Consider the following 144179-nt stretch of genomic DNA (forward strand, 5'->3'; position numbering starts at 1 on the left):
GTGGGTGGACCATGCTGAAGACTGTTCTTTCCTATCCAAGCAACCACAGTCTCCAGGCATTAACACAGAATGTCGGCAGTATTACATGGACAGCCAGGACAGAGAAATAAAATTTAGTATCATCGATCACCAGCTGTGCCCAAATGATTTCACCTGGCCAAATTATTTCACTCAGTTTATTAAAAGGGGTGGGGGGATGGCACCTCTATGGCACCTCCCTATGGCAAGGTTTAGGATTGGATTGTTCACTTCCCCCCAATGCATTTGGAATCAATCCCAGAGAAAAGGGGGGCACTGCTTCCAACTGCCAACTTTTTGAGCTGGTCCAGAAGTATACTATGGCTGATGTTATTGAAAGCTGCTGAGAAATCATGGAGGACTCAGATTAACATACAACCTCCATACTGTATTCTCCATTGGTCATCAACAAGTGAAATCAAAGCAGTCTTGATACTATGACCAAGACTGAATCCACACTGGAAGGAGCCTAGATAAGGTTCTTTGAAGTTTTAGTCTTCTTACAAGACTTTTCACCTGGATTTTTAAAAGCAGGTGAACATTTAAGAAGGAAAACTTTCCTTTGTCGTTTAATTTAATAGCAGGGAAAACTTTACTTGATAATGTTCATTGATCAGCTACTATGTCATATGATTTGTTTGTTTTGACATATTAGTCCATTACACCATTCAGCAGTTCATGCTCATAGGTAGTTCTTTGATCCTGGCTTTAAAATTATAAATTGAAAATCTATTGTTTATGTGGATCTATAAACTCAGTCATAATGACTGAGTTTATAGATCCACATAAACAATAGATTTTCAATTTATAATTTCAGAGAAGCAGCACAACTCAAAAGGTAGTAACTTTGACAAGCCAAAGGTTAGCCATGCTTTGGTACTGATTAGTCACGGACTCCTTCAGCTTGTGAATTCTGGAAGGGGGGCGGGAGGACTCAAACTCTTCTTCCAGCATCGTGCTTTGCTTGCTGATAAGTTCTGAAAATAGGAAGGCTTAGAAACGTCCAGGAGACCACATTAAGATCAGAGAGGATTGTGGGGGAGAAGAAGCTGAGTAATGCAGATGCTGGCTGACAGCTGAAGAGTTATCCTGGCAAAAATTAAGTAGGCAGTGCTAATAGCTATTGAAGATCAAATATTGAATTGTTGGTTCATATCCCCCCCCCCAAAAAAAAAGATTGGTTTATAAACCTTAAATGGACCAAGCAATTTCCACCAATTAATAGAGTTCTGATGAGACTGGGACAAAATTCACTGAAGCAATTGAGGGCATGCCCTGGATAAAAGTGCTGAAGAGGACACCCAACTAAATGACCCTATAGCTGGAATAAGAAGATCAAAGGTTTACCTGCCAAAGAATTAAACAGCCTGTCACTTATTATCTTTTCAACCTGAGAGTGAATGGTACACTGCCAATGGCTTATATAAGTTCTTTTCTTAGACCCAGAGTGGTAAATACGAGCAAAACAAAAAAAAAATGAGTACCCTAAGGACTCAGGATACAGATAACAGGCTGTGTTCATATATGTTAGGAAGGCATTCAAATTAAATCATATGTAAATATACATCATACTGTGTTAAAAATTGCTTAGAAAGTTTTTGAGACATTTGAAACAGGTCCAGAAAAAAATGTGATTATTTTTACATTAGACTGTGCTAGGCTGTCAGTTGGGAGGTGGGAAATTGTTCACTAGCATTGTTGAAGGAAAAGAAGCAAAAGAACTAGTAATGTTGAAGCTAAAGAGTAAACGTGCTTGTTTACGTTGATAAGGTTTGGCTGATACTCCAACTGTTCATTTTTGTCTTACAAGGTTGAATAAAAAGAGAAGGCACTGTAGTCTTGTCCTATCCCAATTAGATCCCCACCTCCTGTTTATGGTCCCCTGATGACAATATTCATATATATTGGGATTCATTGTAATAGTAAGGTTGGAAGGTTGGTCTGAAATAAGGAAAGTATAGGATGGTTAATTATTTTTATTACATCTATATCTTAGGAGGTCACAATCAGAACATTTCCATGATTTCTGGACAGTTTTTTTAGCAACAATATAGAAGAGGTTATCTCAGCCTTCTGGATTTTTTTATTTCTCAATTTTGCCTATGGTTTTAATATTTTCTAGTAATCTTTAAGCATTAACAGGATGTGACCTTGCTTGGCATCCTAAGAGGTTGCCACCTGCTGTAGGCCTGCTAAAGATACTTGTAGCTTATCAATAAATCTTCCATTGATCACCAATACTGTGCAGCGACTAAAACTCTTCAGTTGAAACTAAGCTCTATTAAAGACTTTATAGTTGTGTTCAAAATTCCCTGTTACAATTCTGAAAATCCCTACTAATTTCCATCCAAGTACTAACCAGGCCTGAGCTACTTAGCCTCCAAGACCTGCTACTCACTGAAGCAAAGAAATACTAATGACATAATTAAAGAAAGTGACAAAATAAGAGCTGCTATCAGCAAGGTGGAAGAGGAAGCTCCAACATCATATTTGATTGGCCCAGATCTGAGAAATACCAGAAGAAACAACATAGTCTGAAAGGGGAGTTTCTTGTAAAAATGCATTATCCTGTCTGTATGGATGCATCTCAGGAGTCTTAAGCAAGTATCTTCTCTGAGCCATCTAAATATATATAAATTAGATTTAACAAGGAAAGGAAATAATCTAAACATCGTAGCATTCAATGGGTAAACATTGTTAGTTTAATAGAATATAATACAAATAGATAACCTTTCCACTTTCTGCTGTACATTTAATCAAGAGGAAAAATATTTGAAATGTGTTTTGCTTGAAAAGAAGATTCACAACCCAATTCCAGACATTCCAGGACTAAAATGACTGATAAGGACAAGTAACATCTGCTGATGCATTCTTATCCTTCAATCTGCAAAGGTTTTGCTCAACTCTGGTGTATTACTCTGGATCCAATTAATGAGTCCAAATGCCTCATACACACTTGGGAAGGATTGCAGAAATTGATTATGTTAGGTGATCCAAAATCATGTTCTGTGTTATAATCATTGCTTACAAGGTATGATTACAAGTTTTATACATGTAGATTCTGGGATGGCCAGGCATCGTTGATCCTGGAGAAGATAATAGCCCGGTCCTGGTCACCCCAGAATCAGCCATTTCTCTCCCAATGACAGGATTTAGATTGGCTTTCAAGTGAGGTTTCAATCCTAAATGACCTGATCAAGATCACTATGGGATGTTTCTGTCCACAGAATTCCCACACACTGTCCTAGGAAGCAATGGATACCCTTTGTTTGGGCAATTATAGGGCATTTTAGTACCATTACTAATTTCATTACCCCCAAACTTCAGAAGTAATTGAAATATAATCAACCTTGCTTAACATTGCTAACCTGTAATTCTGAGAACAAGGAAAGAAAATTATAATCTTGCTTCAAGCTATTGCAGATTTGGAAATTCCTTAAATCCACTATGCCCAACAGGGAAAGAAAGAAAAAACCCAGTAGCTTAGCACTGCATTCTAGTCATTCACTACCCTTAATTTCATCTCTACTTATTTTGTCCCTGACAAGATTTGAAGTTGGGAAATGAGGAAAAAAAGGTGGAAGTAGGGTTTTAACCACCGCAAAATAGAACACCATCACGATTAAGCTTCCGTAGCTGCAACTGAGCCAGATATAACCCAGCTCCAATGTGGTTGATATTATGGTAATACAACAATACAATACAATACAATACAATACAATACAATACAAAATACAATACAATAGTAGAGTTGGAAGGGACCTTGGAGGTCTTCTAGTCCAATAACAGGACTAGATAATAATAGATAGACTAGATAATAGACTAGATAATAATAACAGGAGAGGTTTGATCTGAAGCTTCCTTCAGAATTCTCCAGAATCCTTTTGTGGAAGAGCTGTCAGATTGAAGCATTTGGTTACACTGAATTGTTTCTCAGACCAAACACTTCAATATTCTGCATTTGGCATAGAATACTTTGGACTTCCAGATGGAATTACCATACATGATGTTATGAAACTGAGCCATTGGATCTATGTGGGAAATTTCTTACAATTTTGGGAAAAAATTATTTGGAAGTACACTTATTTTTAAAGATGTGGCGCTGCCCAAAGGCATCATAATAACTAACATTGGTTTGTTAGCTCCTAGCCCCAAAGTCTCTTGAGATGCATTGATAATTATCTTTATGCTCTGGAGAGCTATGGACAAGAAAAGACAGTGCAGTTTCCCATCAGAGTTTCAACCTTTCTAATCTGTTCTGAAATCAACCTATACGAAATATTCAAATATTCAATCTATATCGTAATATGCCTTTATATTTCTCCCCCCCCCCCCAAGAATTAGCTACTAGCCAGAGCTGACAATTCCAAACTCCATGATATGAAGATATCCCATAAGAGGAATTCTTTCATAACGTTCTTTACTGAGATTTATATGAAACCAGGCAGGCTGCAAACTGCTGAATTTATTATGTTTGGAAGACTTAGTGGTAAAAGGAAACCAGGCCATCAAATAACACAGTGGTTGGACACCATCAAAGCTGATCCTAGCCAGAGCATTAAAAAACCCAACAAGTAGGGCAAGTTTGGAAGATGGGGGAGACCTGTCCCATGGAATCACCAAGAGTCGGACATGACTGAATAGATAACATCATCACGAAGCTAGTAAGAATATACTATGTTTTCATCCTCCTTTAACTAAGATAAGTGCAAGAATTTCTCACTCTGCCGGGAAAATATTCTCCTGAAACAGGGGTGTCAAACTCAATTTCATTGAGGGCCACATCAGGGCTATGATTGACCTCAGGGGGCCAGGTGGGTGTGGCTGACTGGGTAGGTGTGGCCAACTGGGTGGGCATGGCCAGCTTGATGCCACTCACTGGGCGTGGCTGACTGGGTGGGTGTGGCTGACTGGGTGGGTGTGGCTCACCTGGTAAGCGTGGCCAGCTTGACCTCACTCCCCAAATTGCTGGCATGTTTGCTCTTCACATTGGATAGACCGGGCCTAAGCGATGCAGGCCAGCCCCTTACATTTTCCAGGATCCGGCCTGTGAGTCTTGTGTTTGACACCCCTGTCCTAAAATATTCTCACAGAAATAGAATGGCTAGGGAAATGATAAAATATGCAGTACTGTTATTAACCTACCAATGATTCAAATGAAAGAAAATACTAAATTTCCCTCAAGTTGAAAACTCCTGGTGAAGCATATGCAGATATGATTGCCCTTGTTTTGTTCCAGAATTTGTTTTCAACTTATTGGTCTGACATAAAGTCTTGATATTCCCTGTTACTCTCCCATTCAACCAGCTAGTTTTGACTTTGCTTGATCTTTTTTGATAGAGCAGCCAACCTTGAGTTACCACATAGTTGACAAACCTTTCAGGAAAGGTTTGCACCAATGCCATGTCACAGGCAATTCCGTGTGGAATTTGTGTTCAAAACAAGCTTGTTCTTAAATATGCTTGAACTTTTTACTGAGGAAGTTCAATGTTTTTTACTTTTTACATTTATAGGCCACCCTTAACCAATTGCAACTTCCAGTGAGTTTACTGGGGGTTATTTTTCAAAGGTAAAATATTTATGGGATCTCTTATTTTTCACATCTCTCTGTTCTTTTACTTGTGATATTGTTCTTGCTCCAAATTGTTCCCCATTCACTCCCCACGCTCAATTCTGTCCTTAGTCCAGGATGGGAGTGTTACCAAAATCAAAAGCTGCTACAGAAGCTCCATAGGCTGTCAAGTTTCATTGTAAGGATTAAAAATATATTCTGGGCAATTGCTTTGCAAAATCGCTTTAATCCTTGGCCAGAGAATGGAGTATTTTTAGAAAGCTGATCATAGGGAATGTCAGATACTCCCCCTTGTAGCCCTTTTGAAAACATGATGACATGATACCTCCACAGTGAAAGAAGAAGCCACCGAAGCCCATATTGATATATTTATAGTAGCTGGAGTATTCATCTATTATTATTTAAAAATAGGGAAACATTGGTTGCCCAGGAAGAGACTGGGCAGAAGAGAATTTTGGACACAACTCACAGTGCTTGAACATGTATCACAGAAGTACGGTAGCCTTATTTGGAAAGCCTTGTTCTGTAGCCCACCACACAGCTTTCCAAGCAATGCTATTCTAGATCCCTCACCTGACAACATTACTCAACCTATAATCCAGGTTTTTTTGCATTTGTAGGTAGGGAAGAGCTTCGCAGCGATGAGTCACTCTATTTTTTTCCAACAGAGAATGCTAGATTACTTACACGATGACACAGAGAGTTCAGTTATGAATCTGACCACCACTCATTCTGCTTTTTCTCTGATTATTAGTTAATACCATGTATTTCATAGCTTAACGCATTCTTCCATTTCAAATTTGCTGCCTTCTTCCTCTCTTTAGCAATGTGATGAAGTAAATTGTTGTTTGCATTTTAAAGACTTTGATATTAAAGTATTAATATTCACAAACCCATTTTGTGGTGTGTAGTTGAATCAAGTTATCTCAGATTGCCACAGTGGGATTAGAGCTGTCTTGAGTGCTCAGAAATGGAATCATTTATTAACTGGTTTAGCCTTTTATAGTAATAGCCGTGATCCTCTGATAAATTCTACATAGTTTTTGTTTGCTTACATTAGGTAAATTAATCTACATTACACAAAAAACTTTCTGAATGCAGAACATGTAAATAAGGCTGCCATAATATCTCCTGAATATCCCACTCCTCTCTCCATTATCCAGCAATTTAGAAATCTTGGCTGACAAGTGCCAACAGCTCCACTCAACAACTGAGGACAAACTCAGCTACTGCTTGTTTTGCCAAGTGTCAGGGCAGTGATCAGGTGCCCAGGCAATTGGTTCTTTTGGCTGCAGAGGCAATGAGTACTCCAACGAATAAAGAAACTTTAAGCTTTATTATAAGCAAACAGATTTAAAAGCATCACGTAAAAGGCATACATACCAAGCAAGGTGATACCCAAATCTCTTACAAGCTGCCAAGAGCTCTTTAATAAGGACAGCAGAGATACATTAAGGCTAGCCCATTTCCATAGTATCCAGTACTTGGGTTTGGGGCAGAAGCTTCCGACAAACAACAACAACACCAAGTTTTTTTTATTGAAACCTGGCACCATGACTTCATGGCCCTGCTATGATCATGAGACTATAAAACCTGATCTTGACTGGATGACACATGACTCTACAGCTATCTGACCTCCAACACCCATCCCTTTCTCTTTTATTCAGTAAACAAGCATAAAAAACCAATAGGTTAACTCAGAATGAGTTCTAAACTCCTAGACTTTTCTTAATAGGAAAGAGAAGTAGGAAGGGAAAATAGAAAACACTAATCAAGGGGGAGGAGCCGAAGTCGCGACGAGGCGACATGCGATCTCAATGCTCTGAAATCGTAGTCAATACTTTTGCCACTGGGTGGTCCAAATGGACCTAAACCATCCCACAGAGACGGTGAACAGGAAGAATATGTCTTGCTGATCTCAGGGACATCGCAATGTCCCTGATTGATCCAAGAGAAGTTCTTCAAGCCGGTGACAAAAAATCCAGCCAAATGGCTGATGAAGTCGGGGCGGATCCAAAATGGAAGGATATGGAAAGAGAAAGTGTTTCCAGCTGGTGAGGAATTTTTACTGTTTTAAAAGTGACTGCCTATAAAAAAACTTAAAATTAATTTAAATTGGAGAACAGAAGAAATAAGCAGTGGAATTGTATTTGGACTGGTTTTGGACAGTGGGTCATCTTACTTTTTAAATGCTATCTTCACGGATGGAATTTATGCAAGCCTTTTAAAACAAATGGATTAAGTTTCCTTCTTTGATTTGTTTTCTTTTACTATTCTCTGCAATCTATGGACTAAAATTCTCCTCTTTCATTACTGTGGGTGTTTTTCTAACTCATTTAAAAATCAGACTTTTTTAAAACTTGAAATACAAAAAAGAAACAAAGAAATTGTAACATTGCAACACTGCTACTCAGAGGCTGGAGGTTTGTGAATTGGAAACAAAACACTTTTGGTTTTTTTTCACTGATTATCCTGTCTTGGCACTTCAAGGTCTCACAGCTTGTTTATAGAGAGTGATAAGAAGGAAAGCACATAGACGTTCCTTTGAAGTATATTTTTAATCAGAGAAAGGTGAAATGTTATTGTGAATCTATGCTAAATCCTGTTAAAACCTTCTAAGCTAGAGCAGCAGTGTTTGTTAGCTGGAGATAATGGCACAATTTCAACAGCAGAAAGAAGTTTTAAGTCTGCAAAAGATACTCTCAGAAATACAGAAATTATCAGATACACGTGAGAGGATAGAGAAGAAGTTGGAAGACTTAGTGCATCTAACAGCAAAATATGATGAAGAAGTTGAAGATGCTAATCAAATGGAAAAAGTGGCGGTTAAAATCCTAAAAATCGAAGAGGAAAATGAATATAAAGAAATTAAAATTGCTGATATTTATAGTGATTGGTTTGTCTCTGAAAAGGGAAAGAGTGGAATACTGAAAGAGGAATTAAATGGAGGAGAAATCTACCCCAGATGGCAAGATACAGAAGAAGAGAAAACAAAAGAATTTATGGATTTAAAGAGAGAAATTTTATTAGCAATATCATTGATAACACTACCGACAATCAAAGATAAGCTGATTAAGGAAACAGAAGAAGGGCATCGAAATTACATGAGAGATTTTATAAGCAAAGAGTTGCTAAGAGGAGTCCATACAAAGTTGGTTAAGGAGATGATTAGAGAACTTACACCACAAATGGCAGAAGATATGAGACTGTTTTGTTACTGGAAAGATACAGGTTGATGGAAGAGTATAGTCAAATAAAGGAGGGATAATGATAATAATGTGTATATATATATATATATATATATATATATATATATATATATATATATATATATATATATATATATATATATATATATATATATATATATGGGTACAACATAAGGAAATGAGATGTAAATTGTAAACAGTGATTTGGAAAGAAGGATTAGAAAACTTTGTATTAAATATTATGGATATTTAGCTAGAATAGAACATAAGGATTTAGTGTCATTGGAGGATTTTAGAAATAGTACATGAAATGCCAGTATGTGGTTAGGTATTAAATCTTGGTATATTTTATGATGAAGAACGTTTAAACAATTATAGTCAAATGAAAATAGAGGTATGATGATGGTAACATGTATAAATATCTGAGTTAAAATACTTGAGTTAATATGAATTATGCTTGATGACTGTGGAAGGGATGCACGAAAGTCTTTTGTAACCAACTGATACACTTTCTACAGTATGTAAAGAAGGAAGATTTTATGTGTTGTGTTTGTTTTGAAAATTAAAAAAACTTTTATAAAAAAAAGAAAAGACAAATCAAAGTATGTCATTAACTCCTTGGAATAAACAATGGACTTCCACATTGCCTACCACACTGTTTTCTCATCCAGTGCTGCTGTAGAAGGTGTAGCAGCATCATTAAGTAACTTGTGGCACAGGATTCCATTCTTGCATCTTTTCCCTCTCTTTTGAACCAACAGCAGGAGTGGCATTGGTCACCTGTCCATCCACTCACTATTTCCCTTGTCCTCAACACATCTAAAGGACATCAGAATGGTTTTAAAAAATGGGCATCAAATTCAAGAATGGCTTTATGAAATGTCACAACAGATAGTCTTAAGGAAGGGGAAAAATTAGTCCCATTGCTTTTCTATGTATCAACATTCTGGCACAGCAGTTGCATTGCTAGGGATTTTTACACCACCAGAAAGTATTTTAAATGGTGCAGCAAAATTTTTTAAAAAAAGATTCACAAAGTCACCAACATTGCCCAGTATATTTAAACAATTTATTTTTAATTTTTTTAAAAATAAATTTTATTTTGTTTGTACAAACTTCACATCTTTGCAACACATTACATTTTTTTACCTATCTGTTGTATCTGTTTTATCTATAGCAATAAATCTTTTTAAACTATGACTTCATATATTTGTGCATTTACATTATTTTATACATTTTTTTCATTCTATATATAATATTCTATATGTTCTATATATAGCAGTTTTTACTACATTTATGTCATTTGGTAAAGTGTATAATATATTAAATCTTTTTTAACTATGACTTTATATATTTGTGCATTTACATTATTTCATACTTTTTTTTCATTCTATATGTAATATTCTATATATTCTATGTGTAACAGTTTTTACTACATTTACGTCATTTTGTGTAATATTTATTTGCTATAGTCTATCTCATATTTCAGTCTTTTAATCCTTTTCCGGTTTTGTAGTTGTCTATTGTTTTGTTGATCTTTCTTCCTTTCTTTTTTGCTTTCCTGCTTTCCCCCTCCTTTCCTCTAGCCAATTGTACAATAAATCCCATACGGAGTAGTATTCAGATTCATCTTTCTCTTTTAGTTTTTTCATGAGCCTATCCATCTCTGCACATTCCAATATTTTTTAAATTACATTTTCTTCTGTTATATAATATAATTATTTTTCCAGTTTTGTGCGAATACAATTCTCGCTGCCGTAACAATGTGTAAAATTAAGTATCTAATATTTTTTTTCATAATTTCCTTTTATAATCCCTAACAAAAATAATTCGGGTTTTAGTGCAATTTGATGTGTAGTAATCTCCTCTAGCCAATCTTTTATTTTTTTCCAATACTTTTTCGCAGCTGTGCACGTCCACCACATATGGTAGTATGTTCCATGTTGTTTGTTGCATTTCCAGCAGATAGGTGAACACTCCGGGAACATTTTTGAAATTCTCGCTGGTGGAAGGTTCCATCTGTAGAACATCTTGTACATATTCTCTCTATAAGCCATCATTAATTTGTAGTTTATTTGCCAAATTTTTCCCATTCCGCCAATTCTATACTATACCCAAAATTTATCGCCCATGTTATCATCGTTTCTTTCACAGTTTCTTCTTCCATTTTAAATTTTAATAAGTAGTGATATATTTTTGTAATCAATTTTTCTTCGGTTCTCTGTAAAATTTTATCCAGCTCTTGCGACTCCTTATAGAATCCGTCTCTTTCCCTGTCTTTTTTATACCTTGCCTGTATTTGTAAATACGGCCACCAGCCAATATCTATTCCCTCGTCTTTCAATTCTTGCCTTGTTTTTAGCCTTTCTTGGTTGTCTAATATGTCTTTATATCTTATTATCTTGTTTATGTCCAATACGTTCAGGTATATCAGAGCTTCCATGGTGGATAGCCAGGTTGGGATTTTATTATAATGTTTTGTTTTGATTTTTAACCATGTTTGTGGTAGAGCTTTTCTAATTAAATGATTTTGGAAATAGCTATGAATCTTGTCTTTCCCATCTGAGATAAAGGCGTGCCAACCCAATTCAAAATTATAACCTTCTATTGTTAATAATCTTCTGTGTTTTAAATTGATCCAGTCCTTTATCCAGGTGAGAGTTGCTGCTTGGTAATAAAGCTCCCAATCGGGAAGTCCGATTTAAACAATTTAATCCTCCACATGGAAAGGCAACAATGCTGGAAGTGCTGCATTTCCCCATACAGTTGCAGTATGTACACAGAATACAGTTGTGTAGCAAAAGTACAATTTGAGGGAAGCCATATTAAAGGACCCTAAGAAAACCACAGTGACTGTGCAAAATATTGTTTGTGCAAAAGAGCTTGAGAAACTCTTTCTTTCTTGTTCCCTTTGATTGGTTGGTTGGTTGATTAGGTGCCATGAGACAATGTCAACTCTTAGCAACCATATAGATTTTTTCCACGACAATCTATCCTTAACCTTAGTCCTTCAGGTTTTCCAGCAGTGCACTTAATCACCAGTGTAACTGAGTCCATCCATCCTGCTGCTAGTCAATTTCTTTCCCAGCATTAGAAAGTTATCCAGAGAGCTTAGTCTTGATTTTGAAGAAGGTTCACCATGTGCTTGCTAAGAGTTGATAGGGAGTTAATCATGCAAAATCTTCCTTCACTTGTCATCATTATGACCTACATCTCAAAATTCGAATAACAAAAGTTGTGGACATGCATTCCAGTTGCAAATCTGGTGTGTGTGTGTGTGTGTGTTTGTGTGTTCTTATACAAGTTTGGATGGGGCAAATTTCTTATCCATTCCTGATCGGAACAACGCTGCATGCCCACTATCCCATGGAAAAGGAAGATTCTTCCTTTGGAAGACGTGAAGCAAAACTGCAGGTGTGGTCATTCTTATTCTTGCAACAATCAGAAGCCCAGCACTTGCAGAGCTTCAGCCTTTATCTCCCAGTGCTTCACAAGCAAAAATATGTTTCCTTCTCAGGAAAACTCCCGATGCTGTTGGCTCATCTGTTCTCACTTCGTGACCTTTCTGAGTGCCATGAGGCAGCAATTTCCAACTTTGGTTTTGTTTACGCTGCACAATACCATGGTATGATAATCAGTAGTCTATTGAATAAACAGTAACTGGTGGGGTTCTTACCATATGTAGCAACACAAACAAACCACATTATTGCTTACTGTGTGGTTTGAAACTTAACTTTTGGCTATTTTTGTTGTCCTTTGAGAAAAGCTAAAATGATTGTTTCCATTGTTTAGGAAGGCTGCCTGGAACTAATTTTACCAAGGCTTAGTTAGACCTGGTTAGTGTCTGAATCAGAGACCACCAAGGACGTTGGCTAGCTGGAAAGTTTTAAAAGAATCTCAAAAGAAAACCAGGACCAACCAGTCCTGTATTATTATTGCCTAAGGACCGCAGATACTGTATGTGCTGATATGATCACTGGGAATCAAGCTTGCCTTGAGGGCATCTTAATCATTTCTTTAGTCATGGAACAAAGAAGTTAAGAATAAAGTAGGACCTTTGGCTGTATGTATTCTGCCCTATGTAGGGCAGTAAAGAAATATCAGTCCAGTCCAACTTTCAGCACGTCAACAAATTGAACCAGAGTTTTCACAGAGATGGACAAGTTTAGAACTGCTGCAACTAATGTTCAATAGCGACATAAATGCAATAAAGACATAAATACAATCGAACGAGTCCAAGAGATATTTCACGAGAAGAGTCCTCCACTCCTCTGCTCACAACAGAATACCTTATGCCACCAGGCTTGAAATTTTAGGCTTAGACAATTTAGAAGTTCACTATCTTGGATCCGACCTAAGGGTAGTACATAAAATTATCTGCTATAACGTCCTACCTGTCAATGAATACTTCAGCTTCAACCACACAACACACAAGCTCACAATAGATACAAATTTACGGTAAATCGCTCCAAACTTGCTTGCAGAAAATACGACTTCAGTAACAGAATTGTTAATGCCTGAAAGCGTCAATACCTGACACTGTGGTTTTTTTCCCCAACCCACCAAAACTTTAACCTTAGACACTCTATGGTCAACCTCACCCCATTCCTAAAAGATCTTTTTGTTTTTGTTTTTTTTTATTTTTTTTAAAGGTATTCTTTTTTATTTATTAAAAGAGTTTTGTACAAACAAATTTTCCCCCTTTTCACCCCCCCTCCACACAATATAAATCTCATACAAATGCTATACCCCCCAACCCCCCCGCAAAAATTCACATTCAAATATTATACCAAACACTTTACCCCCTCCCCTCCCCCCATCTTAAAATAGATTACTCATAACCCCTCTCCTCCCAGCAAACACTATATAAATTTCTCTTAGATTAATAATAACACATTGATCCCATTTTCTAAGCTAATTTAACATCTATAACTCTTAATATAAATTTCTCCTAGCCTAACAATGTTTCATTAGTCCCATCTTCTAATTTATTCATACATATATATTGCCCCTCCCTCCACCCTAACCCTCCCCCACCTCCCGCACAAACCCACCCCCCTGACTTCCGCTGTATACCACTCTAACAATTCCAAACATCCCATATACTATTTATTCTGATCATCTATCGGTCTAAACATTCTTACCTAAAGGCTACATAATAACTCCTAGTCTGGTATTTATTCTGTATATAATCAATCCATTTTGCCCATTCCTGTGTGTAATCCTCATGTTTCTGAGCTTTTAAGAAAGCTGAAATTTTTGCCATTTCAGCGAACCCCGCCACCTTCTGAATCCATTGATCAATTGTCGGCAAAAAATCTTTTTTCCAATGTTGCACAATCAACAACCTAGCTGCTGTAACCATATACAAGGCCAATTTTGTTTCCCCTTTGGTAAAATCCTTAACTATACCCAATAAAAACATTTGCGGAGTGAATTGTATTCTTTTCTTAAATACATTCTGCATAACCCACCATATTTTTATCCAAAAAGCTTTAACCTTGTTACAAGTCCACCATACATGAAAAAAGGTAGCATCTAGACACCCGCATCTCCAACATTTTGGTTGAACATTTGGGTACATGCATGATAATTTTTTAGGATCTAAATACCATCTGTAAAACATTTTATAAAAATTCTCCCTTAAATTCTGTGACTGTGTAAATTTGACATTCTGAACCCATATTTTTTCCCACGTTTCCAACATAACCACTTCACCAAAATTCTGAGCCCATTTAATCATACAATCCTTAACCAATTCACTTTCTGAGTCTCTTTCTAACAGTACATTATATATTCTTTTAACTTGTTTTGGACCAGTCTCTTTTATCTGCTTAATCAGTTCCACTTCTTTATCCATAAAACCGACCCTACGATCTTCTTCCCATCTCTTCTGAAGCTGTATGTAATGTAACCAATTTAAAGTAATTCCTTCTTCCAACAGCTGTTCCAAAGTTTTTAACTTCCATTCGCCCCCATCAGCAATAAGCACATCTTTATATAAACAACCCCCGAGTGACTTAATATTCATAATCCCCATGGTGTCTGCAAGATCCAGCCAAAGCGGTATTTTATAATCCCAATTAGGCCGGTGCTTCTTCCATATTCTCATCAAGGCACTACGGAGAACATGGTTGTTGAACACTTTATCCACCCTGTCTTCATAAAAAAGATATGCATGCCATCCCAGAACAAGATCATGGCCTTCTATATTCAGCAATTCCATTTTTGTTTTCCCAAACCAATCTGCTACATGCGTTAATACCGCAGCTTCATTATACAATCAAAGGTTTGGGAGTCTGAGGCCGCCTCTTTCACGTGTATCTTGCATAATCTTCATCTTTACTCTCGGTTTTTTCTCCTTCCAAATTTGTTTAATGTTGTTTGCCAATTTAACAAGGTTTTATCTGATTTAAGCACCGGAATCATCTGGAATAGAAAGATAAATCTAGGTAGAATGTTCATTTTAATTGCTGAGATCCTTCCAAGCAAAGACAATTGTAACTTTTTCCATGCTTCAAGATCTTTCTGTATCTTTTGCCACAACATTTCATAGTTATTTAAGAAAAGTTTTGTATTTGATTCTGAAATTTGTATTCCTAAATATTTAACTTTAGAAACTATTTCAAAACCTGCTAAACTTACAAGTCTCTTTCTTTGAGTCTCTGTCATGTTTTTAACCATCATTTTCGTTTTGTTTTGATTTAGTCTAAACCCAGACACCATGCCAAATTCTACTATGATACTTTTCATCTGGATTATTGATTTCAAAGGATGTGAAAGGGTAACAACCAGATCATCAGCGAATGCTCTAGTTCTGTATTCCTTTTGCCTGATAGCTATGCCATCTAAGGATTTTGAGTCCCGAATTGCGTTCAACACCTAAAAGATCTTTAAGGGGTGTGCATAAGTGCACCAGAGTGCCTACCGCCCCTGTCCTATTCTTCCCTTGTACTGTTTTCGTATTCATTTCATGTATTCATAATTATGTCTATATTTATATCTGTTATCTAATTCATGCTTGATGAAAATAAATACATAAAAATAAACAAAACAAACATTTTATTTATATCAGGCAAGTCTGTTGTCACCATATCCTCAGACTTCATTAGACAAAGGTTACCTGGGATAGCAGAGTGTTAGTAAGGCACTGAACCCCATCTATATCGGGCAGGGGTGTCCAAACTTGGGAACTATAAGACTTGTGAACTTCAACTTCCAGAATTCCGCAGCCAGCCAGGCTGGCTGGGGAATTCTGGGAGTTGAAGTCCACAAGTCTTAAAGTTCCCAAGTTTGGACACCCCTGATATAGGGGAAACAAGGGGAGCAGGTGATATCATGTATATCGCAACTTCATATAGATGACTACTACATTGTGCATTGTTCACAGGGGTTTTCACTGATGCAAATTATATAATTTGTGTCATTTGACTGATGACATTGTGATAAAAGTCATAGGACAGGGGTGTCCAAACTCAATGCTGGCTGGGGAATTCTGGCAGTTGAAGTCCACAAGTCTTAACGTTCCCAAGTTTGAGCACTCCTGTCATAGGATGATGATCTTTACCAGACATCTGGGATCCCCTTCCAGTACATCTGCACAACTAATTGAAAACCCAGATTCATTGTAAGATAAATAGCAGACAAGTGACTCTTTGGAAAAATAGCCACTACTGAGATAATATTGCCAAGGTGAGGGATGCCTTATATGGAAATGACATGGGAGCTAGAAGGGCTTAAGGCTAAACTAGATCTGGAATTGAAAAGAAAATATAACCCTTTCCTACCCTGTGACTCCACAATCCTTGGAGAAACCTTTCTCCAGCAATTGGCATGGGAGATTTTCATGCAGTATTGGTTCAAGGTCCCTAACATCTCCAGATGCATCTAAAGAGCAGCCACTGACAATCAATTTTAACCAAACTATAAAGACACTTATGCCATCATGCTTGTTTTGGCTCATAAATAACATAAAATTCTGTCCTGATTTTATTTTTTTTACTTAAAAGAAAGCATGATTTGGCTGGATTTTTTGTGAAGAGGAATTTCAGCAACCCCATGTATTGTACCAATACATAATGTCAAACTGAGTGCACCGAAGAGAAATATATCTGAAGTTGAGGGGTCCTTGGTGCTTTCTGAGCTTGGTTGGGGGTGGGTATTTTTTTTGGTAGACATTTCACTACCAAACTAGGTAACAGCGTCAGTGCTAGTCCTATGAGCCCTCATTTCAATTCTCAGCTATAAATATTCTCCTTTGTTGCTATCTGTAGTTTTTGATCCCCATAAATTTTGAAGTGTTACCATTATCTCAGTTTCTATTTTTCCCCCAATAAAATGTAAATAACAGGCAAACGCCTTTTCATATGATAGCTCCAGAGGTGGTATTCAGCCAGTTCTCTCCAGTTTGGGCGAACCAGTAGTGGCAGCTGTGGGAGGCTCCGCCCACCTGCCCCGATGTAATACAATAATACAATACAATGCAATAGCAGAGTTGGAAGGGACCTTGGAGGTCTTCTAGTCCAACCCCCTGCCTAGGCAGGAAACCCTATACCGTTTCAGACAAATGGCTATCCCACATCTTCTTAAAGACTTCCAGTGTTGAGGCATTCACAACTTCTGGAGGCAAGCTGTTCCACTGATTAATTGTTCTAACTGTCAGGAAGTTTCTCCTCAGTTCTAAGTTGCTTCTCTCCTTGATTAGTTTCCACCCATTGCTTCTTGTTCTACCCTCAGGTGCCTTGGAGAATAGTTTGACTCCCTGTAATTACTCCGTGTAATGCGCAAGCACTTGTGAACCAGTAGGGAAGTAAGTGAATCCCACCACTGGAGAGGTCATGTGAAAACTGATCAGATAAATGTAGTAAATGTGGTTGTTGTTTTTTAAATCTATGACTCTGGTGATGATACCTACTGGCAGAGGATAATGTCTCACACAACCTACTGAGAAATTAAGGAGGGCCTCCTCTAGGAGACCCTGCTGTGATCCAGAGAACCACTGATCCCTCTAGAATTGCACCTCCCTCCCCCCCCACATTTAAGAATTTGTTGTGGCAAAATGTGAAGGATTGGTTGGTGGGTGGGAGGATTTGCTGAACAAAGATAACACTTTAAAGAGCTTAAGTGGCAGGATGGAGAGAAATGGAATAAGCCGATGCAATTCTTCTTGCCAGCCTTTAAGGATTAAAATAACACATTGCACACCTTTTGAATTATTTTGTTTCTCATAGAGAAGAATGTTGCAAGGAAGAAATCAGGGAAAATATGTTCCTTTGAGGAATAGGGGAATTTCACCCTTTACCCCAGCCAGCTGATACAATTGGAAACACTGAAATGCAAGACAAATTCATCCCAATTCAAAGTCCAATGTTTCTAGGATATATAGTCATATTCCCTTCCTATGCAAAGAACAGAGCAAACAAAAACCCAAAAGCCCCCCATCCCTACATCGCTGTCTATCACTTCTATGTTCATCTCAGAATCTTTGGATAAGGTCATTTTCTTTCACCCACGCCACACCCATGGCAACCTTCCTTGAAGATGTTCCTGTTGCTATCCTTATTCCAGGCTGAGGAGGAGGTGGAGGAGACTCTGTCTAGTGGAGAGTAAGAGATGTTGTCAGAACCTGGTACACTTCCTGACTATGTGAGAGAGATCAGCAAGAGAATGTTGATAGCTGCATCCAATTACACATGCTTTGGCCTACAGAATTCCCACGCAGCACCTGCTGGGGATAACCGCGGTTCAGTTCTGTAGGATTGCATGGAGATATTGGTGTATAATTTTGCCACAAACTGATACCTTTAAGTATTAGAACATACCTTAATAGTCCTTTATCTAAGAGAACCAGGAATACTTTTGTCAATAATGGTAGTGTCAAGCTTCTTTGAACATTTATCGCTATTCAACATGCGAATGAACTGGGGGGGGGAGGAAGGGGGAGGAAGAATGCAGACGATCCAAGAATAGACCGTGTGAGCCAAGAACCCATCAAGGTCACTGCTGCAGGTGTACGACAAAGAAATGAACTGTTCTCAAAACAAAAGACTGATACATAATTGGACAGCATGACCTCTATGGGTGAGAGAAAGGGGAAGTTAATATTTAACTATGTGGCATTGAGGGGGGGAAATGTCAGAGCCGGTTTACTACCAACCATCCGACTAGTTAACCCCCCAAAAGTAGGCACTCTCAGGCATTTTGAAATCCCAGAAGTAATTGTTCATTGCCAAAGTGATGTATCCAATAAAGTTTTATGGTTGAGAGGTAGCCCCTGGTTTGCATGAAGAGGAAGGGGGCTGCTAACAAATTCTTGCATTATGTAACTCTCTATTCCATACTGCACAACTCCTCCATGTCAGTCTAAGTTCTTCTTTCCCCCCGCATTAATCTTGGACATCTTAGCTTTTTCTAATTGGATTTTGCAGGACATGTGATGAGATAAAAAGTCCTCAGATCTATTGTAACAAAACTGGGTTACCCTTGAAGTGGGAGGGAGAAGGAGAGAAAAAGCCCAGTGCAAGACAAATGCTTTGACTTGATGCTACCTTCTTAACAGTCCTGGACCAATAATCTTGTCAGCCTACCGCTTCTATTCACGGCACATCTAAGAAGCACCTTGTTTATTACTGTGGAGTAGCAGAGACCAACAATCTGAAGACCTGGAAAAAACAGAGGAATTGGAGGGGCCAAACGAACTAGAAGAAGAAAGTGATATGGGTAGTGGAGCAAGTGCTGAAGATAAGGAACTTGCTAAGAGATCAAAGGAGTTGGAAAAGAAGCTTCAAGAAGATGGAGATAAAGAGGCAAAGACAGTTAAGCTACTCCTGTTAGGTAAGTGTAATGTAACAGGCCATTTACCTCATTTTTTGGATGTGGATACTAGTATCCTTACCTTGGATGGGATCAACAAGGGAAAACTAGTATAGAATTACTCTTCCTGCACATTTTCTAAATGCTGTCCATAAATTGTTCTGCAGTAATGTACCAGTTGCTCAGTATCAGCAATAGCAGATCAGATGGGAAAATATGTAATTGTTGTTAGATGACCACAGTAGAACTATGGTTTGAGTTGATTCTGGTATAAACAAGAAATTCAAACATTTAGAAACTTTGATTTTCTGTTTCCTGAGGCAAATTTGTATCAATGGCAGAAGATAGAACAGTGGGACAAATAACTGCAGTCCATTGGTTATAATGAGAGGTCACCCAGATCTTTTCACACAGTTCAGTGGCACCGTGGCTGTTAGAAAAGATTAAGTATTTCCAAGAAGGATAACGGAGTGCTAAGAAGTGAGGGAAGATATGGCTTATGTTTCAGAATCAGTAAAATTCTCCCTTGTGCTGAAATATTTTCCATGATTAAAAATAATAGTAAAAAGAAGGAAGGAAGGAAGGAAGGAAGGAAGGAAGGAAGGAAGGAAGGAAGGAAAGAAAGAAAGACTTCACCTGAAGTAGTTTTCTGTACAATTGGCTCTACTCAAATGTGTGGTGAAGTTGCTATGTAACCATTGTTAAACTTAATTTTTGCCCCATGAAGGAGGCAATGGCAAACCACTACCAAAAAAATTTGCCAAGAAAACTGCAGGACCTGCAGTCGTTAAAAGTCACAAATTTACTAAAAGACACACAGACACACACAACCTGCCCCCCTAATTTTACCAGCAATCCACAAGCACAGGGCATTGAAAATGCATTGACATTAAATATAATAATAAATGATTTATTATAAATTATAAATGATTTATTAAATTTATAGGCTGCCCAACTGCTAGCAACTCTGGGTGATTTACTATTGTTGAAAATATTTAAGACAAAATATATTTTTTAAAAAAACAGAAAAAAGCAGGACAAGACAGAAAAACAACAATGGCAAAGAAAACAAGGCCAGAGAGGAACGTAAAGCAAGAAAGAGGCATCAGATCCTCACCAAATGCCTGAGGAAAAACCCAGGTCCTTAGCACTCTTCAAAATACCAATAGGGTGAGACCCATTTGAATTTTGAGGAATATTATTCCAGAAGGCAGGTGCTGCTACAGAGAAGGCATGCTTCTGAGTTCAGACAAATGGGTTTATTTAATTGATGAAATTCAGAGTGCACCCATCCTGCTAAATCAAACTGGCCAGATAGATACTATGGGAGGCAAAGAGACCCCTAGGTAACCAGGTAACCTATGCCATAGAGGGCTTTTATAGGTGGCAGCCTGCACCTTGATTTGCACATGGAAGTAAACTGGCAACTTGTGCAGTGAAGCAGAGGTGTTCCATAGGCATACCGAGGCATGTCTGTCACTGCCTATATCACTGGATTCTGGATCCGCTGAAGCTCATGGATGGTCTAGACTAGAGCATGTTGCAGTAATCAAGCTATGAAGTGACCCGAGCATAAGTGACTGTCTGAAAGGCCCACTGATCTTGGAAAGGAAACAACTGGCACACCAGATGAAGTTGGACAAAAGCGTTTCTGGTCATAGCTGTCACCTGCTCACTGAGCAGGAGTTATGAGTCCAGGAAGACTCCAAAAGTGTGTCAGACTCCAAGGTCAAAGTTGGAATATCTCCAGATCTGGGTGGTCCAAACATGCACAGTACCTTGGCCTGGGAATGATTGGGTTGGAGATGGTTTCTTCTGATCCAGATCTGCACAGCCTTCAGGTAGTGGTACAGAGTCACGATAGCTTCGTTAGCTGGACCAGATGTGAAAGTTCTAACTGGATGTCTTCAGCATACTAATGATCACTGATCCCTAAATCAATGGATGACCTCACCCAGAAGTTTCATATAAATGTTGAAAAGGAGGGGAGAGAAGCATGCAGCACCCCACAAATGAAGGACTTAGGGGATGATTTCTCCCTGTCCATCAAGTACAACCAACCCAGGAGAAAGGAAGAGAATCACTGTAAAACAGTGCCCCTAACTATAGAACCAGCTTAAAAGGATACTGTGTTTAATGGTATTGAAAACCATCGAGAGATCAAGGAGCACAAAGATAGATCCCAGTTCTGCCACTGTTCATCAACAAGTGCAACCAAAACTGTCTCGGTACTAAATCCAAGTCTGGAACCTGACTGAAATGTTATCTGTTTCGTCATCAGCAACAGGTTGACTATCTTCTCAACAATCATCACCGCATTTTAAGATTTGGCTGCCCAGGTAACTAGCTTTTAATTGTGTCTTCTTGGCTGTGCTCATCTCATTTGTCCTGTGAGCCATATCCAGCATACTATAACATCATTGGAAGCGCTATGGCCATAACATCAGACATACCCTCGAATATCATCCACCTCTACTAGTGCACAATAAAAGACATGTAACAAATGTTCACTCAACTTGACTGGAACATATGTCAGAGGTGAGGTGAGAGAATAACAACTGCAACTACAATTCTGATTGCCAGCTATTCTGGGCAGTTTACAACATGTTGGATTTAACTTCCTGTATTATCAGTGCTCTAATTATATCTGCTGAAAAATGGATATGGTAGCCAGGAGTAACCAGAAGAAGAAGCACCAGAATCCATCATCCTCTATCATCCTGAATGGTTATAATACATACTGTCTTTGGACCATCCTTTCCACCTGATGGCTGCTTCAACCAATGTGCAAGATTTTGCTGGTCAGCAACCCAGGATTATAATGCTGCTGAGAATGGAAAGGACACCTAGATGATACCTGAACAGGTGCTTAAAGCTGAAGAATGCTTGGTGCTCTTCCCTCTGCTGACTTATGCCTTGCAATAGCTGAAGACAGTTTCAAATTCTCCTGTACCACACTACTCTCTGGTCCCAAATGTGCTTGCTTCAGTGGTGGTGGTGTGTGGGAAGCGCCACTCTCATTGTGTACTATAGACTCAAATTCCAGTAAGGATAGCCCCCTTACTCTATATTACTCCTGAACCTTGGGAAAACCAGGGGACACAGATCTGCATACAGAGAGAGAGAGAGCTAACTGGAAGGATAGGCTTCCACAATGAAATAGGCTTTAACAGGGAGCTAGAAACAGAAATATACTTGAATTTTTTTTTTAAGATTTGATTTTAAAGTACCAGGTAGCCCTCACTTAGCAACCATAATTGAGATCAGCAACTTGGTCACTAAGAGCCACTGTCCTAAGTGGAAAATCACATGACCACAAAGAGTTTATAATCTCATTTCCCCTTTGGTTGCTAAACTGCAGCTGCTAAGCAAAGCAAAAGCATTTTGTATTAATTCTGCTTGTCACAAGACAAGACAGTTGTGATGTACACAAATGGCAATCATGTGACTATGGAACACTGTAAATGTGAGGATTGGTCACAAAAGTTTATTTTTACAACCATTGTAACTTCAAACGGTCAATTAGGGCATCTTTCGGAAACCTAACACTTTGCACCAGGAAGTTAATAACAAGTTAGTGCAATGGAATGGATGGAAGAGTGGTATTCCCTTCCCTTTTTTTAAAATCTAAGACAACTTACCATCCACCCAGCTATACTGAATCAAAACTTTTAGTAAAAGTAATAATAAATTAAAATGAGATTGGGGCTGTAGAGCAAGATGCTATTAGATATAATTAGTCACCACTACTGCAACAGAAGCAATCAGTACAGGACTAATTTCAATTTCTTCCTCTGTAGTTTGGTCTCCAGTCATGGCCAGCTAGATCTAGGATTGTTCTATCTGTCCAATGGAATCTTTCACTCCTAAATTCAGATCATGTCTTCCCCTAACAAGTACAGGTAGTACTCAGCTTATGACCAGTTCAAAGTTACAACAGACCTTGAGGCTATTTAGGACCCGGATTCGAAATGCCAATGGTTGGGCTCCCATCCATAGACACCTGACCAAACTTTGGGTGCTCAGCAACCAAGGCATGTTACAGTTTTTTGCACCATCCCACAGTCATGTGACTGCATTTAAGAATGGTGTTGCCGAAAACCAGCATTTACTTCTGATTTTGGCAAAGCCATTGGTGCATTTAACGACCGCAGCATTTAACAACAATGGTAGCTGCTTTATAATTGCTATGGCAGCTTAACCACCACTAGGGGGAGGAATCATGCCAGTCACATGACTAACTGGTTTTACAACCATCACAACTTATGACTGTGATGGGAAGGCTCCATTACATTGATAAGTTGAGTGCTGCCTATATAAGCCAGTAGCAACAAGTCTCTCTTGTTTACTGACCCAGGGACAGAATTCAAAAGATAACTCCCCAGTTGAAAGAGAGGAGACAACTCTGAATGATAACTAAACCGCAATGAAATGCAAACACTTATTTTCACCAAAGTAATTGTATTTTTATCTATGTCTGGAACAAAACATCTGGGATACAGAGGTTTCTCTTTTCTTTTGTGCATGAACCATTATGGCTTATTATTTTTTGTGCATGTCTTATTCCTTTTTGCATTCCCTTTAATCCATTAATTGATGAGTTAAAACACAAAAGTTCATGATAATATGCCATTACCATTTCTCTGGGAAAATATAAAAAAGTGGATTAAAATGCTTAGAGTACTGTTATTCATTATAGTTGGTGAGAGTTCAAATTAGTAGTGGCAACTTCAGGATTTTTCTGAATATTATGAAATCTGGACCCAACCCAAACTTTCATTTTTTAAATGTGATGCCAGAGATTACTTTCTTATCTCAAGCGCACATTTTCTGCTTCCAAATTGACTTGTTTATGGAAACAGTATTAGCTTTAATATGCAGCATTCTTTGATACACATATTTCTGAGTACTTGATTGCCACATATATGAATCCAGTCAGATGTTGTACAGTTGCAGCTCATAATCAAGAGGTCAGGTTTCATAAATGCATCTAGAAAGTGAATTTGTTAAAAAGAAAACTGCCAGTAAATTAATTTATTTAAAATATAGGTACAAAAGATACTTAAGACATGGAAACTGTTGGCTAAGATGTGTCTTCCAATCAGTTGCATGAGTTTTTAGCAGTTTAACATCCACATTAGCAGCAACTGAGAAACAAATGTGAGCAGGAAGGGATATTTTTTTATGATTAGATCAAGGAAAGGGTTACTTCGTAAGAGGGGAGTCTTGACCAACCTAATGTTTTCTTTATGCATTGAACTGTACTCCTCATTGTCTCTAGTCACTTTGCACAGCAGCTGGTTGCAATTTAATTTCTAATTCAACATACCTGGAGGGTACTGGTTTGAGGAAGGCTATAGTATTAGTCGGGAATGGATGAACAGAGATGTCGCCATGGCTGGGGTAAAAATCTGTGCTCTGCTTAATTTCTGGAAATTTGGAGGTCACAATGAAGGCAGGTCTAGCCTACTCTGTTGCTATTGTTGTGTTTAGCTCAGCCCACCCTAAAATTTGAATTGGAAACCACAGTAATGATGAGATGGGGATTGGATGAGCTGTCCTCCTATATGTAGAATGAAAAATATTATATTTTGGCTTCTGCTGCATGGCTTTGTGAGGTAACATTGCTGCAGGAACAAGTGCACTACAGTTCATGCAGTAGAAGTCACATAGATCAGCACTGCCGCTTGTGGAGGCAAGCAGGAGTAATCGGTTCTTATGTGCCTCCTGGCAACACGGATTCATCGCAATAACAGCAGGGAAACTAGAATTACAGTGCTTAAGCTCTAATTCTAAGCAGCTTCCTGGTTTGAACTAAACAAGCAGCTTAATGTGATGAGATCAAGAAATGGTACAATGGTTGCTTAAATTAGTGAAGAGCAACAGAAGAAACATTTTGTTAAGAAAAGGAATGTGTTTTTAGGAAGACACATTCTAAGATGGTGCTTCTGGAAAGCAAATATATAATGATTTGGAGTCAGCGCTTGCAAAAATAGCTTATGAATTAGTCTTGCAGCAAGGAGTCACTGTATTTTAAGTAAATACATTTCTGAATATCTAGCTGTGCGCATATGATTAAATTCTAGTAACTTTATAAAATGTTTAATAATCCAGCCTAAAACAATGTTCTCTCAGTTTAGGACTATTAGTCCTCACTAAAACTGGAACTGTAGTTATAGGTATAGTCAAAGATAGAGAGAAAAACATTTACAGTGCAATCCTATATACTGTAGGTCTATGTAGAAATAAAACTCATTTAAGTTTGGTATTATTTATACAAACCAAGTGTGTATCAGGTTGAAGCCTAAACATCTTATTTATTCGTGTATACAAAATGTCTTGGTCATCAAAAGGAAATATTTCCATATAATGAAAAAATTAGTATAGAAAACTCCAGCAGAGTTTTTTTATCATCACTGGTTAGCCTTCTAGATTATTTTTCTGGAGACAGATATATGCAAATGTTTCATCTGGCCAGCTACATTTCATATTTCATAGAAAAAACTTTTTTTGCATTGCAGTAAAGATTCTTGCTTGCAAGCTATGTGAATAATTCATTGTTACAAATGAAGGTAGCACTAGAAATCATTTGAAAAGCTGTGGAAAACACAATCAGATTTGACATATATTATCAATCTACCTGAGCACTTCCAGGTACATGGTTTTAAAAAAGACCTTTGGATGTTTATATTCCAATCATATCCATGCTAGCTTCCACACAAACCAGTCCCAATATAAGAAGACTGAACTGGCCTGAATTCCTTCTTAATTCTAGCTTATGCCCACATCTGGGAAGACTGAAAAAGCACTTCCAAATTTTACCACAAAGAGTTACAGAGGAAAGGCAATCAGGTTGCATAAGGAAGCTACTCACAGTGAGCTGTCCCACATTTGATTTGATTTCCATGGTAATTTCCTCCTTAATAATTAGTGTGACTGAGGTTTTTTTTTTCTAAAGGACTATGTGTCACAGTAACTCCCACAACCATTTTGATTTTCCTTCCTGGCATTTCATACTGTTAAAGTATAATCCTTCGTCTTTTGTAAGCACATTTTAAAATATTCCATTCCAGAAGACCCCTCCTGAAAGTGTTTTTCAACAACTTTAAGATGTCTGGACTACAATTCCCAAAATACCCCACCCAGTGCTAATGAGGAATTGTAAGAGTTATAGTTCACACCTTACAGTTGTTTACAATAAGGCAGTTGTAACCAACCTCTGTAAGAAGATCCATCACCTTATTCCTAGAGATTTCAGGGCAGCTGCAGATAGCTTATCTTTCCTCATGTTTACCATCCAATCCTCTGGACATAGCCATATGCTAGCATCATCATAGTTGTTGGAAAAGATGCCCAAAGGCAGAATGCTGCCATAGCCCCATTTCAAGTCTTGATCACAGGCTTATTGTACAGTGAAGTTCTCATTTTGGGTATCTGGGAAGCTTTTGAGGGCTTCCATTGCTTTGTTTGCCATTTTCTACAGTTGGTCTTTTCACACTTTGGGATTTTTGGAAAAACAAAAAATAAATGGCCAGAAATAAATGTGGAATAATAATGGAGGACCTGTGTGTGTTACTAACCATTCTCTTCTGCGAAGAGAGATCATAAATGGGGGGGGGGGGGGGAACTGTGCAGGCATAATAAGATATAAGATATAATAAGATAATAAGATAAGAATGCTGACTGGCAGACACTTCTCTGGGCTCAAGCATTGGCCCATGAATGCTCTCTGCTAGCTCTAGGCTTGTAAACATACAGGTATGACTTGGCTCATGGCTTCCATAAGATCATCACAAATTTACAGAGAGTGAAGAACACATCAGCCATGCTTGGGTGGATCTGGGGGTCTTCCTAGAGAAAAAACATTCCTAAAATGCCTTCACTGTATCTTTAGCATGCACTACTAGCTTCAGCGTTGACATAACTCTGGATGGCATAGAAATAACTAATGCATATTTAATATCTATCTGTTATTTGTTCAGACTGGGCCTTGCCTAACAGAGAGCAGCTTTAAAAAATATTTGGCCCAAGAAAGAGGGACATTTCATGTATGGGAATGGCGAAAGTGAAGGCTGCTCTTTCCATAGCCTCGGGAATTAAAGGAGCCTGCTCTTTAATTCCTTTTATTTACCATTTAGACCAGTAAGGTTTTTTAAGCTCAGGGGATACATCCTACCAAGCGATGGTTTGTTTTAACAAATTGCTGTACAAGACCCATGGCAGAATTTACATTAAATCAAGAACAAACAAATCATATTATGGCCTAGTATAGTGTATTTAGCCAAGATCCACAAACTATATTAATACATATTATGGTTTAAGGTTAAACATGTTGTGTGAAACATTCTGGTTTATGTTAACAGTATATTGCAGAAGGTTAGCCAACTGTAGTTCATTTCGTAGATATGATATATTTGAGCTGTCACTGTTTCACATGTCATCTTTTTTTTTGTTGGGTCAAGCGCTACAAAACTAATCCTTGACTTACAACCACAATGGAGACCAAAACCAGAATTGATTGCCAAGCACTCGCATTTTGACATGTGAATGCTGTGACTGGTTGTGATTCACTTTTTAATCTCCAGCATCATTGTATATTTGAACAGTAGTTAAACAAATGGATGAAAGTCGAGGACTACCCATTGCTCTCTGGTAATAAGATTTAACATATAAGCATGAACATCAGAGAAGAACCTTCTGAGATCACTGATCATTGATCTTCCTTGGCAGAAAAACATCTATGTTCTCCATGACATTGTCTTTATGGTAGTAGGCCAATCATAATGGCTCATTTTTCATGTTGCACTAAGCTATCCTATGATTCTATTTTACTTTTGCTTTGGTGCAAGGCATGAATCTAGCCATGTCTTGCAAATCATGGTGTAGTTATGATGCCTATTGTCTGTGGGTGGATGCTAAGAGTGTTGAAGCATATTTGGAACTTGAATGAGAGATCACAAGAAAATCTCCAAACTTCTGGGAAGACTGGGAAGTTGAAAAGTATTCTTGAAAAAGCAACTGCAAGCCATTATAATATAGTTGCAAAAGAGACTACCTGAATGAGACCACTAAGTCAGGTTTATCAAGACTTATGAATGAACAAGGACATTATGGTTGATTAGCAAACCAAACAACCAACCATGCCCTAATAGAATGACTGACCTATAGGAGCAAATTCATCAATATAGTACTGTAGTTGAATATATTTCCAGTGGTGATCTCACAATAACTCTAGTCGGAAAGCTAACTCAGAGTTAACTCAGAGCATCCTCTGTCTGCAAAGCAGTTCTGACCTTAAACTGTTTTTCATTCCAGGTGCTGGTGAGTCAGGGAAGAGTACAATTGTCAAACAGATGAAGTGAGTATCCCCTTCATGATCAGCGATCAGGAGCTCAAAAGTTAGCTGTATCATTCTTAATTGGATGTTGTTCCACATTGGTTCACATTTATAGATACTTTTCAGGTTGTTGGCAGCAGGAATGGGCTGAGGCAGATAACTTAAACTGATTATGGAAGGCTTAGGACACATAAAAATAGCATATGATTAAACCAACTGAGGACAGCAAGTGGCAACTGCTTGCTTCATAGATTGATTCTGAGCAGGATCAAGAGGAAATGCCTTTTCCTATAACAGCGCACTATTGAGCCATCAATAATTGCTTGCCTGCATATATGGTGTAAAAAAAACTCCTTAAGTTTGGATGGCCTTTTTTTTAAGGCTAGTTGATGGAAATGAACATTTAAGGTCATGTGCATTTGGGTAGCTCTTCCTTTAGCATGGTTTTTACGTGGTCTTTTTAAATGAATGTTGTAGGAACTAAATTAAGTTTAAGACTAGAGTGATTCTAGGCAAGTGCAAGCTGCCCTGAAGAGGGAGTGCAGTGCACAATTATCCACAGCAAGCATTAATTATTGCTACAAGACTCATCAACTGAGTATCAAAATTATGGTGGTGCAGCACTTGGCATTTAAATTCCAAAAAGTGCTTCAGAATGCATAGGGGCAAGAACATGGCCTTATCAATAACACTTTCTTGTGGTTAAGAGCAGTGGTTCTGCTCTTACTTGTTGCAGACAAGTAGTATGTTCCCATTCATGCAAGTTAATGTTTGGATGACCCAAACTAACAGTAGTACTCATAGCTTGGAACAAACTTAAGTACTCAAATTCCCTGCTAGGTGAGTTGCTATAAAAAGCAGAAGTGGGGAGAAAAGAGAGAGAGAGGAGTTGATAATGGAAGCTATGATGTTGAGAATGTTAAGGAGGAATGGTTGAGATCAGACACAATAGGCTCCACCAGATGTTAACATTTCACTTAGTGAATGAGTAACAATACTCAGAATTGTCTGCAATCCTTGTTGAAATGCACAGACTTCTTGGCAGGTAGAGAGTAAAATCAAAGAACAAACTAGCCCTAAAGCCTTGGAATAAAATCTATGGTAGCATTTCATATTCGGGACCTGGATTTTTCTCTCTCTTTGTGCTACAGAATTATCCATCAAGATGGCTACACAGAAGAAGAATGTCTGGAGTTCAAAGCAATCATATATAGCAACATACTTCAATCCATCTTATCAATCATCAGGGCCATGTCTACTCTCGGCATAGATTTTGCTGATTCAGGCCGAGGGGTGAGTGTTACCCATAGCACACTGTAATTGTAACATGTGTTCTCCAGGAAGCAATGACAATGGCTAAAAATCAGAATGCAATACAACAGGGGTGTCCAAACTTGGGAACTTTAAGACTTGTGGACTTCAACTCCCAGAATTCCCCAGCCGGCTGGCTGGGGAATTCTGGGAGTTGAAGTCCACAAGTCTTAAAGTTCCCAAGTTTGGACACCCCTGAAATACAAGAAGGCTGGTTGGAGGTGTCAAAAAAGTGAAAAGGTGGCCATTATGGCATAATTGAAGTCTTTATTTATTTTTTAATATTGCCTCCTACTGCACATACCTAGCACAGAGGAATTATTTTTTTCCTTTTACATTGGAAAAATGTTTTCAATTTGATCAGACTGGGGCTGACGTGTGGGTGTTTGCATATAGCTGAGACAAGGAGACCGATTTAAACATTTTAAAATTTGAGTCCAAGAGTGATCATGGGATGTTTAAATGATAGTCCAGAATGCATATCATGCTGTTTCACTAAAATTTATTCCATGGTTTATACATATTTTCCGTATAGGTTAAAAATAATAGAAAACCAAGGAATGTACCTTTTAAAAAAAAAACTAACATTGGAGGACATTCTAAAACAGGGGTGTCAAACTCGTGTTGTCATGGCATTGTCATGTGACATATCACAACGTTTTTCCCTTTCGCTAAACCGGGCACGGGCGTGGCCAGCACGTGACTCATCCGGCCCATGGGCCACGAGTTTGACAGCCCTGTTCTGGAAGCTTAAAAAATGTACTGTGTTCAGATCAGTGGTGGGTTTCAAAAAATTTTAGAACCTCTTCTGTAGGTGTGGCCTGCTTGGTGGGAGTGGCTTGCCGGCCATGTGACTGGGTGGGCGTGGCCAACTTGTAAAATGTGGTGAAACTCACTTAACAACCCTCTTGCTTAGCAACCAAAATGTTGGCTCAGGAACTCTGGCATTTGAAGCATGCAAGTCTTAAAGCTGTCAAGTTACAAGACCCTTGTATCCCTAACCCTTTAGCAAAAAAAAACCCAGGGGTGTTCAAACTTGACAGCTTTAAGACTTGTGGACTTCAACTCCCAGAATTCCTCCTCTCGCTCTTCATCTTGATGATGTAGGGACGGGCGGGGGGAGGGAGCTGGAACCGGTTCTAAACGGCACTGTAGATTTGTGGAACCTCTTCTATAGAAAAGGTTAGAACTGGCAGGAACCCACCCCTGGTTCAAATGCAATATATAAGGATAGAATACACACACAGAGAGAGACAGCCAGCCAGCCAGTGTTCCAGAACAGGGGTATCAAGTGTGCAAATAGTGATAACATGCATCAAGTACAGATGGTTTGTAGAAAATAACCACACTCAAAACTGCATTTTGGTACCAATACAACCAGTACCCAAAAGCTTATGCCACACAAAATCTCTTAGCCTGGAACATACCATAAGCAAAATGAACACTGCATTTTAATATAGTGTAGTATGAACTGTGTAGACTAATATGAACTTAGGCAGTGTGGTTTGCTTATGGTTCAGTGTTCCAGACAACTCCAGACATTTGATGGACTGTTTAAACCATGATTCAGTAACCAAGGGTAAGTGTGTTGTACAAACACAGCTGGTCACTCTTTTGGCTACACAATCTAAATAGGTGTGCATAGCGCCACCTGGTGATTAAAGAAAAGCATTGGAGAGCATTATTTGTTTCTTATCCATCAATGTGCAAGAGCTGATTCGTAGAACAATTATGCAGCACTGATCGGAGTTATTCTCAAAACAGTCTTACCTCTTACAATTCATAGCAGAAGCAATGTCCTTTAAAAAAAGAGAAAAAAAAGGGATGATACGGCTGAAAATGTATAGGACATCAACTAATCAACCATATAGTACTGAAAAAAATGTCACTTTGGAAGAAACCACTACCCAGTTGTGCCAGAATAGCAATACACAATAGCACTTCATTAGGGGAAATATTTCTGGTGGACAAGCCAGGACCAACCAAAGTTCTCCCATGATGAAAGAAGCTGATATATCATCCCTTGGAGGTATTACTTTCTTCTATTTTTTTTCTGCCAATACAAAGAGTAATAGCACTTAGACTTATTGTATATACCACCCCATTGTGATTTACAGCACTCCCTGGGTGATTTAAAATGTCAGCAACAATCTGAATCGTCATTTTACCAATCTTGCAAGGATGGAAGGTTGAGTCAACCTTGAGTCCCACCCAGATCAAATTCCAGGCAGTGGGTAGAGTTAACAGCCTGCAATAGTGCATTTTAATTGCTGCACCATTGGGCTCACTGTTCTTCCTTCTACCTACTTCTTTGCATTGGTGTTTTCTAGTTTAATGCCTTCAGTCACCTAGTATTCAGCCCTAGAAAAACCTGATACAAATACTGTAGCAAAGCACCATAATCTGAGAATAGAATAGGATAATAGAGCTGGAAGGGACCTTAGAGGTCTTCTAGTCCAAACCAATCCAATTATGCAATGGTCATGTAAAGCCTGTCTCTGCAAGCTAGAACTTCACAAGTGAAAACCGTGGACATCTCGTATGGTGACCTCATAACAACATGAAGATGAACGTTGAGCCTTGAATTCCATATCCAGCCCCCAAGGAAACAAGTTTGTGCTTATGGACTCTGTGTTTTCAATAGGATGATCAACGGCAGCTGTACAGTTTGGCCGATTCGATTGAAGAGGGTACCATGCCCCCAGAATTGGTGACTTGTATAAAGAAACTATGGGCTGATGGAGGAGTTCAAGCCTGCTTTGACCGAGCAGCTGAATATCAGCTCAATGATTCTGCTGCATAGTAAGTCTGAGCCGACTATTGCATCTATGAAAGATTACCTTATTGGGAAAGCAATTAAGCCCCCTCCAAGGATTGCGATCATCAGATTGCACAAATAACATATCAGCATATGGTATTGGTGCAATCGCATTCTCACAACCCTTTGTTATAATGAGATTGCAACTCAATAATATGCAACTTGATAAAAGGAATTTCTCCTTGCATAGCTTGTTGTCTTTTGAAATAAAATCAGTTGTCTTGTGCATTCTTCAAAAATGATTTGGAGAAGTGGCTCAGAACATGTGGAAAATTAGATTGGTGTCTCTTTAAAGCAGCCATGTGTATATGTATTTCTTAAATCCTGCCAAGAATACTGCAAAAACTTGTCCAGGCAGTAGCCAGGAGTCCATACTGACTCAAAGACACCCTCCTCCCCAAAAAGAACCTTTTCAGTCTAACCTGATTTAGAGACAGAACTCTGTTGAATTTGTTTGACAGCATTTTTATGCTGTCAGTCCCCACATCCTCCTGAGCCATCTTCCATAAGTTTGGCAGGAGAAGAATTGGGGGCAGAAACAATATACTGTGGTAAAGCAATTCCACTCCTATTTATAGGGATGGTCCTAGAATGTGTCTCAGTTCCTGGACAGCTTTTTTGTGGCATAATAGCAAGATTTACTCTAATCCCAATTAGCAAGTTTTGCTGATCATGTTAATGTTCTACTATTATGCCTGAGTCAAGAGATGTGGTATTTGTTCTGGAAAAATGGATTCTATGGCTGAGTATCAAGAAGGTTGAACCCTGAAGAATTAGTGAGTCTATCACTTGTGATTATAGCTGTATAGTTTTTGGGTTTCCTGGAGTCATCATTGCCATGGGATCCACACGTGATTGCTTGTGGATCCCAAGCAAAAAACATGTGTTAGCAGATTGATTGAAATGCCAACTTGTAAATAAGAAAAGTCCCTGCTCTATATACCCAGTCCTTCTGTGAATGTTGTGTTTGGCTTTTATTTATTTTCCTTTACTCTATCATGTTTTTAAATGAATGTCCTATTTTATTCAGTTTAATCTATTGTGTATGCTATAGTTTACTAATTGTTTTCAACGTACAACACTGTAGAAAGTAAAATATAAATAGTAGTAACTACCCACTCCCCGATAAGATGGATAAGGCTGATCATATTTATTCCGACATCCTTTATCCTCATTAGTCAATTTATTATAGTCCTAAGCTGCTTTTGCACTAGTGGCAGATTTTGTACTTTTGAAAGCATGTTATGGGTGCTTTCAGGAAAAGGCCTTCGCAGTGAGTACAGAGAGAATCTACTACTCGTTCCAGCAGGATCCCCAATGCTGATCAGAACTTGCATGGCTTTCTAAATCCTCTTCTGAAGATCTGTATTTTGATTTCTTAGGGAATAGTTGATTAAGATAAAGGAGAAAATGTTTTCTTAGATTTACTTTCAGCTTTCAATTATTGGAGTGTCATTATTTTGAAGTCAGTTAGGTAATAATTTGCAAGGTAGGACAGAATTCAGGAAGGAGACATCCAGTTAATAGTATCTTGAATGAAGTTAGTGAACATTTTGAATAAATTATCCCATAGCCCAAGGACTCCTTATTACTCATATTTGATTTAGAAGAAGAAAACAAGTACTTTAAGGAAGCCTTCTACTTTTTCATGATATGATAATCTTCTTTAACAATCTCAGTTAACAGTGTCAGTGATTGCAATTCCTGACTACATCAGCCACTGAATTTCATTGTGCACTTGGCTTTGGGTATACATATCTGCAATATTACACTTACCTGATTGATCAAACATGATTCAAACTATTTACTTGCATAATTCTGTACTCATATTCAGTTCGATTTCAAAGGGGAATTTAGCATTTTGGGAGCAAATATTGCTACAATATATAAATATAATATGGGGTGCATACACCTCCAAATTCCTACTGGCCTGGCTGACTAAAAGTTGAGTCTCTTTTTCCCAATTAACATTTTGCATCAGAAGTCTACTAAATCCTTTCAGGCTTCATTCCTAAGCTAATACCTTTCATATATAATGGACTATAGTTCCTATACGACAACGAGCTTTATCATCTAACACATTTAGAAGGCACTCGATTGACAAGGGCTGCATTTACAAAATGTTTGTGCAACTATAAGGGTAAATAGAGTCAAATATATTAGATAAAACAATACATTGGGAAATAAATGGTAAAAAATATGTTGGCATTAACAATAACTTGCCATTGCTATGCAATCCTAACAAAACCTCAAACAGCAGATGTTTGCCGTTTCTGCCCTTGCTACATTAGCCAGGTGTTAACCAATGCTTATAGTACATTTTCTTTAATGGTATACAAAGGAAAGCAGAATATGTTGAGATTAAATCGTAGTAACTTTAGTTTACAGCTAAAAGGCTGAGCGCCAAAGAATTGAAGCCTTTGAACTATGGTGCTGGAGAAGATTCCTGCGAGTCCCTTGGACTGCAAGGTGATCAAAATGGTCAGTCCTAGAGGAGATCAACCCTGACTGCTCTTTAGAAGGCCAGATCCTGAAGATGAAACTCAAATACTTTGGTCATCTAATGAGAAAGAAGGTATCACTGGAGAAGAGTCTAATGCTGGGAAAGGGACGAGAAAGAATGAAGTGGCTGGATGGAGTCACTGAAGTAGTTGGTGTGAGCTTAAATGGATTCCAGGGGATGGTAGAGGATAGGAAGGCCTGGAGGAACAGTTGTCCATGGGTCGGACACCACTAACAACAATAACTTCAGTTTGATATTTCTGGAAGATATGAGTTCAAAATCTTGCTCAGGCTGTTAAACCTTTAGGAAACTTTGACATAGTTCTATCAAATTAAAATATAGATGGCATATGACACATGCTATTATATAATCCTATGCCATGCTAAGAAATTATATTGCATCTCTGTAGCTATCTTAATCAGCTGGACAGGATCACTGCTGCTGGCTATCTTCCCAATGAACAGGATGTATTGCGATCCCGAGTTAAGACCACAGGTATCATAGAGACAAAGTTCGCTGTCAAGGATCTTAATTTCAGGTGAGCAAAATCTCTCAATATTTTCCTTGCTCTAAAATGGTAACTTTTTCTTTCTGTTTTCTCCAATCAACTTTCAGAATGTATAAATCCTATTTTAGTTCTATTTCGCCTTTCCTCTTCTTGTATGCTCAGGGCATTTCAGCATCCACAAGTCTTTTTCCCAGACTTTTTATACCTAATGTGTAAAGCAGACCATTAACAGGGATAACATTAATACTATGCCTCTTTGTTCCCCTAGAAAAAACTTACCTTTTCAAGGTGTTTCTATTTCTACTTTGATATCTATTGTTTCAGGGTTTTTTTTGTTAAAATATTTGACTGAAAAATGGGAAGTACTCTGAATTATAGTACATTTCCCCAAATTTGTATCTTCTGGATGATTTTCAGTGCAGTCTCATAATCTCCAAGGTCCAGGAATTTTGGAAACTATGAGTTGAAAGCCTGCCATGTGCAAATTGTGGGAGGCTGAATGCATGCATCTATCTTTGCCACATGCCACATGCATCTTTAACCTGTGTGATAGACTGCAAATGTGCATCACATCTGTCCATTGAAACTACATTGATTTGGGAAGATTTTTCCCTGGTTTCAAATGTTCCAACGTCATTGTCACATGCATGTTTCTTCTTTCTCCAGAATGTTTGATGTAGGTGGGCAGAGATCAGAGCGCAAAAAGTGGATCCACTGCTTTGAAGGGGTGACCTGCATCATCTTCTGTGGCGCTCTTAGTGCCTATGACATGGTCTTGGTAGAAGATGATGATATGGTATGTTTGCTAGCTCATACTGTATATGACGACAGTTGCAAACATGGGTCTGCTCTGAAATTCATCAGCCCCATAAAGACAAACTTAGTTCAGTCACCCTTTCTACTCCACGCTCATAAAGAATGCCAGAGCTTTATAGTTGCCTGATTACAATCAGAGAAGGGAAAATTAAAGGAACTTTAAAGGTAGCCAGTGAAGTGGGTTTTTTAAAAAAAATTGTGCTGTTCTCATTCAAGATCAAGTAACAAAATAATCTGGAATAAGAATTCAATTCCTAGTTTTGCTTAAGGAGTTGCAGCAAGTATCAATTTTTGTCCAGTTTCAAAGTCTTTTGTCATTTTAAAAAAATATTGATGGACTAGATCAGTGTTTCTCAAACTTGGCGACTTTAAGTCCTGTGGACTTCAACTCCCAGAATTCCCCAGCCAGCTATGCTGGCTGGGGGATTCTGGGAGTTGAAGTCCACAGGACTTAAAGTCGCCAAGTTTGAGAAACACTGGACTAGATGGTGATCTAGACTCTAAACCAGTGGTTCCCAAACTTTTTCAGTCCAACGCCCCCTTGGTGCTACAAACTGATCCTCAGTGCCCCCCCCCCAGTGGTGGAATTCATTTTTTTTTACTACCAGTTCTGTGGGCGTGGCTAGGGGGGTCATGTGACTGGGCGGTTTGCACAACGGAAGGAAGATAGTAACAGTAAAATTCAAAACTGCAACAATTGCACATTTATTCAAAATCCAATTTAAAAAACTTTAGTTAATGTTAATTCAACAAAATTGTTGAACATGATCCAGTGATATCAGGTTTTCAAAGTCTGATAGTCATTTATCAAGAACCTTAGTAACTAGTAACTTAGTAAACTCAGTAAAATTTAGTAACTATTTCACTGTTCAGTAAATCCTTAATGTGATGGATGGGCTTGATGAAATGATACCAGTTTTCCAATGTCTGGTTTTAAGTCACTTAGCAGGAGACTTAAATCACCACGTTCAGTAATCTGGAGTCGATTTCTTTGCTTGGAGAGAAATTGGATGACCACACTGAAGCCACGTTCCACCAAATATGATGTTGGAAATACAACAAGGAGCTTCATAACCACTGTCCATAGTGCAGGATAGCGATCAGAAATTTCTTTCTGTAACTAAAACTCTTGGTACGATTTCTTAAACTTTGGCTTCAGCTCAATGTCATTTTGCAGCTCTATGAGTTGTTCCTCCACGACCCCATCTTCCTCAGTATCTGAAAATGGATTTATCACCCAATCTGGAATTTCCATCAAAAGAAGATCCTGATATCACTCAGACATCTAAGTCTTAGAATGTCAGAGAAACAACTTTATCTGGATAGTTACATTCCTTCAATAACATCATTGTAATTTTCAGTTTCATTAATTTCCACAATATCAACACTAGCTTTGCTACTAACCCCTTCCAAACCCTCTGCATAGTCTTTAAGATTTGGTGGTCTAAATATCAAAACGGTTGACTCACATCACACATCTAAGCAAAACTGAAGTACAATCTATTTTTTCCTTTTAAAGAAAATCTCAATTTTAAGATTTGTATTACTGTTTTCATCCAGTCCCCATCCAAAAATGGCAAGAAACTCTGGTGTCATTTTTTTAAAGCAACCATGGACAGATAGCTGCTCATACTTGCCTTAATATTATTGGCCAAGTTTCTTATTGGCTATGCTAACCAAGAGGTGCTCTGGTCATTGTTAACCCTGCTGCAAAATTTATGTGTGCACATATCCACACATACAAAGGCATACAATATAATCTTATCTCCTTCAGATTGCCAATTATTTTGCACGACACAAACATTCTGCCTTTAAATGCTTATGTGGTTTCAATGGCTGAACTTCTGCTCGCCGAACCAACTATTCAAAACCAGTAATTCCGCAAGGAGAGAGGATGGGAATGGGGATATTTCAAAAACTAAACACATATCCTAAAAGAAAATCCACCCGCGACCAGCATTGAGTGTAGCTTTTATAAATAAATGAGCTGGAAGGGACCTTGGAGGTCTTCTGGTCCAGCCCCCTGCTCGAGCAGGAGAATCTATACCAGAGGTCTTCAAACTTGGCAACTTTAAGACTTGTGGACTTCAACTCCCAGAATTCTCCAGACAGCTATGGACTTCAACTCCCAGCTATGCTGGCTGGAGAATTGTGGGAGTTGAAGTCCACAAGTCTTAAAGTTGCCAAGTTTGGGGACTCCTGACCTATACTACAGTAGTATATACATATAGTATACTATACCTATATCAAAGAAAGCTCCCGTGAGTTTAACAACACCCGTATTTCCAAGACTAGAAACGGAAGATTGCAATGCGAGCTCCCTCCTGCTGGTAATCCAAACCTCCCTAACCAAAATCCACACCACCAAAAGGGAGCAACTGCACTTCCGCTCATCCGCCCCTCCCCCCAGTTACTTTTACCCAGCAGCAGGAAAAGGATGGCATGAAATATGTGACCGTGTTTTAAATCAGTGGCAAAGAGCTCTCTCGCAAGCTCAACTAGAATTCAATTGGTGGGGTTCCCCCCCCCTAACAACACTGTGCACGATCTCCCTACCCATCGACCGTTTTAAAAAAAAACCTTTCACAAGCCAAGCTGGTTGGTTAAGACGCCGGTGGTGTTGGGGGGTGGGTGATTGAAGCGGCGCGCGCCCCTCTCCTGGGAGGAAGGCAGCGATTGCAGGGGAGGGTGGTGACGTTGCTTAAAGGGAAACCCGCAGCTATTTCCAGGTTTGTTTGGGTAATTTCGTCCTTCTGCCCGCGCTGATGGGCTTTAAACAGTCCATCTTCTGCTCGGCAAGTTTCTCCTTTCCATCTGAGAATTAACTAAGGGGAAGCTACCAGCCTAGGGGCGACGCCCTCTGCAGCCAACACAATACATGATCTTTTTTTCCTCACCCTCTTAGGGCCCCCTGCCGCCCCCCTTGCCTTTTAGCGCCCCCCTGCTGCCCCCCTTGCCTCTTAGCGCCTCCCTAAGTCATCCCACCGCCCCTCAGGGGGCGGTACCACCCACTTTGGGAACCACTGCTCTAAACCAAGTTTTCCCTTTGTTATTTGGAACAAACATTGGAACAAACATTTGTGAATGTGCCCCACGGGGGTAGCCAATTTAAGCTAGCATGATCTCTTCATCTCAGTGTTTTCTAAACTTCTAAAAAGTTGCTTAGCCTTTGAGATTATTGAAGGATGGAGCATTTCCCTTCCTGCATTGGAATTAGGAGTGACAAACAGCTCTCAACAGCTCGTTTTTATCTTCCAGCTAGCGTTATAAAAACTGTGATTAAATGCACCAGGTTGCTAAGAAGATCTAAAGCCAATTTTGCGATATCAGTATTATTTTGTAATCCAAAACCAAAGTGCACTGGGGGTGGGGGTGGGATACAGCAAAGGGAAAGGCAGGGGCTGCTCCCTTGAGATCCAACCCACTTGTTTTGTCTGGATCCAACCCACTTCTTGCAAGTTGTCTGAAATGTTGTTTTAATGTTAGCAATTATATATGATGCCGTTTATTTCTTGGTAGTTTCTGGATTTTTCAATGTGAGATGTTAATATTCTAAACACAAACTACTTAACTCTTAGGAAACCATCTCTAGGAATTTGACTTTTAATGTAATCACTGCTTCCCATCACTGTCGATTGCATACCATTTATTTTACATATTTATTGAAATGTTTATTTTTGCTTAACTTAACAGCCTATTTAATAAAATATTAGGTAGCCTCGGGTACCACTGTTCATTTTAAACTTAACTTTTTAAAGTTCTTCTCTTTAGAACCGCATGCATGAATCTTTGCATCTCTTCAACAGTATATGTAATCACAAGTTCTTTGCTGCCACTTCCATAATTCTTTTCTTGAACAAGAAGGACCTCTTTGAGGAAAAAATCAAGAAAGTACATCTCAGCATTTGCTTCCCTGACTATGATGGTGAGTTAGAACATTTCCCTCATTTTCATGAAAGCCAAAATACTGTATTTTTCAGACTGTAAGATGCACCGGAGTATAAGACGCACCAAGATTTTGAAGAGGTAAATAATTTAAAAAGTTTTTGCACTCTGCAGGCCTCCCAAATCCTCTCCATGCCTTGTTTTTTGTGAAATGAGCAAAAAACGACCTGTTTTTCAAAAAAAGGGGGGCCTGCATATGCTTTTGGAGGCTTGCAGAGTGCTCCTGGGGGCTGGAGGGGCAAAAATGGCCCCTTTTTGCTTGTTTTTTTCCCTCCCCAGCCCCCAGGAGCACTTTGCAGGCCTCCCAAAGCCTATGCATGTGCATTTTTGCAAAGGGGGCGGGTTTCAGGCGGCCAAAAATGCTGTATTCAGTGTATAAGACACACCCAGATTTTCACTGTCTTTTTGGGGAGAAAAAGGTGTATCTTATACTCCGAAAAATAAGGTAATTTGCTAAAAGAGCTAAATGAGAAAAAGGCTTTTCTCTTACCCCAGTGTACAGTTGACTGGGGCAGTTTCCCCAACTAAGTAACTTCCACAAATGGAATGGATTAATTATCAATATTCCCAAACAGCATGTCCAGTTGTTTCGCTGGCTTGAAATTACAGCAGCTCAATACATTTGGTGAGGATCAGATTGAAGAAAACCTGTTAAGAACATAATTAATGCCCAGAGTTGTTGAATATGAGATGGGCGGCAAATACATTTTGTAATAAGTAACTGATATTTTATACATTGATGAACAAAGTGCTAGGTTTGAATTTAATTTACTATTGAAATGGAAACGTATCAATTCAATAAGAAATGTCCATACAGACAGCTTATTTAATTGATTTAAAATTGTTCTATAAAATAACACAATATAGAAGGTATTACACTTAAGAAATTTAAGCTTTAAAAGTGACTACACTTACATTCTAAAGGCTTGTCAAAGAGAACTACCCATTTCAATGTACATGTTTCGTTACTTTCTATGCTGTATAACATTCATATGAAAGAAACTGGGAACATGAGCACTTTTATTGGGTTCTTTCTGTTCAAGAACTGCTTAGAAGAGTTCTGGTAATAAAATAAGTTGTTGGTCGACACACCAAAGTAATGTAACCCTAATATCACATTAACAAATCATGTTCCAAGATGCAGATGGAAATGCATACACCTGGACTGAAAGATGTGTGGGATATTTCCATTGGTGCAAGAAATCTGTTAGTGATTTTACCTGCCCCTTCAATAACTAATCAAAGGTTGGGAACAATGTAGGCAAATTGTTACATTTACATTGCCTTTCCTTCAGGAACTCAAGGCAACATACCACTTCTTTTGTCATTTCCACCAGGAGAAAATGTTAAATCTAAGGCTCTTCTTGTAAATGAGTAACTTGGGATCCAAACAATAAGTGATACTTTTTACCACTTGTTTAGTTTATATTTTCCTGTTTCCTTTTCCCAACAGGCCCCAATACATTTGAAGATGCAGGCAATTACATCAAGCTTCAGTTTCTTGATCTAAACATGAGAAAAGATGCAAAAGAAATTTATAGTCACATGACTTGTGCCACAGATACACAGAACGTCAAATTTGTATTTGATGCAGTAACAGATGTAATCATCAAAGAGAACCTAAAGGACTGTGGTCTCTTCTAAGATTACAGCGTTTTCAAAGAAAAGGTAATTATATTCAATTATCTGTTCCCAAAGTAGGAATTAGGCAGTAAGTATACTGTAGCATTTCCTTACTTATGCTTGTAACTATACTTACTTCTGGACATTAGTGCTTAAAGTCAAATGTGCATAATAACTAAATGCAAACAGTAGCCAAGTCAGCTGGGCTACATATGTAATAGGAAGTAGCAGTTAAACTGCAACAGGATGCTTGCATTAAAACTATGCAAGTACTCTGCTATTTCAGTTCTTTTGCCACAATAATTTGCAATAATTACATCAGAAGAGTTAGCACCATTGCCAAATTCTTTGCTTAGCAATTATTTCTAAAATGGGTTTGAAGATACTAATGCAACAGAAGAGGAATTTTAAGGAAACCACAGGTGATTACAAATCCAAAAAAACAAACAAAACAAAACAAACAAAACAAAACAACGTCATGCATTACTATAAGCAAAATCAAAGTTGGTGCTCAGTACAGGACTGGGGAGTTTTTAAAAGTAAATAGTCTTTCTTGAATAAACTCCTAGTGACTACATGGTCACATCCATGGGGGAGGAAGAAGGATTGAAAAGGAGGAAGTGGTCGGTCCTTGTCTTATTTCAGGATGTTTTTTTTTCCAATATACCTGGGATTTCCTAGTAGCCACCCCAGCCAAGAATTAGCCATGTACAATTCTATTTAAGCTTTTTCAAGTGCTTACATGGTACTAAATGTATAAGGATGCAATTATTTCCAAAACATCTGCAGAATCTGTAGATGTTGGCAGACGTCACATGCCATGACCACTGAACACAATTAGTAGGTTAGGGTTTAGGCTGAACAACATTTGAAGGTATGCATGCATGTACGTGTATATATATATGTATGTATGTATGTATGTATGTATGTATGTATGTATGTATGATGTATGTATGTATGTATGTATGTATATATATATATATATCTACATCTTTAACATTATTTTGACAACTTGTAGTTCAAATGTAATTTGACTTCATTAATTAAATGATCTCATCTTCATCTATCAGGAACGAGGGCTTCCAGTGAGCTTCATCATTCTGCTGAGCAGAGCCAACGGAGCCAGCAGTCATTCAGGAATCTATACTTCTCCATAGAAGATAAACAATTCTAACAAGGTAACAGTTCTCACCCAAGACAAACAATTCTACCAAGACCACACCATCAAAAAAGCTAAAGGAACAAAAAGTTAAAGAGTCTCCAATCTATGAAAGTGGAAAGTGTAACATATGGGCAACAGTGAAGTCAAACTGGTTTACAAACAATGAATTTATGTCAAACACTGATTCTCTGCATTTAACTATTTATAAATAAGACATAATTCTTTCACAGGAAAAACACAATCAGTGCTTTGGGGTCTTATTTAACAGAACTGTTCATTTTAAAAACAATGGTGTGAATGTCCAAGTCTAAAAACTGTACATTGTATATAGGAATGAGGCATTTTCAAAATTTAAAACTTTTAAAAATAGATCAAACACACAATGTATTTGCAGTTGTCTGAAACAGGTGCAATTAGAACCCAGTGTCTTAAAAAAGGTTTTCTAGTGTTTAATTCAGTGAACCTAGAATGGGTCTGTTCCCCCATGCTCATAGAATACAGCAGTGCTTTAATACCTGCTGTGAAGACAGCTTGTCTACCTGTCTTCCTAATCCTGTGGTAATGAACATACACATACACAGCTTCAACCCACTGACATCACAGGAGCAGAGAACTCAACACCCGCATAGGGAACAGAGGGATACAAAAATAAAACAGATGTATCATATGTTTCATCCTATTTAGAGCTGTATTGTTTCTCAACATTTGTAAACAAGTTGTATTGTTAGACAAGGTACCACTTGCATTAAGATGCATTGCAAGTAATTCCTCATGCAGCTTCAAATAAATGTAAAAGATAAAAAATAAATTTGCATTAAAAAGTATAGGTGCATAGTTGAAAAGTAATTTCTTCCATTCCTCTTCACGTTCCTTCTCGCCATAGACATTCCTCTTCACATTTTCTTTTCAAAAATATCTGCTGCGATTCATATGCCGTTTACAGGAACTGAAGTGGTGGCTCAATACATTATTAATTTATACAATATATTCCCCAGGTTTGAATACATGTTCATGCTTGTATGAAATCGGTCTTAAACTGATTAAGTAACCTGTAATATGCTCCCATTTTTTTAAAAAAACGTACAGGTCACCTTGGATGATTGACTTATTAGATTCATGCATTTATGAAGCGTGTTCTTCCACTTGTACACTCAGAAACCTAGTAAGGTATTTATTTATAGCATCTTATTTATGAGTAGAACATTATCACGTCTTTTGCTAAAATACTTTTAATAGTAGCAAGAGACCTGGTTTGGTGTAGGAGTTAAGGCATCAGGATGGGAAACTGAGAGACAGAGTTCTAGCCATGCCTTAGGCAAGAAAGCCAACAGGGTGACTTTGGGTCAGTCACTCACTCTCAGCCCAACCCACTTCACAGGGTTGTTGTTATGGGGGAAATAGGAGGAGAGAGGATATTAGGTATATTTGTTGCCTTGAGTTATTTACCCAAATAATATAGCAAGATATAAATAAACAGATAGGCACAATGTATCATTTTAAAATAGCCATTGTAATACCTTGTTGATGTGACAAATGGTAAAAACTGACAATTGACTTGCCACCATTCTCAGATGTTATTATTACTCTTTGTAAAGGTTATTAGTACCAATAGAATGGTATTAAATACATTCTGTCCTGTCAGCAATATCAATTTTACTAGTAGCTGGATTTGCCCCATTGTTTTGCAATACCATAACTCTCTTCTTAGGGAACACACAGACTGCACAGTCAAAAAAGGAAGGAAGGAAGGAAGGAAGGAAGGAAGGAAGGAAGGAAGGAAGGAAGGAAGGAAGGAAGGAAAGAAAAGAGAGAGAGGGAAAGAAAGAAAGGAAGGAAGGAAGGAAGGAAGGAAGGAAGGAAGGAAGGAAGGAAGGAAGGAAGGAAGGAAGGAAGAAAGGTCTGTTCAGTGAGGGAAGGTCTACCTGAGTATTTGGTGCAGTCCAATGAACTTTTGACAAAATATAACCCTACAGTTATGTATATAAAAGTTTAGCAATAGCAATTAATTAATCAGACTAACTAACATTTTTATTTGCAAAAGTCAGAAATGCAAGTAAGAAACTAACAAAGATTTGTAGAAATGGCACCAATAAAGTTAGGAACTTTTAAAGTTTTTTAACTCACCATTTTAATATTGCCAATAACTACATCATCAGGTTGAAACTGTACATGAAAATTGGGAAAGAGTCTTAGTGTAATGGTTAAGCATAGAAATGCCCTTACCCTGCTTAATTTTCATTACAAGAAAAACAATGGCAAACAGGAACTTGGCACCACATTTACATGCTGTTGGTACATTTCCAAAATCTCTTAAGGATAAAAGGCCCTGGTAAATGCAGAACAAATCCCACTGTCTACAAAACTCCCCACTGCTTTAAGACCAAACACATACACAACAATTAAGTGGTTGATACAGTAGCCCTGTAGCAGCATATACTCTCCTCCTCCCATCTCCAGCTTGGAATTTTATAAATCACTTTGCTAACTGGTACTCACTTCAGAAATTTCTATGTAAGAATCTGATTTTTACTTGCTACACCAGCTGCCTATTCAGCAAATTGGTACTCAGCATTAACCAGGCTAAACCTCCTCCCAACCTATAAGCCACGCATAATTTGTTAAATCTGCTACAGGAAATCTATCTTTAAGGAAGGGGAAAGCCTTATAGTATATGTAGCAGAATGTTGACATAGTATATATTAGAAGAAAGCCACAGCTTTAACCATAAGAATTCTAAGGCCCTTTTAAAGTAATTGCAATACTAGCAAGTTCTGACCATACCAAGTTTTAAAAACAAAAAGGTTCCTGCTAAGAGGAATACTTTCTGCATGATCTGGTCACATTATGTGCATAGTTAAGTGGGTTTTTTTTTTTTTTGCGTTTAAAATGTAAGATTCATTGCGAAGAAAATAAAATTTAATCAATATATAGTTTGATGGAAAAACTTTAAAAATAGAGCAATGATGACTTATTAAAGAAAGCTACATATTGAAGTTCTGGGATGAAAACTTCGTAACAGCTGTACATATTTCAAATTATGCAATCCAAGTGATGCTTGGATGATAAAAAAAAATCACACTTAACAATAGTTCCATTTTTGGAATCTAACTTCAGCATCCATATCGGTAAAATATCCCTAATATAGAAGATTGTGCTAAAGAATGCAAAGGTTTTGCATGCTGTTTTCATTCCCCAGTCCTGTTCATGCTTGCAGCTGTCTCACAAGGCAGCAAAGAAACAGTCCCCATCTCGAAATCTAAAGAAAGAAAATTCAAAAATTAGCACAAATTCATATGACAACCTGGCACATATTTCTGCAACGCTACAGTTCACAATTTACCTTTCTCTGTTTCTTTCCTTTTAGTAAAGTCCACATTCCTTCAGATTGTTTTTAATTATAACATCTGTAACAGCATCAAACACAAACTGCACATTCTTGGTGTCGGTGGCACAGGTGAAATGAGTATAAATTTCCTTGGTGTCTTTTCTTCGGTTCAGATCTTCAAACTGGCATTGAATGTATGCAGCGGCTTCTTCATACGTATTAGAACCTAGAAAAATGATACCGAACATAAGAGCAGCTCTAATGAATTACATCAAAATCTTATCTAGTCCATCACTTTACTTCCCAGTGTCCAACCACTTTATTCTCGAAAGTAAGATGCACAAGGACTAACTCTGCTGTTGTTATTTGCCAAAGCTGATATTCAGAGAAATGCACCATCATGATTAATAAGGTAGTCTTTCACCATTTTCAATGACTTTCCAAAAATTCCCTCCCCCAAAATAACTTTTTTCAGTGCTGTTGCAACCCTGAAACACCGTTAAATGAATGGTTGTAAGTCAAGAACTACCTGTGTTCTTACTTTTCTTTCTTTTTTCCTTCGCATATCTTTTACTCTTTCTATTCTTTCATCTTTTAATTTATAATAATTTTTATTCATATAATTACAATCTTTAATGAAATTACTATAATACCCACAAACACACACATCTGTTGTGACCTTCTGTTTTGCCTTAAGAAAAATCTCACCTGGATACTCCGGATAGCAAATTGTTAGTGGACTCCTCCGTATCTTTTCCTCAAACAAATCCTTCTTGTTCAGGAAAAGAATGATCGATGTATCAGTGAACCATTTGTTGTTACAAATGCTGTCGAAGAGTTTCATGCTCTCATGCATTCGATTCTGAATTTTAAAGAAACATTACTGAAAGACAGCATTGACACTTCATATAATTAACAACCCCAACCAAATTACTAGTGCAAAGTTTGTCAAAAAATAATCCCAACAGTGGATTATTAAAAGTGCAAACATCCCATCAAACGTGCTAAATAATCTGTGCATTTTTGTAAATGTTACAAAAAGCTTCTGAAATATCACTTTTTTTTGCAGTTTTCCATCAGAAACCACTTTCCCCATCTCAAATCATATATGCAAATTTAAATATTCACACTCAATTAGGAAGAAGAGGCAATTTTACTCTCCATAACCTCCCAACTTCAAATCCATTCACTGCACAAATTGTGAGAATGCAGACAAGAAAAGCTTGCCCCTAATCTCTATTGAAATATTATCATTTGTAATGTTCAAGGAATAACAACAACAAAATCTTTGATTAAATTATATTATGCTAAGTTTAAGGGGAATTTCTGTCGCAGTCCACATTATTTAGAATGTTAACTATACAGCAACATACCATTTCTTCATCCTCAGCAAGGACAAGGTCATAATCGCTTAGAGCTACGCAGAATATAATTGCCGTGACTCCTTCAAAGCAATGGATCCATTTCTTACGTTCTGAACGCTGACCACCAACGTCAAACATCCTGGCAGAAAAATAAGGACTTGAAGATTCATTTTAGCAAAACGAAAACTAAATCCATCTGTTTAGTTATCACACACATGCACAACAGGGGTTCTTTAATAAGCTGTAAATGACTTTGCCAGCCCTGAGATCTAAATGCTACAGTTCATTAAAGCATCCACTGCTGTAATATTATTTTATCACAAAAAATATAAAAAGCTTTTAATAACTTATGTCCAAATCTGTTTGTACACATTACTTTATGTAGCATTGGTTATTTTGATGCCATTTTTGCTTTGCTTATACTTTGCGGTATACTATCCAGTTATATGCTTGGGGCAACTAGCAAAAAAAAAACCCAACCACCCCAAGGCTGAGATTAATCAAGTGCTAAATTATTATTTTTCATTTAATGCTATAAAGGAGGGGGGCTATGATATAAAAATAGGATGAGGGAAATAACATAATTATATCATTCTCTGATACAAACCGTACCCCTTTAGCCCTCTTTGCTCGAGGCTCAAAACTTTTGTAACATTTTGAGGCCTTCTCATACACAAATAAAATAGTTCAGCCTTTTGTTCCAAGTGCTCAGGGAAGCAATACTGACTGGTATTTCTTTACCACTTGACATTGCAGAGCTGGACACTGTGAAATATCTAGGCCTCCCATGAAAAAGCCTGAGATACATTATGCCAAAAGAACTTGCCCCTCATTAAAAAGATAGGGGGGGAAACTAAGGGTAAGGGAAGAAAAGCATTGGTGCTTTTTCAGTGGAACAGGCTGAAAATATTATGCAGTACGCAATTATGCTGCATTTATGTTGTTTCTAGTACATATATTACATAAACTCTGTCTTGTTCATCTTTGATGCAAGATTATTATCTCATTATACACAAGGGGTACCAAGGGTAGCAAAGGCTCAGCCAACAGTGATTTTTCCACAACTGATTTACATACGGGGGAGTCCTTGACTTACGATCACAGCTGGCACCAGAACCTCTACTGATAAGTGATGCAGTTGTTAACTGAGTCAAGCCCATTTTTACAACTATTTTTTTGCCACCTTTGTTAAATGAATCACCACGGTTAAGTGAAGCATGCAGTTATTATGTGAACCCAGCTTCTTCCATTGACTTGGCTAGTCAGAAGCCCCCTGGGAAGGTCGTCAATGGAAATCACAGGAACTGAGACACTGGAACCATTGTAAATAGTGCCAGTTGCCAAGCAACAAAATTGTGATCACATAACCGTGGGGATGTTGCAATGGTCATGTGATAATAAATCACTTTTTTCAGTGCTGCCATAATTCAAACAGTCATTAAATAACTGGTTATAAGTCGAAAACTTCCTATACAATTTCAAGCTGAAAAACCTATCTTTCCCAATCGCAATTTCTTTAGATTCACTTTTAGACTTTATTACAGCTTTAAAATTATAATCAGTAAGATAAGTGTGGTGAATGTTGGATAACTCTTTGGCTTCAATAGAACCTTAAGCTGGCATGAAAAGATGACCGTGGAAAATTCAGTCAAAGGAATACTACCTAGGTCTAACTAAATAACACTGGGAAGAGTGCACCCTAACAAGTGAGTGTGCCCTACAGTTTCATTACTTGATTTGTAGACTATATAACACTTTGGAGCTCCATGAACTGTGAAAGCAAAGGTTTCTTATCCCACCATGAAGCATGATGGCATTGTGCACCAGGAACAATCTGAATGTTTTGTTGTTCTCATTCATTCCGCATTTTGCTGTATTTTACAAATCAGATACAGTAGTAGCAGAGCCAAGATGTTTGAAAAGAGAACATCACAAGTCCTAGAGGGATCAATCAGGAGACGAGGTGGCAAACTACATGGAGGTAAATGGTTATTATGCCATCCAGTCATGACATAATTAGGTGTATCACAGTGGAAAATAACACAGCCCCATTCTACATCAAGCACTATTAATGATAAGCATTTAAACAATTATGCATGCTCCTTGCCAATGTTCTGTACTATTGACTGGTTAATGCTATGTCTATTGTTTTGCTGAGAAAGCCATGCATTGTTCAGAGAGCCATGTTAATTTCAACTCCCACTGCAACACCAGAAAATAAATGCATGGCAAATTATAAAGTCTCTATGTGGGGCTTTTATATTTTACACTTCCAATCAACAATATAAAACAGAAGCCAGTATACCATTAGTATACATGCTCCTGTAAAGCAAGGATTCAGTACCTGTGTTTGTGATCCCAACATAAAAGCAGCTGAAAAGAATGAAACAATGAAAATAAAAAAGTGGACTGTATCAAGAATCACTAGCAAAAGAATCGGAAAGATACTACATCATGTGAGCCAAAGTCAAAAACTGTACCACAAGTGCAGAAGAGCCATAAATTTTACACCAAGACATTGTGGTTTAAGAGTATACATAACATGGCAGCCTGCAACTCTTAATGCTGCTTACTTGAAGTACAAGTCCTTGAAGGTGAAATGTGTTTCTACAATGCCTGTTGTTTTCACTCTGGTTCGTAGAACATCTTGTTGGGTTGGAATGTAGCTGTGCTGCGATATTCTGTCCAAATCATTTAGGTAGCTAAAAAAAGAATGAGAATGAGGAGGGGACCAAAAAAGGAAAGAAAATATTCAGGAACATCTTGCAAACTGATCCTCTAATTGAGTCCGAATTGAAGCTGGTGCTATACAGAATATTTCTTTAATTTTATGTTAAGCTACGGCTTAGTTCAAATGGTCTAGAACAGGCATGTCCAAAGTGCGGCCCGGGGGCCAAATGTGGCCCTTTTTCAAATTGCAAGCGGCCCGCGGCCTCTTCTCCCCACTGGAGTTATTTGTTTAGTCTTTCATAAAATACCGTATTTTTCGAAGTATAAAGATGCATCTTTTTCCCCTCAAAAAAGAGGCCAAAAATCTGGGTGCACCTTATACACTGAATACAGCTTTTTTTGCCTCCCAAAACTCTGCGCCCTTCACCAAAATGGCTGTGCATAGCCTTTAGGAGGTTTTCAGAGTGCTCCGGAGCACTGTGGAGGGCATAAATGAGCAAAAAACGGGCCGTTTTTTGCTCAACTTTGCCCCCCCCCCAGCCCCCAGAAGCACTCTAGAAGCCTCTTAAGGGCTATTCATGCCCTTTTTTAAAAAGGCCCGTTTTCACTAAAAATGGGCCATTTTGGGGAGAGTGCAAAAACTTTTTTAAAAATTTGCCTCTTCAAAATCTTGGTGCGTCTTATAGTCTGAAAAATACGGTAGTTAATTCGCATTTAATGTTAAGGGTTCAAAGAATGTCAGGCTGAATGATCGGCCCCACACATTTTCACCTCACCAAATCTGGCCCTCCTCGCAAAAAGTTTGGACACCCCTGGTCTAGAATAATGGTCATATTTTAGGTTCTTATTGAGCTCTGCTTTAGAATATAATGTATAAATCGGGAGGCCAATACTTCTAATTCTTCACCCAAAACCCCACTGAAGATATTACCTAGTTTGATAATGAAATGCCTGGGAGCTAAACAGAAAGCTTGGCAAACCAAAACTGTCAAAAACTCAACAATTTCTAATCCATTACTTTCCAGAAGCCATGCTATAGTTCTCTATTTTTAAAGATATTAGGATCCTAGTACTCCTTGCATCAATGTCGTTCCTAATTTTATTTTTATTTAGATCAGAGAAAATCAGTTAGCTGTAGCTGTTGTTGGATTCCAACTCTCATTACTCCAAGCAATATGGGCAATGGGAGCTGTAGTATAACAAGATTTCTAAGCCTGTCGGTTGCCTATTTGTAAATTAAATACAAAAAACAAACAAACTTACCTTTGTACTCTTTAAAACAAGTACATTCATGGTGCCATACAAAAACAGTTATAGCAGTATATTTTTTCCTGTTGTTTAACTTAGAAGAAGCCATTCCAATGTTCAGTGGGAATTCTTCGTCATAACAGACATTAATAATATTATTCTTTCCTATCTAAATGTTCAGTATCTTCTATATTGTGGATATGCTTCCAGTTTACCCTTTTTATGTTTTTTTCCTACTTTCGTTTCTGGCTGGTTGCTTTCCTATTTTTCTTATTTCCTCATATCTTAAAACTCTTACATATGAGATGATGAATCTTATATTCAGTTATCCACAAATACATAACATATCAGACAGGACCCTCACCACAGCAGAAACCAATATCCTTTCCAAAGGATTCAACTTTGCAGTCGCCCCCAAACGCATCCCCACTGAAAACATCATATGCGGAGTTGAAGCTACCCTAACCAATATCAACCCAGATGAAGCCAATAAAATCAGACTTGAAGTCACCAACGTCCTCTGCTCTAGCAATCCACCCAGAAGCAACTTACATTAAGAACAAAAAGCACTCACCAACTTGAGGAAATAATTATTCTCCCAGGAGACAAAGATAACATCACTGTGGTGATGAACACATCTGACTACCAAGCCAAACTATCCAACCTACTCCAAGACTCCAAGACTTAAACTCCATATCATTTGAATCTTCCTGAAGCTAGGATTGGAGCTGCTGGAGAGAAGGAGGGGGTGAGTCACAAGACAAAGACACTGAGGTGGGGGCCCTTAAACTCCATATCATTTGAATCTTCCTGAAGCTAGGATTGGAGCTGCTGGAGAGAAGGAGGGGGTGAGTCACAAGACAAAGACACTGAGGTGGGGGCCCTTAAACTCCATATCATTTGAATCTTCCTGAAGCTAGGATTGGAGCTGCTGGAGAGAAGGAGGGGGTGAGTCACAAGACAAAGACACTGAGGTGGGGGCCCTTAAACTCCATATCATTTGAATCTTCCTGAAGCTAGGATTGGAGCTGCTGGAGAGAAGGAGGGGGTGAGTCACAAGACAAAGACACTGAGGTGGGGGCCCTTAAACTCCATATCATTTGAATCTTCCTGAAGCTAGGATTGGAGCTGCTGGAGAGAAGGAGGGGGTGAGTCACAAGACAAAGACACTGAGGTGGGGGCCCTTAAACTCCATATCATTTGAATCTTCCTGAAGCTAGGATTGGAGCTGCTGGAGAGAAGGAGGGGGTGAGTCACAAGACAAAGACACTGAGGTGGGGGCCCGCGCGCCTAACGGCGCGCGAATCATATATCTATAAACCAAAATAGCAATAATACATTCTGGATTAGTGTGTTTGAGATTGTGATTTTATTTATTTCAAAATGACTGGCTTAGTTCAATGTAATAGCTGTTTTGCACCTGTCTTTCGCAGTACTTTTTTCAAATTTGGATACTGTCCCCTTTGTAAACAAATTACGAGTCTACATAGGCAGATTACCTATCTAGAATCTGTAATCTGTGCTCTCCAAGCAGAAACTAGGTGTCTACGTCAGCCATTCCACTCTATGGTGAAGCCACACTATCAGCCCCCTCTACCACAAAGATCTTGCAGGAGAAGAGCTGTCTGGACAACTGTGGGATCTGGCAGGTTGAGAGCTGTGAACCATAAACCCAAAGCTTTTGCTGTGACCCAGCAAAACAGATATAGTGCCCTTGCTGACCTTAATGGGGACACTAAAGAGATAGGTCAAGGCAGTTGTGATAATGATGACTCAAATAAGCAGGGGATCGTGGTCCAAAACGAAGAACTTTCTTCGGAAAGGCGAAAAGGGGAACCAGGTATCACACATCAGTCGCAGAAGAAGATCAAGGTATGTAAAAAGAGAAGTCACCTTCTGGTTGGTGATTCAATCGTAAGAGATGTTAATTTAGGAGAGGATACGGAGGTTTTAAAAGAGGTCAGGTGTCTGCCAGGTGCTACTGCCAGCAGAGACAAGAGGCGTATTCTTAAGATAGTCAAGAATGCAAGTAAGGACTGTGACGTTGATGCTATTATACATCTTGGCACTAATGATCTATCCCAGAAAGATGTACTTTCTGTGCAGAATGATTTCCAGAACTTGGGGTATGAACTTAATAGTATAGGTTGTAGGCTTATCTTTTCAGAGGTTTTACCTGTATATAAGGAACAAAAAGGGAAGGGCCAGCGTGTAGCAGAGTTTAATGTTTGGCTAAAGGAGTGGTGTAAAAGGGAAGGCTTTGGTTTTATTAGTCATGAAGCCTGTAGCTGGTCCAATGAAAAACTGTACAAAAGAGATGGGTTGCACCCATCCAAGAAAGGAACTGAGTTACTTGGCATTAAATTCACAGATTTTCTTGATAAACATTTAAACTGAAGAGCGGGGACAGAGAATTAATAGATACAGAACATCTCTGTCCCCAGCAAACTAAAATTCATAGGGTTATAAATGCATGTAACATAGATGTGTGTGTGGGTAAGATTATCACTCCTGCTGTCAAGCAAAACCAAGCATGTAATAGTGATTGTCATACCATGTGCATGAATCACACAAGTGGCAAGAAAATAGGGGCAGTCAGGCATAATACAGGTTATGTAGACAGTAAACACAAGGTCAATCAAAATGGACTCAAATGTCTATATACCAATGCACAGAGCATGAGGAATAAACAGGGAGAATTAGAAATTCAAGTAAAAGAGGGCAGATATGATATTATTGCCATTACAGAAACTTGGTGGGATGAAACTGACAAATGGAACATACAGCTAGAAGGATTTAAATTATTTAAAAGAAATAGACCAAATAAAAGAGGAGGTGGAGTTGCACTATATATAAGAAATAACTATGTCTCTACAGAAATAGAGCACAACAATAATGAGAACTATCTTGAATGCATTTGGGTCAATATTAAAGGTTGTGGGGGAAATGACATTGCCATAGGTCTATACTACAGGCCACCCAACCAAGCAGAGGAAGAAGATGAACTCTTTGCTAGTCAGCTAACTAAGGTATGTAGGAAGCACACCACAATAGTAATGGGAGATTTTAACTACCCTGACATCAACTGGGAAACAAACTCTGCACCAAGTGGAAGATCCAACAGGTTCCTAACAAACCTAGCAGACAACTTTGTTTTCCAAAAAGTAGAGAAGGAAACAAGGGGATCAGCCATACTGGACTTAATTCTCACTAACAGAGAGGAAATGATAGAAGGTGTTGAAGTCATAGGAACCCTGGGGGCAAGTGACCATGCAATATTGGAATTCAACATTATCCAAACACAAGTAGTAGAACAAAGTCAAACTAGAGTCTTGGACTTTAAGAAAGCTAATTTCAATAAACTTAGAGAGAGCTTGGGAAAAATTCCATGGATGAGAATCCTCGAGGGGAAAACAACTCAAGAAGCTTGGGAAATTTTGAAAAATGAGATTAGAAAAGCCCAGTCTAACACATTACCAATGAAGAAGAAAAACAACAGCTCCCAAAAGAAACCAGCATGGCTGCATAAACAACTATCTGACAAACTGAAAGACAAAAAAAGTAAGTATAAAAAGTGGAAGGAGGGGGACATAACTAAGGCAGAATATCAGCAAATAGCCCGAGCCTGTAAAGATGAAGTGAGGAAAGCTAAGGCTCACAATGAAGAAAGGCTTGCCACAAAAGTAAAAATTAACAAAAAAAGCTTCTTCCAACATGTTAAAAACAAGAAAAAAGTTAAGGAAACAATTGGTCCATTGCTAGGAGAAAGTGGCAAGAAGGTGACAAGCAACAGGGAGAAAGCAGAACTATTTAACTCATGTTTTGCATCTGTCTTTACACAAAGGGATAAAACAGTCCAACCTATCAAAAGCAGCACCACAAAATTAGGAACACAAATTGAAATAGGGAAGAAAATGGTAAGTGAGCACCTGTCTACCCTAGATGAGTTCAAATCACCAGGACCGGATGGATTACACCCCAGAGTTCTGAAGGAACTAGCAGACGAGATCTCAGAACCACTGAATTATATCTTTCAGAGATCCTGGAACACCGGGGAACTACCAGAGGACTGGAAAAGAGCTGATGTGGTTCCCATCTTCAAAAAAGGGAAAAAATTAGATCCAGGAAACTACAGACCTATCAGCCTAACCTCAATACCAGGAAAGATTCTGGAAAAAATAATCAAGCAACGAATTTGCGAACACCTAGAAGCAAACAAAGTAATAGCCAAAAGCCAACATGGATTTGTCAAAAACAGATCATGCCAGACTAATCTTATTGCATTCTTTGATAATGTGACAAAATTAGTGGACCAGAGGAATGCCGTTGATATAGTTTACTTGGACTTCAGTAAGGCTTTTGATAAGGTAGACCATAACCTACTACTAGATAAAGTAGAAGAATGTGGGTTAGACAGCATCACCACCAGATGGATTGGTAACTGGCTGACCAACCGCACTCAACGTGTAGTTCTCAATGGAACTGCATCTACATGGAGGGAAGTATGCAGTGGAGTACCCCAAGGCTCTGTTTTAGGCCCAGTACTCTTCAACATCTTCATCAATGATTTGGATGAGGGAATAAATGGGGAACTCATCAAATTTGCAGATGATACCAAGCTGGCAGGAATAGCCAACACTCCAGAAGATAGGCTTAAGATACAGAAGGATCTTGACAAACTTGAACATTGGGCACTATCTAATAAAATGAAATTCAATGGTGAAAAGAGTAAGGTTCTACATTTAGGCAACAAAAACGGAATGCACAGGTACAGTATAGGTGATACCTTACTCAGTAGTAGTAACTGTGAAAGGGATCTTGGAGTCCTAGTGGACAACCATTTAAATATGAGCCAGCAGTGTGCAGCAGCTGCCAAAAAAGCCAACACAGTTCTAGGCTGCATCAACAGAGGGATAGAATCAAGATCACGTGAAGTGTTAATACCACTTTATAATGCCTTGGTAAGGCCACACTTGGAATACTGCATTCAGTTCTGGTCGCCACGATGTAAAAAAGATGTGGAGACTCTAGAAAGAGTGCAGAGAAGAGCAACAAAGATGATTAGGGGACTGGAGACTAAAACATATGAAGAACGGTTGCAGGAACTGGGTATGTTTAGCTTAAGAGAAAGAAGGACTAGGGGAGACATGATAGCATTATTCCAATATCTCAGAGGTTGCCACAAAGAAGAGGGAGTCAAACTATTCTCCAAAGCACCTGAGGGTAGAACAAGAAGCAATGGGTGGAAACTAATCAAGGAGAGAAGCAACTTAGAACTGAGGAGAAATTTCCTGACAGTGAGAACAATTAATCAGTGGAACAGCTTGCCTCCAGAAGTTGTGAATGCCCCAACACTGGAAGTCTTTAAGAAGATGTTGGATAGCTATTTGTCTGAAACGGTATAGGGTTTCCTGCCTAGGCAGGGGGTTGGACTAGAAGACCTCCAAGGTCCCTTCCAACTCTACTATTGTATTGTATTGTATTACCCCACTTACAAACGAGTAGGTCGCTACCTACTCGCTTTAATTTGCATTATATCCCCACCTGTTTCTTTAGTCTTTAAATCATTAAGGAAATGATAAATTAACTTAGTATAACTGCCTCACCGTTGAGGCATATTCTTAATTATAAATGTGATATTATCTAATTCCATATAGAGAGGACAGAATATACTTACTTCCACTAAAAAACAATAATCTTTTGTTAAATAATACTAGAATAGTTACATCATTCACATTTAATACTCTGGCTTTTATTAGAAAGAATACACTGACTTGGCATTCAAAGGAATACCATATTGTCCTGCTTAAAGACTAAATAACAGACAAGGAAGCTAACAATTTAACCAAAGTTCAAGCCTCACAAGGTCTAAAACAAATTGCTGGCATAAAAATGCAAGAACTATTCCAACTGCTTAGAGCTGAAATTTAATCACAAGGGCCTGTGGGTTGTTTCAATATATAATATATTTCCTTTATTGTATATAGCAAAGCTACCAGTTTAGAGCAGATTACGTTTTCAGAAGCAAAACTGACATATCAACTTTTTTGCCCATTATGCTTCATATTCTGGAGAACTACAGCACTAATAAAACCTTTTGTTGACTTCAATTTAGAGAAGTTATAGATCCTGAAACTGTAGAAAAAATGTGGTAAAGTAACTGGAACCTGCACAAACCATTATTTCAAGAAAGATTAAAATCCCTGACAGCCTAAACTCCATTACAGCAACTTCAAAAAGGAGTACAGCAATGTGAAACCCAAAACATTCCTAATGATCCTAGTCAGTTTCATATCACTTCACAGGAGTTCTCTCTTCTAACTAAATGAATGTGAAGTCATAAAAGAGGTAGAGATACTGCAGGACAATAGTTAAGATACACACAGACGAGCCTTTCTTTCTTCTCCTCCTTTTTTCCAGTCCTTCAAAAGGATCCCTTGGAAATTAAAGAGGGAAGGAGAATATTTGCTTCCACTGGGGGAGGAAATTTGGAACAATTCAGAGTTATCTTTAACTGTCAGCTATGTTAGTTTGGTTCATTTTTTACACATAGCTCCTTATAATTCTATTTTTATGGATTTTAAACTGTTGCTTAGAAATGCTTCTCCACTGACAAAATAATTAAAATTGTCTCCCAGTATCTTAGCAATACAATTATTATGGCATAAACACAAACACTTATCCTATGTAATCAAGGTACCTTACTGTGGATTTCCCCCAATTTCGCTCAAGATAATAGGATGATGGACAATATAGAAGATGACAAGTTTAGCAAGAGGAAGAGGGAAGAATCAGTATCCCTTTGTTCTGTTGTGCACTTCAGTTCCAATAAGAAGATCCCAAAATTGCAATTAAAGAGCAGATTTCCTAATGTCCTTTATAGCAGATGGTAAGAGTGAACATTGTTAGACTTGACAGTTCAGCCCTTTCATGTCACCCACAGAACTTGCTTTGATCAACTAAACACAATCCAGGGAATCTTCAAAGCCAAGCCTCCATCAACTGTCCATTTATTAAACCATTTTCCTCAAATGCATTTTTATATCCTCACATAGAGAGATTTCCCATAGCCTGTGGAGAAATACCACAACAATTCTTTAGAGGTATTCCTTCATGTCATGGTAATTCTGCAAAATAAATAGCAGTTTTCAGATTATAAAAAGTATTTGTAAGATATGAAGAGCATGAGGTGATCAATTCAGCTACTTAAAATCTATTAGAAGGTTTTCTTACTAGGATGCAGAATCATTCAGCTGGTATTCTCTTGATCTGCTGAAACATGCTTGAACTCCAGGGTCTCTCCATAGCCTTTTTATCACTCCTGCTAACTCAGGAGTCATAACTCCTTCCTCTGCACTTCCAGCCAGTACAAACAACTGACGGGCATCATCCTGCAAAAGAAAACAGCTTAAATACTGATATTCAATGGCATAATACGCTGCTGGACTACCAGCATCAGAAGTACTTTTCAGGTAAAATGTAAAATTATTGGAAACATTATCTACTATCTATCAAAAATGGTTTTTATCTCTTTCTCTGTATTCCCATCAGAATAACCAAGTAATACTGGAGAACTCACTATTCAAGACATAATTTTATATAATAGGATAAGAACCACCAAGAAAATGGCAGTTGTAATGAACTCTAGTTTCAGCAAATTCCTGTCATTCAAATTACTATTACAAAATTGTCACAACCTATCATTGTCTTAATACTCCAAAAACAAATCCTCTCTTTTACAAAAAGTGATTCTCAAAGGTCCAGGCCTGGACTGGGTGAGGATCAAAGCAAACACACAGGAAACCAAGCAGCTCAGTAACCCAGACTTTTATCCCCAACAGCAGGCCGGAGCCTCGGTACAAAATGAGTATAACACACAGTTCTGTGCAAAGTCACTGGGAGCTCTTGCCTCCCAGCGCACTTTATAGTCTAGGGCCACACCCTCCAGCAGGCCGGCCTGACACGCCCGCTGGTCACCCAGTATCCGGCCATCTGTGCCAAGCATCAGGCTGCAGTGATGTGGCCCGGCCAGCAGTGTGCTTCAGGGCCCTGTGAATACCGACCGGAGGCGCATGCATGGGGTGATCAGCTGACGAGTGGCTATGTGGCACTGCCACTGGAAGTCCCCTCGCCACCGTCCCCTCTTCTCTCTCCACGCCAAGCGCCTGCCCGTTGCCTGCTGTCTGGTGTAGAATCGGCCAGGAGAGTGGCCTGACGAGCAGCTGGTCGGGGGTGCCCTGGCATGTCCCGCCGCCATCGCAGCCTCTCCGATGCTGCGATCGCCATCTCCGATGTGTGCTGCTCCGTGCCCTTCCCACCACCACGTAGGGCGAACCCCGAATCAGGGCTCAGCAGAGATGCAATGTCTCTAGAATGTGTTTTCTTGCCAATGTGCAGAAAGGCAAATTGCCAGAAATTATATAACTGACAAACATTATAGAAGCACTGTATATGGACTACCCAGGAAATAAGGTAGCTTATATAACGTAGTAGTATAAGAACAATTAAAATAATATTAACAGTAGATTTAGAAACCCAGCAGAATATATTAAAAAGTTAATTTAAAATGTGCAAATAAATTGAAGTTTTTCCTAACACCTACAAGAAGATAGGTATCAAGTTTCCAAGCGTACAACATTTGTTACATGGGGACAATGAGGAAAAGGTCTTATTTCCTTTCAACACTTGTCAACAATTTCTTGGTGCATGATCATGTCCTACAATATCCTCATTTCTCCCAAGAAAATTATAATAACTGCAACTAAATTTTCAAAATAAATTATCCTCAATTTTTGTGTGTTATATCAGTTATGCCAAAACTGTCTTGTATTTTTTTTTTGTGCTCTAATATTGTATACAAAACAATGATCTATACTCACAGCTCTGGCAATTTCTCCAAAGTCAATCTTTAGTCTTCCCATTGCTCTTATTATTGCAATGATGGATTGAATTGTATTGCTGTAGACAACTACTTTATACTGCTTGCATTCTTCCTCTGAGTAGCCATCCTCATGAATGATTCTGGAGAAAGACAGGGAAGTAAGCATGGAGTACAGATAGTCCTTGACTTATGACTTGTCACTTAATAACCGTTCAAAGTTATGATGTACTCAAAAAATCTACTTATGAAAATCCTCAAAGTAATGACCATCCCTGTGGTCCTTTGATTTGCATTTTGGGTGCTTGACAATTGGATAAATTGGATTCAGACTTATGATCCTGTCATATTCATTCATTCATTCATTATTCTATCTATCTATTTATCATCTATCTATCTATCTATCTATCATCTATCTATCTATCATCTATCTATCTATCTATCTATCTATCTATCTATCATCATCTATCTATCTTATATGCCATTCACCTCGTGATGTGAGGTGGCATTGAATGGCTTACAACATAATAAAGCATGTAAATGAGAACAATTATAACATATAAAAATTAGATGACGCAATTATTCACTTGCCATCACTTGATTTGCTTAATTACTATTTTGACTTGCGGTGACCATCATAAAAACAGGCACTAAATTGAGTCCAATCATGAAGTGACTCAATTTATGACCACAATGGCTTACAACTAAAACTACAGACTCAATTGTGGTTCTAAGCTGAAGACTACCTCTAGGAAACTTCCATTTAGCCATGAATCCCAAAGTGATTATGACAGTCATTTTTGAAGATCTTAATCTATATCTCATGGGATAGCCATATGGCAAGTGTTTTGACCATGCAGTTTCAACCATCCTTACTAGCCCGGGAATGACAACAAGAATACCAGGTTGGAGAAGATTGTTATATATGGATATAAGAGGAAATAATCCTCTTGATCTCTCGTAGGAGAGAAATCAAGAGGATTATTTGGAGAATGGTCAAATAAAATAATGATTACATTTAAACCTTTGTATCTACATGGCAGAGAGTATGAGGGACTGTCTATCTCTCATAGTATCTGCCCAGCCAATTTGATCAAGTAGGCGCACTTCAGGTTCTTTTGATTATACAATGCCATTTATCAGAAGCCCTGAAATGTGTCGTCTTTAAAGCATCTGACCTTTGGAATGAGTTCCCCCCCCCCGCATCCCCCCATCCCCAATTATTCCACTCTAGTGTTTTGAAAGGCCTTGAAGACCTGGCTTTTCACACAAGCCTTTAGTGAGGATAAGCCCATTTGGGCTGTATGGATCTGTTTCTTTTTCATTTCTGTCCAGCTTTTATATTTGCAATCTTCTCTCCTTTTTTATTCTTATGTTTTCCTTCTTTCCTTCCTTCCTTCCTTCCTTCCTTCCTTCCTTCCTTCCTTCCTTCCTTCCTTCCTTCCTTCCTTCCCTCCCTCCCTCCTTCCTTCCGCTTGTGAACAGCACAAAGTCATTGGGAGTCAGATATATAAATCTTACAAATAAATGAATGCATTAATTTGATTTCAGTTATGGTAGTTTTTTACTGTCTTTTTTTCTAATTCACTCATGTGACCTCTGAAAAATTAAGGCTATGAGCCAACCAGAATTATTTGGTACATGCTACGTACGGTAATAGTGAAGCTGCATCTGAAAAATAAAGGGAAAGGGGCTTGCACAAACTGAAGTACTTTTTGTTTACATAATAATCACACCCATAATAATCTCCATTGAGATCCCAATAGGTATGTTTTATACTGTATCCATGATAGTTCAGGTACTGTATAATGGAAAAGGGGGCTCTTTCATATGTAGGCACTGTGCTTCAATTCAAACGAATTGTTTCAATATCGTATATTGCATATTTTACTTACTTCATCTGCTTCACTATGGTACTTTTACCAGATTCTCCAGCACCTGAAAGGACAAAGAAAAACTGGGATCATGTTGATGTACTGTCTGAGCAAAAGTGATTTTTATCCTACTAGTCGGTAGATCCAGAAGCATCAAAGCACTAGACATAATTTAAGCAACTAGACCTTTTAAGAAATAATCATAAGTAATCTATTGAGAGTTTAAACTGAAGAATTCTACTTATTCTCCCACTAGACAGCTATTAGACTTGTGAGTCCTGATTGGATACAGACAGGAAAATCTGAGAGGATATAATTTCAGGCAAAATCTATCTTTATTCGTATTTTGTAGAATGCAAAGAAAAAAAGATGACAAAACTGGCCTCCATAGCTACACAAGACAGTGCCAGAACTCACAATGCCACTAAGTTCCCCAATTATCACTGCTAATAGATGGAAGTGAAATTGCACCACCTAATATTATCTGTACCAAATGCAGAAGCAGAATAATACAGTAATAAAACTTGCAAAGCACTTTATAAGCACCTGATAAAATTCATCATTAAAGTGGGTCTCCACTTTGATTTGTGAATCTGGAATGATGTGATCAAATCTTCACGGAATGAAGCCTCGTTTAAGCTTTGCACAACCCTAATAGCTACTTAATTCATCACATACACACATAAAATGTTAGCATTCTCTCCTGGAGTAATCATGTTTTAAATCAAGTTGAAATAAAAAAACTCCCAAAAAGTTTGCATATCTCACTGCCAAAGAGAGAGAATTGAGATCCAAATCCCTAAATAACTTTCTCAGATCTAACAAGTATTTCTTGCATGAACACACGTTCTTTATGTGTCAGATCAGCTGTGGGTTTTCAGACACTCAAGCTGTATAACTAACACACGTACAAAACACAAATAACGGGGATAATTTTCTGGTGATCTCAATCAACAGAAAGAAAAAAAATCACCTTCTATTCAGCAACCGATGAACTGAAAAGACTTCTGTCATTGATCCCTTTCTCTACTTTCCCTTAGAGTTACTGTGAATATCATATACTTATATACTTAAATTGTACCACACACATATTTTTACATTGTGTATTTATGGGAGGGTATGTTCCAAGTACCAGGGTATATACACACACAACAATATACATCTTTGTAACTAGAATTTTTTTTAGCAACGGATATCCACAGAATAAATTCACCTGGGATAAAATTAATCACAAAGATCTATTTAACTTTCTAACTGGAGTCTATATATCTATATAAATTTCAAATACTAGAAATTTATTCAACCCATTTATCCAGTTGTTTGAATCTTGTCTGACATCTACCTTGATAATTAGTATGACCTCTAGGCCCTCCCCCACACCAGCACTCCTTACTTGGGACTCCCAGCTCTTCCACATCATCTTCTTCCATGATTCTTAGGATTATGAATCAGGACTGTCTGGGGTGCTATTACTAACCAATGCAATCAAGTGACATTGTTCTACGACCAGATCACTTAGTGATGGCAATCCCAGTTCAACTGCCATCATAATCTGAAGACTACCTGTAGCTAAATTAATTATTTACTGATATTTTAAGCAGAAATCTTATTTCTTGGAACGATAATTAGTTTTAATACAGGCAGGCCTCAACTTACAACCAAGCCCAACATTTATATTAATTGGGGCATTTGTTAAATGAGTTTTGCCCAGTTTTTCTTGCCACAGATGTTAAGGGAATCACGGCAAGTTAGTGATCTTGTTGATAAGTGAATCTGACTTCCCCATTGACTTTGCTTGTCAAAGGGTTGCAAAAGGTGATCCCATGATCTTAGGACACAACAATGGTCGTAAGTATGAACCAGTTGGCAAGCATCTGAATTGCGACCATGTTATCATGGGGATGCTACAAAGGTTAGAACTGCGAAAAATGGTCATAAATTAATTTTTTCAGTGCCGTTGTAACTTTGAACAGTCACTAAGTGAACTCTTGTATAAGTCGATGACTACCTGTGATCTTATTTCTTTTTATCTAGTTTTTCCTAATTTAAACTTCAAATAATGTTGACTCAACATAATATTTAATGGTGTATCTATATCATTGTAAGACAACAAAGTGTGTGTGTGTGTGTGTGTGTGTGTGTATGTGTGTGTGTAATTATACAATTTAGTATATTGAATTATCAATGCACAGCTTTGCAAAGTAGGCTTCCCTCAAAATCCTCACAGGACAATCCTATACATGTTTATTCAGAAATACCCCCACACACACACACTTCAATTCCCAAGTAAGAGGATGAACAGAGTGTCATGCAGCATACAAGTTTAAAAAGTTATTATTATTGCACAGGATTGCATTTATTACAGCTATGAACTAGAAGCGGAATGAAGCAGAAAGTATAGAGTAGCTTAGCTTTCTAGCTCCTGTGTTATCTTATTACGCAATTCTTCCACTGCAGCAGACTTCTTAACACCCTACTATTTGAGCAAAGGGAGAGATCATGATAGTGTACATGTACCCACCCACCCAAATCTGTATATACTGATGTAAATTGTACATCTTTAACTGTAAGTTTAAATGTAAACTTAAAACTCAATATACTGATGTAAAAGAAGGAATAACATGCAATATAAACGCATGAAGATAATAATTTTGAAAGTATACGGTATTGAATGCATCCTATGCAGTAGAACCAAATATTGCTACTTGTTTACATACGTTAGAATCTCCTGGGAGTAATAATCTATCAATTACATTTTCCCAGAAGTAAAAAAGGTTACCTCTAAGTATGTTACACAAACCAAGTAAAGCCAATCCTGGACTGGGGAAGGGGATTAGAGTTTGCATGTATTTCATCCTTATAATCTTTTGTTTCAGGATCAATTCTCTTATGTGACTTTTTCTGAACCACTTCTAAGCGGGAATAATATAAGGCTTAAAATAATAAGTAGCATACTTAAATCATAAGCAAAACAGAATATATTTACCAGGAATTGTGTTGTCAGATAATCAGTTAACAACAATAAAAAACAATAGCCTGAACATTAAGCTATCAATATATGGTAACAATTAAATTCAAAAGCTATGGATACCATAAGCCAAATACAAATGTGAGGTCTTCAATTAATTATAAGAATCATAAAACTTTTTTTCTGGAAAGCTGTACCTGTGCTGAGAGTAGTACATCAAGAGATGGTGGAGAAATTAAAATAAAAACTAATTTTAATTTAGTTAAAATTATCATCAGTGAAATACACTATTGGAAAGTAATCATGTTTAACAGTGTCATGTTAAAATATTATTCTAGTTCATCATAGAGTCAGGCAGCTATTCAGATTGGATTTGGCCTTTTTATCCACCTATCAAGCCCTTCCATGACATGGGATAGGCAGATATTGAAGGTTTATGGTGTTAGAGGTATCATTGGAGGATGCAAGCTGCTCCAAGTAAAACTGCCTTTTGCAGTTGACTGATGGTGAAATTGTCAATGGTGGTGAAATTGTCAATGTCACTTCCGGTTCCGGCGGCTGAGGCGACGGGCAACTCGTTTGCTCGCTCCAGCTCCCTGGTGGGCTTCCCCACTCCTTGGGGGGCACAGGACGCCCCGAAGAGGCGTCCTGCCGGAGGGGCAGCATCGCGGGGGATCCCTGCATCAGCGGCGGCCGGCGGGAGGTCCCCTGCGCGCTCAAGGCACCGGGGAGCAGATCGGAGGGCGCGTAAGGCGTCTTCGCTGACAGGCTGCACGGAGAATGAAAAAGCAGAAGGAAGCAGCGGCGGTGCGGTGAGGCGCATACCCCCCTTCACTCCCTTTGTTGATTTGAAGAACTTTTCAGCAGCTTAAAACTTTCTCTTTTGGCTAACTTGGGAGGCGCGGCTGGAGGGAGGGGGATTCCCCCCCCCAGACAGGCGGCTTGGAACAATTTTGCTCTCAGCCCCAGGGGAAGGAGGAGGGGGGAGAGCCAACCAATGATGCCACACCCTTGCTTAAAGTGACTTTCATTGAACTTAACTCCATAATATATTGATGATCTGAGGACTTTGGGAACTTTGAAAACTTTGTTATGCCTCTAAACCCGAAGCTGGCAGGGCAAGATGGCACACTTCCGTTGTCTTCATGAACTGTGAAACCTGACTCCACCTTTAAAAATTCAGGCTTCCGGTCTTTGTCTCCGTGCTACTCAGATGAATCTCTTGTGGATTGCTACTCTTTGAACTCTCTGGGGTGAAAAACTTTACTCTATTGCCAGGCTGATTAGAGAAATTCTCTCCTGCTTGGATCCTCTGCCTCCTGGACTCATCTGGCTGCTCTGCCGCTCTAGCTGTCCATTCTCTACACTGACTGAGCTCTTTATTCTATAAACAATGTCTCCTAAAAGACCACCTCCTGGAAAGCCTGGCTTTGCTACCTCTGCCCCGACATCAGCAACTTCCAGTCCTGCTACACAATCAAAGATAACAGACCTGATGCAACCTAAAAGTACAGAGATGGATTTGCAACAAATGCTTCAGCAACTCTTACAGGGACAAGAGGAAATTAAGAGACAATTAAAGGAAATGAAAGAAGAAATTAAAGAGAACCAAGCCCAAATCCATAAGAACTCACAGAGACTGGACCTTGTGGAGGGTGGGGTGGCGGAGATGAGGGAGGGGGTAGAGGCGGTGCAGAAGGGAAACAAAGAACTTGATACCCAACAAATGAAAACAGAATTTGAGAGAATGTTCTTTTATCTTAGATTTCAAAACATGATGGAAGCAGAGGATGAAAACATAAGGGACATCATGATAAACATTTTGGCTGAATATACCCACAAAGAAAAACAACAGATGGAATGGGAGATAGATCTGGTTTATAGAGTGAATTCAGCCTATGCCAGAACACACAATGTACCCAGGGAGGTACATATTAAATTCCTTAGAAAAAGCACAAGAGACGAAATTCTGGGTGTACAAAGGGGGCAAGCCCTGACATACCATGATAGGGAAATAACTATCTTGAAGCAGATCCCCAAGAAAGTTAGGGAAAAAAGGAAAAATTATTCGCAATTAGCGAATAAATTATACCAGAAGGGGGTGTGGTTCAGATGGTTGATGCCTGAAGGTATGTTAATATTCTGGGAGGAGACAAGAATTAGAATTAACACACCCATAGAGGCACACCTAAATACACCTAGAAAAAACAGAAGATCCTACAACGGATATGCAGGACACGGGAGGGGCCGGAGCTCTGCCGGCGGGGGGAGATGGGGCAATACCAAGAAAGCTCAGATCACAAAAATGAATAAGAAAATCTCTTTGACATAAATTGACCGAAAGTAATAATGGAATTAACATGTGGACCATATATTACTATGTATTAAATTGATTGAAAGTAACAATAGAATTAATACGCTGATTATATATGACTATGTATTAATGACTTATACCCAGATGTATACTATGAGTTTGAAGGGAGGGGGCGCCTACCACACTTTGCAACTGCCAAAATTTGTATACTTTTCCACTACCTTTTTCCTTGCAAATTTTAAAAAAACCAATAAAACTTTGTTTAAAAAAAAAGAAATTGTCAATGCCAATGATGTCCAAGTGCCTGTGACTATTGGGATTACCTTTTCTTTCTTTTGTTAGTCATTCTATTTCTATTTGTGGATCTTTATATTTTGTTATCTTCTCCAGTTTCTGCCTTCTATTCTGCTGTCTCCAGGTCCACTATCCAGAGTCTTTATAACGGCCTATTAAGTCTGGTCTGTTATGCAGCAGGTGCCTGTCTGTTTGAATTCTAAAAGCCCAGACCACGTTAGCTTCTTCAGTTTCTATTAAACAGACAGAGCAAAGGAGCCACCTGCTGACCAGCTCACCTTTACATGTGGAAGGGAATCCTTCTGAAGGGCTGCAGGAACAGAGCTCAGGTCTTCAGGATCTGACCATCATTTCTGCAGCCTGCTGGAGGAGTTCTTGTCTTCCAGCAGGCAGCCCTTTCACTCTCAAAGGACTGCCAGCAGGGAGAGGGGGAATCTCAGCTCCATGCCAAGTGGACACAAAGAGCTGCCTGTCGGAAGGGAATCTCAGATTCACAGCAGGTGGCAGCAGAGATGATTGCAAATGGCGATCACAGGATCCCAGCAACTATTCATGTCAACTGACTGCCAAGCATCTAGATTGCTATCATGTGACTATGGGTTGGTGGTATAACAATTTGTGACAGCCATGAAATGTTGTAATTCTGGACCATCATTAAATGAACAGTCATTAAGTCAAGGACTATCTGTAGAGGTAGTCCTGCCTTACAGCCATTCATTCAGTGTCTGTTTGAAGTTACAATGGCACTGAAAAAAGTGATTTATGACTGTTTTCCACACTTACGACCATTGTGGCATCCTCATAATCACATGATCAAAATTCAGACTCTTAGCAACTGGCATGTATTTATAACAGTTGCAGTATTTCGGGGTCAGATAATCACCTTTTGTGATCTTCTAATAAGCAAAGTCAATGGGGAAACAGATTCACTGCATAACTGTGTTACTAACTTAACTACTGCAGTGATTCATTTAAGATCTGTGGCAAGAAAGATCATGAAATGGGGCAAAACTCACTTAAAACTGTCTTGCTTAGCAATAGAAATTTTGGGCTAAGTCAGGAATTGCCTATATAAAGCACTTGTCTTTTTTTTTTCAAAAAAATTTATTGGTTTTTATACATATATGGGGAAAGGTAAGTGGATATACAAAATATTTTGGCAGCTCCCACACTAGTGATAGAAATCCATCCAAAACTCACAGTTTTTACAATCTTAATAACCAAATCTAAAAGATAAGCAGAAAACAAGGTCTTATTCTATTATTGTCAACCATGTGTTCATTCATTTTCCTTTGTTACTTTCTAGAATATCACCAATTGCTATTATTTCAAATACTTTTATTTTTGTGATCTGAGCCTTTTCGATATTGCTCCTTCCTCCCTGTCCCCAGAGGAAGCCTCAGCCCCCCCCCCTCCTTCTTGTCTTGCACCTTACTGTCCCTTCTGCTACCTTCGCTGTGTTCGTCCTCTGGGAGGGGAAAATGCTTTTTAATGAAGGCTTCCACCTCCTGCGCTGTATTAATTCTAATCCTGTTTCCCTCCCAGAAGATCAACATTCCCTCTGGCAACAACCATCTAAACTAAATTCCTTTATTATATAGTTTCTTTGATAAGGAGGAATACTTCCTCCTTCTCTCTCTTATCTTTTTTGGAATCTGCTTAAGGATGGTGATTTCTTCATCTTTATATTTCAATGGTCTCTCCCTTTGGGTCCCAAGCACCTCATCCCTTGTGGTCCTCCTGAGAAATTTAACATTGGAACATTGTGACTTCTAGCATATGATGAGTTTATCCTATAAACTAGGTCCATATCCCACCACAGCTGTTTTTTATCTCTCTTAATATAATCTGCTAAAATTGTACTCATGATCTCCTTAAGGTCTTCATTTTCTGTCTCTGGTAGGTTCTGGAATCTAAGAAAAAAGGACATTCTTTCAAATTCTATTTTTGCCAAAAAGTTTTCCAAGTCTACATTCCCCTTCCGGATTGTTTTAATTTCTTCCCCCAACCCAGCCGCTACCTCCTCCAACACCACAATTCTCTGTTTATTTTCTGCAATATGATGTTTAACATCTCTGAGTTCCTCTTTAAGCTCTGACATTTCTTTTTTCAATTCATTTTGTCCCCTCATAAGTTCTTGAAACATTTGAGAAACAGATAGTTCTTTTGGTCCCTCTCCAGTCCCCTCTTGCTGTAACAGTGAGGTAATTTTCGTTTGTTGCACACTAGGACTGGAGGAGGCAGATGAGTGGGCCGAAAATGACTTGCCCGTCGGTGGTTTCTTACGCCCCATTTGTTTAAAATTCAGAGAAGTAAGTCTTTTCCCAAGAAGATGGTGTCCGAGGATTTTGCAGCTGTGCTGATCCCAAAAGTCAAAGCCGAAAGCGACAGTTCACAGTTCCAAGGCAGAGGCACACCAAAAGGAGGGGATCGAATAGTCAAAGTTCAGAAAAGCCACGTAGCAGAGAGGAGTCTCAGTTTCCCTCAGAGAGAGTAATAAGGCAGCTCCAAAAGGGATTTTTTTAAGGTATTTTCAAAGGGCAAATTTCATTTATAAGTAGACAAAGCAGAGAAGGGATGGGCGCCATCTTGGCTCCTCTTTCCACAGGGAGAAAGAAAACAGAAATCTCTATCAAAGCTTTTAAAGGAAAAACGGCTCAGCAGTCATTTCTGGCAGTTGTGATAACGATCTTTCTCAGTTAGCTAGCTCAAGTGATGGGTCAGCCTTTGTTCTCTCTCTTCAAGAGAGATCGTTCAAATGCTGCTTAATCCGAGTGGGGGGTAAAGCACTTGTCTTGAACCAGATGAAAAAAGATGCAAGCTAGCATCACTTTTCTGCAATACAGAATTTGAAAAGGGTAGGAGTGGAGCAGTGGTGAGTTACAACCGGCACGCCCCATTATGGGCGTACCGGTGCCTGCCAGGAGCACCAGGTACCGTTCCGTTCCGGTGCTTCAGAGGGCCCACTCGGCCGGCCGCACTTCTTAACGGTATTTGAGGTTTTCGGGGCTTCCGCACACGTATACAGAGGGTACGGCGCCTGTGTGACGCTCTGCCGAGCAGATAGAGTGTCGCAGAGGCATTGCGGAGCATCGCGGGCATTCATGTGGTAGATGCCTTGCCCGTTGCACCGTACCGATTGCAATGGGATCCGGATCCCACCACTGGAGTGGACTCCCTGCATCAAAAACAGGGCATAAATAACGAAGTCCTTCAGCCGTTCAAATTTCCCAATGCAATTTTCCAGGAAAATATTTACCACCTGAAACCAGGATATAACATGGGGAAAACAAAACAGAAAAAAGCAGTGGACAGGGAAAAAGTTAAATTATTTCTTTCATACTGCTACTTTTCAACTCTATTGCTGAAATACTATAGCAGTTAAAGCTACATCATTCCAGATGAACTTAAAATATGCAGTTCTTGTACTGTTTGTTAGTTCCACCGCAAAAATAAAAGTAATAAAAGTATTCAAAAATCTCTCAATGAGCAGCAATTTTTCATTAATGAGAACAATTATATAAGGGGTAAACTGTCCCTTCATGAAAAGAACGCTGACTTTAGCTTGTTTCTCCATTCTTTTAATACAGCTAAATATTAGTACTACTCAAGTTCATCAAAAATATTTTAACTGCAATAATTTTATCCCAAGTAAGAATAAATGTCTTTCTAACTACAAATGGCTTTGGGACTTCGTATACATGCGAAATAAGGAAAGCATGCAGAGTATGGCATCACAAATTCTTTCTAACCCCTTAATAGCTCTGTTCTATGACCAGGAGGGAGGCAGACTTAGAATTGAGGATTTGGCAGCATTCCAAGCTTCTGCCAAATTGTCTCTCTGATTGGGAAGTTTGGGGGGGGGGCAGTTCTCCAAAGCTTTCAGATGGATCTGGGCCAGTTTCAAACTCAACCTTTCCTCTTCTATGTAAATTTGCTCAGCTTCTGGTTAATTAATGTTCTGACGGTCAGATTCTAAGCCCCTTTATAGAATTTGTTTCCAGTATTATGTTGGCTTGGAGAGAAAAATAAGGTAGGTAATGCATACAGTGCAAGGCTTTTGGGTTCTTTCCAAATTCTACATGCCTGAGAATCGGTTTGTGCGCAGGCACATGTAGACATATTTTTTCTTCAGGGACTAATCAAGCTGCGTGCATCAATGTTGCCTGCATTTGGGGTGTATATGTGTATGTAAAAGACAGGTGTACCTACAATTCTTTTGTGCATATATGTATGAGTTTCTGCATAAAAGAAGCACAGGGTGGTGAGTTGCATATACTCTAATCTAGATCACGCTATTAGGATGAGATAGGAGCTTAGACGTGGATAGACTGCAGTATTTGACATAGTTGCCAATTGCCCTCCTATAAGGTGCACTGGGGAAATGGTGTTTCTATGCAGGCTCCTGCCCGGTTGATTAAGTTCAAACTTTCTTTTGCTGGCTTCTCTTACCAAACCAAATTTGGTCCTGTTCAGTTTGGTTTTTAGAAAGTTATCTTGCTGATGAAAAAACTGACAAGACTAACAACAACTGCACACAGACCTAATATATGTTGTCGCTTGCAAAATTCAGATAGAAAAACAGACCTGGGCAGATTTATTTTGTCTGGAATTAAACAGACTTAAAAGTACTCTAGCTCAACTGGTCAACGGATTGTAGGGTTTCTCCAAATTATAGTCAATAAGAAAGAGAACGTAAATATAACAAACATTCAATGAAGGAGGTACCGGTAGATCAAAACAACTGATCTCAAATTTCCAGGCACTTTATGTAATAGGAAAATCACAAAGCACTTCACGTCAGCTAACTAGAATGCTTCTCCATAACAGCATTTTTCCTGGGAGGCTTCAATAATGGAACAAAAGAACAATAGACATGTTGTCTAATGCAGAAAAGAACATACTGAGGAGAAGAATAGAGGAAAGGCAACCGCAGCATACTTTGTAATCTTTTGTTTTCTCATTTTGTCAGGAAAATTGACAAGATTTCAAGGCCTACATCAAAAGAGTGAACATTGGCTTTTATTTTAGCACCTGAACAAAGCGCCACAGTTTTTCGGGCAGTTTTTAAAGTTATCCATTACACAGCATTATACCAAAAGGCAGCAACTCATTTAAACATATGCAATGACAAAGTTCATTTTATATTTAGAAGTTCTCATTGTAATATAGACAGGGTTATTGTTTGTGGGGAAACATGTAGCCTTTACATGAGTTAAAAGAAAGAGGGGGGAAAATATAACTGATTCAATACTTTATGTAACTGCTTCCAGAATAACCTTCACAACAAAAAGCGCAAAGTGATCAAAGCATGTATAAAGAAGTTTGCTTTCCCACTATTTCTGAGAACAATACTGCAATCAACATACAGAACAAGGACCGTGATAGAAGTATAATCATAAGATATTCCCAAACACATTTTTCTAGTGAAAGATCATTGTATTTTTGTTTACTAATATCACTTTTAATATTTTTCTTCATTACCTCAGGAAACAATATCTGAATGAAAAATTGCTGGTGACTGTCTACCATTGCACTATAGAGAGTATTTTAACTTACTGCACCTGGGTATGGTTCGCTAATTGCACAGTGGCAGATAGGACAGCGGGGGGAGCGCAAGGGGGTCGTGCGTGTGCCACACCCATAATTCTATGCACAAGATCCCAGCACGCATGTCCGCACGTCCAGCACTGCCCCCCCCCCCGCATTTTGGCATGCTTTTTTTGCCCTCCCCAGGCTCAAGAGGCTTTATAGGATATTGGGGAGAGCAAAAACAGCCTCCCCTGCCCCCCCCCGAGGCCCTCCGGAGGCTTCAGGAACTTCCCTGAAGCCTCCGAAGCGCGAAAAACCGGCCCAACAGACAAACCATAAGTTCGGGAACGGACTTCCGGTTTGCTCATTTAGCCTTCCAGAGCCTTCCCTGAAGGCTCCAGAGGCCAAAAAACAACCCTACGAGCAAACTGGAAGGGACTTCTTGTTTGTCCTTAGGGCCGTTTTTCATCCTCTGGACCCTTCAGGGCCCTTCCGGAGGCTTCCCTGAAGGCTCCGGAGGGCAAAAAAACAACCCTACGAGCAAACCGGACTTCCGGTTTGCTCATAGGGTCATTTTTAGCCCTATGGAGCCTTTAGGGAAGCCTCTTGAAGGCTCCATAGGGCTAAAACTGGCCCTATGAGCAATCCAGAAGTATGTTCCCGAACTTCCTGTTTGTCCATAGGGCCAGTTTTTCGTGCTCTGGAGGCTTCAAGGAAGCGCACGCATGCGCACTCGCCAGCTGACAGGACAACGCCTCACGTGCCCTGACAAATGGCTCCACAAGCCATAGGTTCGCCATCAGTCCCTTCGGGGAGAGGGGGCGGTCTAGAAATCAAATAAAATTGAAATTGAAAATTGAAATCAGGGGTCCTGGGGGTTAATGTCATTGCCCAGAGAATCATTGGATGCCCTCTCCTCTCCTTGGAAGAGCTTTAAAGCTCCCCTGGGCACCCTTTTTTTTTAAACTATTACCATCTGGCCGACGGTACAGAACAATAAAAGCAAGGACAAATAGGCTGAAAAACAGCTTTCATCCCACAGCAGTAACTATATTGAATTCTACTGTATAGTGCAGTGATGGCGAACCTTTTTTGGCTCGCGTGCCACAAGAGGGGGAGGGCAGGGGGGTCGAGTGCGGGCGTGCCGCACCCATAATGCAACGTGTGACCCCCCAGTGTGCATGTGCGCAAAACGCGCGACCCCCCCATTTTTACATGTTTTTTTTTGCCCTCTCCATGCTCCAGGGGCTTTATAGGAGCCTGGGGAGGGCGAAAAGAGCCTCCCCTGACCCCCCGGAGGCTTCAGGGACTGTCCAGAGGCTTCCCTGAAGCCTTCGGAGTGCTTAAAACCACCCTCCGAGCAAACCGGAAGTGACTTCCGGGTTGCTCGGAGGGTGGTTTTAAGCACTCCGAAGGCATCAGGGAAGCCTCGGACGGTCCCTGAAGCCTTCGGAACGCTTAAAACGACCCTCCGAGCAACCCGGAAGTCACGTGCCCTGACAAATGGCTCCGCGTGGCACTTGTGGCACGCGTGCCATAGGTTCGCCATCACGGGTATAGTGTAATACTAATGCAGTATCAGGAATTTTCAATGCAATTGTATAGAATGTGTTTTTGTTTCATTTTTATAGTTTTCTGATGTATGATGTACACTGAAGATGGCATTTAATTTCATTGTACGAGGTGCAATAACAATAAAGCAAACTAAACTAAAACTAAGATGGAGTTTTCAATTATAGATTTCTTAAAAATTCTGTCAAGCTATTTTCATAACATAGAAAGAGCAGTGATCATTATCCAGCAAAGCTATCGGCCAAATAATAAAAGCTGTATTGAGAATTACATAAATCAGCCGTTTTATATTGTTTGAAATTTAAAACTATAAACTAAGCTACATTTGGTATTAACAACCCTAAAAGATAGCATCAAAACTGTAACATACCTTGAAACAATATTTGCTTTATTTTCGTCAACCTTAAATCCAATACCTAGAATAGGATGGAAAATCTGACACCCTCAAATTGTTTGGACCGCATTTTTCACAGGATACTTACAAGATTACCTTCTCCAACCGGAAATGACCTGTCCTGGGAGACAGGTATTGATTCTGAAAGGAGGTAGGCCAAGGCCAGGAAGCATTGTTTGTTGTAGCCCTGGTTTATAAATGTTACCCCCTATCTCAGAATTAGAATTGCCCCTTCTTTAACAGGATTCTGATAGATGTAGGACTGAGTACTTATGGAGGACAATTGGTAACTACTTAACTTGCCATAGATTGCTGTTGCTATTATTATCATCTGCTGTGGTTATTCTTATTGGATTACATTTTGATGATGGCTCAAACAGATCATTATTATTATTTCTGGGGATTATGTTTTCAGCGATTTAATAGGCTTACATTATTACTGCTGATGTTTATTAGTGGCTTCTTATAAACCATCAGGAGTCCTTGACAGATTTAGTGGCATACTAGCCAATGCGTAATCCATTGGGTCATCCTTTGAGAGCTAATTCCTCACTAAACTGAAAAGAGAAACTGAATAACCATGAGTGGATTGCTATTGTTTGGGTTTAAAATTAAAGAAGAAAGCTTCATAGTAAGACAATGCTTTTCTTTTAACAACGTATGCTTTTGATGATAGAATTTGTGGTTAATCTGCCATTCTTTAAGAATGCTCTAACATTTTCACTTCTTTCTTCTTGGCTTAAAGTGACATACAGCTGACCATGCTGCAATACTGGTTTTTCCAAATAAATCAGCACATTCTCCACAGTTTGTCCTCACATTTTATGTATAGTGAGAGCACTGCTGAAGGATGGCATCCTCACCTTCTGATAAATGAAGTGTAATTCTTGGAATCATAACCATGTAATTCTTGGATGCACTAATGTTTACCTTCGCTATAACATGATACTTGTAAAATTCTTCCATGATCATCCAGATTTCATTGCAAAACCTTGGAAGATCCAAGTTCCTTATTAAAATGATGGGAGATTTTATCTCCAATTCCTGTTTATATGGTGGCAATCCAGAAAGCTCAATTGTATCAAGGAATTCTGTTGAAAAATGAATAGCATTAGCTCCTTCATTGACAGCCTTAAAGAAACAATATTCTTTCAACATTCCAGGGAAATATATCATGCATATGGAACTGATTTTTCTTATCATTTCATTAAGAGGATCAGGGTATTCTTTGAGAACACTTCTACAGGATTGTCAAAATTGGGTAGATAAAATTATTACAGTCTTCCATAGCAGAAGCCTATTTTCAGATAATTCTATAGGTAGTCCTCAACTTGCAACTCAATTGAGCCTGAAATTGTGATTGTAAGTCATTGCGGTCATAAATTGAGGCATCCTATGACTGGACCCAATTTTTCAACATCAGCATCATTTCCTCTTTTCACAACTGGTAGAAGAGGACGGAAAGCACCACCGCAAATAGTTAACCCAAAGGCCTCATTCTTGCAACACATATTGTGAGAGCCCAGTTTATGGTTTCAAAGCTCTCCCTCCTAACCATGGGGCTCTCATCCAAGACAATAAGCCTCACATGCTAAAACAACCCTGAAGTATTGGAGGGATTTTTTCAATGTTCAAAAGGGCATTTTCATTCAGTTTGAGGAATATCATGAATTTACTATCCTACCACCAAGCATCAATGTTGCTGCAATAATAAATACTATAGCAATAACAACTATCCAGAGGTTGAAAACTGCCTGTCCTGATCTCTCCATAAGGCAAAAAATGTCAATCTCTCCAGGAAATAGGAATGCACAACAGTGAGGGCAGACTTTGGCACCAACATTATCAGAAATATTACATCAGGCAAGCCATGAATTTTGTCTCACTGTTTCTCTGTTGAGGTCTTGCTGCTGAAGGAGGGTACTGTCATGCTGAGGATCTCTTATACTAATTAGTATTTGCTGCATATTCTCAAGTTGATCTTCTCTTTCCTCCTTTTTTTCTTATCTTCTTATTCTGTACCTTTCTTTGTGATTCTGGAGAGATGCAGCCCTTTCCTTTCTCCATTCTTTTACCTCTCCTCTTCCTTATCGCATCCCACTGTCATTTGGTGTCCTCTCTTGATCATGTTACCCTCTCTCTCTGCACATGGAATAATTATGCTAACAATATGCTATTTTAATGTACTTTTTAAAGCCACAATGTTGCACAATGCCCTTCTCACCACAGAATAGCTTAGAATCCCTGATGGCTTCTTCAGTGTGTTGTGGGAAACTGTCAGAGACATTTTTTTAAAAAGGATCATGTGTCCTCCTGAGGGCAAGGGTGGATCTGCTCTACCTGATCTCCAGCAGTCAAAGAAGGAGCTGGGTTACACTCAATTTCAGAGCAGACGCAGTCAAAAAAAAATGAAATAAGATGAACAAGAACCAAAATATAATGGCTAATGTATTTGACTGACACCAGAGAGATCCAATTTACATTTCATTTTCTGCCACAGCAGTCACTTGGTGATTTTTAGCTCAACCTACGTCATAGGTGATAAAGAAATACGGGAGGATGCAGCACTATGTATGTGCCTTGAGTTCCTGAACAAAGAGAGATGTAGATGCATGTTTATGCGGCAGAGAAGGGGAATAAAGCAATAACAATATCCAGGCCTTGCATCATGCACCTTAAAGCTGTTGCTTCTTTAAGAACCATATGATGAGTCAATTCCTTGTTGCTGGGTGGGGGAGGAAGCAAGGGACTATGAGACTGGCTTAGAAACTGTCACAGAACATTGAAAAGGAAGATGACATGAGCACAGTTGCTACTATGCTATGTGGCTGCTGGAGATCAGTAGCATTGAAGTAGCCAGTTTCCCCAAATTTGATTCCCTTCTGAGTCATGGGTCTCAGATTCTGGACACATTCTGTAAATTAGTCCATTTGAGATAACGTATTTCAAAAATTGTTACCCTGTGATGCACCGTTTCACCCAGGCGAAAGTCATGACAAGAATTTTAGAAATATATAAATACAACACAGATCAGTACTATGCATGACAATAAAGAAATAAAGGCTGTCCCTTGACCATGCAAGCTATAGGAAATATCTGAAGAGGGTTTGCTAATGCTTAGCTTGCAAACGTCTATACTAATAAATTTACTATATAATTTGGATAGTCTTTAAAAGTCCACTGAAAAGGTCTCACCAGGAAAACCCTTTCTTTGAGAATGTGCCAACATTAATTTAACTTTAGGTATGGATCCTCAAATAAAGGTTTTACCAATGATCGAATAATAAATAGCATAGCCACCTGTAAGTTCTTTTTCTGATAATTTAAATGAGAATTTCCCCCAAACTGATCTTTTAATTTTAAAAAAAATTAAAATTTTATTTTATTTAAATTAAATAATTTAAAATTGGTTTAAATAATTTCATTTTATTTAAATTGATTTTTTAAAAAACATTGTGTGTAGGTGAAGAGACATACATTTTGTTTTATAACAATAAGTGCAAGTAGACCTTGACTTTCAACCATTTGTTCAGTGACTGTTCAAAGTTATGATAGCACTGAACAAAGGGACATATTACTGGCTCCTAAAGTTACAGCCGTTTCAGCACCCCTGCAATCAAGGGATCAAAATTTGGATTCAAGGCACACTTATGACTGTAGGGGAACTTTGACTTCACCTATTTGTCCATTTACCCCCAGCCATGCGTACTCTTTCCAGTGGGATACTTTGGCCCTCCAGCCCTAGCTGCAGTCTTCTTGCTCCTGCTGATAACCAAGCAACTCCAGCCTGACTCTACATCAGCGGTTCTCAACCTGTGGGTCGGGACCCCTTTGGGGTTCGAACAACCTTTTCACAGGGGTTGCCTAAGACACATTTTCGATGGTCTTAGGAACCGAGACACCAATTTTATGGTTGGGGGTCACCACAACATGAGGAACTGTATTAAAGGGTCACGGCATTGGGAAGGTTGAGAACCACTGCTCTACATGAAGGAGCTGCTGGCAGCACAAGGCTTTTTGTAAGCTACACAAGGTCATACTCGGTGAGTTTCTCACAAGACCTGAGAATGAGGGCTTTATTTGGTCAGCAACTGCATTTTGAATGGGTGGCCATGCCTCATCAGCAGGAAGAGCAAGGAAAGAGTCAAGGCCAGCTACAGCAGTGCAACACACAGTGGTGAGGGAAACTGCAGCTGGGACTGGGAAGGGACAGCTGAGGCTTCCCAGCTGGGAGTGCCTAAGGCTTCCGGGGTGGCTGCAGCCACACTACTGGACTGTGGCTTAGGAGCTTTTTGCAGCTCCAAAGCCCTGCTGTGCCAAGAAACTCCTGAACCACAACATGGCAAGCTGCCCCAGAGTCATGGGATGAGTCCACAGCTAATATATGGTGGAAATCAGTTGACAAGAACAATTGGAACTGCCAGCAATAATATGATTGCTATTGCTAAGCAATGCAGTTACACTTTACAACTACATTGCTTAGTGATAGAAATTCCATTGTCTGTACTGTCAAAAGCCAAAGTATATCTATACTTAGGAGGAAAATAGCTAGTGTCTAGAAAAGATAATAGAGGTATGGGAATTTATGCACAAGTCAAATGCAAACTTTTAATTCAGAAATGCTTTATATCTTTCCCAAATTTTAATACTTTAGTGAATTCTTAGCGATCAAAACCATACATTAACGCATAATTTATCACTCTGATAACCTTTCTGTATTAAAGGCATGGCTGAATCTTTATATTAACAGTATCCTTATAGAGGAAGATTGAAGAATAATTAACAAAGAAATATCATTTATGAGCTCAGTTATTATGAGCTCAGATATCACATTATTTATACTTGGCTAGTTATGTTTACCAAGAAGTAAATGAATTGCAATTGTGGGTAAATAATTGCAAACAGGATTGTAAATTTGTGCCAGCTCCTGGAGGTAATCTAGACAGGAAACTAAAACCATGAGGACTGATCACTGCAGGGCCACAGTAACAGAATCTTACAAGTCTGAAAGCGCTTTTCCCCACCCCTTCCCCTGCCTTTGGTTTTCAGAGAACTAGGGAAGGTCCCTTTTGAAGTGCTTTCTCCACCCCCATCCTTCCTTTGGACAAGGATTTCTCTTTATCAGACTAGGCTGTAGCTCTTCCTCTTCTCTTCCAAGGTATTCTCACAGCCCATTACTGTTTTTCTCTTTATTGACTTTTTCCAAAATACTCAGATGTCCTCTGAACATTAAATAAAATATTATTTTTAAATTACCGTATATCATGTTTTATAAGATTCTTTATCCAAATCTACGTCTCAATTGCTTTAATATACTAAAAAGTGGAGAAAAGGAGGGGGGGCGAAGCACAAATGGGAAGAAAATATAGTAATATACTTACAGGAAATCATTGCACCTAAGTTTTAATATACAATTAAACCTTGATTATAGGGAATAATTTTGTTCAGTCTTTCCAGTATACTGACAGAGAGCCAGTTCAAAACAGGAAGCAAACATATAAAATGAAAGAGTAATATTTTTTGTTTTGGCTGTTTGTTTTTTCACCACTTAACAACATATAGAGCTTTTCAATTTGCCCAATTGTATTTTTAGTGATTTGGGTAACATATAAAGGTATACTAAATGACATTAGTAGAAATACATAAGGCAGCAGGGCTAATAAAGCTGCTCTGAAATAAAAGAAGGTGATGTAAAATTCAAACAATGTATATGTGGATAAATATAGATTGCTGTAATTTTTTATTCATAATGAAAGCAAATAGAAAGCAAGATAGATCATAAACTTAAATTAAAACTCATTCAGAAAAAAACAATAAATCATAAACTTAATTAACTACGGCAATAATTCTTACTCCATAAAATGAAGAATACTTGATAGAAAGAAAGGAAATATTAAGATACAATGCTATCAACAATTCCTAAATCCCAGTATGTAAGAGCTTGCCTCAAAGAGCAACCCTGAATCACAAAAATGCTTGAGTTTTACTAATTTAAAACAGTAATTCCAACCACTACATACAGCACATGACCTTATATGAAACGCAAATACTGCGTATAAACAAACTTCCCCTAATGAAATCTTCAAAGAACTATTTCTCTAAGTGAAGCGGAAGGCTTGCTTAGTCCATTGTTTTATTTCAACTGTAACTAGTTAAATATTCTTGGGGCATAATGTTGATAAGTATCACTGTTGTTATATCATATAGTAAGCAAAATAACTACCTAAGAATACAGAATTCTCATTTTTATCTACATCTGCTAATGATAATTGAGTTAGATTCAGACGAACAGTTATTTTTTATTCAGTTGAATATAAATGAGACCAAAGCATTATCCGCATACAATCCACGGTTAATAATTTTTAACAGATGCACCTCCACTTTGGCTTCTTTGAGGTAAGCCTTTTGATGTTGGAAAAACAAGGGTTGACAAAATCTACCCAATGATTTTTCATGGCACTATAAGGATCATAGCACTACCCATCAAAGATGGTAGGTCAGGCCAAGGGAATGAATACAACTTTTCTGTTCTGAACCTATAATCAATCATTTTGACTGCCTGAGCCAAAGGTAATTTTGAATAAATATACAAAGCCACTGCTTATTTAATTATGCTCAATACTTCATATGAAAGTGATTTTGTATCTGCATTATCCTTTTCCTTCTTTATTTCAGCTCTAAAATGTATGTTTTGAGATTGGCATGCTAAAATGAATTAGAAAAGAGCAACACAGAATTCTTAAAAATCCCCCAAAGTTGTTTTTCTCCCATTTTTCACTACTTCAGCATTGATTCTACATTGTGAACTACATTATTATACCTGTGTGCATAAACCCATAGTTTAGAAATTGATTTATCAATAAAAGAAACCTTTAACAATATCAGAGTTCTGCAAATGGTTCGAATCAGAACCATTTTGAACCACCTTATTTTGAGCATAAAACAGCTGCAATTTTTTTTTTTTTGTGCTAAGAACTGGGATGTTTTAAACTTGAAACAATTACAGTGTTTGAAGTCACCCATTTTTTATCTGAGGTGGTTTTATAAGCATTTGACAAATTAAGAAACTAAACAGAGGAAAATATGATATACAAAGCATAAGTTGCTGAACTGAACTGGACTGCTTTTTTCACACCAACAAGAACTATTTAGGGTTAATATTTCAGTGTTTACCAATAAACTTTGCATGCAGATGTTCCTCAATGTTAAATTAAGTTTTATGTTACTTGTAAGAGTATCCCACTTTCTACTGATATTCCCAAGGAAATCTCGAAGTTTCTTATTCTCTGATTTGTTGAATTCCATTCACTAATTTATCATTCTTTACTTCATGGGTCCCCAACAACTGATCTGCAGACTGTTACTAGTCCATGGCCCATTGGGAATGGGCTGCCCAAGCGGTAGGCGAGCACACAAAGCTCCATTTGTGCAAATGGCGGGTGCACATGCGAAATCATCCCCCCCCCCACTGCCAATCTGCAGAGCCGGAAAGATTGGGGACCACTGCTCTACTTCATTTCATGACTTCACTTTTGATTTCATGATTTCACTTTTGTATAACATAGTGATATGGGCCATAACTTCTGATTAAATGTTTATAGCCATGGAAATTTTGTTATTATTATTTCTGATTTTTATTTTGAAGTTTTTTTAAAAATTGGACAGAATGGCAGCACTGTTAGCTTTACTAGGTGCTTGCTTATTTTGCTTGTAAAAACAGTTCCCTTTCAACAAATATATTACAAATTCATACCATTTGTCTCTAGGATTTTTGTTTTAATTTGTCAGTGTTCTGCTTCAGTCACCATTCTTTAAAATTTACTTTAAAGGAACCACACACACACAAAAAAGAAAATGTAGTAGCAGTATTGGTGATGGTAACTCATTACCAATTTTCTTGTCATCCCTTTTATAACCAAGACCATAGAAACCTACTAGAATTGGAATTTACCATTTCTAGAAGTTAGACTTCTCTCATGATCCCAGACAGCGAAAAACAGTTATGCTGTCACTTATATACACGTCTTGACATAACCTTTTTCTTTAGTTCCTTTTCCATTTAAATAGTTGACAAGTAAAGAATGTAATCCTCAAAGAAAGTACAGATAGTCCTCAACTTATGACTGATTGCTTAGTGACCATTAGAAGTTATGACTGATCCAAAAAAGGGGATTTATGATCCGGATTTGAAGTCCTGCAGTCCGTTTCCCTCTGTGGTCTCATGAGCAGACTTTGAGTGCTTGGCAAAACAGATGCATTTATGGCATTTATGGCAGACTCTATTTGCAGAGTCGCTTGGTCACATGGCCATATGTTTTACAATAATTTTTGCCAGAAACTGCCAGCTCATTTCCATTTTTTGCAAAAATATGACCATAGCAAACCATTGGGTTGCATAACGACGGACACAAAAAAAGGTCATATAATTGGATTGGTCACATGACCAATCCATTTTACAACTGTTATGACATACGATGGCTCCTTTATGGTCATATGTCAATAGATTTTCGACATGTCAATTTTGGACATGAGATGCGACCCCTGGAAAAATACGGCATACTTCACTTAATCCTTTAAGGAAAGATTGAAAGCAAATGAGGTCCAGGCAGAAGACGAACATCATGGCTTCAAAATCTAAGGACTAGTTTAGACAAAACCCAACAGCACTTTTTCGTGTGGCTGTTGATGAAAATGGGATCGCCAACATCCGATGAGAGATATGGCACAAGAAGTCAAGGACTACCTGTAAAAGGACTTTATTAGACTGTTACCCAGGAAATAAAATGGCAACCCTCCCTCTGCTGTCCAGGGTGCTAGGGTCAGTATCTGTTGAGTAATCGGAAAACTCATCCTGTCTTCTTTATCTTAGCTTTTTTAAAAAAGATATATAGCTGTATAAATTAAATAGGAAAGTGTCTTTAAAAATCCATGTACAGAGCTGCCCACAGATTAACTGTTTATATAGTAACTCTTTTTACACATTAACTGTTTATGTAGTGTTTTTTTTCCAAAAGGAAACATGAATAGAGAATAGAGTAGAGTAGAATGTAGAATATAGAGTAGAGTGGAATATAGAGTAGAATAGAATAGAGAATAGAATAGAGAGTACAGTAGAATATAGAATATAGAATATAATAGAATGTAGAGTAGAATAAAGAATATAGGGTAGAGAATAGAATAGGAATGTAGAGTAGAATAGAGAATAGAGAATAGAGAGTAGAGAGTAGAGTAGAGTAGAGTAGAGTAGAGTAGAGTAGAGTAGAATAGAAAAGAACATAGAGAGAGAGAGAATAGAATAAGAATAGGATAGAATGTGGAAGGGACCTTGGAGGTCTTCTAGTCCAACCCCTGCTCAGGCAGGAAAACCAATACCATTTCAGGCAAATGATTGCCCAATCCTTTCTTTGCTCATTGTCTCCTTATTCCATATACTCCACCATCAAACCCAGATCCGACTTGTCTAAAAAAAAACCAAAGCGAACGCCCGTGTCTCTCTCTGCACTAACGCTCTTATTCGAGGAAGGCCCGGAGACCTCTCAAGCTGCCTTCAAGACTTCCCCTAAAGCCGTCGGGCTGAGCCGTTCAGACAACGCCTTTCAAGCAAACCTTCCCCCACCCCCCACTCCCCAGCCTCTTGCTCCGCCAAAAGGAGGCATCGCGGATCCCGAGGATACGCCTGGATCGGGTCGGACTCCCTTCCTCCGTGCCTGCCTGGGGGCAACGGGAGACCGTCAGCCACGAAACGCCCACCCGCCTGCCGGGGCCGCCGAGGAGCAGCCAGGGACGCGCAACGAACAAAAGCCGCTATAAGCAAAGAGGCCGCGCGGTGCGGAGACTCCAGCGGGGCCCCTGACAGCCGCCGCCGCCGCCTTTCCCCTCGCTCTCTGCCCGGGAGAGGCTGAGCGGGGCAGGCCCGGGCCCCACCCTCCGCCCCAGCCCTTCTTCCTCCTTACCGAGCAGCAGCAACTTCACCTCCTTGGACGCCTTTTCCCCGTCCTCGCGAAGGTTGCGGTCGATCATCCGACTTCGCTCGGCCGCCGCTTTATCCTCGGCGCTCAACGTGCAGCCCATCGCGGCGACAGGACGGGCGAGGCGGGCGACTGGCACCCCTGGCGCTCCTCAACGGCCGCAGAAGTCGGGAGGGGAGGAAACTGGAGAGGCGGAAGGGGGGAGGGGGAGGAAAGAGAAGCGCCACCGGAAACCTGCCTACTTCCTCCTTTCAAATCACAGCCCGGCCAAGAAGCGAATTGTCCTCTGGGAAGTGTAGTCAAAGCGCGGGTCTCTTGCCTCACCGCCAAGCAAGGGAAAAGGAGTGACTTCTGGACGCCCGCCGCGTCAGGCGCAGGGCATGGTGGGAGATGTAGCCCATAAACAGCAAACGATACCTGAGATTGAAGGGGGAACGTCTCGATTGGAACAAAACATTACGTTTTGTTCCCCCCAAAAAAACAACCCAGGAGTTTAGCAATACCTTTTCCGACTAATCAGTGTCCCAAAAGTGTCCTTAGACTGTCTACTGTTGACCTCACTCCATTCCTAAGAAGTCTTTTAAGGGACGTGCATAATTACACCAGAGTGCTTACCATCCCTGTCCTAATATTCCCTTGCATTCGTATTCATTTCATGTATACATAATCATGTTCATACTTATATCTGTTATCTAATTCATGCTTGACAAAATAAATAAATAAATAAGTGCTTTTTCAAGAGGCAACTGGACTTCCTGGATTTTCTCTGAAGACATTTGGCTTCTCATCCAAGAGGTTTCTTCAACTGTGGAGAAGCTTCTTGGATGAGAAGAGGAAATGTCTTCAAAGAAAAACCAGAATGTCCAGCTGCCTCTTGAAAAAACACCTTTGGGACAACCATGACCTGGATGACTGCTAATCTTCGTAGACATCCTACTAATCAATGTTATTAAAAGGCATCAGTTTTCATGAATTGCAGTGCACTTCACAACAGGTGCATACAATGGCTAAGTGAATCGTAGCTCACCAAAGTTTGTGCTCTTTTAAAATGGTTAGTTGAAAAAGATGCTATTAGGCTCCTGATTTTTTTTGACACCATAGACTAATATGCCTTTTCTCCTACAAATCTTTTGTACCCCGATCCAAACTCAGAAAAGAAAACCAAGGATTTCGTTAAACCTTTGTTATCGCTAAGAATCTGTAATTAATACCGTGTTTCCCCGAAAATAAGGCAGGGTTTTATTTCCTTTTGACCCCCGAAATAAGCACTTGGCCTTATTTTCAGGGAGGTCTTATTATTTTTGAGGTGCAGGAGGCGGGGAGCATGGTCACCTCATGACTGCTGCTGTGTTGCAATATTTTCTGGGAGGGCTTATTTTTGGGGGAGGGCTTATTTTAGTGCATGCACTCAAAAGCCCAATTGGGCTTATTATCCGGGGAGGTCTTATTTTTGGAGAAACAGGGTATACAAATGCAGTCCTAAACTCATGCACAATGAATATTATAAATTGCATCAACTTGAAATTTTAAAGGTATTTTACAAAAAACACATCTGGATTGCAAAAATCTGAATGTCCACTAGAAGTTGTCAAAGAGTTTAGAGATTTGGATATATCTTGTGGTAATCTAGTGATCATCTGGGTATTTTCAGCCTATATATGGCAGCTGTAAGCCCCCAATCCTACTAAACATTTGATAGATTTCAATCCAATGTGGGGAGAAATACAAAACCCAACCCAACATGCTAAGACAAAATGGAATATGTTTGGTTTTGGCTTAGACTTTATAGTGTTTGTCAAAAATCAGCTGTTAACATTTACGAAACCATAAAACCTATCCCTCAGGCGTTTTCCTCAGAGAATTGGCAGATTCCCCCTCAAAGGTTGGTGACAGGTAAGTCGTAGGTAAGCTTTTCTGTTCTTGTACACTCCAAAACATATTTTGAAGATCACATTCTTATTATTATCTATGCAACAGTGTGAAATCACACCTGCCAGTTCTTTAGCTGGGGTTGGCCTTCATACCTATCAGGTTTCTTCCAAGAACCTAGAACAGGGCTGTCAAGCTCCAGGCCCATGGGCCTGATGCATTCTGGCCAAGCCCCCCCCCCCCAGTTTAGCAAAGGGGAAAAAAGTCCCGATATGTCATGTGACACTGCCGTGACGACGTGAGTTTGACACCCCTGACCTAGAATGTCATAATGTATCAGCATAGTATCTGTGTGGATTCAAGTAGTATGGCCTTTTGTAACTGACAGATAGAAATTTTGTCAATGCACACATTTTTCTGAGCAATGTTCGTGATTTTTTGCCATGGTCCCAAGTGGTAACCATAGGAGCCACTATGGCCAGCTTACGTCCTAAACCAGTGATGCAAACCATGCTCGTCTAGGTGCTCGACAATGTGCACACTCATCTGGGCTGCAACCCGGAATAGGAGCTACCCAGAACACATATGCATGGCCGAAAATCAACTTCTGGTTTCCGGCGCAAGCATGCGTGCTGGCCAGCTAGTCTTCCGGGTTTCTGGTGAGCATGCACGTGTGATGATTGGCTGGCCAGCACGCATGCTCACGCAGGAAAAGGGAAGTTCTTTCAGTTTCCAGCACTGTAGCATGCACAAAGGCCTGCTGATCGTTGTGCCCGCATGCACACCAGAAACCTGGAAGAGTAGCGGGCACCGCTGCACGTGCCAGGTGATATGGCTCTGTGTGCCACTTTGGGCACGCATATCATAGGTTCGCCATCACAGTCCTAAGCTTTGATTTTCAGATCTTGATACTTTGCAATCTTCTCCAATTCTTTGTTTTCTATCCTAATGTAGCCTGGTATTTCCAATCAATTATCTGCACTTTCTTCTTTCCAATTATACGTTGAAATTATTTGCAAAATAATAATAACTTTATTAAAATGTATGTGACGTCCAACAGCCTGTGATTCTGAAGTCTGAAGTTTAACTTCTGCTCATCTATAATAGTTTGTGCTTTATGCCTCCTGGCCTAATCACAAAACATTTTTCAGAAAAAGAAACTATATACACAGTTTCCCTATTATTTTAGCTGGACAGCTTCCCAATCTAAAAAGTACCGTGCTAATTTTTGCAAAAAAAAAAAAAAAGTCAACAACATGAAGAGTGCTGATCTTCTAAATTTTGGGATTAGAGATACTAATCTCTAATACTGTTTATTATTTTCTAACACTTTTGACCTTTTGCAACCTAAAACACAGGCGCTTTTTATGGAAATTATTCCTTTTCTTTTTCAAAAGGATATTTATTGCATAGATTTCAAGAGCAATTCACAAAAGAAATAAAGTTTGTTACTGCCCTTTCACAATCTGGTTTCCAAATAAGGAAGTTATCTATGACAATGTTGCCCTCTAGTGTCCTCCATGAAATATTTCTGAAGTATCAAACATACAGGTGGACTTGATTAACAAGAAATAAGATGCAGAATATCTTCTATTTCCTTTAATGAAATAGTTATTTCTGTAATATTGGAATCATGGAAAAGACCTCTGCAGAAATTATTTATTATCACATGATTTCTTTGTCAAAAATGAATGCAAATATGTTGAAGATAACTTTGCTTAAAGGCAAAAAAAAAAAAATTCAAGCATTTTAAGCACTCAAGAGAGGTATAAACAAGGACCGTATTTCCATCTCTGTGTATTAGATATGCAATGGGTGGGAGGGAAATTGTGAAATGTCTATAAGGACACAAACTACCTTTATTAAACTGTATTTTATAAATGTGTACAGGTAGTCCTTGATTTACAACTATTCATTAGTGACCATCCAAAGTTACAACAGCACTGAAAAAAGTGACTTATGACCGAGTCTACAACTGTTGCAGCATCCCCGCCGTCACGTGATCAGATTTTGGACACTTGGCAATCTAGATGTATTCACAATGGTTGCAGCATTCCAAGGTCATGTGATCAGCATATGTGTGACCTTCACAACCAGCATCCGTCAAGGAAAGTCAATGGGGGAGACCAGATTCACTTAACAACTACACCCATTCACTTAATGACTGCAGCAATTCACCTAGCAACTGTGGCATAAAAGCAGGGGTGGGCTGCTATGGGTTCGCCCGGGTTGGGGAGAACCCATAGCTAACGTTATGGCTGGTTTGGAGAACCTCCAAATCCCACCCCTGGCTGGCCTCGCCCACCCCATCCCACCCCTCCCACTCCACCCCACTCCTCCCAGGAGTCTCCACGCAGCCTGTTTTGGATGTGAGGTAAGTGCAGGGCCCACACAAAGGCTCAGGGAGGGGGAAAATGTGCCTCCTGGGGGAGGCCCCCTCCCGGTGTGGTGCACGAGGTTGACTAAGCCATGGCCACCATGGCCACGCCCACTGGGCAGAGAACCTGTTGCTGAAATTTTTGAAGCCCACCCCTGCATAAAAGGTCCTAAAATCAGGTGCAACTCACTTCACAATTGCCTTCCGCAGCAATGAAAATTCTGGTCTCAATTATGGTCATAAGTCAATGATTACCTTCTATCTATATCATGTCTGTTTAAGAAAAAAAACATGATTTTTCTCAATCATGTTCACAGCTCCTTCTTCAGTACTGTACAAAGAGGTTGTGTATTTATTTGCTGCTGTAATTTTTAGGAAGAAGTGCTTCCGTGAAATGGGAACTAATTTGGGAAAGAGACTTCCCTGCCACAAACATCACTAATTGTAGAAAATTCTTAAGAGGCATTTGGAGTGTCAAAAAAGTCAAGATAGCATTTTCACGCAAGTGATAGAAATCCTGCCCTTTTGTATATATGTTGAATCTATGATACATGTAATTAAGGGCAAGACTTTAATCACACAAGTTCAGCTGCCATCATTTTTCCTGCTGCTGCTGGACCTAAACAACCTCCTGTAACTTGTGAATCAGCCTTTTGAACAGATGGATTTAAGAGGTACAGTAAGATATTCATAAAGTTTATTCCCATTTGAGATTTGAACCTGGACGAAAGTAAAGCAGGTGCTTGGGAAGATCAAGAGTCCTGAAGCCATCTCTGGTTCAAATATGGACAAAGTCTTTTGTTTGGAACTCCCTACTAACAGTAAGTAAAGAATTTGAACAGAACTACAGATGGACATGGGATTTCCCATCCCGTTGATCTCTAAAAAGTTGCACTTTGCAATATTAATCTTGCTTGGTTTTTACAAATCCTCTTACATTTTGAGAGAATGGTTTCTCCAGGTGAAGGGCTTTCAAAAGCCGATGAATAAAATGGCGATGCCATTCAACTGAATAAAGAAAAAGGGTAAAGGTTATATATTTGTCAGCAGATTGTGTTTTGAAGAGGTGGCAGAACTAGTCATCCTCCCAATCCTTTCCTCTCAGACCCCATCAGTTTCCAATGACCCTTAAGTAAAGAAGAAAATATTATTGTGTTACCAATTATAGAGAGAAGAATCAACAGTCAGTTTGGCATTTTGGCTGTCTTCGGTATGTGAAATGGTGATATCTCATTTTGAGATAGAAGGATGGATGGACAGACAGATGGACGAGACTAGACAGAACATTCAGTGTTACCACTAATATTATAGAACAAGAAAGAGGTTTTATGTCAGTGTTTGCCACTTACCGAGTTTGGAAAGGATTTAACAGAACATCTGACTTCTTCTGTGAGATTCTTTATATCCAGGTGTGTAATGAATGTCAGTGTGGCTACAGAATTTAGTTCATATCTGGGGCCATATCCAGATAGACATTAACAGCAGCAGAATTCTTTGCACTCATCTCGCAGCTCCAATCCGATAGTCCCAGAGGAGAGCAATCTGCAAATTTTAATATGGATTTTAATATTCCTGTCCCCTGTCTGAATAACTCAGATCTGCCCTTTGTCAAAACCACTCCTGAACATCTGGATTTCATACTCTTATTCGGCAGGCCGGTTATATAAGTTCAAAAAGTAAATAGGCAAGAAACCAAGATTCTCTGGAAAAATTGTCAGGCTCCTATATGCAAACTGGAGCTCCTCTGAACCCCACTTCTCTTAATCCCCAAGGGCATTCATTAAAATGGATCCGGAAGCCTGAAAAAGAGTAAATAAACACTAGCAAAGAGAGAAAATAATGTTCTCTGGAATAAAACTCTGCACTGTCACTCAAAAATGAAGCCAACATATCTCTGCTATTTGAAGTTAGGCAGTGTTGAAAGAGCATCTGTTCTGAACAATATTATTGGGACAATGATTTTAATTGAAACCTTTCGTTCTTATTTGATTGGCAGAGAGCTCATCTCACACATAGGCACCGAACATTTATCAAATAAATAATCATTTTATTTGTTGCTCTAGGCTTCAATTGTCCTTTTCTTGCAAGATGAAGCCATGAAAATGTTATATATGATCCAGAAAGATTATGGAGAGTAAATGTATTCTGAATATTGGGTCATTTAGCACAATTTTGCAATAATTTAGCAATTTTTGAATTGCGATATTTAATTTACTTTCCCTTCTCATTGGCCTTGTATGAAGGAGAAAATGTTACAGCAGAAAACAAAGAGATGTGTTGTTATTGGGAAACACCCCGCCCACCCTGGAAAGAATTGAGAAACAGAGAGATTAGTGTGGATCTGTCTATTGTGCTAATTTCCAGTTAACTTTTGGTTCAACTTTCTTTGGCTTCCTCGGACTTCAGTGTGGCACAACCTAACAAACAGTCCTTATAAGCATATGGAGATTATCTATATATATAAAAACATGTGTATGTGTGTATGTGTTCCAGCATAACTCTGGAACGCCTCCAGCAATTTCAACCAAACTTGGTACACAGATGGCTTAGTCTCTGGAAACAAATATTGTGGGGGGTTAAAACACCCCTAAAACCCTTCTGGGTGTGATCTGTTAAGATACAGCCTGATGTGCCTTAAAATGGCTTCTACTGTACTGCCATAAAATGGCTTCTACTGTACAGTGCAGTGGAGTTGCCATGGTAACAGCTTCACAGTACTCCACAAGGGGGCTCCCTCTGGTAAGGGGGGAAATCCAACATTAGAAATTACGTTTGGTCCTGACATTTTCCCCCTATAAATAAATATCCGGGCAACGCCGGATTATCAACTAGTAGTATATAAAAGAAAAAATGAACACAGATACAAGGAAAAAAAACAACTCTTGAGACACATACACATCACTGAGAGCAACCTTAGGTCAGAAAAATTACTTCTGGTGGATGAGATCTCAGGGTTGAACCATTATATGGGAGTTAAGGAATACTCTTATGCATTGCAAATCCCTAGTGTCCTTGTCCATTTTCTATACTCCCTGAACAGTTTTGCTTTCTTAAGAGTTGTTACTATATTTTGCATGCCATGTAGTTTTAATATCTCCATCTGGCACCCTCTGAATCTAGAGAGAATTCTCAATAACCATGGCCATTGCTGGTGGGAAATGGTGGGAATCTATTTTCTTACATAGATGGAGGATACCAGGTTATGGAGGGCTTGTTTTTTAAAGTCTTCGGCTACTGTATCCAGAGAACTGAACCAAAAGTAATTGCTATTGAAAATAAAATGTTTGCCGCTCAAAAATATAGCAAATGTAATGTTTTGTTTCCTCAAAGTCCCTTCCATCAGGACTCATGCAAGATCAACAACAAACAAGGACGGGGGCGGGGATGCAATTGAACTAGTCATTTCAACCTGCTACTTAAATCTGAAGAAGGAAGTAGGGAAAGATTATTATTTCTGAAGTGCCAGCAATTCTTTATAATAAAATTACTCCAAGTCAAAAGGGGGCACTAACTTGTACGAGGGATTCACCCAGATGTTTTTGAACTATAGCTTTCTATGGATGGGTATAGTTTCAGGGCACCCCATAGACAGCACAAATTAAAACAAGATGTCTGACAGCAGGAAGGATGTGTGGTAGGATTAAATACACAGAAGGACTTGTGAAGTTTTCATTCATCCTGGAATCCTAAACTAGGCCAAAATTGTGATATGTTATCAAAAGGCCAAAGGGACACGGTGGCTCAGTGACTAAGACGTGAAGCTTGTCAATCAGAAGGGTCGGCAGTTTGGTGGTTCGAAGCCTTAGTGCCGCATAACAGAGTGAGCTTCTGTTACTTGTCCCGGCTTCTGCCAACCTAGCAGTTTGAAAGTATGTAAAAAATGCAAGTAGAAAAATAGGCACCACCTTTGGTGGGAAGGTAACAGAGTTCCGCGCACCTTCAGCTTCTAGTCATGCCAACCACATGACCACAGAGACATCTTCGGACAGCGCTGGCTCTTCGGTTTTGAACGGAGCTGAGCACTGCCCCCTAGAGTCAGGAACGACTAGCACATATGTGCAAGGGGAGCCTTTACCTTTATCAGAAGGCCATACAGGAAAAAGAGAAATTGTGCTGGATAGGCAATAGAGAAGCATTGGTGCTACAACATAGCCCATGAGAAGCAGTGATTACCTTAGGTGGGCATGAAATGAACTAGGGGAACATGTGTTCCTCCAGTTGTTGCTGAACAACATCTGTCAGGATTCTCACCCAGAGTAGCCAATAGTGATGCAGCTCAATGTGTTTTTGAGCCACATCTAGAAAACTGTATGTTCCTCACTTCTGATCTACATATACAAAAACATGTTTTTCTTTGCAAGCACAAGTACAGTGTGAAAGAGACAATAAGCACAAAACCCCAGGCTTCAGCAGAAAAATTGCTAGTAGATTGGGGTGAGAGTTACCTCTCAATGAGGAAAATCACTAGTACATATCATGTTTATTTTAATCTATTAAAGTCAGTGATTGTCTTTTTCTGTCAGGTGATCCAGTTCAATTTATTAACTGTTATGATTGATTTCAAAGTTTAATGATACATTGCAAACAAGCAGACTACAGGTAGTCCTCGACTTACAACCATTCATTTAATGACAGCTCTAAGATACAACAGCATTGAAAAAACTGACTTAGGATCGTTTTTTAGACTATGGTTGCAGCATTCCCATGATCACATGATTAAAAATAGGACACCAAGTAACTGGCACGTATTTAGGACGGTTGCAGTATCCTGAGGTCATGTGATCACCTTTTAAGATCTTCTGATGAGCAAAGTCAATGGGGAAGCAAGACTCACTTAATGTTACTAACTTAACAACTGCAATGATTCACTGAACGACGCTGGCAAGAAAGGTAATAAAAATGGGGCAGCACTAACAACTGTCTTGCCAACCAATGGGAATTTTGGTCTCGATTGTGGTTGCAAGTGGAGGACTACTAACAGCTTAAAGCAATGAACCAGATCATAGGCTTCATTTTACTAATGCAATGTAAACTCATTGCAATTAAAATCGTAGTTCTAATCTATTTCTGATATTGGCCAGGTTCCATCTGCATTAAACCAAGTGGTTTATTTTATTTTGGTTTAGTGTAACAAAAGAATCCAGCCACTGAGATCATCCATGGCTTGTTTACTTTTAACTACAGGGAAAGATTCTTGTGTCTTTTTTAGATTTGTTGACGTCTTTAATAGTAAGACAATGTGTAATCCTTCAGAACAGGAGGACGTGGAGCTGCAACATGTGTTCCTACAACCTAAAGGTCAGTTGTTCATCCAGTTGTTGCTGCTACCTATCCTTGGGCCTTTTTGTAGCTCAGTCATGCCTAGGCCAAATAACAATGAGCCCTCTCATTTATAATCCTACAAGTCCAAGACAGCCTTGATTAGAAGGTGGATGGAAGGAGTCCAAAGCAGAAGGTAATAATTACTAGAGGAGGGAGGGAAGAAATGAAGGGGCAAACAAATGAAAGAAAGAAAGAAGAAAAGAAAATATTCAGAAAAGAGATGTTTCCAACTACAAAGGTTAAGAATGAGTTGATGGGGCGAGTGAGCAATTACCATCCTGTATTAGTCAAAACTAAATGAAATTAACTGGATACGAAGAGCAGCTGATTGTGTGTGTGTGGGTTTACTTGAGCAGCACGTTGGAGAGAAAGGGTTCCAATTGCCATGGTGTATTTATTAAATACTCCCCCATATACAAATGTACACATTCTTCCTCAGCTGCTATATTCTGCATTTCACACATCAATAAATCAAGATTGTCAAGTGCAAAAAGAAGAAGAAGAAACCTAGCTACAGCTCAGGCTTCGGTGAACGTGCTGCTCTGATGTAGTTATCAGAGACAGTGATATCACTGTTCATGTGATGCTCCAGGAATTCTGAGGTCTCTTCTGCAATTTGTCCTGGGATCCGGAAATCAATGGTAGCTTGGTCCCTTTTGGGGCTAGGCTGGGTAAGAGCGTTTCTGGCCTCAGCGCGGCAACCTGTCCCTTGCAGGAACTGCAAGAAGTTCTCCTCAATGGAGCCTTCTCTGCTGGGTAACCTGAGATCCTCCTCTGGTGGTTGCTTGAAGAAACAGGTGAGGTGCTTGCTGAGCTCTCCTCTGATCTGTCGGTTGAGGCATCCATAGAAGAAAGGGTTGGATGTGAAGCAAAAATAACCAATCCAAGTGACCACATTCTCCGTCTGCTGGCCAGGAAAATGGGAGCTCAGCACCGAGTAGAGATGGAAGGAGAAATAGGGCAACCAGCAGAAGATAAATTGTCCCCCCACTGCTAGGAGGATGATGACGGCCTTCCCACCCCCAGACGTCCTCTGAGGGGTAGTTCGAGGGGCTCCTGAACTAGTCACCATTGTGGACCTACTACTAAGAGATTCTGATCTTTGCCGTGGGGTATCCATCCAAGTGGGGAGTGGACCATGGTGCATGGCAGCTACTCGGGCCACTTTAAACATATTACAGTAGACCACCAAAATAATGGAAACCGGCAGGAGGAAGTAGAAAACAGCAAAGAAAATCACAAAAAACTTGCAGTAGGCACTTCGGCTCCACTGCAAGGAGCAGGTCCGTCCATTGTAGGCTAGGGATCTATTGATATGGTCTTGGGAAAGCCATCCCAGGATGGGGATGATGGACATAACTACTGCCTTGATCCAAACCCCAACCAGGACCCAGACCACCAAGCTTACAGTCATTTTGACCTCATAGCGCATGGGGTGCACCACATAATAGTAGCGCTCTACGTTAATAGCTGAGATTGAAAGGATACACATGGTGATGAAGCAAATACTCAGGAAGAGATAGGTGTGACATATGGCATCCTCAAAGACTGTGCCATCAAAGAAAGTTGAGCTGGACAGCATGGCTAGAGGCATTAGGGTAATAGCAGCCAAAAGATCCACCAAGCAGAGGTGGAACACAAAGACAAACTTCCTCAGTGCTGGGGTTTTGACAATGACCGTCATAATTGCTACATTGCCCACAATGGCTGTCAAATCAATCAAAAGCATGAAGAAGAGACCCACAGACTCGGAGGCCACATCTCTGGGCTTGGTGTCTAGGCTAGAATTGAGAAGCATGGAACTTTGGGATGCCTGAAGCAGCCTTCTGATCCTGGCAGGATTCCGTACCCACGGGGTGGGAAGAACAGAAGGCTCCATGGAGATTAGCACCTCCCTTTACAAGTCCATCACCCATCCTATTCTGGGTCCCCAGAAAGTAGTCAGAGAGAATCAAGAGAGATGGTGGTCTGCAAGCAGCCACTAGCCATATCGTTTGCCAACATTCAAGTCCAGCAGGTCTTCGGAGTACTTATACTTTCCAGTACCGCACAGTTCTGTAAGCCATTATAATCAGGGGCTCTGCTTAATTCACCAAATCTGTTTCATCTTGATTGTATGTCATAGGATATAATAGCACGGCAATGTAGAAAGTCCGTAGGACCCAGCCTGAAGAACAGTCCCTTCCTTGCTAAGTGTATAAAGCTTTACTGCATCTTGCAACATGCTGTTTCCGGGGCAAATGTTTGCACCTGAAAGAAAGGCAGATATATTTACAGATTAAACACTGTGTCAACCAAAACTGTTCAGAGCTGGCAGAGCTACATTTGGGGCTGACTGAAATGGGCAGTTCTGCCTTTAAAGCAGATTGTCCTTTTCAGGGGAGCCACTTGGATGGTTGCTGTGAAAGTCGGGCCCTTTGAACTTTCTGGAATATAATGAGTATGGTCTGTTTCAGGGGACCTAGAGTGGGTGCTCCCAAGAAAGGAGAGTGAGATTCTGAGTTCGGCCCCCAGCCTACTGAGTCCTCAAGGAGAAAGGGGCATCTAACCAAACATTTGTCCTGCATAAAACCAGAGGTTAAGTTGAATTGTTTCTGAATAGGCAATTTTTATTTTATACATTCTCATCCCATTTTCCGCCCATGTTAATAATGTGAAGAATGTGGGAGATATCTCAGCAGCGGAAAGATAGGGTTAATAGAGAGTAGAAATCCCACTGTGAATAATCGCTAGCAACTGAGAGAAGAAGACATGTAAAAGACAGAAGAGATATACAGCAGAGCAGCACTTGATTTGGCTCTTTCCTCTTTTACTCGGCTCTCTGAGTGGAATTACCACACGTTATGATTGTAGATGAAAGCGCTAACCTTGTGTGCACTACTAGAAGATGGGTAACTGCTCTGAATAAAGAGTACATACCTTTTTGAGCACAGCATCAGTCATGACTGCAAGAATTGTTGAGATCCATCAAATCTTACTGACCAAAAAACTTCTTCAAAGACGATGAAAGTCTTTTCCTGGCATTTGGTTAAGGACACACTATGCTTACTATTAATATTCAGCCCACACAGCTGTCTAAACAAGCGGACCATGGAAGGATTTTTGAAATGTATGTTTGGGCTTGCCCTTATTAAAGAAGCTTTGAATTTCACATGATAGGTTTGTTTTGTCAAAAAAAAAAAAGAAATAAAACAGGGCATATCCTTGACTTAATTTTTTTTCTTTACACGTAGGGCAAATAGTTCAGATACTGCAAAGCAAGAGTTAGCAGTTGCTTGCTACCATAATGTGCCCATCATCTGGTGATGAATGTTAAGGGCCAGCTCTTAATATATTATTGTCTTTCTATAGAAAAGGAATATTTACAAAGACGCTTGGTGTCTACAGACTTTGGAATGCCTTGAATAATGATCATGTTGTTCTACGTAGCATTGAAATAAAATGGACCACTGAAAAGATTATTCTTAGGATCCCTCTCTAGTGTTCTGGAGAAGTTTTCTGGTTTACACTGGGTAGTAAAACTATCTAATAGATAGCTAGAAGATAAATGCTAGCTTGCCATTAATTGATCAGATAGACATTCATGTCCATAATTTTGCTTTCCATTGCATCCTCAAGAAGCCACCCAAGAGAACTTTTTAGAGTGATTAGAGAATTATATATCCTATAAAACATGTTAGAGACCTCCAAAATCTGCTGTGAGAGATCTGCAAAGGCACTTTGATGGTAAAAGTGTCATCCATCTTCATGCCACTTTTAACTTGTTTTAATATTGAGGTATAAAGTTCATCTTGGCTTAATCGTAAGGAACCGTTTTCAATATCTAAGGTAGAAGACATGGACAAAATGCTAATATGTATCCTCTTGAACCCTGCCAATCCTGATTTTTCCAAAAAAAAAAAAAGAAGGATGACTAAGTGGATCCACAGAGTGGTGAACATGTCTTTGTATGATCGAGTGATAACAGCCGGTTGCCTATCCTCTCCTAAATAAGCCCTCCCTAGCTCCAAGGATGCTGATGCATATGTCGTTTGCTAAGGAAATATGCTTGAGAGGGTGACGTGTATGCTCCTTTTTTATGTTCTTAAAAGCGATTGATTACATTGACTCTTCTAAACTGAGTTTAGGCATGGTTGGGGACAGAATCGGCCTAAGTGACCTTGGCAGATGATTTCCTGCAAGAGAAAGACAGAGGGAATGTGACTGATTGATCCTGCTTTGTTTTTCAGTATATAGTTTTGATCTCATTGATCAGGATTATGCCTGTGAGCTGGGACTGCTGTATTATAGTGGTTCATTTCCTATTTTTAGTGTTGATCTCAGAAACCAGCTACTGTATGTGCTGCCACGAGGCTTAATCTTGTTCAAAATGTACAACATATTTTGAGACATTGAGTTATCAATATGCTGTGGATACTTGATTCTATTTAGTTTCAAAAAGTTATTCAGATTTTTTTTTTCAACTTTACACAAGCAAAGGACTTTATTAGCTTTCATTAAAGGAACCCCACTTTTTTTCAGGTATCCATCTGAGCTTGAAAAACAGGTGGAGTTGCTGTAAGGCAGGGGTGTCTTAAAGTTCCCAAGTTTGGACACCCCTGCTGTAAGGGTACCATTAGCTTTAATGAATACATTCTTTAAAACAACAGTATCCTTTTATTTCAGGTTGAAAAAAGTCAGACTGCTTTAATACATAGCAACGAAGTGGTTCACTTATGCCAGATCCAAAATACTTCTTCCAAAGCACATAGAGCCCTAATATAAACCATCTGAATAATAGACTGCATATTTTGAATTAATATTGAGATAAAGTGCTAAGAGGGTTGAAAGCCAACAGACAAGACAGAAACCATCCAGGAAAATTATCCCTGGAAGTGGGGAATCTTCCTTTCCTAAATTGGGTGTCACTTCTGTAATTCCTAGATAGGGAAACAGTGTCTGTTGTTCACCTCAAGTGTAGGTTACTGTAACTGTGTTTCATCCAAAAGCCATAGCCGATGCAAAATACGGTGGCCATAGGAAATTATGTTGTAATCTTAAGAAAGAGAAACTAAAATACAAATATACTTGTAACTGCTGTTAGGAAGGTTGGAAGGTACTTATTTATAATATTTCCTTTTTCTATTTCTTCCTTTGTACTTTTTGAAATTACTTTTCTTTCCTTTCCTTTTTTAATTTCAAAATTTTGTTTCTTTTAAAAATGTCTTTAATAAAAATTACACATGTGCAAAATATAATGGCCACGTCATTGAATGAGGCATACAGATAGTCATATGTATTATATCTCTGTTGAAGCAATTGATTGGCTGCCAATTATTTATTTCCTGCAGGATCCAATCTAGTCGGCCACCAGAACCCAAAGGTTTAGCCTTTCAAGCTTTTGGGCTCGTGCTGGAGCCCATCATCAGGGAACTTCTCCCTCATCAAAATATGTGCACTGGGCTGTTCTACGTGTTGTATTTATATGGTGCCTGGTTATGTATAGTTCTTAATTAGGGTATTGGGGGCTCACTATTGAGTCGTTATTTATTTATTAAATGTATTTTTGTTTATATCCCACCTTTATTGTTTTTAGAAATAACTCAAAGCGGCGAACATGTTTAGCACACCTTCCTCTTCCCATTTTCCCCACAACAACCACCTTGTGAGGTGAGTTGGGCTGAGAGTGACAAGTCCAAGGTTACTTGGCTTTCATAGCTAAAGAAGGACTTGAACTCACAGTCTCCTGCTTTCCTGCTTTTTGGTTTAGCTTTAACCACTAGACCTAGGGTGTCAAATTCAAGCCCTGTGGGCAGAATCTGGCCTACGGGGTGCTTAGATCTAGCCCACAAGGCCACCTTGGAAACAATGAAGAACCGGCCTGCAGTCCCCTCTGTCAGCGAAAATGGGCTCCTGAGCTCCATTTCTGGCTGCAACGGCTTCCTACAACCCTCTGCCAGCAAAAACATGCAGCCCTCCCAAGCTCCATTTTCACTAGCAGAAGGGTGAAGGAGCCCATCACAGCCAGAAATGGAGCTCGGTAGCCCATTTTCCTTGGCAGAACAGTCGGGCCATCACGGGCACCCCCGACATGAGTGACATCAAGCCAGACATGCCCACTCTGGCCACACCCACCCTGCCTCCATCAGGTCAAACACAACCCTGATGTGGCCCTCAATGAATTTGAGTTTGACACCTCTGCACTAGATCAACCTGGCTCTCAATTAGCTCCCAATCCAGATTCAGTGTTTTAATTCTATGTATAACATCCTAAACCATTTAAAGCCATTTTCCGCCCTCCCCAGGCTCCAGAGGCTTTATAGGAGCCTGGGGAGGGAGAAAAGAGCCTCCCCCCCCCCCGGAGGCCCTCCGGAGGCTTCATGAGCTTCTGTGAAGCCTCCGGAGCGTAAAAAACTGGCCCTACGTTTGGGGGGGGCTCTTTTCGCCCTCCCCAGGCTCCTATAAAGCCTCTGGAGTCTGGGGAGGGCAAAAAAGCATGTAAAAATGGGGGAGCACCTGTAGTGCGCGCATGCGCACTGGAGGGTTGCGTATTGCATCATGGGTGCGGCACGCCCACACATGACCCCCCTGTGCTCCCCCCACTTATAGCACGCGAGCCAAAAAAGGTTCGCCACCGCTGTCCTAAGCAAAGCTTTTTCATGATAGATCGAGGCGAACGTACTTTACAATGTTCTACCTTGAACTGATTTCTGCATAATTTCCTCGCTGAAATCCATAAGCCACCAGCAGCTACATCACTGAGGAATTGGTCTGTTCCTTTTCTCCTTTTAATTAATGTGATTTACGTATATTGTTTCAATTTATTGTGCATGATTACCTTTTATTTCTCCATTTGGAAACCACTTTTGAAGATAATTATGCAGAAAGCTAAATACTGTAAAAGTACACTAATAATAATGTGATTGCAAATATTTATATCTTAACAATCTGTTTGAGTTCAAATTACAGTAAGGGAAGCACTATTGCATTAAAATATGCTAGCTACGTTCACACATAACATTAGGATATAAACCCTTGTGCAAAAGCCACAATGGCTATATTCACACATTGCCTTAAACAAAAACAAAAAAAATCCACCCCCATTATGTTTTACCAATATCTGTAATTCCAGCAAAGGCCCTGGGGACAAGGGTATCTTTTAAATAACAATGCTTTCAATACCAGTTTCCCTAGAATAATTTCCATAAAGTTCCCTGTTTGGTTGATTGGCAGTTTCCTGCTCCACCATGGAATTTTAGGAAAAACATGGGGGAATTTAAGTGTTCTTTACAATTTGCCCAGTTCAGTTTTAGATGATAGTACAGGTAGTACTTGCTTAATAACCATTCATTCAGAGGCTGTTCAAAGTTACGATGATGCTGAACAAACAGTAGTTATGACCAGTCCTTGAAATTACAATCATTGCAGTGTGACCCTCCATGATTATATGAATAAAATTTGGGTGGCTTGGCAGTCCAGCCACATTTATTACTGTGGCCTCAACTCTCCACTCCACACCTATCTACCCCACCATCTCTGCCATTTTGGTCACCCTGCAGTCTAGTGCCCCTGCTGCCCTGTTGCCCTGCATTTGGCCACTCGTGCTGCTCCTGTGCCCCCTGCTGTCCCCAGCTGACTTCTACCATCATCTTCCCACTATTACTGATGAGATGTGCCCAACCTAGGCATCTGCTGGCCCTTCACAAGACCTTCATGAGGCCTTCATAGCAGCCACCTATCTCCTCACCCATCCCTATGAAATGCATTGCATGAGGTGATGAGGCCCCGAGTGGTTGTGTGAAGGGCTCCCACAATCTAGGAAAGGAAACAAGCTGGGCAAAGGTCTTCCTGGTCATTGCTATCAACTGTTCATCAAGCAGGAACTGTCTGTCCAGAAAGATCCCCAAACTGTGCATCATCCTTGAATGGGAATATGCTACCACATCCAAGGACAAAGGCAGAATATGTCCAGACTTGGATGATCCAAACTTGGTCTTGGAAGGATTGTGTCAGAGACAGTTCCTTCCCATCCAAACCTGCATAGCCTCTGCACAGATCATCCAAAACTGTCTCAGTACTTAAGCCTAAATGAAATCCCAGCCTTAAACCTAACTGAAATGGGTCTAGATAATCAATTTCCTCCAAAATTCCCATCAGCTACAAATGAACCACCTTCTTAACATTCTCCACAAAGAAAATTGAAGTCTATAGTTAATGAAAATTGTTGAATCCAAGGATGACCATTTGAGGAAGGGGCATGCCACCCACTCCATTTACGATACCAACAGGGGTTACCTTCTTAGTCTCTTTAACAACCTTGGACCACCCAGATCCAGTAAGCAGATAGCTAAGCTGATGCCATAGAGAGCCAGTCCACATCTTTAGGAGTCACCAGCTCAAACACATCTCAGATCACACTACCAGATCAAGCTCTAAGCACCTTGGCGTGGCCTGCCCAGACTGAGTCTAAGGTAAAACAAATTTGAGCAACTTTAGTCACCAGATATCCTGAGTAATCCTCACAGAAGCCCAGTAAATGTTCCTGGGGCCCTGCCCATCCAGCAGAAACTGGGTAATCCTAAACAAGGCTGCTGGACAGCTATCAGCATACACAGTAAGAGTGTGTAAGAGGGAATGCCTTACTGCCTTTGTCACTATAAAGTAGACACTAATATTGGCTCTTATATGCGTCCAGTTAGATTCACTTCAAGTCTTCCCACAGCAGTATTCTAGGAATCCCTTCTGGTGTTTCATCTTCTCAATTTTCCATTGGGAAAGCAAGGTGCACCCCATAATCATGTACAGCAGAAGTGGGGAACTATGGTTGCTTTATGACTTGTAGACTGCAACTCCTAGAATTCCAAAGCTGGCTCAGGAATTCTGGAAGCTTAAGTCCACGTGTCCTAGAAGGGCCATAGTTCCCCATCCCTGATGTACAGGGAGTGGTTGCATAGGAACAACCCAAACTAAGGCCCCAGCCACCTGCCCATTCCAAGCAGTGCCTAGGAGCTTAGCCAAGACACTCACCAGATCCTCAGAAAACCCCAAGCTCTCTCTGGAACCCCATTGGTCCATTGGCCCTTGGGATGAACCAATCAAATCGGCCCTGCCTTCCTGCAGAAAACAGTGACACCAGTGAGTCAAAAAACAACCAGGAAGTGATTTGTCTGTGGCGATGGACTGATGTCAATGACCACTGCCTGATCAAATCTCAACTACCCTGAGGCAAAAAACAATTCTAGCATATACTGTAATCTCTGGCATATACCTGGGCATCAATAACTTGAAACAAGCCCACAGTTGCCCTGTAGGCCACAAATTTCAGTGCCATCAAAGAGCAACAGCCTTGGGGACTCTATTGCCAATCAAGATATTGTTAATTTGTTATCTATTGCCAAATAATAAGAATTTAACCTTCAGAATTCAGTAAAATCTTTCCCTTTTTAACTGCATCTATGTGAGTTGGTAAACTGCTACAAGTGGCTGCTAAAAATACAACAGTTTCATGCTGTAAGTGTTGATTTAGAAACTTCAAGCCTCTTTCAGAATTTCCTTCAGCAATTTTCTCTTTTTTTCAGACTGTTATTAAGGATGAGTTAATTTTTCTCTGTTGTAAAGATTTTCTTAATGTACCTTCACAATTCTGAGAAGGACAAACCAGTTAAAGGGTTTTGCGTGTAATATGTCAGTGAAATGATACCCTCACAGATATAATGGAACCTGGCAGAAAATTGAAAAAAAGGAAATCCTCTAGCTCATTAGTGCCTTTATGTTTGTAGGAGAAATATCATCTTTTTTTAAAGGAAAAAGGTTTAAAGAAAAAAGGTTTGATTTTGTCCAAATTAGGGAACTTAGCTATAAAGGCTTTTAAAAAAAAACTTTGGTACGCTATGGGATATGGTAAGGGAAGATGACCAGCAGGATCCAAGAAGTATAAAAGCAAAATCAATTAAAAGAGATGAAGTGAAAGGCTTTTTAAAAATCATTCTAGATAAACTCCTGCCAGCGATTTCTGATCTAAGACATTCATATGCTCACAATGTCCACCTGGAACATGACAAGATAAAAGCTGCCTTGTCCTCCTATTGATTCGGTACTGGCTTGGAGCACTCCTGCCGGATTTCAGAAAGAAAGATTTCCCTGGTCTTTTGAACTGGATGTCCCGTTGACGGATACACAAGGCATGGAAGTTTTTTCTGAAATCCAAGTTCAGAAGAAGATGTAATTCAGAACAAGCTAAATATGGGGCATACATACAGCTTACTGACATTTATTGTTTGAAGCCAATTGAACGCCAGGAAATTAGAAGAAATGATTAAGTCACTATGATGAAATTATGGTCAGGCAGATGTCCCCAGTGAGAATGATACCCGTACATTTTTCTTTAAACACCTGCAATTAGAGGACATAGTATGGACAGTGTAAGTTAGCTGATTAACCATAGCACGAACCTCCGTTATAGACTCGTGAACTCTTATGGACCTGAGGGCTTTGCACAACATACTAAAAGGTGGCGTTCTAAAAAGTGGCCAGAAACGGTACCTAGAGATTTAAGGTATAAAATAGGTAGCTTAAATTCCAGTAAGGCTTAAGGTTCTAATCTTGCTTCTTAATTATTGCTTTCTCCAATCCTCCAATAGAAAAACGGGCCAATTTGTCTGGCTTCACCTATTCTTGGCATTCCTGCTCTGTCACGTTAGTTTCCAAGCACACTAGTGAGACTACGCAACTTAGCATGACTAGCAGGCAAAACAACACCTCTTACAAGAATAGAGAGCTTTGATGCATGAGATAATAAGGATTTTCTCTTCTACTTGATCCTCCCATGCATTTGGGTTGCTTATGTCCCATATCAAACCTGAAGGATCTGCAGAAGGCACTTGAAGGATCAGCAGACGCACTTACCCACTTGAGTTGCTCTGAAGCCGACAACTGCTGGCCAGTCATCTTGCTTTCAAGAAGGTCCATGCTGCTGTCCTGGAAATATCCCTTTGCACTCCAGTTCAACAAATAGGTTTGGAGCACAGCGCTGATAGGGAGTAAAACAAAACAAAATAAAAGTAAAGTCTATCTATGACTTCAGCTTTGCCCTGGATAATATTAACTTACTCAGACTTATTTGGCTCCACCCCATTTCTTCTGGCCCATTGGCCAAAATATGGTTAGATCTAGCAGTATCCATGAATGGAGCAGAAATCCATTCTGGCCTCTAGCTGGACTCTCTGGGACTTTCCAAAAGTCACTAGTTGAGAACTTATTTATATTTTTCCCAATGTGCCTTCTTCCTTTCTCCATCTCTTTACCCAAAACTCTCAACCAAGCAGCTCTTTCCATAGACTGGGATGGAAGTACCCTTTTTATTCCCCTGGCAGCTCTATCACCAACTTCTCCCTCATCTTACCAGACAAAGACGACTTCTTTCATTTAGTGTTCCTTCAAAAGAAACAAGCACCCACAAAGTATTTATCTGTTCTATAACAGGAGAGTTTCCCCTCATTCCCCATACCTCATAATTCCTCATGAACAAATATATGCTCCTTGATTATTTATTTACTTACAAATCAAAGCTATAGGCCCTCCCACTCATAAAAAGGCATACAGTTAAAAACAATCCAAACCAGAATAATGTGTATCCAGGAATGAAAATACCACACGTATAAATACAAATTCCCCACAGTGGCACACTCTCCCTAACCTGAAGAAAAACTCAAGTCTTCAAAGCCAGGATTGGGGCAACTCAATTGCCCAGGTGACGCTATTCCAGAGGACAGATGCCATGACAGAGAAGACATGCCATCCGTCTCTTTTCGGATGGCCTTGTTTTAAAGATGGGACCCCAGAGCATGCCACTGTGAGACTTTACTGGATGGTTCAGATACTATAGCTTCCAAATGTTGCTGAAATTCTTACCGGCAACTCTCCTCATCTATCAGCAGTAGTACATGTAAGGTAAATGTGGTCTTCAAGAAACACCCACTCACACACACAAGCTCAAATCCTGCTCACATGGATTTCCTCCTCTGTCCTGCCTCCAGCCTTGTGAGAAAAAAAGCCCCCCCCCCCCCGAAAAAAAGCTGGACTTTCCATTCTTTCTTCTGCTCCTTCCCATCTGAAATGAATGGACACCTCCTACCCTGGTCGAAATGCCATCACTCCTGTCCATTGTTCCTGTTCAAGAAACCTTATTCTAGGCTACTCCTACTGCCGGTGTAGTACTTGGAGACCAGCAGTAAAGAAACAGGCCTCAGCTTATGCCAGAAGGGAGGCGAATAGGAATCCTGAATGGAGAAAGGATTAGAAGAGGTTGGTCTTTCTCATCTCTTTGCTCTCCTGCGGGAGAAATCTGCTCCCAGTATCACATGCAAAAAGAATCCTCCCCAAATAGCTTATGCTCTCATTGCTCTCTCTCTCTCTCTCTCTCTCTGGTCCTGTACTTATCTCTGTCTCAGCATCTTAGGGAGAATGGACTGGCTACTAACCTACACACAATCACCTGGATGATGGGAAAGCACTAGCAATCTACTACCCCAGATGCCTGCAAGTTGCTGTCTGGCCACAACTGACCCTCCTCTCTGCTCCCAGTTCCAGTTCATACCTTCCCTAGGTAGACTTCCAGCATACTGGATATCTCCTGCTTCTCTTCCACTGTAACTGATGCACAGATCCACTGCAGTGAAGGGTGAGAGGCAGCCAAGAGCTTGGGGAGAGTCTCAGCTTCTGGGTCCTAGATGCCTCCTGATTTCCATTTCAGTCTTTTAAATTTCTCCTGGTACACTACAAGTGGTAGGGCAGGAAAAATGTCAGCCTTTAAACTAAAGGCGTGTTCAGGATGGCAAAACCAGACTTCTCCAGCCCTAAAACATCAGGAATTAAATGAAGAGGATGTAGATTATAATACTAATGTGAAGTTTACCTCCATTTACCTCGTTCCAGGTTTCAGAATCATGCTTTGCCTTCTTTTTTGAAAAGACCAGCATAACAAAAAGATAAACACCTGAAAATAGCACGCTCTATAAAACCCAAGATTTTCCATATGTGGGAACTAGCTGGAGCTTTTTTTAAAAAAAAACAAAAACAAAACAAGGCTCTGGGTTTTGTTTTTTACTGTTGCCTCCCATATTGAGCAGGACTGGTTCCAACTTCCCTTTCTGCTCCACAGAGGGGCTCCAGCCTCCCATATCTCCGTATGAAATAAACATGCAATTGGTAGTCCCACCTAGGTTACAGCTGCTATTTCCTGGCAGCAGTTCACACAAGTACAGCCCTGCATCAAGCCAAACCAGGTCAATAGTTAACTGCCTTTAAGTGGCCACATTTCTTCCAGTCACGACTGGGCCATGCTGGCTGTTAAAGCAAGCATCTGAAAAGCTCTCTCTCTCCCTCTCTCTCTCTCTCTCTCTCTCTCTCTCTCTCTCTCTCTCTCTCTCTCCCTCCCTCCCTCCCTCCCTCCCTCCCTCTCTCCATCTCTCTTCCTCTCTCTCATTTTCCTTTTGTGTTGTAGTAAGTTAGCACCCACCCCTCTCCTAGAAAAATGAAATATCTTGGGAAATATTGAAAAGGCAGGGTATTATATTTCCCTGGATGAGAACTGGAGAAACTTGTTTTTAGGCAGGAAGCAGACTCACTCTTAATAGCTCCCACTTTTGTCAATGGGCCATTTAAAAAAGCCCGGGGCAGTCTAGTCTACATAACACAGATCTCCCCCTTCAGCTTCAGGGTGATGGGATTAAGCCATGATAGTATTAGCCCTTTACCCATCTCACCACAGGGCACCTGGGAAGAAGCAATGCTCAACCAAACTTGGACTCAAGACAGCCTACAGAGTTGCCCCTGCATGGCCCCCTGGGAGCCTGACAACCAATCAGAATAGATCAAGATCAAAGGTCAGAGAGGGCATAAAGCCAGGAACTTTCAGCATCTTGGTCTCTTTTCTTCTTCACCCAACATATGAAAGCATGTGATCCCTCTTTTCTGTTCAGGAGCTCAAGCCATGTGATCCTGTCTACCATTAAACCATCTTTCCAAGCAGCCTCCATGTTTCCAGTGTCTTTTTCCCCACTTGGAACTGAACCCAGAAGGACATTTCTTCCAACAGTGTATTTCTTTCACAGTGAGATATGGCAACATCTTCAATCATCTAGTGAACTGTATGGAGTCTCTGGGCTGCAAAAGCCACCTGCTTCCACTTCAGCTGGCTTCTATAATCTCTGTCAATTCTCTTGCCTTTTGGAAAAGCTACACCCACCCCCCATGCCTCCCCCCCCCAATACTGCACAATGTCAAGCAATCTTTATAAACCTAAAGCTCTCCCCCATGTCTTGGATTAGGATATTTGGGTGGGCCCGTTAAGTTGGGGAATGATGCAGAAAGATGGCAGTTGTTTTTATATAATGCTTTTTAACTTTGGGAGGCTGCTCAGAGTTTACTTATTTATTTATTTGTCAATAAGTACAGGGAAGCAAGTATAAAAAAGCACATGAAAAAATGGCACAAATAAATGGATAAAGCAAAACATAGCCATCCATGAACACATAAAAAGAGAACATATAAATGGGACAGTAGGACGGAGACGGTAGGCACGCTGGTGCGCTTATGCACACACCCTTAGGGACCTCTTAAGAAATGTGTAAGGTCCATGGTAGACAGCTTAAGGTAAAAGGTATGGGGGTTAGAGGAATTAACAACAGGATCAGGTGGGGTATTTCACACATTTACTATTCTATTGCTGAAATCATTTTTCCTGCAATCAAGATTTGAACGGATTACATTTAGTTTGTATCTATTGATAGTCCTTGTGTTATTGCAGTTGAAGTGAAAGTAGGACATTATGGCAGATTATTTTGTGAGTTGTTTCGGATAATCTAGAAGGCCAATAAATAAATAAATCATAGAAATCTTAGACATCTGAAGGGCCAGCTTGAAGAAGTTGGTTCTTTTCAGGACTGGCCTCAGTTGCATCTAAAACAAAAGTTAAACAAAAATGAAATGACAGTTGACTGCTTTTATTTCAGTTGAAAACAGAGAAAATGCTCAGATATGATACTAGAAATTACAGGGGTTTTTAGGTCATATTACGGTATCATCAGATTAATTCAATCCAACTATGAATCATTATTTAAAGAGTAATATTATTCTATCAATGACTGTTTTTTATCCCATGCAGGTTACTAACATTGATTGCAGTAATTTGTAATCATTTGCACAGAGCAGTTGGTTGTTCAGATATACAATTGAACACATATTTTTAGGACAGGTTTGTTTCCTGACTCATACTAGAATCAATTGCTCATAAAATTTTCAATTTTGGAAATGTAAAGCAATGTGGTCTCCTTCCATGACCTGAGCACAGCACAAGACACCGACCACCTCGTAATACAGAGTCTACATATCAGCTAAGAGACAAGATAATGGTGGGTCATGAAAAAAGTGCAGGGTACAATGCATATCATTATTATTATAGCAGACCTGGGAGCCTGTAGGGGAGGGCAAGTGATCTAATTTGCATTATTTGCATCATATGACTGACACAAATCACATCCTTCTCATCATCGCCCACACTTTGACATTCTTTCACAAAGCCCTGAACCCCCTGGTTATGCCAACGGGCCTGGAGAACCTCCAGTGGGATGGAGCCCATCAAGTAGCTTATTTAATTGACTAATTGTTGTCACCCAGAGGATGGGATGTCTTCAGAGGTGGTATTCAGCCAGTTCTGACAGGTTCTGGAGAACCGGTAGCAGAAATTCTGAGTAGTTCAGAGAACCTGCAAATACCACCTCTGGCTGGCCCTGCCCCCATCTATTTGCTGCCTCCCGAGTCCCAGCTGATTGGCTGGGTTTTCTTTTGTTGCCCTGCATAGGAGAATGGAGCTGGAAGGTGAGGTGGGGAGGAAATGGAGATTTTGCAGTATCCTTCCCCTGGAGTGGGATGGAAATGGAGATTTTGCAATATCCTTCCCCAGGAGTGGGATGGAAATGGAGATTTTGCAATATCCTTTCCCTGGAATGGGGTGGAAATGACGATTTTGCAGGATCCTTCCCCAGGAGTGGGGAGGGAATGGGGATTTTGCAGTTATCCTTCCCCTGCCACGCCCACTAAGCCACAGCCACTAAGCCACGCCCACTAAGCCACGCCCACTAAGCCACGCCCACTAAGCCACGCCCACAAAACCAGTAGTAAAAAAAATTTGAATCCCACCACTGGTGGGGTTATTGTTTTCTATTGACTTTGGGTTTTTATCTCTGTAAGCCATCCAGAATTGTTGAGAGTCAGTTGGGTAGCCATATGAATTTTCTTAAATACACAAATTGTAATTATGTCATGTCACAACAAAAACTCACCCTGCATATGTCGAGAAGGATGTGATGTGTGGCTTCTAGAGGACCTCTGGGTTAGCAGACTTCCACATAGACACTTAGAAGCAGAAGGTAGAAGGAACAGAACAATCTCTGGGGTCATCAAGACTTAGTTTTCTACTGCAAGACTTGTATCTTAAAATATACAATGTAAGATGAGAGTAGCTTTGAATGCTTGAAAAATAATTGCACTTGTGTATCTTAAAAGCATCACTTGACCAAACAAAGCAAGTAGTGCAATATATAGATAGATTTTGACCTCGGAAACACTAATTTTAGAATGAAATGTACAGCAGTATGAGCTTAGCTTGTTTACCTACAGGTAAGGGCTTAATGGGATAAATGTTTAATAAGCATGCATAGGATTACAGTGTAAAGCTTTCAGAGCAGGGTGATATTTGTCTTTGGTCGGAAACAGGATCAGCAGACTTTCCCAGACAATACTCACAACACTATGTGATAAATATAGCTTTGTTTTTCACACAAACCTCACGACTTCTTTGGAGGCTACAATTTGGTTCTTAATATATATAGCAGAAGTACGGCTTGTTGGATTTCCTCAGAAGTGCTTATTCATATGATTAGTATTCCAGATGTCGAGGCCTCGTTTCTCAATCCCTCAACATGGGATTGAGTTTAAGTATGGAACACAAGTCTCCTTTCTCCAAAGGGCTTTCTCTCAGCATGCCATGCAAGCACAGACACTGCATTGCCTACTAATGGCAACATAAACAAGTCACATCAACAAAATGGGACGGAACTGATCAAACCTCGCTCTGCCACACTCTCAGGAGATCAATCCTGGGTTGGCTTCCTCTCCATTACACTGTATTGCTTTTGTTGGGAGTATACTCCTAGTGTTGGGTAGGCAACATATATCCATATACAATAACAAATGGTCGTTGTTGCTTTAAATGGGTGAGTGTACTTATCAGCTGTAATTAACTTTACAATAAGAGGGAGTCAGGGGAGCTCACTCACTCTCTCTCTGCTTGTCCTATGTTTGATAACTACTTGCTCACTTGATGACTGGAATGTGAACTGCGACTGTAAGCAATTGTTTGTTCTTTGAATTGTTTGGACATATATCTACTATCACTGCTTGTGAAGCAATTATTAGTAGTAAAGCTACTTGTTTTTTACTAGCAGTGTCTGAAACTCTATTCATGTGTTTTTTCTACTAGCAACATTTTTTCTCTCTAGCTGTACATTCCGCTGCGCTATTTTCTGTCTCCCAACGGAGATACCCCTAACAGCTTTCTTATTTCCCAGATCCTGGTTTGCTGATGGAGAAATAGGTCCCATCTATTTTGACGTTAACCATTCTGGAGACTGGGAGAAAGAAGACAATGATAGTGGAATGTTATGGGCCTTTTCTTAGTGCTGAGTTGAATTGCTCTCAAGTTGGCAGAAAACAATAATTTTATTTATTTTCCCCCTGTCCCTGTTGTCAGTCACTATCTTGCACTGTTCCCAGTCACTGCAATCAATTTCCTTCTATTAATGTGGTTTATCATATCTCAGATTTTATCCATCTTCTAGCTCCCCGTATCAGAATACTGGCAGCTGCCTTTGACATCAGTACAGCTAAGAATATCACAAGCTGGGAATAGTGGGCATTGCAGAAATGTAGCCAAGGGATCTTTGTGCCATGGTTAGCTATATATGGAGAGAGCAATTGATGCCTGAACTGATATGGAATGACCCATCCTCCTCCTGATCTCTTGATTCCTTACAACTCAGAAAGACAGAAAGTGGGGCAAAGGCTTATTACTGTTGTTGTTGTTGGCCTGCAAGTATAGCAATTCCCACTTTTTAAGACCCTGTAGTTGCAAGAACCCCAGAGGTGGTATTACAATAATACAATACAATACAATAGTAGAGTTGGAAGGGACCTTGGAGGTCTTCTAGTCCAACCCCCTGCCTAGGCAGGAAACCCTATACCGTTTCAGACAAATAGCTATCCAACATCTTCTTAAAGACTTCCAGTGTTGGGGCATTCACAACTTCTGGAGGCAAGCTGTTCCACTGATTAATTGTTCTCACTGTCAGGAAATTTCTCCTCAGTTCTAAGTTGCTTCTCTCCTTGATTAGTTTCCACCCATTGCTTCTTGTTCTACCCTCAGGTGCTTTGGAGAATAGTTTGACTCCCTCTTCTTTGTGGCAACCTCTGAGATATTGGAATAATGCTATCATGTCTCCCCTAGTCCTTCTTTCTCTTAAGCTAAACATACCCAGTTCCTGCAACCGTTCTTCATATGTTTTAGTCTCCAGTCCCCTAATCATCTTTGTTGCTCTTCTCTGCACTCTTTCTAGAGTCTCCACATCTTTTTTACATCGTGGCGACCAGAACTGAATGCAGTATTCCAAGTGTGGCCTTACCAAGGCATTATAAAGTGGTATTAACACTTCACGTGATCTTGATTCTATCCCTCTGTTGATGCAGCCTAGAACTGTGTTGGCTTTTTTGGCAGCTGCTGCACACTGCTGGCTCATATTTAAATGGTTGTCCACTAGGACTCCAAGATCCCTTTCACAGTTACTACTACTGAGTAAGGTATCACCTATACTGTACCTGTGCATTCCGTTTTTGTTGCCTAAATGTAGAACCTTACTCTTTTCACCATTGAATTTCATTTTATTAGATAGTGCCCAATGTTCAAGTTTGTCAAGATCCTTCTGTATCTTAAGCCTATCTTCTGGAGTGTTGGCTATTCCTGCCAGCTTGGTATCATCTGCAAATTTGATGAGTTCCCCATTTATTCCCTCATCCAAATCATTGATGAAGATGTTGAAGAGTACTGGGCCTAAAACAGAGCCTTGGGGTACTCCACTGCATACTTCCCTCCATGTAGATGCAGTTCCATTGAGAACTACACGTTGAGTGCGGTTGGTCAGCCAGTTACCAATCCATCTGGTGGTGATGCTGTCTAACCCACATTCTTCTACTTTATCTAGTAGTAGGTTATGGTCTACCTTATCAAAAGCCTTACTGAAGTCCAAGTAAACTATATCAACGGCATTCCTCTGGTCCACTAATTTTGTCACATTATCAAAGAATGTAATAAGATTAGTCTGGCATGATCTGTTTTTGACAAATCCATGTTGGCTTTTGGCTATTACTTTGTTTGCTTCTAGGTGTTCGCAAATTCGTTGCTTGATTATTTTTTCCAGAATCTTTCCTGGTATTGAGGTTAGGCTGATAGGTCTGTAGTTTCCTGGATCTAATTTTTTCCCTTTTTTGAAGATGGGAACCACATCAGCTCTTTTCCAGTCCTCTGGTAGTTCCCCAGTGTTCCAGGATCTCTGAAAGATATAATTCAGTGGTTCTGAGATCTCGTCTGCTAGTTCCTTCAGAACTCTGGGGTGTAATCCATCTGGTCCTGGTGATTTGAACTCATCTAGGGTAGACAGGTGCTCACTTACCATTTTCTTCCCTATTTCAATTTGTGTTCCTAATTTTGTGGTGCTGCTTTTGATAGGTTGGACTGTTTTATCCCTTTGTGTAAAGACAGATGCAAAACATGAGTTAAATAGTTCTGCTTTCTCCCTGTTGCTTGTCACCTTCTTGCCACTTTCTCCTAGCAATGGACCAATTGTTTCCTTAACTTTTTTCTTGTTTTTAACATGTTGGAAGAAGCTTTTTTTGTTAATTTTTACTTTTGTGGCAAGCCTTTCTTCATTGTGAGCCTTAGCTTTCCTCACTTCATCTTTACAGGCTCGGGCTATTTGCTGATATTCTGCCTTAGTTATGTCCCCCTCCTTCCACTTTTTATACTTACTTTTTTTGTCTTTCAGTTTGTCAGATAGTTGTTTATGCAGCCATGCTGGTTTCTTTTGGGAGCTGTTGTTTTTCTTCTTCATTGGTATTGTGTTAGACTGGGCTTTTCTAATCTCATTTTTCAAAATTTCCCAAGCTTCTTGAGTTGTTTTCCCCTCGAGGATTCTCATCCATGGAATTTTTCCCAAGCTCTCTCTAAGTTTATTGAAATTAGCTTTCTTAAAGTCCAAGACTCTAGTTTGACTTTGTTCTACTACTTGTGTTTGGATAATGTTGAATTCTAATATTGCATGGTCACTTGCCCCCAGGGTTCCTATGACTTCAACACCTTCTATCATTTCCTCTCTGTTAGTGAGAATTAAGTCCAGTATGGCTGATCCCCTTGTTTCCTTCTCTACTTTTTGGAAAACAAAGTTGTCTGCTAGGTTTGTTAGGAACCTGTTGGATCTTCCACTTGGTGCAGAGTTTGTTTCCCAGTTGATGTCAGGGTAGTTAAAATCTCCCATTACTATTGTGGTGTGCTTCCTACATACCTTAGTTAGCTGACTAGCAAAAAGTTCATCTTCTTCCTCTGCTTGGTTGGGTGGCCTGTAGTATAGACCTATGGCAATGTCATTTCCCCCACAACCTTTAATATTGACCCAAATGCATTCAAGATAGTTCTCATTATTGTTGTGCTCTATTTCTGTAGAGACATAGTTATTTCTTATATATAGTGCAACTCCACCTCCTCTTTTATTTGGTCTATTTCTTTTAAATAATTTAAATCCTTCTATCTGTATGTTCTATCTGTATGTTCTGTATGTATTCAATCAGTTCTGGCCAGTTCTGGCGAAACGAAAGTGGAAATTTTGAGTAGTACGGAGAACTGGCAAATATCACCTCTGGCTCCGCCCCCATGTATTCACTGCCTCCTGAGTCCCAGCTGATCAGTTGTGTCTTCTTCTTTTGCCCTGCACAGGAGAATGGAGCTGGAAAGCAGGTTAATGGGGTGAGGAGGGAATGGGGATTTTACAGTATCCTTGACCTGGAGTTTGGTGGAAATGGAGATTTTGCAGTATCCTTCCCTTGCCACGCCCACTAAGCCGCGCCATGCCCACAGAACCGGTCATAAAAACAATTGAATCCCAACACTGAAGTGCACAGCTTGTTGATCCATCAGCCGTGGTTAACACACTTCCATAAATGTGTTGAATGGTGTCAGAAGAATAATTTGGGATTCCAACTCGAACTGGGGTTGCAGAAGAATACATTAAAAAATGAAATCCAGGCAGTTGTGAGGAAAGGAGAAATATTCATTCTCAAAAGCAAAGGGGCTTTTCTTTAGGGACAGCTGCAGAGAAATGGGGTACAATGAGATTGTTTTATAAGGGAACTTGTCCTAAAGGTGGCAGTGCATACATGCTGATCCTAGAGTGACACTTGAGGTGTGTGTGTGTGTGTGTGTGTGTGTGTGTGTAGGTATATGTCATCTATGATGTTTATTCTTGTGAACAAGAAGTTCCGCTGGAAGACCAATTTAATTAACTCTATGTTTACAAATAGGGTTTATCCTTTGTTTTATGGATTAGTTCTGGGTAACTTATTTGGGGGGGGGGTTGAGGAAGCTTGAGTAAAACATTTTTCCCCCATTCCCACCAGCCATGGAGGCACAGTGGTTAGAATGCAGTACTGCAGGCTACTTCTGCTGATCACCGGCTGCCAGCAATTTGGCAGTTTGGGTCTCAACAGGCTCAAGGTTGACTCAGCCTTCCATCCTTCTGAGATAGGTAAAATGAGGACCCAGATTGTTGGGGGCAATAGGCTGACTCTGTAAACCGCATAGAGAGGACTGTAAAACACTGTGAAGTGGTAAATAAGTCTAAGTGCTATTGCTATTTTTACTTGATTAACTTAAGTTTCAGCTTGACTGTCAATTATCTAGTGGAGACACTGATTCTCAGTCCATTGCGGATTCTGTTAATGTCTTAAGGGGAGATGGCAACAGTATAAAGAATAAAATGTATTTTGATACAAAATTTCCTACACTAGGATAGTATGTTACTTTGTCCCCTAACATAATGATTTGATTCACCCAACATATTAAGAAGTAATCTGACTTTTAGCTTAGCCAATAGGATAACTTGTGTTTTTTTTTATTTTTGTATTTGAATTTTTCTATTAAGTAATTTGCAAGTAGTAATGCACTGTGATCTGAACAGTTCTCCAATTTATCTCTTCAAGCACTGAAGGTTGATATTTTTAAATTAAAGAGATTTTTTAAATCTTTTAAAATAAAACTTGATGTTATTTGTCTTTTATAGAATTGGTATAATCTTCTAGTCACATGCTTCTAGCTATATAGCCAGGAAGTAGCAGTATGCAAATTACTAGATATCTTATAATCCATTGGGTCATCCTTTGAGAGGTAGGAAGTTAGCACCCAGCCCTCTCCTAGAAAAATGAAATATCCTAGGAAATATTGAAAAGGCAGAATATTATATTCTGCTGTGTGCTGATGTAAAATGGGAGAAACATGTTTTAAAGACAAAGTAGCTCCCTGCAGCTTCCTGCCCATCCCCCTTTGCCAATGAGCCATTAAAGCCTGAGCTAGTGTACTTTACATAATAAGGGTAGTATCGGCCTTTACCCCACTCATCACATGGCATCTGGAAACTCAAACTTGGACTCAAAACAAAGCCTAGAGAGTTGCCCCTGCATGGCCCCATGGGAGCCTGATAACCAATCAGAATACGTTCCTTACAGAGGAACAGGAAACAGAGAGCTGGGGCCGAACAGAGAGTATAAAGCCAGGAACTTTCAGCTCTTCCTCCTGTAGGAAGTTATCACCCAGCCCTCTCCCAGAAAAATGAAATATCCTAGGAAATATTGAAAAGGCAGAATATTACATTTCCCTAGATGTGAAAAGGAAGAAACATGTTTTAAAGAGGGAATAGCTTCCTGCCCCCACCCACTTTGTCAATGGGCCATTAAGAAGACCAAGCCAGTCCCTTTACATAATAAAGAGTTATTCCCTTCAGCTCCAGGGGGATGGGATTAAGGCATGATAATATTGGCCCTTTACCCAACTCCCCACATGGCATCTGAGAACTCAACCAAACCTGGATTCAAAACACAGCCTAGAGAGTTGCCCCGCACGACTCCATGGGAGTCTGACAACCAATTAGAATACAAGCTCAAGATGAAAGGCCAGAGAGGGCATAAAACCAGGGACTCAGCTTCTCTTCCTTCCTTCTCTTTTTCTCCACCAACATTGAAGCATGTGATCAGCTTTTCTGTTCAGGACTCAAGCCATGTGGTCCTGTCCACCATTAAAACCATCTTTCCAAGCAGCTTCCATGTCTCCAGTGTCTTTTTCCCCACTTGGAGCCGAACCCAGAAGGACATTTCTTCCAACACTCCCTTCTCTTCTTCTTCACCCAACATTGAAGCATTTTATCACCTTTTCTGTTCAAGACACAAGCCATGTGGTCCTGTCCACCATTAAACCATTTTTCCAAGCAGCCTCCATGTCTCCAGTGTCTTTTTCCCCACTTGGAGCTGAACCCAGAAGGACATTTCTTCCAATAGAGGGGAAAGGAGTTTGTCTGTCCCACATTCTCTTTTCACAGAGAATAATTAGGCTAATGATATATTTTTATCCTAGTAAAGTAGAATAAAATATAGATTAAAATATAAGAATGAAGACGTGGCATAAAAGGAACAGTTAGAAGCTTGCTTAAAGGGACAGGGAAATCTCATCAGCCTTCAACCACAACATGTTCCAGCAAATGTCCCTATGTCAAAAGTCCAAAACCACAAGGTTCAATTAAAGTTCATTAATGGCATGTAGTCCATACCTGTAACAAAAGGAGAAGTAAGACCCCCATCTCCTTATAAGGCTTTTTCCTTAATGTAACCAATAAGAAATGAGTTAAGTGTTTCCGTGTTACACTGTCTTTGAGAATGTATAAGAATGTGTGCATCAATAATAAAGATTGTTCAGAATTTGCAATGTTAGCCATGGGCTAATGTTTCTGAACCTGGCTGCCAAATAAACTTTTCCTGTATCCTGAGAAGTCTAAAGCCTGTCATTTTCTCCAACACTAGTGCAGAATGGTGCTCCTATCTCCTTACAAAAGTGACTTTAACATATAGCTGCAGAGATGCTGCAATAACCAGAACTTTGTGAATAAAACCGGTCGAAACATTGTGGATGTTTTAAGGCATTCCTTAAGTTAGCAGATTTGAGGTACCTTGATTCAAAAATTGTGATAGTATAATGCACAGGGAGAGGGAATGAATTCTGACTTCATGCCAGCTTCCCCATTGACTTTGTTTGTAGGAAGCTGACAGAGAAAATCACAAACACGTGACCAGGGGACTTTGCATGAACTTCATAGAAATTTCAGTTCCACAGGAGTCCTGGTTTTTTTCTACTTTCTTTAATTTAGCAGTTTTTAGGTACCTTACATCGTACTGGTATAATACACTAACCAATGGGCTAAATAAAGGGTACAAATAGACAGGAAAGTTTTAGTAAATAGATTTCAACTTTTTATTCTTTTAGTGAGAGCCAATTTGGGATTGTGATTTAGGCTCTAAATCTAGACACCTGGAGACTGTGAGTTCTAGTCTCTCTAATGATCATTTGGTTTTTGCAGCCCTGTTCTGGTTGCTTTATTTAAAGCACTTATTTTATTTGAAATTTGAAATAATAGTTTGTAATTTATATTTCAAATTAAACTCCCACAAAAAAAATTATTGAATATATCCCTATCCAACTAAGGCTCATCTTATATTGTCACTTCAACATCTTTAACAATGCTCGGTCACAAATATGTATTTCCCTGCAATTTTAGCTATCTCTGCTATAACAGATTAATTGAACAGAAATTACAAAGCATTTTTAAAAGATTTGTGGGGGGGAATGTTTTTATGTTTTACAAATATATTTTATCCCCCACCCCACCCTGAAACAGCTCTTTAAGGCAGCTTTCAATCCAAAATTAAACTGATCTTCCAGTTTCAGCAAAAGACGTAATCACCCAGTTTTGTGCAGCAGTTAAAGCATCAGCCTAAAAACCAGGAGACCACGAGGTTTAGTCTTGCCTTAGACACAAAGTTAGTTGTGTGGCCTTGGGCCAGTCACTCTCTCTCAGCCCTAGGAAGCAGGCAGTGGCAAACCACTTCTGAAAACTTGCTAAGAAAATTACAAGGACTTGTCCTGGCAATCACCACAGGAGCCAACACTGACCTAAAGGCACCACAAATAAATAAATAAATGTTCCAGATTTTAAGGTGTTAAATGTGTTAAAGAAGAGCGGTGAACCTATTGTGGTAATTAAGGGGTAGGTAATGAAGCTGAGGATGCGGTGGCTCGGTGGCTAAGATGCTGAGCTTGTCGATCAGAAAGATCGGCAATTTGGTGGTTCGAATCCCTAGCGCTGCATAACAGAGTGAGCTCCCATTACTTGTCCCAGCTTCTGCCAACCTAGCAGTTCGAAAGCATGTAAAAAATGCAAGTAGAAAAATAGGAACCACCTTTGGTGGGAAGGTTACAGCGTTCCGTGCGCCTTCAGCATTTAGTCATGCCTGCCACAGGACCACTGAGATGTCTTTGGACAGTGCTGGCTCTTCGGCTTTGAAACAGAGATGGGCACTGCCCCCTAGAGTCAGGAACGACTAGCACATATGTGTGAGGCGAATCCTTACCTAATGAAGCTGAAATTGTATCTGACAAAATATGATTCCAATGCATCATAATGATTGGTTGCTCCATACTGAATCCACCAAAGATTCCAATGCTTTCAAAGGAAAATTCATGTTAAACACCTTCCATTTATCATTTATGGCCAAGTAATGTATCATCTTGTAGTGTGATACTTCCACATTATGTTGCTTGTCTCTGCAGACTCATGAAGTTTCATCCAGAAGCTGCAGTCCTATTCGCCATTTGTTCTGCTTTAAGGAACCAGCCCCATGGCATTGTTTAAAAGGCCAGGGATAGTGGCTTGGTGACAGACTCTTGGCTTCAGCCATCTGTCTAGCAGCAACTAAGATTTAGGTCACCTGTCTAGTAGCTCTAAACTCCAGATGGCTGTGCAGACGGCAGCTATTGCCCAGCGACTTTGGCAAGACTAATTATTTCAAAGTATTTCACTTTGGTCTATGTAAGACTGCCGTATTCGTGCTGTTAATAAAACAAAGCTTTTAGTTAGTTTTCTATATTTACCTGCTACTTTGTTGGCTGGACATTTACAGATAGCCCTGAACTACTGTCAGGTTTAATATATAGGGACAACTTGCTGGCCAGCCTACCAGCGCACAGTTCCTAAAGAGATTAGACCCTAGTAAACCAATTCATCAACGTTCATAGAACATAATTTTCATCAGAACCAAATACGAAACTAAGAAAGCAAACCAAATAAAACAATCTAATGCAAGAATCGAATGACTGATTGGAACTCTTCATTAAAAATCTCCTCCCTGCTTCTATGTTGAATCTGCTAACTTCATCACTCTCTTCTATAAGTAGTCTTCCTCTCCCACCAGGATCTGAAACCATCGCTTTCTTCCTGCAGAGAAAGGCAAAAAGCAAAAATAATTTCATTATGGCTGTATAAGGGTCAGTTCTTGCCACTTCCTTGAAGATAAAACTTCTGTTAACCAAAATATGTAAGGTAAACTCCACACATGGGCATCTATGATGGCGTTTGTTAAGCTTTGTCGTTCGCATGTTTCCCAAAGACAGCCATCAATAATTAAACAACTCATGGCTTGATATAGATTATGTAAATCCACAAAATATCTTGGAAGCTCCTGAATGCAGCAATTGTGATTTCTAATACCTTGGTAGGCTGAAAATGAGGACCAAAATATCTGTTAAATGTGAAAGACACCTCCAACCACAGTCTGAAAAGTAGTTGAGGGAGCAAAAATTTAAAAGTAGGAACACCTCCTTCTACTATAGATAGCAATAGCACTTAGAATCATATACCACTTCACAGTGCTTTGTAGCCCTCTCTAATCATTTTTCAGAGTCAGCATATTGCCCGCAACAATCAATTTTACTGTACTTCCTCTGTTTCAAAATACCTTTCCTCAGATTTTTAATAGTCAATGTATTTAGACTTGGGGAAGATAACTTAGCAGCTTTCGCTTCTCCCTAGTAGGTAGTCCTGTGAGCTAAGATATGATAATGATTATCATCTTATAAATACACACCATTAAGTAAGAAAAGGAATAAGAGGAGGGCAAACATGGCATATTTCCATTTGTATAAACTTTAGGAGGCTAATTAAATTATATTCATTAATCTATCACCATTTGTATGAAGGCTGATCTTGAATAAAAATCAAACCCATTAGTTCTTCTCATGTTACCTGTGTCATGTGCGGTTCCCATTAATGCGACAGGAAAAAAAAGATTTAAAATTGTACTTGCATTCTGACAGTGAAGTCTTTGATTTTGCATTGCTAGCCAATGTGCATCCAAATAAAGATTCACGTGTGAACATTTCTTATTTATATTGCTATATTGCTTTCAGATTAGAAGCCCCGACGCTTTTAATCTGAAAGCATTAGGCTTCCAGGAGGGCTAGATTCCATAACAAATGCAAGAATGAAAGTTTATAATGGGACTTTTGCTCCTGTCCCCTAGCAGTCCTGTCCCAATCACTGCCATATTCTAAACTATTCTAATGCACTGCCTATACTCTTACAAATCTAGTTTTTACAGCCACCCAAAGGCTAATGACCTGTTTTTTTGTTTGAGTTTTAGTGGAAATCGTGTTTCTCTGGAGGATAAACTCTGCGCTCAATACAACACTTTTTTTCTGCCCTTCTCTGGTATTTGTTTTATGCCTTTTGGCTGAAAGATGCTTTCCTCTCCAAAGTGTTCGCTAGAAATGAATCTTCACCATACAAAATATGCTTCTGCCACTACGCTATTAGCCCCTCCCTTTGGCATATATGCTGCTATTTAGGGAAGTGAACGGCTGTTTATTTTTATCTGTCCCTTCTTTTCTCCTGCATCATCTACTTTCATTGCGGGGCTGACAAAAAATAGTACCAAGCAGAAGATGCTGCCAGTTTCCCACAGCAATTGCCAGTCTCTGAAAGCTGTGTTTCCAGCCTCTCATCCGCCATACCTTTGCACAGTGTTAGACATTTATCAGCTGCCGACTCTGTTGAAGTCGGGCTGAGTGCCTTCCGATCTTTAATGACTCCCAAGAGAGCTTTGGTTAACTGAGGATCTCAGCCTGGAGAAGACAATGCATATTCATGGCGCAGCCACTACTGGTCACGTGTACCTATTGCTAGGTTACAAGGACCCAAAAATAAATTCTTCAGTTTAGATGAGACCTCAGATGAACTGTTTCCACCGCTGTGGAAAAGACCAGAAAGCTAGTTATAGCGTTGGATATTAATGAGGAAAAGGAAGAGAGAGAAAGAAGAAAAAAAAGCAAAGACAGAGCAATAACGAGGAAAACCTCTGATGGGTAAAGAGCGGGTTCTCCCTGATTTGGGAATCCTCCTTTGAGCACATATTTCCCTGTGCAGACATTGTTCGCACAGTTGCTCCCGATTTGCTCTCATCATCGCTGCAGAGGGCAGCAGAGCTCAGCACTGCCACACCATCTTGAAAGGAGGACAGATTTGCACCATAAGGTTGATACACTCGTGTTTAGTACCTTGTTAAGTGCCCAGTTGGATAGCATCCTTTGAATCAGACCATTTCTACCATCAAGGACTTTGACATTAGATCCGATCCAAAAACTACTTGGCAGGTGTTGATAGGCATGAGAAGTGTTCCAGCAAAGGGAACATAGCAGTTAAGACAGGAAACTGATTGTGCATCCCATGCTGATCCTATGTTAATCTCTATCTCTGTATCTTCATGTGTAGTCCATAAGAAAAATATGTGAAACTATGTGCTTCCACAAACTATTTCTTTTGTTCAAAATTAGAGGGCATAGCCCATATAAATGGCCTATTCTCCATAATGCTCATTCTTTTCGTAAGGTAAGGTAAAGGTTCCCCTCACACATATGTGCTAGTCATTCCTGACTCTAGGGGGCGATGCTCATCTCTGTTTATAAGCCGAAGAGCCAGCGCTGTACAAAGACGTCTCCGTGGTTATCTGGCTGGCATGACTAAATGCTGAAGGCACATGGAACGCTGTTACTTTCCCAGCAAAGGTGGTTCCTATTTTTCTACTTGCATTCTTACATGCTTTCGAACTGCTAGATTGGCAGAAGCTGGGACAAGTAATGGGAGCTCACTCCGTTATGCGGCGCTAGGGATTCGAACTGCCGAACTGCCTACCTTTCTGATCAACAAGCTGAGTGTCTTAGCCACTGATCCACCACATCCCTAACGTCCCTAATTCTTTTCATATCATGGACCACAAATGTTTAATCTTTGAAAAGAAAGCCATGCTAAACCTTACTTGATGATTGATGAAAATAAGATAGCCATTCTTGCTTTCAAAGAAGTTGTGGCCGTCTCCCCAAATGTTTGTTCTAGAATTCTAAGGGTGTTGGTAACAACCACAAGATGCCTTTAGGCTGGAAGAATCAGGATATTCAAACTCTTCTTCTGCTGGCTTTCTTCAATACTTTGTGTTTTTTAAAAAAGTTTGGTTAAAAAAAAAGGTTAGGGACCTGTGAGCCAACCTATGTCCCATTTTGCTACCTTTTGGAATTAGTCTAGATTAATTTAATTCTAGAAGGCAGCCATGCTTTTTAATTAAGCTCTACCACCACTATACCCTCCCAAAAACCTCTAGAAAATGTACCAAAATGATTATTTAAAATATTATTGTTGATACGTTAGTTAAAACTGGACAATAAATTGAACCATTAAGATTATTTGAATGGATCAAAAGCTACACATACACACTTTTTTTTTTCTTTTAAATAAGAAATATTAAGAACAAAAAGGCAGCATAATTCCAGATTTCCATCTTTTTTCCCATTATAGAATCACAGAAATTTCCAGATTACTACATTCAAAAACAGCATTCTGGGCTTTGGAAATGACCAAGATCCCAAAAGCTATAGCAAAAGCAATATATTTCGCAAACACACAACTCTGGAATGCATGGTCGCAGAATATATTTATTTAATATAGGGAAAGAAACAATATTACTGTACTGTTGTCTGGGAACAGATGAAATACTTGATCCCAGCAGTATAAGCAGTATATACTTATCTGGAATATTTGTGTTTGCTCAACATGTTGATCGTTTTCTGGCTTTCTACACACTGGTTTTAGAATCGATTCAAAAATAATGTTGTTTTTTTAAAATTCTGCCTCTGGATCTAATTCTTCTCAACTAGTGGTTCCATTGTAAAAGTTGAGTGTCTCAGTCCTGGAGCCATCTTTCAGGATTGCTACAGCGAGGCTGGCTGGAGCTGTGGGAAAGGGAGAGAGGGAGTAGTGATGGTTGTGTGTAATACGGGGAAGAAGTTTGGATTTTGAACTGGGTGGGAAAAACCCGGGGGATATATGACAGGCCTAATAAATCTATATTTTGAGGAATCCTGCCTTGGAGTTTTGATTTCCTATGGGCTGTTGCTTGGAACTCTGGCATTGTATGTGCAAATACAGGTAGACTTATGACCACAACTGAGTCCAAAATTTCTGTTGTGTTGTTAAATGAGAGATTTGTTAAGTAAGTTTTGCCTCATTTTACGACATTTCTTGTCACAGTTAAGTGAATCACTGCATTTGTTAACTGAATCACAGCAATTGTTAAGTGAAACACTGCAGTTGTTAAGTTACTTAAGTTAACAATACTGTGAATAAGGCTTCCCCATTGACTTTGCTTGTCAGAAGTTCACAAAAAAGGTGCCCCTTGACCCTGGGACACAGCAACAGTCATAAATATGAACCAGTTGCCAAATATCTGAATTTTAATCAGGTGTGACAGTGAGGATGCTATAATCGACGTAACTATGAAAAACGATCATAACTCACTTGTTTTCAGTGCCATTGTAACTTTGAACCGCCACTAAATGAATTGTTGTAAGTCCAGAACTACCTGTACACATGTAAGAAGAGTGTGTACAATCATCACACACGCACATTGTATCTTCCAGAATACTCTGATTGAGAATGTCTTTGAGATGTTATTCCTTCTCCTTCAAGCTTTGCACTTGTTTATACGTATGCATGGCAATACATGTTGTTGACTAAATTTATCCAGGTAACTACTTGAAATGATATAATAAACTGAATAAAACTGAGTAATTCATTACCATTACTGGTGATCAGGTTTTTGAGAGAAACTCAAAATGGAGAGAGCTACTTTGTACAGCCACTGTATAGTTTTATTGTCAAGTGTGTATTATCTTTTTGTTTTTGTCTTGTAGCCACTTCATGCAGAGTTGCACTTAGCTATAGAAAATGTGTTTCTACACCAAACAGAGTCAAACAAAAGCTGACAGCTTTTTCATGCAACTAGGAACCAATGTATTCAAAGGCATCTGAACAAAAGGATAGGAAAGGCTGATACTGGGGAACTAACAAGGAGATGGAAAGTAAGTTCCAAGGGAAGGGTAAGTATACAAATTCAGAGTAGTTCTGGGGCACATGGAGAATCTTCACCTCCATTGAAAGAATCTTTCAGTGACGCTTTCAAAGCCTTTTAATAAAACCCATTACCAGGCAGTTTCATTTCAGAGAATGAACACAAGGCTACGACCCTGTAGAAATATTTTTTCAGTCTGGCACATTGGCTGAACTTGAACCCAGAGGAATACCTGGGAGAGCTGGGGACCTCACACGGGTCGTGTTTTTAGTACACAAACATGAAGTCATGTGATTTTCATTATGTGGGATCTTGAGACTGGCTGCATGCATGTGGGCATGCTACTGGCAAAGATAATGGTGGAGAATGGCAGAATCACAGCCTCGTGGAACTTTAACATGCTGCTTAGTGAGTCCAGGGCAGCTCAGGAGCTCCTAGTCCCGATGGCAACTATGGACCTGTACCAGGTAATATAGAGCCCAGTGCGTATTGGGCACTAGGTCTGTATTTTGTCTTAGGGCAGTTACAGTGACATCTACTATGTGAAGTTATTAGTACCACTTCATTACATGAAGATATCATTCTTTGGGTGCCCTCTGATTTGCTAATAGCTCACCCAAGCAAGGAGACCCATCCTGTTGGATTAGCCTATCCCAGTTGACTGATGGACCCTTGGGTTTTCCATGAGGATCTGATGCTGATTCAGCTGAGGCCTTGGTAGGCAGTTGATTGAATCCATAGTAAAAATAAGGGCATTTAGGATCGTGTTTTTGATTCACCAGCTAGAGGAGTTAACTCTTGTTCTCTATGTGTTAACAATAATTCCCTCATTTTCCAAATTGTTATTTGAGAAAGCTCTTCATACCTTCCATAAAGCTACATTACAGATAAATGAGTTTGAACCCATTTAAAACAGGAGTTACTCCCAAGAAACTCCAGGCACTGCATCTAGGAAGAGAATAAATGGCCTCTTAACAAAATTCTATTTTTTTAAGATTGTTCAGGGAAAGCTATCAATACTTTACTTAGGCTAACAAAGATATAGTTCACTTAGAATTCTTTAAAAGCTGTGTGTAGTACAGCTTTCTCAAATTCTCCTGGTGGGACCTGCAGACAAGTTAAAGATATACAGAGTTATATACAAACTCTATTTTTAAGAAAATAGAAAAAGAGGTTCTCAAAGAAATCATCCTATAACTGAGACAGTTTGTCCCTGAGAAATGCAGTCCTTTACAATTTATCTTGGTATGAGAAAATAAGTGAATAATGAAGAAGAAAACCCTGTGGCTACTGTATACATTTGTTCTTTAAAATTCAGCAGCAGCCTCATTTCAGTGTTTTCGTATCATTGGAAATATGCATCATCCCAGACTTTATTGACATCATGAGTACATTAGGTCCAGTACTTTGCCCCAGTCTAAGAAAAGAAGGATCTGCTTAATGATAGAATCAGCAACTCCCTCAGAAGAATGGTCAATAATCTATTTGTCACTGAGGTGCAAAACCTTTATCTAGACTAGGCTTCTCCAAGTTGGTGCCCTCTATTGTAGATCTGTTAAGATTTCAATTCTCAAAATGTTTGGCTTGAAATTAAAATCCCAGCCCATCTGAAGACTATCCAAGGCTGTAGTGTGTCAAAATGCAGAGGAAGAGAAGAAAACAGAGAAATTACATACAAGTTCAGCATAGAAATTTGAATGAGCCAGAGCTATCTTTGGATCACAAGGGGCAGATTGGAGATAAGGACTATAGCAGAGCTTCCCCATTGCCAACCTGCATGTTTAGTTCATATGATGAGATGTTCGTCTTATAACAATTGGAAGATATAAGAAAAGTAATACTGGTAGAAGGGGATTAGAACATCTGACTAGGAAAACAGGCTTTCCAGGCAACCTAAGATTTTGAGTTGCATTTATGGCATTTTTTTAATAGGAGGGAGCATCAGTCATATGAACCCTGATGAGTAGACTGTATCCAAGATTGGGGCAGCTTGGGCTCAGGCTTATGGTCTTTGTGGGAATTCCCAAAGCTATCTCTCTCACTGGAGGAGTCATTTGCAGCATTCTGTAGGAGCAAATGAATGATGGATCTTTTTACTTGTGGAGGGTCTCCTAGCACTTAACATCTGTTGTTTCCAAGGCAACTGCTGAATACATCTCATGGCAATAAGGCCGGTTCTGGCCATTAATAGCACTACTTGGCAACATGCCCCACGCCTCTTATTGGCTGCATTGATATGCATGCTATCTTTGATCTCTGCTGGGGGAAGGGGGAGGAACAGCAGGGAAAGGGGGATTCATTTTCTAACACAGCAGACATTTACCCCCAACAGAATCTGCAAGCTGATAGCCATTGGAAGCAAGGCAGAAGCAACTGAAAAATGGGGCTGTTAATTGGAAGATCCAGTGTAACAGGAATGACACTGCATCCTATTTCTCACTTCCGCATGTTCTCTTTGTAAAAGGCAGAACCATGTACTGGGTTTGACTGGAGCACTAGGAGCCCACCATGGAAGCTGGATCTGTTTTTTCACTGTTTTGATTCTCCCTCCTCTGTCTGTCTGTACATCCACCCATCTCTCTCTCTCTCTCTCTCTCTCTCTCTCTCTCTCTCTCTGTCTCTGTCTCTGTCTCTCTCTCTCTCTCTCTCTCTCTCTCTGTTTGTCTGTCTATCTATCTATCTATCTATCTATCTATCTCTTTGTCTGTTTATCTATCTACCTATTTGTCTGTTTATGTCTGTTTGTCTGTCTGTCAGTCAGTCTGTCTGCTGTCTGTCTGTCTATCTATCTATCTATCTATCTATCTATCTATCTATCTATCTGTCTATCATCTATCTATCTATCATCTATCTATCTATCCATCCATCCACCCACCCACCCACCCACCCACCCACCCACCCACCCATCCATCCATCTATCTATCTATCTATCTATCTATCTATCTATCTATCTATCTATCTATCTTCTAGGTGAAAAGGGCAGAGATGCTGAGAGTCCCTGGGTTTTATGCCCTCTCTGGGCTTTGAACTTCCTGGGGCACAGCAAGAGCATTGGTTGCTGTCCAAGGTCACAGCTCGCTTTGTAGGTTGTCTGTGTGCTAAGTTTGGTTGAAACTTGGTGGGTAGTGCAATGAAGGGCAATGAAATGGCTCTGCCTGAAAGGGGGTAGATCTTTGTTGTGTAGAATAGACTTCGTTAATGGCCCATTAACAAAGGGGGGGTTGAATTTCTGCCTCTCTGAGTTTCTACTTCTCTTAAAATATCTCATTTTCCTAGGAGAGGGGTGGGTGTACTAATTCCTTCTCTATCTATCTATCTATCTATCTATCTATCTATCTATCTATCTATCTATCTATCTATCTATCTATCTCTATCTCAGTCCACTGACATACTTCTCTTTCTTCTTCTGCCCATCATTAGCAAGTAGGGGTGGGGGAAAACCTGTCAGTTAGTATTGTATATGGCAGCACCAATGTATGGAGTGAGTCTCTTTTAAAACTTTTCACTATTTCTAGGCACCTTCCAGACTCCCAACTCCTAGATCCCATTCTGCTGTAACCTAAGCTTGATCAAGTTTAAAAAACAAATTCAGAATCATGAAGGGAAATCATAAGCAGAACTTCCATGTAAAATTTCCCTTCCTTCCTTTCTATAGGCGATACATGTCTAGTTTGAGATCCTTCTGTATGCAGTCAGTTTTATTGTTATGCTTTTTTTGGCTTTCACAGTATTTCACTGCTACATTATTTTGCACCAGTTATCTGTAATATCATTCCACTATTTCACTCTTCTTGGAAAAACAACAGAGGAGAATAACTCTAGAGAGGAGAGAAGCATGCCTGTCCTTACTGAGAAACTAGTTAGTCCTGCAGGGCAGTTCAACTGAAACTCTCCAGTGGATTATAACAGGGGGAGAGTGATTGAAACTGACAAATACAGGGAAAAAATGGCCAATCACCAACATGCCAATTATTTTGTGGTCATTGCAATCAGAAGAAGCAGGCAGCTGAATCTGAATAAGCATTTCAAAGTACTTTTAAAATTATAGCGTGAAGAATTACCCATCTTCTCCTCCAAACGCAATAGTGGAAACTTCCTTTTCTCCCCTCTGCCTTGTTAGGAGTTTAGAAAGAAGTTGGCATCAGAAACAAAAGTGTCCGCCAAAAGATTTAGAGAAATGTTAGGAAACAAAGTTCCAAGAGAGCAGATGCTGAGAGACAAATAGCAAGTGTAATTACTGATTCGAAGAGGGTGCTTCCAAAAAATACACCTCTTATCACACCCAGTATTGGTTTCGTGACTAGGGCAACAAGTGATAGGGCAGAGCAAGCTTGACATACCTTGCAGGTGTCATAGCTTAGTGTCCAAATGAAAAGGAAAATACTACTTTGATACCAATGCAGCTAATGAAGTCTTAAAGTTGTCAGATCCATTGGAGGCAATATTGTGTGGCCGAAGAAGGAATATGGTGCTTTGTGATACAATAGGTAAAGGTAAAGGTTCCCCTCGCACATATGTGCTAGTCGTTTCCAACGCTAGGGGGCGGTGCTCATCTCCGTTTCAAAGCCGAAGAGCCAGCGCTGTCCGAAGACGTCCCCATGGTCATGTGGCCAGCATGACTAAACCCCAAAGGTGCATGGAACGCTTCCCACCAAAGGTGGCTCCTATTTTTCTATTTGCATTTTTACATGCTTTCGAACTGCTAGGTTGGCAGAAGCTGGGACAAGTAACAGGAGCTCACTCCGTTACGCGGTGCTAGGGATTCGAACTGCCGAATTGCCAACCTTTCTGATCAACAACTTCAGCGTCTTAGCCACTGAGCCACCGCGTCCCTTTTGTGATACAATAGCTGAAGTACAAATGAGGGCGGAACCATTATTTGGATTTGGATTCAAAGTAGAAAAGATTGTAGTGGCCTGTCCCTTATGTCAGTGATTTGCAGTTGATTCACCAAGCCACATGGGGGTAGCATTGCTGTAGTTTCCAAAGGCTGCACCTACAGCCTGTCAGTGGAATGTATTTATAAGAAAGCAAATGTTAAGTAAATTGCTCCTATATATTATCTGCCATTTAGTCCTTCTGGAAAATGATAGGATACATAAGGTCTATATTAGTTTCCCCTTATCAACACATTGTTCCTCCTGGTATCTATATGTATCCTTGTAACCGACTGAAGCCTAGTTAGATCGTGGCTGGTTTAAAAAGATAAAATATAATTCAAGCACTATTGAGTCAGAGCCAAGTTGATATTAGTATATAAATACCCAAACTGAGCTATAAAGCCATAGTGGAGAAGCTTTGATTTATCAGAAACCTGACTAGGGGTGTGTAATTCAAATGACTAGTGAGATGATATGAACAAACATCATTTACTCCTAAACTTTGCTCAGCAGGCTGAAATTGTGTATCACTTGGGATTAAAGCCCACAAAACTCAGCAGGAATTATTTCTGAGAAAGCAAGTGTAGGATGGCATTATTATTGTGGTTCTTCCTTTGAACAGACTTGCATATGTAATTATTTACCCTAGGAATAGCACAAAGTACCCATATATGCAAAGATACCCTTCACACTTCAGGTTAAGAACTTTATTTAGAAAAAGTGTCAGGGCATGAGATAATAAAAGGAAATATAATTAAATCTAATTTATATTAAAATCATTCACTATACCTCTCCATACCTATTTATCCTTGTAACCTATTCTTGTTTTTATTACATCCGTGCCTTCCTTTTTTGAGACTCATTAAATCCACATCTTCTCCTTCCTCAACCCATTCATTCTTCCTTCATATAATTCTTTCTTCATTTATTTCTCTATGTGACCAAGCTATCTCAACCTACCATGTTCCTTTCATAGACATCATCACACTACCGTAGGGTCTTGTTACTTTCATGTGGACATGTGTGTGACGTTGCTATTTTTTTCCCTTCCTAATGTCATCTCAAGCATGTCTACATTTCTAAAGGCGACCATTAAACTACCTAGAGAGCAGTGACGTGCAGTCAGGTGAGGCAAGTGAGGCACAGCCTCACCACTCTCATCATGAAAAAAAAAGTAAAAGTAAAAAGCTGAGCTAGTTGCTGCCTCACCGTGGATGGCTCTGTTTAACCTCACTGGTGCTCTCCCTCCCCAAGTGTAGTGACTTCCTCCCCAGGCCCCCATTCATTTCTCTCTCACACACACACAGCTGAATAAAACTATATAAAAATCTAGCCCAGCTTCATGATTACAAGTTTGAAAAGGCAACGTGGCTCCACCTGCAATCAAACTACACTTGGGGAGGGAGAGCACAAGCGAGCACTGAGGAGACCACAGGAGGAGGCAGGAAGCCAGGCAAAGAGCCATGCTGTAGTACACACACTTCCCCCCAGCCTCTTTCTTTTGGAAGGCTCGGCTCCCCTCCAGCTTCTCTGCCTCTCCTCTCACCCCAGCCTGCCAGCAGGAGGTGGTGGGTGGGCTTTATTGTGTTCCAGGCATTTCCCACCCAGAGAGCAGGCTGCATTTGCAATGGTGGAGGTGTTTGGGAAAGGCAGCAGGGGAATGGGGGGTGGGGGTGGCAGAGGAGCTGCTTTCAAGCCACTGGAAAAGATATCCAATCCAACTTTTGTGTGTGTGGGGGGGGGGGGTTTGTTTGAGAGTGAGTGAGAGAGGGAAGGGGTAGGAGAGATAGTCCAATCCAACTTCTGTGTGTGTGTGTGTGTGTGTGTGTTTAAGAGAGGGGGAGGAAGGGAGAGAGGGAGGAAGGAGGGGAAGGAAATGAAAAAGAAAAAGAAAGAAGGAGCAAAGGAGAAAAACAAATGATGTCGCTTTAAATTGGAACTGAGCATGCCTGGCTGTGGAATTCTGGGAGTTGAAGTCCACAAGTCTAAAAATATTTGAAACCCAGCACTGTGTCAGTGCCTCACCAGTCATAAACCTCACTGCACGTCACTGCACCGCATATAACTTAAACATGTTACTATATCTTGATGTTGTTGGCAATTCTTCTGTATACATGTATCTCACCATAGAAAGCATTTTTCCATTTTTTTCAAGTCTTTTTCGGTATACTAATAGTGAAAATCTGTTTCCTTCCTATAAAGCTGTAAATAAAGGAGTAAAAAAGCCATGGCAGCTTTGTATATGGGCAAGGCAGTCAGATGGAATGATATGATCCACAAGATTAAAAAGGTTTGTCCACGAGAGAGAAGAAAACAAATACAAAATTAACAGTTGGGTGATATTTTGATTAGAATGCCATACACGAATGCAAGATTTCAAGAGCTGCAGAACTCTTCATTAGTTTAGCTGGTGCAAAAAAAGGAAGGTGATGGACAGAAAATCCCTCCAAATTAGCTCAGAATTATAACAGAGATCAACAACTCAAGGTCATTTTCAAGGTGGAATGTGCAGACCGGATGCGTCATGATAAATTATGAATGCTGTCATTTTAGCTAGTGACCGTGACCCCTTTAACTCTGTTACTTATTATACCATCCCTGATTTCTCATTTAAATATCAGAACCTAAAGTATCAGAATGGCTTACTTATACTGATGGATATATGAAAATGGAGTAGATTTTCCCTCCTCACTGTATTTTCCATCTTGGAAAAAAAATGGATGAATAGGAAAAGACAAATCTGTCTAAAGACAAGGGCCAAATCTGTTCAAAATTGGTTACAATTGAATTTAAAATTTCAGTAATTCTATTTGGTAGCTCACAGATAAAATCCAGGATTTCAGCTAATATTGGTAATCTTCCTATTCTTCCAGAATCCAAAGTTACATATGAGATCTGCAGACAGGCTTGGGTTAAAAGTTGATCTTTTCTTCTCTCGGGCTTCTTGGGAAATTGTTTTGTTTGATGAACTTACAATACCCCATTATGACTGTCACGATGTTAAAAGGTTTGCTAGGCCTGAACTGCCTAAACTGACACTCAAGAGTTAAACTAAGAAAGCTTTATTGCGCAGGTCATAAAACAAAAAGTTCTTATCTGAAAGTGATTTATTGCGCATGCGTTTACACATTCCAAAAATTCCTTCTTCTTTGTTCGGCTGCCAGCTTGGCAGACGTAGCTTTTATTATCAAAATGTAACAATTAGTTATTTTCTGTTTCATTTACTTTTTATTTTATTATTAAAGTTTGTTTATTAATTAGAATATTTTTGAAGACTTTTATTTTTCTCAATATCTCAAAAGATATGCGGAAGGGAATCAGCCACGATCCATTGATCTCAGATTTTCCCCAGGGCATTTTTTCCCCTGACAATGACATTGAGTCCTGAAGAAGCAATCTGGATTTTGCTACATATGTCGCCTAGCTGCAATCTCTTACAATGAACTGCCTGCCCTAGGAACATCTTGTTTCTGCTGTGTCGTTTTGACTTCATCTCTTTCCAGTTGAAGAACAATATATCTTTATGTCAAATCCTAGCTGGGCCAGGATTAAAAGTAGCATGCTGTATAAAGAATAAAGTAGCATGCTGTATAAAGAATAGCTGTATTTTCTCTTATTCAGGGACCAGCTCAATGTCTTTAAAATCTGCTAGGCTTTGTCATCAATTACCTTGGAAGGCAGATAAATAATTATAGTGATTTGAAACAAAGACAATAGAACCAGAATAGAATCAGCACACCTAAAGCTTGTACAGTTTTTATGTCAGTCAAGAATGGATCAGCACTACGACTCAGAAGAGTAGAAAAGTCCATAGAAAGCACAAGATGGTATTAATTTTGGTATGGTTTATACTTTAGCACAATGTATAGACTAACTATAGTTTGTTTAAGAAACTACAATTAAAACCCATGAGTTTATGGGGGTTTGTTTGTTTTGGTTGTTGTTGTTTTATCTTGACTCCTGGCAACAGTCTGAACTAATCCTTGCAATTTTCTTGGTAACATTTCAAAAGTGGTTTGTCTTTGCTTCTTTCTAGGGCTGAGAGTATCACCAGAGGTGGTATTCAACAGGTTCTGACCAGTTCTGGAGAACTGGTAGCGGAAATTTTGAGTAGTTCAGAGAATACCACTTCTGATTGGCCCTGCCCCCATCTATTCTCTGCCTCCCGAATCCCAGCTGAAGAGGAGGGAATGGGGATTTTACAGTATCCTTCCCCTGCCACGCCCACCAAGCCATGCCCGCCACGCCCACCAAGCCATGTCACACCCACCAATTGCACCACTGAGTATCACCCAGCTATTTATGGCTCTAAGGCCGGATTAGAACCTACAAACTCCTGGTTTCTAGCCTAGTATCTTTAATCACTACACAAACTGACTCTTGGCCAAGTTTTAGGGATAGTCACACAGGTATTCCTCAACTTATGACCACAATTGGGACCAGAAAATTCATTCTTAAGTGCTGCGATGAAGCATCACTTGACCCGCACACAATTTTACAAAGTTTTGGCACTACCGTTAAGCAAATCACAATGGCAGTTAAACAAGACGTCACATGATCAGGATTTGTGATCTTCCCTGCTGGCTTCCTCATTGACTTTGCTTGTTGGAAGCCAGTTGAGAAGGTCACAAATGATGATCATTTGACCCTAAGGTGCTGCAACCATTGTAAATGCGAGCTGATTGCTGAGCACCTGGATCATTAATAACGTGACCACAGGGACACTGCAGTGATTGTAAGTGCAGATTACTGGTCATTAGTAACTTTTTTCAATGCCATCATAACTTTGACGGGTTGTTAAATGGTCATAATTGAAAGACTACCTGCATTGATTTATCATGCGAAGATTTTAAATTCTTTTCTTTGCTACATGTTGCGCGTTAAATATTTTTAGTGACATTAAAAAATATTTTTAGTATTTTTTGAGTATGACTGTGGATCGTCTAACTGCACAACCAGCCATAAAACGCATCAGAAGCAGCTTTGTTCCTGAAATGTTTTGCCCTGTTTTATTTCTCTGAAGAAGAGAAGCAGACACTGCCCTTTCCTCTCTGTTTCTCTCTTGTTTTGATCCCCCAATCATGGCTGATCCTCAGCACGCCTGCCAGCATCAGTCTGTGCCATGAGCAGTCTCTCGCTGCATGCCAGGGCTGCAATTTGCTGGAGCAGCTGGTGTTTGATTAACACTCAGCAGAGCCAGAGAGACTTAGCTGGCAGTGCTATGGTGGAAAAGCAACTCCCCTCCTGAACCAGCTATTCTACTACCACCACCACCCGCCCCCTCCTGCCTCTACCGCTGCCTCTCTTCAGCTACTGTTGAAGCCCTGGAGCCAGTCTATCTCTCAGCTGCAGAACTGCCTAGCAAAGGCTACAGATTCCCCATTTCTCCAGTGCTCTATCTGTGCACAGCCAAATACCACGAGACAACGAGTGAACAAACATCTATCTCTTCATTTTAAACATTGCAATGAGCAAATATGAATTACATGAAGCCATCATTATCATTAGAACCACAAGAGTGTTTCAGTATACAGTTCTACAGTTCTAAAATCATAAAAGATTTTTTCCCCCTAGTCACAGTGCATCCAACACAAACGAAAAGAAAATCAGAACAAGGGATGTACAATTTAGAAACAAGAATGCCCATTGGAGCCAACCTATGAAGCTTTGCATTTAAATTACTTTGGGAGCTATAATTTCTATTTTCCCCCCCTCTCCCTTTGTGTGTTTGTGTGTGTGTGTGTGTGTGTAATTTGACTGAATTTCAAAAACAAAAAAGAAGCAAAGATAAGCAAAAAAAAAAAGAAAGTCAGGAAGAAAGCAGGATAAAAATGCAAAAAATAAAAAATAGAGAAAGAATGACTTTTTTGATACAGATATAGATTTTAAAAATCAGATTTCTATAATCTAATATTATCATCAAATCAAAACTTTGTTTCCTTCAGTTTCTCACAAGAAAGACAAGAGTGGTTATCAAGCAAAAATAAAATTAGTCATAATCTTTTATTTAATCAAAGCTGTCAATTTCACCATCTCCAGCAATTCTACCAGCTTCACAATCCATTCTTCCATGGCAGATAGTTCTAAGTTCTTCCACCTTTTCCATATAGAACTCTCACCATTTTTTTACCTACAAAACAAAATTCTATAAAATCTTTCAATCGGTTCACTAATTCCAAAAGTGAAATCTTTGATTTCCGTTGTATATTCACTTTTTAAATCTTCTGAATCGAGCACATATTTAATCCCAATATTTCTAGCTTTCTTACCTGTGTACCACAGATGAAAAGATTAGCATCAGCTTGAGTACTTTGCCCCAGGATTTGAAATTCAATTATATATATTTGATGATATATCTAGTGTCAAATAACAGTGATACATTATTTTATAAAAAGTTTGCTTTAAGATTATAATTTAGAATAAATTTCAACCTTTTATTTCACATATTCTCCCATTGATTCAACTATTTAATATCCATTTTTGCCCATTTTATCACAGCATCTTTAACTTGCTCAGTCTGTTTCCATTTTCAATAAAGGTTTGTACATCTTAGCAATAATATGATCAATAGTGCACAATTTAATATCAAATTCAATCTTATCATTTCCAAAGTCATAATTCTTCTTATAATATTTAAATCTTTCCATTAGTTGACATATATATGACATATATAGCGACATATATAGCCTTCCAATTCTAGATCTTATCTTGGAATCCTAGTGGACAACCATTTAAATATGAGCCAGCAGTGTGCAGCAGCTGCCAAAAAAGCCAACACAGTTCTAGGCTGCATTAACAGAATGCTGGAAGTGCAATTGCTTAGGGCAGAAACTGCATATATTTTCTGAAAGACTTCTTAATGTAAAATCAATGGCAAATTAAAGTTCCCAACACATCCTCCATTAATTAATTTTTATTTTATTCTGGATTCTAGCCAAGTTATGAGTCTATTGAGATTCTTAGTCATCCAGGTCATGGGGAGGACCCTCGCTGGTTTGAAACAGGGTTAAAAGAGGCCATCTATGTTAAAATTGAACATCCTTCTCTCAACAGAGAGGGAGAAAGATGACATCATCTATCTCCAGTCTACAACACAGTCCTTTCACCAGTTCCAAGAAGGCTCCACACCCATTTGCACTACTCAGGTGAACCTGACACACAGATAAATCTCCAGGTAACCTCAACAACTCTCTAAAAGAATGCAAATAACCAGCTGTCTGCAAGGAGTATAAATCCATCCATTCCCCACCATCCAGTCAGAACTGAAGAAGCTTCTTGGATGAGAAGCAAAAGGTCTTCAAAGAAAAACCAGGAAGTCCGGTTGCCTCTTGAAAAGGCACCTTTGGGATAGCCAAGTTATGCAGCCTTGTGCCATATAGCCACTAGAGGTCGGTAATGCATCTCAGTCACAGAATCTGATTGTCTTTTTCTGTTTACTTCAAATGTAATCCTTAATTTTAAAAGCAAAGTTTGAGTTTTGATGAAATGCAGCTGGTGAATTACCTAGAAATAGCTATAGTTTGAATCAAGAAGTCACCAAGATGAATGATACTGGAAATCAACTAGATGGGATTCAGGAACACCATGATTTATTTTAACATCTACTGGATTTATTGGTTGACGAATCAGTGCCTGTATGAAACGAGCCACTGTGCACTCTAGTAATCTATCTCCCTATATTAGCATATTCATCAAGGTTTTAGGATATTTATCTGTAAGTTTCATATCGGTTACAGTTTATCTGGGAGCTGGTCTGGTCTTTATTAAACTACCAAAGAAAAATGTTAGGCAGAGCTTCCAAAAATTTTGACTTTTTAAATATTTTATTGGATTGGGGGTTAAGGCACTCGTTTCAATTGCTACAACTCCCAACCCAATCCTATCCAATTTTGGAATGCAACCTTCAACACTCCATATAAATCTGATATTGGTCTGGAAACCAGAGAAACTGCACATTCATAACAAGAGTCAACTCACCTGTTCTTTTCTTATGAAACAAGAAGGGAATAACTTACAGTGCCAAAAGGGCATCCTGAATATAGAAATATATTTTAAATATAGGTTATATTTTCTCTTTCTTTTCATCTCTAAGTAATTCTGTTATATTCTGCTCCTTCCAGAAAAAAAGATACAACAATAAATGATAAGAGAGAAGCAGAATCCTGGTACTATACTACTATACAGTGGAAGTCCCTATTTGCTACCTGAGGAGTTACTCTTGCTAGAACTTCCCCTCCCCCCCCCCCAATTATGTTCTACTGGACAGAGTTGCACAGCCACCAACAGAACTGGTGCACGATCTGGGGCTTCTCCTGATTCATATCTCCTACTAAAACATAGGTGGAAGGCATGGCCAGGATAGCAATTGGTTAGCTTAGGAAGGTCCTCCAGTTGTGTCCTTTCCTGGATGAGGAGCCAATGAAGTCAGTGACATTTGCCTTTGTTATCTCCGCTAAATTACTATAATTTGCTTTGCATGGCGTTGCCCTTGAAGATGAGTCAGAAGCTGCAGCTGGTACTGAATGTAGCTACTGCCTGTTGACCCACATTTAATGGAATAATACCTATTTTGCCAGTTCTATATTGGTTATCAATGGGTTTGAGATCTAAATCAAGTGCCATAAAGACCTATGCTGTTCTTGAGAGACTGTTTCTTTCAAACCAAAACTACCTGCCCCACAAGTTTTAACACAGGTTTTTTTTGGTGTCCATCCTGCAAGGATGAAGAGGTTTGGAACTCAGAATATAACCTTCTCAACAATAGTCCCCTCTCTCTGAACAGCATGCATCTTGAAGTCAGGTCATCCCTACTCTTTTGACATTTTGGAAACTGGAGAAGATGGTGTTCAGAGGGGAGGGTTTCAATCAGATAAAATAATATTTTTATCTTATGTACTTTAATGTATATTTTTAACTTTTTAAAAACCATCTAGAGTTCTAGGTGAGCTAGAGAAAGTATAGGCATATCAACCATATATAAATAAAAAAAGGGATTTGTTTCTATTTAAAAGCATGTTTCCATAAGCATGCTCTCTCAACATCAGCAGTATGGGGAGAGAGATTAAATCTACTGGCAGCTTTCTATGTCACCAAGAGGTCTTGGAGCTCTACAGAATGAATTGTGATGCAGGCTTCCTTCTTCATCTTTTTGGGTGACAGTTTCTGCTGACTCTCGAGGCTTTCAGTTTCGGCTATTTAATCATCAATGTTGTATTCTGAGTTGCTTATAAACAGTAGGCAAATTTACTCCAGATACTGAATGATCCCTTCAGCAGTATTGATGGGAAGAGAAGAATGACAATAATTTGGTTCCTTGATGTATTTAGCCTTTCAATACATTGAATATTAATATTTAAAAGTCTCAAAAGAAGGTGCAGAATTATGTGCAGCCGAGTGATTTTGTACCACATCACAAATCAAAGGGGAGGGGGAGGCACGTATATCATTTTGGGGAGCTGATGTGTAAGAACCTGTGAAAAATTCAGTGCACGTCGCAAAATCCACACTGCAGTTCCATCTATATTTTTACATTTTACATCAATGACACAGCACAAGAGATAATCTAAGAAAAATGCTCAGCTTGTACAGTGTGTGAGCAATTTACGAAAATACATTTTATGAAGTTAGAAAGTCCTTATTAGATCTTGCATTACTTAATCCCCGTGGATCAGGAACCATGTGGAGTGATGATGATACAGTATCACAGATAAAATACATTCAGCTCATTCTGTTCTTTCAAGCAGAAGCCACAATGGGGCTGGCTCTGTTATCAAAATCTTGGTTTCAAGAACCCAAAATCTTATAGAAGTAACTACTAGCTTAGCACTTCTGAGTTTTCCTCAAGATTTTCCTCTTTACTCCAGGTATTACACTAACTGGCTTTCATACCAGCTTTGAAATTCAGATGCTCAGCAGGATGGAAATATTCCACAGAGCAAATATTGCTGTATGTGGCTGCATTGAAGATTGTGCCTGGCTGCCGATGGTGCTAATTAGTAAAGGTCATATTGAGAACACTCCAGTGGTGGGTTCCTACCGGTTTGGACCGGTTCGGCCGAACTGGTAGTAGCTTGGCGGCCTGGATCTCTGGAAACAGCAGTGACCCAGGCCTGCCATGCCCCCGAATCAATTCTCCTGTTTTTTGCTTCTGCGCATGCGCAGAGCAATTTTAGTTGTACTGCGCATACGCACACCATGTGCGGTATGCCCCTGAGCTAACCATCAGTAGTCTCTGCCAAAAACCACCCCTGGACCACTCCCCTTTGACAGTGGACCAAGGAAATTAAGGGTAACAGTGGAAGGATTGAATTTACCTACTCTTGTTATAAAGTGGTTTCAGAGGCTTCCAGAATGGGAATTTTTTCAGCTCTAAGTTCAAATTAGCAGGGTAACAAGAGGAAGAGAAAGTGTTACAACCTAACAGCAAAGCCCAAACTTGCAGATATTTACACTGAATACACAATTAATTAGATCTTTCCTGGAATCTAATTTGCTTTCGCAACAAATTTCTTCATGGTTGAGATGATGGAGAGGGAAAGATGGAATAGAGATCTATGTAGAAAAATATTTTATGCTGGTTGTAGAATTCTGTAAAATATTTTAGACTTTCTGTAAAGAGACAAGGTAGATTTATAGAGTCTTATCAGTTATAAACTAGCGAAATAAAGCTTTTCATTAACACAAATGTTTTCATTGTACTGTTTAAATGTATGGGTATTTTTTTTATATTGTGTTGTTACTCATGCATTGCATTTTGTGATCAATAGAGAAAGAATGGTAAACAATTGTTAAAAATAACAGAGAAGGAAAGAAGGAGGGAAGAGAAAAAGAAGCAAATTTAAATGCCAATATTTTTAAAGTTTTTGCTAAAATTATAATTGGTTCTAGTTCTAGGAGACATGAACCTAAACTTGAATATATTTCAGCTGATTGAATATGGACTTTGCTGTTTGTCACAAATGAATATAATTGGGATGAAACCTATACTGCAGAAATGGCCATGCAATCCATGTTTCATTCGAATAGGTAGGAGTGAAAATGGACACTGTGCAAATGGGAAGCCTCAAGATGTTTAAGTTCAACCTGTCTTTTCTTTGGATGCTTCTGAAAATTAGGGTGGGTGAAGAGGTCAGTTACTAGAGAAAAATGTAGAGGTACTTGGATAGCCATAGTATAATCAGCTACATTCTAGTTGTAAAGAGCAAAATATGGTTTATGCTGTTATTTTTTTACCAGTGCCATGTAATATTTGGATAGTATACAATCCCATAACTTTCCTTTGGAGCTCTTTTGCATTCTTTTGTCTAGGAGCCCACTGATTACTGTAATTGTGGATGCAAATAAAAGATATTTTGTCTCATTTATCTCCAAACATTTTGGTTTTTTAAGTGGGCATTTTGGGGAGCGAGGGAGAGAAGGAAGCAAATCTCCTTGGAGTCAGACTTTACTACTGGGGACTTATGAAAAATGTGGCTTCTTGCCAACACTATGAAAATGCTTTTCCATGTGTTCTTCCAGGATGTGTTTCTGTATCAGTCAAAACTGAACTTCTGTTATCAATGACCCAGAAAAAATACAGTCACTAAAAGAATAAAGGTGCGATACCTTGTTATTGAATGGATTGTGTGTGTGTGATTGTGTATGTGTATATTTGTCTAGCTGCCTGTGCCTTAGAATCATTGTGGGAATCATTGGAAATCCGTGGATTATTCCCTTCAGTTTTCTTGACAAGATCTATTGCTATTGCCTTAGCAATGAGCTGTATGCAATGGAGTTTCATTTTAATATATGCCTATTAGTGTACATACAAAGTGACAATAAAGTTATTTTAAGTCTATTCTAAGTCTCCTTCCTATAGCTGAAAAGGTGTGACTAATCCAAAGTCACCTAGCTGGCTTTGTGCCTAAGGTGGTACTAAAACTTACAATCTCCTGGTTTCTACCCAGTGATTTAGTTTGGCCAGTTTGTGGCTCTCTAAAATTGACTGAGTCATAACATTTCTGTAAAGGCATGATTTGGCTAATATGAAGGTAAGAACCTAGCATGCTAAGCCTTAATGTAGTTT

General features: G+C 39.5%; 3 protein-coding genes across 3 annotated transcripts; 1 reads left to right on the top strand and 2 right to left on the bottom strand.

Moving 5' to 3' along the window:
* Nucleotides 1–24877: 24877 nt before the first annotated feature.
* GNAT2 (G protein subunit alpha transducin 2) lies at nucleotides 24878–46614 on the top strand. Its single transcript, XM_081946934.1, has 9 exons — nucleotides 24878–25014; nucleotides 28927–28969; nucleotides 30100–30241; nucleotides 32904–33061; nucleotides 35990–36118; nucleotides 36755–36884; nucleotides 40676–40829; nucleotides 42303–42517; nucleotides 43543–46614. Exons 1-8 carry the CDS (start codon nucleotides 24984–24986, stop codon nucleotides 42491–42493), a joined length of 978 nt encoding a protein of 325 aa, XP_081803060.1. The 5' UTR covers nucleotides 24878–24983; the 3' UTR covers nucleotides 42494–42517; nucleotides 43543–46614.
* On the bottom strand, nucleotides 45738–86247 carry GNAI3 (G protein subunit alpha i3). Its single transcript, XM_081946933.1, has 9 exons — nucleotides 86021–86247; nucleotides 63015–63057; nucleotides 61121–61262; nucleotides 59475–59632; nucleotides 50897–51025; nucleotides 48333–48462; nucleotides 47668–47821; nucleotides 46975–47185; nucleotides 45738–46890 (listed from the first exon to the last, which is right to left on the bottom strand). The coding sequence occupies exons 1-8, from the start codon at nucleotides 86136–86138 to the stop codon at nucleotides 46995–46997; spliced, it is 1065 nt and encodes a 354-aa protein (XP_081803059.1). The 5' UTR covers nucleotides 86139–86247; the 3' UTR covers nucleotides 45738–46890; nucleotides 46975–46994.
* Nucleotides 86248–94808: 8561 nt separating this feature from the next.
* On the bottom strand, nucleotides 94809–107597 carry GPR61 (G protein-coupled receptor 61). Its single transcript, XM_081945985.1, has 3 exons — nucleotides 107493–107597; nucleotides 106488–106611; nucleotides 94809–97853 (listed from the first exon to the last, which is right to left on the bottom strand). The coding sequence occupies exon 3, from the start codon at nucleotides 97480–97482 to the stop codon at nucleotides 96115–96117; it is 1368 nt and encodes a 455-aa protein (XP_081802111.1). The 5' UTR covers nucleotides 97483–97853; nucleotides 106488–106611; nucleotides 107493–107597; the 3' UTR covers nucleotides 94809–96114.
* Nucleotides 107598–144179: the final 36582 nt, after the last annotated feature.

Source organism: Natrix helvetica (assembly GCF_964273705.1).
Source record: "Natrix helvetica genome assembly, chromosome: 3".
Classification (NCBI taxonomy): Eukaryota; Metazoa; Chordata; class Lepidosauria; order Squamata; family Natricidae; genus Natrix; species Natrix helvetica.

Excerpts from the sequence above, each read along its gene's own strand:
- GNAT2 (XM_081946934.1), top strand. The coding sequence starts at position 24,984 with ATGGATGAACAGAGATGTCGCCATGGCTGGG. Across the intron at positions 36,885-40,675 it reads TGGTAGAAGATGATGATATG|AACCGCATGCATGAATCTTT; the intron begins GTATGTTTGCTA and ends TCTTCTCTTTAG. Across the intron at positions 40,830-42,302 it reads TTGCTTCCCTGACTATGATG|GCCCCAATACATTTGAAGAT; the intron begins GTGAGTTAGAAC and ends TTTTCCCAACAG.
- GNAI3 (XM_081946933.1), bottom strand. The coding sequence starts at position 86,138 with ATGGGCTGCACGTTGAGCGCCGAGGATAAAGCGGCGGCCGAGCGAAGT. Across the intron at positions 61,263-63,014 it reads ACCATAGTGAAGCAGATGAA|AATCATTCATGAGGATGGCT; the intron begins GTAAGTAAAATA and ends GTCTTTCTCCAG. Across the intron at positions 47,822-48,332 it reads TTGCTGAGGATGAAGAAATG|AATCGAATGCATGAGAGCAT; the intron begins GTATGTTGCTGT and ends TTTAAAATTCAG.
- GPR61 (XM_081945985.1), bottom strand. The coding sequence starts at position 97,482 with ATGGAGCCTTCTGTTCTTCCCACCCCGTGGGTACGGAATCCTGCCAGG.